This window comes from Topomyia yanbarensis, chromosome 2 (genome assembly GCF_030247195.1).
Source record: "Topomyia yanbarensis strain Yona2022 chromosome 2, ASM3024719v1, whole genome shotgun sequence".
NCBI classification, from domain to species: Eukaryota; Metazoa; Arthropoda; class Insecta; order Diptera; family Culicidae; genus Topomyia; species Topomyia yanbarensis.
In genome coordinates this window covers 19,156,709-19,292,908 of record NC_080671.1, presented here as the reverse complement: position 1 = coordinate 19,292,908, position 136,200 = coordinate 19,156,709, and the positions used below count along the sequence as shown (strand labels likewise).

Sequence of the window (136,200 nt, the reverse complement as noted above, 5' to 3'; positions counted from 1 at the left end):
TGCATTAGATCTGGACAACAATCATTATGATTTCTGAATCTTGTTACGGACGGTTCGACCAGGAGCTGACTTCTACGATAGTTAGGGGCGATTTCTTCACCCTCGCTTAGTGCTTAAGCCAGGTTTAAACGTATTGGTGAACCTGGTTTAAAAGTTAAGCAAGGGTGAAGAAATCGACCCTAACTATCGTAGAAGTCAGCTCCTGGTCGAACCGTCCGTAACAAGATTCAGAATTTTGTTCGGATAATTGAATCGAGTTGTTGCTGGTTTGCTTCTTTGTGCTCCAGCCTTAGAACCCGGTTACGGGGGAAAAGTCTCAACTGAGGGGCGGATTTAAGGTTACACGACTTGGTGCCTGCTTCTTGTCTCAGAAATTAAGTAATTTCTCTGCTATCGAAGGAGTCAATTATGTCAAACTTCGAACTTAACCAGTAGTGTATCTTTTTGGTATCGTGGGGTTTTTTTGTTAGAACAAAATGAAACCTTATGGCTATCCGACAGCATTTCACATTTTGTGAACAGTTGCTAGAAAGTTTTGACCTAACTTTCTTCCGATATTTTCGAATAGTTGTGAACTCACCGGTTGTCATCCTAGGGTACATGTACCCCTGGAATTATCGTGATTGTTTTCCTTGGGTACCGAGTACAAAACGGGTTTTATATATTGAACGCGTTAAACCCTAATGCGAATAATTTTATGGAGCTCTAATGTTTAAGCAACAAAGGTTTACTAACTCACTGAGCAACTGTTATTTTTCGTGGTATCCAGAATATTGTTCAAGAATAGGATGGTTCCGTCTGCTTATCAGTATTTAATAACTCTGGAAAGTGTTTTCGCTACATATGTAACTAATAATATTTTGTATGAAATAATCACAACATCCGGTTTACTACAAAAAATGGTAAATTTCAGTCGGAAGCGAAAATATTCGTACAGAAAACTAGATCTGGGTCGTTCTATAGAGCAGTAGCAATATGGCGTTGCTACGTGCTTAAAATTATCATTCTAAAAAACAAATGGAAAAACATCGTTTGCCTCACACACAGTAGGGGAGATCCGAAAAAGTTGACACGGATTGTTTTGCCATTTGATATTGGGGTTTCATTAATTCATGGTGAAAAATTAATGTTTTTATCCATATTGTGTACAGGATAAATTGATACAAAAGAGTAGGTTGATTCAAACAAGTCATATTAATTGGCCTACATTTGATGTATAAACTTTCCGCTTGAGCGATTTTCTAGTTTCATTTAGACTTCATTTGAAACGCACTTCGAATTTATACATATTGATCAAAGGATGGTGCCTAAAACCAATTGCTTAAGGTTCAATTGAGAAAATCTCAAAATCGACTATCTTTGAAAATTAAAAATTTGTTTCTTTTGTTACCCTTTACACATTCTTCATCGAAATGAAACAATTCGGGATATATATATATATATATATATATATATATATATATATATATATATATATATATATATATATATATATATATATATATATATATATATATATATATATATATATATATATATATATATATATATATATATATATATATATATATATATATATATATATATATATATATATATATATATATATATATATATATATATATATATATATATATATATATATATATATATATATATATATAATAAAGACTGGTTTAATTTTTAACTTTTGGCTCCACCAGGCTTTTCTGATTCCTTTCATGGTCCTTAGTAATTGTGCAAATTTTGGTACCGATTGGTTGTGTCTACGGACCCTCCAAAAATTTCCAAGTTTATATGGAAGTTTGTATGAAAAGTCGGTTAACATTAAAAATAAATTCTTAAAAAATCACCTCATCATTCAATTAATCATAACACTGTATATTTCTAAAGGTATTCTTCTATTGAACACATCCGGGGAACATTGCAAGTTTATGAAAATTCGTTGAGAAAAGTTATTAATAAAAGAAGCAGTATGACTTCAAAACAAGTGGATTTTATTAGTAACCATAGCAACCCTGTTTGAATAGCTACATCGTTATACCAGTGTAAACTAGACTTGCCACCCACCGCTCGCGTATGGCAGATACAGCTATTTTCCATACAAACTCCCATATAAACTTGGAAATTTTTGGAGGATCCGTAGACACAACCTATCGGTACCAAAATTTGTATGGCTTGTATGGCCTATTAGATCGGAATGTAAGTGATCTTGCTATGGAAACAGCAAAAATATGATTTTTGATTGGAGACACCTCTAAATCATGTCCAAATTAAGTCATTTTTAACGAAAGTTTTTAAATTCACACCTAGAACAAAAATCGGAGCTGATCCATGTATTTACTTTTTCAAAATGTTGAGAGGTCATACAGGGTGTTTGGTTCATGGTTAAGAACCTCTCGAGGGATGATTTACTGTCATATTTGGAGAAAAAAATCGTTCTACACATACCATGAAATCTCAACCGTTACTAAGTTATTGAACTTTTTGTGTTAAAAACTTAGTTGTCTTAAAATAGCTCTAACTCAAAAAATATACTTTGTATTTCAAATCTTTTAGATTTATTGGATAGGTGAGAAAATTTTCCACTGAAAAATGTTCTCAAATGTTTCAGGTAATGAGGTTAAGTAATCTATTCACAGTAATTTTTTTTTAAATTTAACAATTTTGATCGACTTTTCGTTCACTTCGCGAAAACCTTAGTAGTTAACATCACTATTTTAATAATTAAAATTGTTAGTCTTGAAAAGTTGTATAATTTGTTCTTTGACATGATACACTTATCTTGTCTTGTTTTCATGTGTTTGGGTTATTGAACTTGGATATTTTTATCTCATATTCACTAATACTAGCTCTTATTGAAAAAGTATGCCACTTATTGTACCTTTTCTTATTTTTATTCGAAAGCCAGGAAAACTTTGCAGGGAAAAATGTATTAATACCTTTCAGTTAAGTGAATTTAGTACTCTTTTAGAAGTTAACTAGTTTAAAGTTAGTGTTATTATTAGCATTTTCGTTATTTTCTTAAAATAGTAAATAATAAATTTCATTAGTATCATGGAATTAATGCATCTCAGCAAGCTCTACAATTCTTCCTTTGACTCCATTCAATTATCTCTTTTAGTTTTGAAGCAAATTCATTTTTATCTTCTCGTTTCATATACAAAAACAACGATTTCGAACCCACTGTATTTGTGATGAGGCCATCCTGTGTTAACTATTAAATTGCAGCGAAATGAAAAGCGATAGGGCTAAAGTGTCAAATAACAAGTTGTAGAGAATATTAAGGGGCACCAAATGAACAATAGTGATGATAAATTTAGTTGATTAATAATTTGAATAATTACAAAAATCACCAAAAAGTTATTTTACTAGTAAAAAGTCATGTAGTACACTTAACTAAAAGATATCTGTACATACATCGAAAGGAAATTTTCTCAGCTTTCCAATGATAATAGCGATATAAAGCATATTTTTTAGATTAGAGTTTTTTAAGAACTTGCAAGTCAATTACAGGAAAAGTTTAGAAGTCAAATTACAAGAAAATAAGAAGAGATAGGAATATAATGTTGAAGAACAAATTATGAATCGTTCTCAAACCCAACTTTTGGATAATAGATATTGCTATAATCATAATTCATTATTTTGAGAAAATTAACAAAAACCTCATCAAAAACACTAACTTTTAACTACTTTACAACTAAAAGGTAATTAAAACTAATTATCTGAAAGATATGAGGACATTATTCAATAGAAAATTTTCTCACCTTTCCAATGGCACTTTCCAAAGATTTAAAATACGAGGTATACTTTTTGAGTTAGAGGTGTTTTCAGATAAACAAGTTTTTTACACAAAAAGTTCAATAACTCTGCAACGATTGAGATTTGATGGTATGTGTAGAACGATTTTTTGCTCCAAATATGACAATAAATCACCCCTCGAGATATTCTTACTCATGAACCAAACAACCTGTATGTACATATAATAAAATAATATCATATGAAGACTTTTTTTCTCTTTGCTTACTTTCTCTTCCGCGAATTACTCGGTCACCTTTCTGATTTCCCGTCAACTGTATGCATAATAAGCTAGTAAAAACCTTGGTCTTTCGAAACATACCGATAAATGTTTAAAAAGTTTTATGGTTTCGCGGTAATAATCGAAAGAGAAATCGAAAAAAGAGGGCTCTCATTTGCAGATTGAACCTAATGAAAAAAAGTCTTCATATATACATAAAATTGCGAGCTTAAGGGCGTATGTGTGAATCATCGCATTGCATTTTCGGGTTTGCATTATCGCAACAGACTCGAGCGTTTCTATGCTTCGCGTGGGAGGCTTACTGTGTTACCTATTCTACCGCGTTTGCAATTTCGCGTATACGCGTGCTTTCTAGTGCCGCCGTGAAAGAAACAACAGATTAATTAGACATTAATTCAGTAAATATTAGATGGACGTACGCTGTATTGCGTATTGCAATCAACATCTTAAAGCAACACAATCGATTGTTGCATTGCAGCTTGTATCTGGTTCCTTTGATGACTGGCGATGGAAAAAATTTCAACATCGTAAAATAACTACCACCATAACGGTGTTGATCGTTTAGTGTGTCTTGAACACGTCCCTTTCTTTTGTAGAGAATATCTGTTGGTGTCCCTTAAAAGAATCAATTCGTCATGTTTTAATATTCATCCAGGTTTAACGCATCGTACCCCCTTCCCTACTTTCTGGCATAAGGATTGCGAAACTCCTGTGGCCGAATACACATTGCAAACTCCTTCGGAATCGCCTTCAGCCTGATCTTCCGGTCGGAAAACCGTCAGATCCCGTTAATAATTGATTCAACTTGAGGGAACGCACCTTCGAACAGGATCGAGAGAAACCACGGTACTTTGGAAAGTAGCATTGCCAACAGAAGCCTCTTCAAAAAGGTAGAATTTCTGCACTAGTAATCCGAACAAAGTTATGGAGGAGTGGAATGGTACAGTTATTGTTCCTCTACTTCATCTTGGACCATCTATTCATCCCACCGATTTGGATACATTATTTAGAGCAACATCAGCCATCTCTGGTCAACGTATTGGTCCAAATAACAGGATGAATAGATGGGTGCTCGATTTGATTTTTTGCTTTACTCAAACAAGAGTATTTTTATTTTTTATGACAGTTTAGTTATTGTACTGTTGTTTGAGAGAGAAGCAACATCGATTTAGACGCAAAAGATGGAACAGGAATCATCCACACCAAAAGAGAAAAGATCGTCCACTGAAGGTAGGTGAAAGTCGATATTACTCGTTACTAATATTATTACGCATAGTTGGCGGGCGAACCAGGGCCGGATTTTAAATAAAATTTGTCAGTTTTTAACTAATCCCTTGGCATGATCGTGAAACACGTGTCCAATCACTTCGACTCCTCGTTTAATCTGATATACGTTTATTCATTCCATAGCCGAGCTCTTGAATTCGTTCGATAATAGCACCCCTACCCATGGTTCCAAAAAGATGAAGAAACGAAAGCATTCCAGTTCATATTCAGAGCAGTTTCTTGAAAGTATGCTGAAAAATGTCCAAAGTGGGGCAATGTCAATGTACCATGTTGACAAATATTATGGTGTGCCTCGAGCTACGCTTCAGTACCGTCTCAGTGATCGATTCCAGAATAAAGGAAAAGGCAAAAAAACTGTGCTCACAGCAGAAGAAGAAACATCAATTGTTGCTTGGCTGCCAACCATGGAAAGAAAAGGGTTTCCCATAACGCGCAATGGATTGATTGTTAAAGTTTCTGCTTATATCCAGGGAAATAAAAAAGAAAATCCGTTCCGTAACAACGTGCCAGGTAATTTCACAGTATCTCATAGAAAGACCATCACATCTCAACTGTTACAGAGTAACTGAACTTTTTCTGTATTTGACCTGTTTGTCTTTAAATTCCTTCAACTCAAGAAGTGTACTTTATATTTTAAATCTTTTAATAGGGATCTTTAATTTGGAAAAATTGTGCCAGTTTTTCATATGTATTGGTAGCGGGTGTCCTTACGAGTACACTCATATCATTCTTAAACCTTAATTATTCTTTTATGATTTTTAAATTTAAAAAAACCAAATCAAACTCAACCAGCAAACTGACAGTTGTCCTACTAAATGACGTATCTGCAAATATCTCGTTCGCCTCATTGTTAACCGGGACAGCACCCCACACAGCATGATCTGGTACTTTGTCAATCCGCTAGCAACCTGCCATCCCAAGTTTCATCTGCAAACTATGGTAGATCTGATAAGGCAACCTATAGGGTCGTGCAAGTCGCATGGGTTTGGATGTGTTATTGTCCTAAAAGGAAACAATCTAAAAAATGTTTTTTTCTCAATAGTTTCGGGCCAAAAAATTGAAAAAGGACTGAGATATTAACTCACGGTACTAATCTGCATCAGAATATGCCTTAATCCGCACACCCCTAAAGATCCCTATTCCACTGGATAGGTGAGGAAGTTTCCTACTGAACTAAACCCTCATATTTTTTCAGTTGCTGGATTTAAGTAACCTTTAAGTGATGAAGTTTGTTGGTGTTGTTCGAGAAATTTTGTAATGTTTCTAATTACGAATTAACAAAATTCATCAAGCGATTGTTTATTTGATGCCTCCCAACTTGTTCTTTGGCTCTTTATCCCTATCTCTTTTATTTCGCTGCAGTTTAATAGTATATAGAACACAACGTCACCATAAATGCACCGGGTTCGAAATCGTCGTTTTTGCATATGTAATCCTGTGATTAAAATGAGTTCGCGTCGAAACGAAAAGAGTAATTGATATGGGATCAAAGAAGGAATTGTAGTGCTTGCTGAGATGAATAATATCAATAATAATAATGGTGATGTAAGTTATTTACTATGTTGAAGAAAACTAACAAAAACGTTAATAATAACGCAAACTTTGAACTAATTTATTTCTAAAAGAATACTATATTCACTTAACTGAATATATTGATGCATTTTTTATGTAAAATGTTCTTAGCTTTCCAGTGGGAACAAAAAAAATATAATAGGTGGCGTATTTTTTATTTAGAGCTAGTACAAGAGAAATTATGATAAAAATATCCAAGTTCAATAACCCAAACACATTGAAAGAACAAGAGATAAGTGTCTGAGTCAAGGAACAAGTTATGCAGCTTTTTCAGATGAACAATCCGAAGTATAAAAATGGTGACGTTTCCTGCCTGACTTTTTGTGAAATGGATGAAAACTTGATACTTTACTTTTGAAATGTTATTTGAACTCATTAACTGAAAGATACGTGGAGAACATTTAATTTGATATTTTCTCTCTTTTTCAATGAAACTAATAGAGTTGAAATACAAACTATGGTTTTTATATTAGAGGCACTAAAAGACAAACGAGTCAATTGCATAAAAAGTTCAATAATTCAGTAACGGTTTAGATTTGACTGTACATGTAGAACGATTTTCCCCTCAAATATGATCCTCTATCACCCCTCGAGAGATTCTTAATCACGAACCAAACACCCTGTATAATCCTATACTATACACTACACACGATATATTGTCGCTATTATGACAAGCGCCATTTGGCACATTTCGAGAAAAACGATTTTAAAAGTTTGATATTGAATATCATGAAACAGATAAATGATAAAAGCAATTCAGAGAAGTCAATTCATTCTTCTATCTATTCTGTATTAGTCTTTCCAATATTACGAAGATCGGTGGACTATATGAAGAGTTTTTAACTAAAAATTTAAACAAAAGTCGCACTCACACGTGTCTTAGGTGTGTATTGATGACAAAATTTGAATGACGTGTCATAATTGTGCATGGAAAATTTTCGACACAAATAAAACATCAATTATTGACTTTTATTGATATCTTCGGCTTAATTTCGTCTAGAAACAATTGGTGAGATGAATTTTAAAGGAAATTGGTCTATAAATCTTGAAAAAATGCTATTTTTTGGTTACAGTGCTGCCAAATGTGCAATATTTCTAATTTAACACTAAAACTGCTTCTTTTTTTCGCAATACATATACTTTTTTTTCCTCAGTTTATCCCAAAATGGCGCTTGTCATAAGATAGCACAACTGCGACGATATATTATATCAATTAATCTATATGTATAACACAAAAGAATTTATTGTTCCAGGCCGAAAATGGCTAGAAGGATTTATGCAGCGCCACCCTGAAATTACTCTGCGAACGCCAGAAGCAGTCACCTCGGCAAGTGCGAGAGTTTCCGAGCAAGATATTCTTAAATGGTTCAAAACTGTTCACGATTATCTGATCGAAAACGATCTTGCTGATGCGTTAACAGATCCTACGAGAATATTAAATGGCGATGAAACAGGTTTTTGTATTAATCCTACCCCAAAAAAAGTACTGGCAACAAAAGGAGCCAAAAATATCCCGGTGGTGGAAACTCAAAATGGAAAACAAAATGTGACCGTTCTTTTTTCTTTTGCTGCTGATGGCACTATTATACCACCGGATATTATTTTACCATATAAACGCTTGAGCAAAGATATCGTGCAATCATTTCCACCAGATTGGGGTCTCGGCACCTCCGATTCAGGCTGGATGAACGCTACAAATTTTACTCTATATATAAAGAATATTTTGCATCCTAGTTTGCTGAAAAAGGCAGTTAAATTTCCCGTTTTATATTTCGTGGATGGGCACAAGTCTCATACAGCTTTTGAGGCAGCAGATGCTTGTTCAAAACTTGGAATAGTTTTGATTGCATTGTACCCAAACGCAACAAGAATACTACAACCCGCTGATGTGTCTATTTTTAGACCACTGAAGAATAGTTGGGGAACTGTAGTGGATATTTGGAAGACAAACAATATGGCTGAGCGTCTATCAATTCCAACGTTTGGATCACTGCTTCGTGAAACAATGAAAACTGCTTTCAAAACATCTACTATTATAAATGCCTTTCGCGCATGTGGTCTGTTTCCGTTCAACCCGAATGCCGTTGATTACAGCAAATGTATCGCCAAAAGCCATTCAAAGCAGATTTCTTCAACCAGTGATTCCATTTGTGATAAGCCAATGACTGAGGAGATATCAGATGTGGCAGGTCTGATGACTCTCGTGCCAGAATCAGCTATTCAAACTGCGATTAGGATGATCGGAGAGGAAAAAATTCAATTGTACAATACAGGACTCCATGAAAACGCATCGAAGGAGGACGCAGCTTTGTCTTTTATTTATAAAAACATTCTCACTGCTGGTGCACCAAATATTCACTACGTCTTCGATGCAGCGGTTGTGGAACCAATTGAACCAGTACAGAAAATCATCCCCCAACTCGACGCATCATTGCCTGTTAGTTGCAATACAATACTCATTGATGATCAACCTAACATCAATGACAACTTTGATGCTGCGATTGCGGAGCCAATTGTCGTGCTTGAGGAATCCGAAGAACTGGGAAACTTCCCCGGAGTTGACGCATCAATGCTCGTGAGTGGCTACAGCATACTCACTGCCGATCAACCCAGTATCGACTACGAGTTTGATGCAGCGATTGCGGAACCAATTACCGTGCTGAAGGAATCCGAAGAACTGGAAAACTTCCCTAGAGTTGACGCACCATTGCTCCTGAGTTGCAACAACACACTTACTGACGATGAACCCATTATCGATTACGAGTTTGATGCAGCGATTGTAGAACCAATTGTCATACTAGAGGAATCCGATGAACTGGAAAACGATGCAACGATTGCAGGTAAGCTGAGCTGTTTCAATATGCCACATTCCGTTAAAAAAATCGATTTGATATCACCTTAAGGCCTAACAAATATGATACACTTTTTCTAGTCATATTTAATTTAAAATAGGAAAAGTATTTTTACTATTCGTCATCATTATTTATCGGCGAACAACTCAGATGTTCCAAATTACAACCGAATATATTGCAGACTTGCACTTTCTTCTCTTCTTGTATACCCTTTTTTTACAATGGAGAATACATTTACGTACTAGTCCAGTACACGTGCTATTAGTAGATGACAAGCTACCACAAAGGGGTGTGCTGGGGGTGTGTCGGGCTCGAATGGTGACGTTGCCATTAATACCGACTAAACTCCATTGGGCTCCGCCATCGTTCCCCCCAGGGACTACCTCTCGGTATTATTTCTGGGGGGATGGCTGTACTTCATGTACTCATTCACTCTCGCTCACGCGTTCATACGTCCAGTATGAGGCTTACTTGGGTGCTCTCTCTGTCACACCTTGATTCACTCTCTAAAACTCCACATGAGGCTTACTTTTGTGCTCACCTTTTTCGTTCCTTGCGAGGCTGACTTGTGTGCTCGTCTTTTTCATTCCTTGCTAGGCTTACTTTTGTGCTAGCCTCTAACATACCATGTGAGGCTGACTTGGATGCTCACCCTATCACCTGGTTCACTCTCAATCGTACCACTCTATTACACCCCTGTCGCTCCCCCTGGCATCCCATGTGGGATATTTTTCTTAGGCCCCACTTCTGGCATACCATGTGAGGCTTACTTGGGTGCTCACCGTTTTCATACCTTGTGAGGCTGACTTTTTTGCTCGCCTTTAACATACCATGTGAGGCTGACTTTTGTGCTCACCCTTAACATACCGTGTGAGACTGACTTGGATGCTCACCCTTTCACTCCTCTGCCACGCCATGAGGCATCGATAGCTAAGTCCCAACACACTACGTTACGACCCTCCCGTCTTGGCATGAGGCAGTCCACTTATACGCCTATACACTCACTCTTCTGTCTTACTTTGGGGTGGCTGGGTTTACCCCTTACGCGGTTGCCAGTCGCTGCGCCAAATCTGTCTCAGCATGAACAGACCATTCACTCACTTTTCTGCGCTCGGCCTTTTTTACTCCAACTAACCAATCACTAGTTAGTCGTGCCCGTCGTCTGTTGCTCGGTGCGCCAAATTCCCTGTAACCTACATGCAATCTGGGTGGTTGCAGTCGAGACTGCGTTCCACTTCTCCACCGATTGACACATCCGCTGAATAAAGGTATCAGGGGTTGTGTCCCAGCCACAGACGTCAAGCATTGCTCTTCTTTCGACGTCGAAACGTGGACATACGAACAGTATGTGTTCGGCAGTTTCGTCTACACCTGGGCAGTCGGGGACCTCCGCGTGCTCGAACCTGTGGAGGTAATGTCGAAAGCAGCCATGGCCTGGCAGGAATTATGTCAGATGGAAGTGAACTTCCCCATGGGGTCTGCCCACCCAGCTCGATATGTTAGGTATCAGCCGGTGGGTCCACCTACCTTTCGAGGAGTTATCCCACTCACGCTGCCATCTGGCGATCGAGGTCACCCTGGTGCGCTCGCGAGCTCCTCTATTTCCACGTAGCTCGAAGCACTCCTCATCTTCTCGGATGACCAGCCCGACTGGCATCATGCTCGCTATCACGCAGGATGCATCGTGTGATACCGTGCGGTAGGCAGATGTCACTCTGAGGCACATCACGCGGTAGGTGCTCTCCAATTTCCGCAGGTAATTGGTTACCCTCGGTGCTCTTGACCATGACGGGCTGCCGTACCTGAGGATAGATACGGCAACGCCTTCCAGTAGCCTACGTCTACTGGCGCACACATTTGAACTGTTGGACATCATCCTCGATAGAGCCGCAACAGCAGTCGACGCTCTCTTGCATGTATAGTCGACGTGGCTGCCGAAGGTCAGCTTGTCGTCTATAATGACTCCGAGAGATTTCAGACTCCGCTGTGAGGTGATCACGACTTCTCCCACATGTTGTGACTTGCGGTTGTTGACGATAACTACCTCCGTCTTATGGTGAGCGAGCTCCAAACCTCTCGCGCTCATCCATTCCTCCATCCATTCTTGTATACCCTCCGGGCACGCATTTTCCTTGATTGCTCACAGACAAATGCGGGGTCTGTTCACAAATCTATGATTTCTTCCAGGTTCTCTGCTGAATATAACTTCAGCGGGTTTCTTTTCAGCTGACTGTCGACGGCCGTGCTTTATGCTGCCGATGATAGCATATTTGTATTATTGGTACATCTTGGTCAATACGTCTACAACATTTTCCATTTTCTTTTGTGATGCTGAGTACTAAGCACCGAACGTCAATGCCTCATGACCGTACAGAGCAACAGCTCTCTGTGCGTCTGTATTTTACGAGATTTTAGCTGACTACCCGAGCAAACGGAAAGCCCATAATACCCCCATGCTCATGGGGCTTGACATGGGTGTTTGAAATGGGTTCAACCCATGAAAACTCCATTACCATGGTCCGTTAGATCCCATATAAATTACCATATGGTGGTATATTTATGGATTATTGTGACCATTTCATGGTGTCTTGATGGTTGGGAATTTTGGCACGGACCATCTTTTCAAGAGGCTATGTGGTGTTTGAACCCATGAGTATTTGCTCGGGTACACGACACGTATTTTAATTACGAGGCTAACATCGTCATATACTACTAGTGTTCCAAGATATATGAACGAAAACCTTGTACCGCACCCCATCGACTTCCACATCGGAGAGTTTATAACCTGCAAAACCCAATTGCTTGTGAAATCTCGTGATGACAATTCTGTTTCTTTGCAAACCAGATCTTCGTATCGCACCTTAGAGCGCTATGTAGAACAAATTATAATGTGCATTGCCTTGCTTAAATCTATCTAACTTTATAAATAAACCGAGTGTCTGGCTATTGTAACATTTGATTTTGAATCATTCTGTGTCATACCATGCAGCATACTTAGTATTGTTGGAAAACATTATTTGTCCGCGACGTTCCACTTAGCAATACGCTGAATTGAAATTCACAAACAAATGATGAATCCTTAAGCTGTAGTCCCGAAATTTATTCAGAGCTTGTTGCAAGGTTATCATCTGGATCGTCGTTGAACGACCCTCTCGAAATGTAACGTACTCACCGATAAAGTATTCGGTAACTTGAGATACTATCAACGTAGTATTGATTAGGTTTGGTGTTCTAAACGCTTTACTCGATAGCGGTAGATTTTATAGTATACAACTATATACTACTACTACGCGAATACCCATCGCACGTTGCTGCGACTTTCAACGAAATATGAGGAAAACACATTGTCTTATTTGGATGGTACAAGGGAAATCTCTGACCACTCTATCTTGAGTTTATCTTTGTGCCTACTATGAGTAAATTTTGACGGCAATCGGTTAAGCCGTTTGGGAGTCCATAAATCATATACATACAAACTTGGACTTTTATATATATAAATTCATGTCTTTTTTTCTCAAAATGACTGTTACTATTCATGATATGTTTATTTTCTTCTTTTTTCGCAGATTGTGCTGCTATTCCCTTCAAGGATATCACTAACATGCCATCAAATAACTCCGCTTCAATATTTTTCACATCTCCTCCAACCCCTAAACGAAACAATAAACACCGTGTGTATAAACAAAAACAATACGCCATTTTAACAGCGGGCGAGCGGTTGGAAGAAATGAAAAAAATTGAAGCGGAAAAGGCGGAACAGGCACAAAAGAAGAAAGAAAGGGCAGAAAAACGTCGAGAGAAACAACTTAGTAAAGAAGCTGCAATGAGAGCTAGAGCGGAGAAAAAGATCACACAAAAAAAACTAAAAGAAAAGGAAAAGGAAAAGAGGGAGAAAAAAATGAATAAACATTAAGTCATTATTATTAATATGAATTTAAACCGAATCATCCCTATTCCTAATTATTTTAACTAGGTGTTCATTTCAATTGGCTGCCACACCTATACATTTCGCTATGCAGGTGTCTCCAGGTGCGCTTTCATCCTTTATTGTAAAGTAACTTGGCGAAGGAACCCATCCCTTACGACCATGGTATTTGTTTGTCTCAAGAGGGTTATGACGCAAAGCGCTACTGTTCTTCGCGCGTTCATTTATCGAACCATCTATCTGACTCCAGCATTTAATCAATTATCATTATTCGAGGTAATGATTGCCCAACTAACGTATCTATCATACGTAAGAGCGAGGTAATGTTCCGACCAGAGTTAGCAGTGGCATGTCACGGATTTAACCCTCAAAAAGGCAAGCTAAAATTGTGACTTCAAGAATCATCGCTCCTAAGACCCAATGAAATCAAAAGCTTCTTTTTTTGTCGATTTTATCAGTGAGAGATTCGAAAGCATGAAAACGCTCGATCATTTGTATATCAAATTACAAGTTTATTGAAACCCCTTGCCTTCTTGAGGGTTAAGAACTCTCCGTAGAGAGTTTCAATAGTCTCACAAACTCACCTTTTACGTTATCGCATCGGGCTTGTAGTTTGCCAAGCTAAAGTGACCAACTTCCATCTGATGATCCGTTGCTGTTATACCGCAGTATCTTTGTCCATAACCCCATTCTGTATCACTATCATCATAAGATACAGTCTATGTCAACTTAAAGCATTAAGTAAATTCTTGTTAGATATATGTGAATACCGTAGAGAGGGGTGTCATAATATACTTAAAGAGGAAATAACGAACCTATTTTTAACGAACAACGAAAGAGTATAATTTTTACCATTCATACACCACCTAAGTAGAAAAACCTTCGTTTTGACCACCTCGTCCCCGTGGATTAGCATGGATAATTCCTGTAGTCCAGTGGGTTCTCTCAATCTTTCATATAAATATTTCATTTTTGAACAAAACTTCGAACTTTCTTGGTTCGTATGTTTATAGCCCTATCTTGAATAAATCAGAACACATAAATGAAGCAAGTGTTCACTCAGCCAAAATGCATAGCGAAATTTATAAAAATTATTTTAAAATGAATAGAAAAGTAACAATACTATGTTTTCATAAGATTAGTACGAAAATCGATTTTAATGATTATCTTAACACTTTATTAGGTAGTGCATAAGCCATTCCTATGAATATACGAGCTTATTATGATTCTCATATACATTATAGAAATGTAAATATTTGTATTTAGTATAATACGGTCTTATGAAAAATTAAAGATGGTTCTAATGGAAAATCAAATCATAGCAAACTGATTTGGCAAAATAAGTGCCGTTTCGTTAGATAATCTTATAATTTACATACGTCTCGCTTGTGGCTAAAAAATACGATATTCTTATGAAATTCACTATATTTTAGGCCTGAGTGTTGAATTCTAGAATTGCTTCATTTCATGTCAACATTAAGCTTTTAATTGGGTCATTATATATGTTTATAGTTTTCCGTTCCATTCGATAAATTTTAGGATCAATACACACAATATAACATTATTTCGAAAATTGTAATTGTCAAATTTCGTTGTAATACATAAAATGATTTTTTTGTTTTTTAAAATAAATCTTATGTAAACTTGGCAACCATACATAGGAAAACTGTAGATGTTTACATCTGGCCTTTCAAGACAACACCCAAATTGAAAAAAAAACTATATGCATTAGATCCCGGTAAAAGATGGTCATGGTCAGGCGATTTAAACAGTTTGACTCAACTCGCCTGTGCTAATTATCCCTAGGAACAAATGCAATTTGCGAATGCGATTTAAAGGAAATTTCAACACTTAGGGCCGATTTTTTTCACCCTCGCTTAGCGCTTAAGCCAAGTTTAATCGTACTGGTAAACCTAGTTTAAAAGTTAAGCGAGGGTGAAGAAATCGTCCCTTAGACAAATTTTCTGGCGGCTGAAATGGACTTGGTTATTTTTGCGTTTTTCAAACATGGATGTTTGGCTTAAGCTTAAAATTGTTTTTTTTAAACAATTCGCGTGTTCTCGTTTGTATTTTGTTTGTCTAGTGCATTTCATTTAGCCAATAGCCCAAATGTTGCATTTGAAATAGCCCACTAATTGCCAGCAACTTGCTGGCAAATTGAAGGGCAATTAGCGCATCCGAGTTGGCAAACAGCCCCCTGTTAGCCAGCAACTTGCCCTTTTTGACTGGGTCGCCCTTCAATTTGCCAGCAAATTGCTGGCAATTAGGAGGCTATTTCAAATGCAACATTTGGGCGATTTGCAGCCGTCATTTTTTGCCGCCCTTAAATCGCCCCCAAATCGCCCAGGGAACGCGCCATTTTATCGCCCTTAATTGCCGAATATGAAAATTACAAATAATACTTATTTTCGGATTCATTATCTACTCACATAAACTTATCAGTACACTAGGTAATCACCACCAAACTATACGAAGAATCCATGGTGAAATTGGTATTGCACAACAAAACTTACCACAATCTGACGATCATTATGAGTTTAGGTCAGAGATCTTGTTCCACTATACTTACACACGATTCCACAATTTCCCACATTCGTTAGCTAAATGAAGTGCACAAGACAAACAAAATACAGTCGTGATACGCTGGTTGGACACTTTTTAACTGGACCGCTTTTTAGTTGGACCTCCGCTAATTGGACCGTTGTCCAACTAAAAAGCATCTGAATGTCAAAATTTTATGTCAAATTTACGTTGACAATCAATCTGACAATTATTAGAGATGTGGATAGATGTAATTACACTACTAACGTCTCCTTTGGAGAGTTTTTGGCATCTGTCAGTCAGTCCAACTAACGAATCAAATTCGTTAGTTGGACAGAGGTGTGACCCTACCAACGAATCACGACTATACAAGCGAGAACACGCCAATTGTTTAAAAAAACAATTTTAAGCTTAAGCCAAACATGAACCGCCATGTTTGAAAAACGCAAAAAATAACCAAGTCCATTTCAGCCGCCAGAAAATTTGCCTAAGTGTTGAAATTGCCTTTAAACCGCATTCGCAAATTGCATTTGTCCCTAGGGGCAATTAGCACAGGCGATTTGAGTCAAACGTCAAACTTTTTAAATCGCCTGACCATGTTCGTCCGCATTTTTTGACAGGGTTGTCTCCACTATAAAAAGTCATACGCCCTTTCGAAAATTATTTTGACGTTTCAAAGACACGTGTGTTAGTAGGTCGATAAATTGTTATTATTTTTTTTGCATTGAAAAATAGGACGATTATAGGAACTGCGATGAGATGAACATTGGCGCAATGAGATGAAATAAGGGGCATGGCGGTGACAACTTAAAAGCATTATTTAGTGAGTTTAATATAAAAATTTCAGTGTTTCAGCTTTTCAGGTCGATTGTCGATGTGTAACAATGTATGTTTCATTAAAACTTTTATTTGTTGCTATGGATATATGGAAATAATCATACTTTTCCGCAAACACGCTACTAATGAGATGAATAAGGGAGCGTCAACCCTATTTTATATTTTTCTTAAATTTTTCATGTATTGAATAATGTATATTCAAAATTTTATGATCATTGGATAAGAACACGATTTTCAACATGAGTTTAAAAGTAGCAAAGTCCGGATTTTTTAATGATTTTCATTTCCGAAACCACCATTACTCTGTTCACTTCAAATGCATGTTGCTCTTTTGATTTTGGTGCGATTTTAGCACAACTAGTTTCATTGTGTAGAGGAACGAAAGAACTTGGGTAATGAATAAAATACATTTGGTAAATTGGATTGGAACTATGACTTTTTAATTTAAATATGTTTGCGGTGGTCAGATCAAAAATACTTTTTTCACTAATTTATTCTGTACAAATTTCGGAATCATTTCGGAACGGTCACATAGTATACATTCTATGGGAAATAACCTCTACTTTTCGAATATCATAGTGTCGTTCTGCGCCTAGGTGCGCAAAAAGGTTTAAGGAGATTTTGAAGCTTTGTTGCTGATATGGAGGCGCATGGTGTTTTGTGTAAAATAGTTAGACAATCTACAGTAAACAAACACGTTATACAACGGATTTAGAGTAGTGTTCTTCATTTTTTATGATATTGCTGTCATTGGTGAACAGTAACGGAAAATTTATCATGAAAACGGGATCATAGTTATAAGAAAGGTTCAATGACACTGTATGGAAAAAAAGCATTTAATATTTTACAACTTTTGACATCAAAAAGGAGCTCAGCACCTCAAAATTAGCTTAAATTGTGATTTTCAGCCAAATTAGGTAACATTTGAGGTTTTGTCCGACTTTTGTTTGAAGACCCGCCACTGTGCGGCCCTGGGGTTGATCATATATATTTTTATATTTAGAATGATGAGCTCTATCAGTTTAACAACAAGCACGATCCAGCTTCCGTGTGGCGTGTCTCCACCATTGTCTCTAATATAAAAACTGTTGAAATTGAACTACGGAGAGAAAAACAGCATTTTTACCAACGTATGCCCATTAGATCGGTAATAATCTGGACCTTTTTCGGAACACCGCTAATTCAAATAATAATTTGTTTAAAAAATCATATTAATGTTTGTGTTGTTGTCATATTTCTATATCAATATATATGAAAAATCAGAAATATAAGCTCACAATTCAATAAAAAAAATCCTACAGTAACTCTGTATACCTCAAAACTAAAGGTCACGGAGCTTTTCCTATAGCGATCACGATGTTGAAGGTTACATATTGATTGGAGGTTACTAGACAAAGCTATTTAACTTGAAAGGTCAACAAAATTTTTGAAAATCTTCTAGTCTAAGCATGTGCGAGAAAGAGAGGCTACACAAAATTTTCTATTAGTTTTTTGCTACATAATGGGATCAATTTGTAGTCTTCGGCAGTATTGACTCTCAGGGGCGGCGAAACACTTTACGCCCAAGTGGGTAGAAAGCATAGGGTGAGGGGTCCATTGGTAAGGATTTTTTCCCTTTTTCGCAATGCACACGCTTACACAACATTACATTCGATGTTTTCAAATGTGTGTAGTGCGAGATACATGCGTTGCACATCTAAATTGGTGAAATGGTTCAAAATTTCGAGTGGGTAATTGCCCACTCAGTTATTTTCGAGTGGGTAGTACTACCCATACTACCCACGCTTTCCGCCGGCCCAGTTGACTCTTCCACCAAAAACTATATATCGGTAGATTTTGAGATGCACAAGATGTTACTAGAATTTTTTGTTTCCATTGCCGTGTTTTCATACATTTACACATACAAACATTCTTGTGAGTAAACCAAAAAGCAACCGCCCAAGTTCATATTTGGCATCCGACTTATGGAGCTAAACACACGTTTCGATTGAGCGGTGTTCCAAAAAAAGCCAATTATAGTGCTGGTCTAATGCATTTTATGACAAAACGGCCGCTTTAAGGGTAGGTAGAAGTTTGATTAGATTCGTTTTTGATACCCAAACCCGAATTAGTCTACTTTCTCATCTCGATCAGATCGGAAGCAACAATCGCACTACTTGTCAACAGTGCAGTGCAGCAAACGAACAAATCGTTTCTACATACAATCTGCTATCTACATGTATCAAGCCAGTTATAAGCAAGCTAGCAAAAAATATCTCAGTTTTTCATATGCGTCGATAGCGGGTGTCTTCACAAGCACATTCATACTGTTTGTAAACCTTAAATATTCTTTTCTAATTTTGAAAGCTAAAAAATCCAAATTTAATTCAGCTTAGAAACTGGCAGCTGGTCTGCTAAATGATGTATCTTTAAACACGCATTATGGTTAACCGGCAGTACCGTCTTTACTGAATCAGTAGCGACTGGTTCAAATGGCACGTTTCCCATGTTGATCGGAGATTTGTGCCTTGCCGTGATTTGTCTTTTTATCATTTCCTTATGGAAAAGATTGGTAAGGCTAGAGACAAGGCGTTATTTTCCTTTCCATTTCCACAGAGAAGTTAGACAATACGGAAGTGCTCCAAAAGGAATAAAAGATACTTTATCATCATTCTCCCGCCTACACTTACACCTTTCCACACCATGAAAGTTCACGTATTCGCTGGCGTCTCCTTTGCCAGTACAATTGCCGTAAATCGTCCACCCCAAGTGGAGCTTGACGGCGACCGATTTTTTTCGCCTACCTTCTTACTTACCTTACCGTTCAGGCAAGAGCCTTGTCGTCTCTTGCTGTATGCAGAAGCCGTCTCCACTCCACTCGGTCCATTGCTACTTGTCGCCAGCCTCGCAGTTTTCGAAGGGTCCGCAGGTCGTCCTCTATCTGATCGATCCACCGTGCTCGCTGTGCGGCTGCCTTCACGACTTTTGATTCCGTGTCCAAAATTGGTATAATCTAGGCCGATTAGAAGTCTAGGAATATTATCGCGGATTTCTTGGAGTGGTAATCCAGCCAGGCATGTATACTTCTCCTGCAAACTGGAAACCAGTAACGTCTGCGGTCATATTTGCAATGAAGAGTCGGTGTGCATCCCAGAAAAGTTGAACTTTTTTGAGCTTCTTGCTCCGGCGATACGAATGCTTATCTGCTGCGATTCATTGTCTATCTTCAGCATTTCACTAGTCCACTTTAAGCACGGGGCTTTCCTAGACCCTTCAACGCCAAGCTCATCAGCCAGGCCTTGCTCCATCAGAGTTAGCTCGGACCCATCGTCGATAAAGGCATAGATCCTCGCGTCCTTCTTCGGCCCGTGCAACACTATTGGCACAATACGGAATAGCACTGCCGACTGCCCTTATTGTAGGTTACAGCTTCGTTACGGGTGATTTTGATCAGAGAAAGAGGAAACGGTAGGCTTCGCTGTCGATGGCTTAGCGTGTTGGGCATCTGGATTGCGAAGTAGAGGGTGATGCAGTAATGTACACCCGTTTGTTCCACACTGTCTTTGCTGCTTACAGGAACCGTTGTGTTTGCGAAGACACTTGCGGCATAGCTTACACTGTTTTACGGTCGCCCACTTCGAGTCGTAGCTAAGACCTTCAAATCTGCCACACTTTGCGATGGTCAAGCAGTTTCCCTTACATGCCACGCACTGCGTTTGGGCAGTATCCTTCGCTGCGGTCGACCTTAGATTGCTGGGCACATCGAATGGTTTCGTGATACTTGCGTTCGAATCGTAAAGGAAGTTCAAAAACCCCTCATTCTTAGTGTTTCGGGTCGCTGATCGCGCCCGATGTGGCCATCACTGTACTACTATCCTCCGCTGTAGTATATTACCACTCAATATGGCTTTCGAGATTTGAAGACTAAGGGAACCCCGAGCGCACCAAAAAAGCACCCAGTATAGTTTCAAGGTTGCGGGGCAGATGCTCAACTAGCTCGTAACGGAGAGATTTGTTAAAGATGAAATCATCGATTTCGCAGACACGGACCGTCGCAATCAAATTCTTCACCGTCAACACAAGGTCCACCACCGTCTAGAGTTTCTCCATATTTTGTGCTGGAAAACTTCTGAACAACTCAATGATTGCATCTGATCGCCCGTACAACATTTTCAGAGTCTATAGTATGTCAAGTGATGTCTCCGTCTTTCGGAGCTAGCGTCAATCCGGCGCCAACTTAGTCCTGTCACTAAGTTAGTGTCGGATTCTGATGAGACGAAGTCAAAATTCAAATTCCATAACTAATTTAGTTATAAGTTTTGTGCTCTTCATACGCAAAGATGGTTTTAAACAATTTTCTCCATAATGGAGAAAAACTAGTTTTTACCAAAATTGTTCTCCACTAAGCCTCACTTGATCCATGAAATGGCTCTACATTTGAGTTTTGATTTAACTCTCAACTCTTCTCTTGCTTCTTGTCTCCATTTGTTACATCGTCTTTTCAGCTCTCGTTTCCGTCAGTCATTCAGCTCCCAGCCTCATCACGACTGAGAGTTCCCCGAAGGAGGTATTTCTCCCGACCCGACTCCGATTTCTCTCGGTAGCGTTGTCTGTTTCGTAAGCCAATTAGCTTCTATTTTTGTCACAATATAGTCGGATAGACCACGGCGGTGAATCTACCCTTCTGTGAATACCCTGGCAGAATTTCTCCCGATACTGGGTTCGTTTTAGTGAACCATTTAGCTCCCCGTTTCGTCCCGATCTAGTCCCCGCCGGTGCAACTGGCCTACTCAACGAGCCAGCTAGTAGGAGCTGAGGTCAGTCCAGCGATTCCGAGTGCGGTGTCGCTTCTAGTTCACTGGCGCCCCAACAACACTGCTAGTTATGCGACGAGATCTACTCGCTCTAATCCCCGACGATGGGTCTAGCCTACTGATGAGCCACCCGGTAAGGTGTCGAGGTAGGTCCGGCAATTCCGGTGCAGCCTGACGTCCGGTTCACTGGCGCCCTGAACCCGGTGCTACGTCGCGTACTACTCAACTGGTCCCCGGCGGTGGACCTAGTCTACACTGACGGAGAGTTCCCCGGCGGCGAAAATTCTCTGTTCGTCGTGGCACATCCCTTCGGCGATATTGTCACCTGTCATACCAGGCACACCTCTTCGAACCTAGGACATTAGAAGACCACGTGTTCCGGTGTATCTTGCACGTTCACGAACTCCGGGAAGTATTCGTGCCCGGAGAAATGGAAGGAGTAATGCAAATAGGAATGATCCCGCCTCCGACGATATCGTTCAGTGCGCACTCGCGACAAGAACAGTCATAAGGCGAAACGTGCTTGTCAACTTCGTCCGCCTACGATTTCAGTTCAGTGCAGCAGCCCAGGCCGGTACGCCATACATCAGTATTAAGAATGAGACACCCGCCAGGAAACGTCTCGAGCTGCGTCCTGCTCTTCCGATGTTTGACATGATCCTTGTCAATACGTTATTTATTCTCGCATCACCACTTCCTCGAGGATCTCGCCGGTTATCGTCGGAACAGCGTCATTATATTCCAGAGCGCTAGGCCTAATCAACCTCTGCCTCATGCTCGTCTCGTAGACTAATACTCGGTTCTGAAAGTAACTTCTCAAAACCTTTCACAAATTGCACGGGACCCGCATTTTGTGCAGCGCTACGAGAATAACCACCGAGCCTGCGCTGTTGAACGTGTTCTTCGCGTTGATCGTAACCACGGCATTATAGCGCTAACCCTTTTCTTTTGCTTCAATGATTTCTCCGAGCTCGCGATGACTGTGGGGATGGCATCCACCATCGCGATCCCTTTCCGGAATCCGAACTGTCTTTACGATAGTCTGTTCTCCCTTTCAGCGTAGTTCGTCAGCCTCTTTCTAGAAGTTTACCAAGAGTATCCTGCAGGCATATAGGCCGATACGATGCTGGATTTCCGGGTGGCTTCCCTAATTTTGGTAGCAACTCGGATAGAATTTTACATTAGCATTTACCCTACAAACAATCATAAAACAATAAATATTATAGTTATTACTGTTTCAACATTGTTCGATGCCAAGTTCTCACAGTAGATTTACAATAAAATTTCATATAACAATAAATTTCACTGTTCAGCAAAAACTGATAGAGTGCATTCACATTAAATTTTACTGTTCTCGAGAAAAAAATGTATGGAGAAAAATTGATTTTTTTTTTATGTTAAGATACATAACCACCCCCCTTTTTTACTGTAAAAGTCTATTTTACATTGAAATTTACTGTAACAACGTTAAAGTTTATTGTTTTTGTATTGTAGCATAACACTAAAACTGTAATGTCACAGTGAAAATCGTGGTTTTGTTACTGTACATTTCTATTCGGGAATACCACCTTCTGGATGTTCCATCAGTCCAGGAAGTGGCCTTCGCCCAGGCATTTCTGTATAACTATCCTGAACATGTCCGAAAACGCTAGGATCGTGATCGCCAATGTCACGTTGGGGGTACCGTCCGGACCGAGAGCTTTCTTCGCTTTCAGCCCTTTCGCCACTGTAAGGAGCTCGTCGTTGGAGACTCGATTGTAACCAGCACTTCCACCGTCTGCATCAACGTACGGTGTAGGCGGCCATGCGGTTGAGTCGTGCTTCGGGAAAAGACCCTCCACGATAATTTTCAATTTGACAGCGCACATTCCAGCTGGAGTCGTTGGACCCTTGATCTTGGCCGTAAGCGTTACCCCAGGAGTCAGCCTCTACTTTTCTGCACACCTCCTTGTACCAGGTAGACTTACTAAAAACTATCGCACATTTAAAAGCTACCCTACACGCTCATTTAAAACTACTCAAAATTTGAGTTGCTAATACTCAATTTCAAAAACTGGGGCGATCTGTCAAAATATGAGTTTCGATTTGAGTTGAACTAACTCCACTCTTGAGTAACAACTAAATTTTCAATCTGTTGGGTGAAAAAAAACTTTGTTAAAGTTCATATGGTGGGACGCCAACTACGCAATGTTAAAAAACCGATCTAGCAGTGCAAGAATCGGGAAGGACACAATCAGAATCTGAAAGGTAAGTTTCGACAAGTTTGTTGATGTTTTGAAATAACATTCCTTCAATTTTTTGGTTGCTCCTGCCCGTAGAAGCGGTTCCGGTTCACAGCGAGAAAAGATCTCGAAATAGATTTTTGGGCAACGCCATAACACCATAAGATTCAGGTTAGTGAAGTTTTAAACAGTGATAAGTTTATTTGTTAATGTTATTAGATATACTAAATGGTTATTTTCCGTATTTGGCCTTTGAGTTAAAAGTACTCAAATTTGACATCTTTATCACGAACTCAAAACTTACTAAAATAGAAGAACTCATCTTTTGACTACGTGCACTTTTTATGAAATTGAGTGGCTGGCTACTCACTTTTGAGTTATTTTTAATGAGCGTGTAGGTCCCCGGAATGTCACCTTACATTCTTCTCTGGCGGCTGATGCGGTTGACTCGAATCAAAACTTGTCGAAAGTAAACAAAGTTCATTTCATATCGTCAAAGAGAATAGTGAAAGAGACGCAGAGTGAAAATCAGTCAAAACGGCAACACTCCCTTTACGATGATTTCAACACTAGAATTTGGCAACCGTTTCCAAAGGCAGCACTTTAAATGACTCCTATTATATTTTGAAAACAAACCTTTTGTCGATCGTTGGATTTGTTTATCAAACGATGTGCATTTTGAAACAAAGAGATGAAATAATTCTAAAGCTTGTTTTTACTCATACATAGACTCTAGAATGCACCTTACAACCACGATTGCACTAAATTCTGACGAAAATTCAAATTTCTTTTTTGATAGATTTACAATACTTATCTCCTCCAACTCAGGCATGAGTAATGTTTATTTACATTGCACGATTGGTCTGCTCAATAAGGTATTTTTGGCTTCACACTATTCGTCTCTTTCCCTATTCTCTTTGCATATCGTCACCTGGGCGCCAGGTGGTGAAATCGTTAGAATTCAATGGGGTGCTGGAGCACTGCCAGAATAATTTTATTTCCAGATTAAATTTTACTAAACTTCCCAGTTAAGCTCAGCCGGAATGCTGCCTGGTTCTAATTCGTATTCCGGCTCCGATGAAACAACCGATTCTAGTTAGAATGTTTAAGGGGTACCATAACCGAGGCCTAGGAATCGAAGCGGCGCAAAGCCGCTGAGGATCCGCCGGGCGAGGTGGCCACCAACCCGCCGTCGGAAGCAGGTGAACCTGTGATCCACTCGTTTGCCCGGCTTACTCAAACATAGGGGCTATCCCTAGTTTAAGTCCGACTGAGCGGTAGCGAAGTTGGACAGCACGCGCAAAAGCGATGTGGCGCAGCCACATTGGGTGGTGGGCACAAAATAAAATTGGCAAAGCTAGCAAAATGTAAACACAAATGAACACTACGGACAATTGACATTTCGACGAGTTTTGATTCGAGCCAATAATATGGGCCCTCTCAGGCTGCCTCAGATTTTGCTCTTTGAACGCGTCCTCTGGCTTTCAGACAGGCAGCACGGAATATGCTGAGTCTTTCGTTCCATCAATACGCCAGGCGTCGGCAGATCCTCAGTTTCATTTTCCTTGGCATTGTTACGTCACACGCCCTCGCTAATGTTTCGGCATTCGAAATTGGAGCGAGGATGTCAGCACGAAATGTTTCCACAAAAAGGTCCTGGTCGAAGTCCTTTACTTCCCACTTCCGCTAGCCAGTCCTCACTCTCCGCGTTACAATGCAATTCCACCGAACAATGGTGTAATGGATCGCCTGGTGGTCGCTATGTGAGTACTGCTCACTAACTAGCCAATTCATGTAATCCATCAACAACGCGCTGCTGAATGTTACGTCGATGATAGATTTCCGGCCGTCGTAACGGAATGTGTTGCTGAGATATCCCAAACTATACTTCCCCCGGAGAAAGAGTATAAGTTTTTGTCCAACTCGATACTGCATACCGCGATTCAAGCTCAAATGGAACGAGTACCTGGCGTAAACACCCAAAAACGTTATCCCAACCCGTGGTGGGACAAAGAGTGCTCAGCCGTATACACAGAGAAGGCTACCGCGTATAAAGCCTAGCAGAATGATGGGTTAGCTGCTAGTTATCGACAGTACGCGATATTAGAAACGCGAATGAAAAATTTAATGAAAACCAAGAAACGTAGTCACTGGTGCCGGTTTGTCGACGCGTTAAAAAAGAAAAACGCAGATGAGCACTCTTTGGGTCATGGCCCGATGTATGCGAAACCGAAATAATACTAACGAGAGCGTGGAATATTCAAACAACTGGATATGCGATTTTGCCACAAAAGTTTGTCCGGATTCCGCCCCGGCACAGAAAATTTACAGCGCCGCGTCCCCTCATGATACCGCGAGCAAAATACCTTTTTCTAAGGTTGCACTCTTATCATGTAAAAATAAAGCCCCAGGGCCAGACAGAACATAAATTTCAACCTATTGAAGACGAGACGCTTGTTGACTCTCATGACTGGAGGGAAGTGAAGGTCATCACCATTCAAAAATCTCCGACCACAATTATAGTATCGACCAATCGTAATGCTGTGCAATCTGCGATCCAAACTTTAAACTCGTTTTTCTCAAAATCAATATTTTGTCACTTAGTCCGGTCTGACTTAACACCAACCATTTGTCGTTGATTCCAATGTATTTTGAGATTTGAATTATCAAAATATTAGCCTTGATTCAACAAGAAACAGATTAGAATGTAATAGCTGGCAAATGTGCTTCAAGAAAAGCTGGGTTTAATTTAACAAAACATTAAGTTGAGTTCACAAATATGCCCGCTGCGATTCGACAAAACAAATGGTTGATTGAAAACAATGTTTTTGTTGGTTTCAGATCAAGTAAAAAAATTGTTGTTTCTAGCCTCAACCAGGCTGATATTACAAAATATTTTTCTGCGTGTATATGTTATAACCGTCTCTGTACGGAACTCGTATCTAGACGGTATAACACGGTAAATGCTAACCGAAATGGCAACCCTGCTTCTCTCGTGTCATTTTCCTGTCATTCTTCGCTTTTCTTCCTTCATTCGTCACACGAATGTGTTTGTCAAAATATTTTGCAACAATCAGTCGTGCAATCAACACATTCGGGAAATTTGGCTAATATAGAGAAAACCTGGGAGTAAACCATATAAATAGCAGGTTACGGAAGAATTAACTTTGCAAGTGAAAGTGAGAAAGCAAACAATGCTCCAGGTGTGAAGCGGGGCATAATCAGCGCCCGGCTATGTTCCACGGTGTTGCAGCGAAGGTGAACCATCTAGCAGGATATTTGCGGACTAGTTGCTTCCCGACTGGAGGTGGCATCACCAAATCCTGCCAACGGCGAAACAACTCCGCATACCCGGAAAGCACATCGTATTTCAGTACACGCAATAATTTTGGCGATAACAAGCAAATCACCCAGCATCCCAAATCAGTCGGTCATTGTAATCATCATCATCATCATCAACAACAGCATCGTTATTACTTTTACGGAGGCCGTCATCATCGAAACGCAGAGTCAGTCACGTTCACCGATCAATATCTGCAGCAAGTGAGACAACGAGTGCACCACACCGTCGGACAAGTTCGGTGAGTATTTTCGTGTGCAAAGTGTCCTATGCCGATAGACGTGACAAACCGTTTGTATTATATAAGTAAATAAATGAATTGCAGCATACGCGTAGTAAATAATTACTCTCTATGCTCCTTGTAAACATTGCAGTAGGTGTTGATATACTGATCGGCTGAAACGTACAATACTTTTTTGAAAGGGTTTAATATTTTTTTATAAAGACCCTTCTAGATATGAAGAGTAGTATTTTGAAGTGTTGTGATTGTAAAAAAGCTTGTATTGCAGAGCATTGTTAACCAGGTCATTGAATAAAAAATAGAAGTAAATATCGGCGAAAGATTTGCTATAAAATCTTAAGTCTTAATCTGAAAGTTTTAATCATATTTGTATAAGCAGAAAAATCTGGTTCTCAGCAAGCCTAGAAAATTTTATTCAACATTGACATTCGCTGCTATATTTGGAGCCCAAAAAAAATTTCAGTTATAAAGAGGCTTGGGTAGTCTCTTGATAATTATTTAGAACCAAAATGTTAACATTTATTTTGTACCCCCAGAACCGAGCCGACATTGACGACTAATTTCCATCAACTTTCCAGCACTTTTTGGACCAACAAAATCAACATGGCTTCCGGCACCCCATCCGGTTCATCTGGCCAGTCGAAGCACACCAATCGGTTAATCAATGAGAAATCTCCATATTTGCTGCAGCATGCACACAATCCGGTAGACTGGTATCCGTGGGGCGAGGAAGCGATCGCCCGTGCCAAGGCCGAAAATAAATTAATCTTCCTTTCGGTTGGCTACAGCACATGCCACTGGTGTCACGTGATGGAGAAGGAGTCGTTCGAAAATGAAGAAGTGGCCAAAATCATGAATGAAAACTTCATCAATGTAAAGGTTGATCGCGAGGAACGGCCGGATATCGATAAACTGTACATGACGTTCATACTGCTGATCAACGGTTCCGGTGGTTGGCCAATGTCGGTTTGGCTGACACCAGAGTTGGCCCCGGTCACTGGCGGAACGTACTTTCCGCCAAAAGATCGTTGGGGCATGCCAGGTTTTTCAACTATCTTGCTAAAATTGAAAAACAAGTGGACGACTGATGGTGAGGATCTTGCTTCCACCGGCCGTTCGATCATCGATGCAATACAAAGAAATGTTGAGGAAAAGCACAAGGAGGTACCGGATCGAGTTTTAAGCGCGGAGGATAAATTCAAACAATCGATTGCTATCTACAAAAGGAATTTTGATCCGGTTTGGGGTGGTTCTTTGGGAGCACCAAAATTCCCGGAAGTGTCAAAATTGAATCTCGTTTTTCATTCTCACATTCGGGACCCGTCGAGTAAAATTTTGGGTATCGTTCTAAATACCCTTGACAAAATGGCTGCGGGTGGCATTCACGACCATGTGTTTGGAGGTTTCGCCAGATACTCCGTAGATAAAAAGTGGCATGTGCCACATTTTGAAAAAATGCTCTATGATCAAGGACAGCTATTGATGGCCTATGCGAATGGATATAAAACGACCAAGAAGCAATTATATTTGGATGTGGCTGATTCTATTTTTAACTACATTTGTAAGGATTTGCAGCATCCGGCTGGAGGATTCTACAGTGGCGAAGATGCTGATTCATTACCTAACTGGGAAAGTCATGAAAAGATTGAAGGAGCATTCTACGCTTGGACGTTCGCTGAAATAAGGGATTTACTGAAAAAGAACACGGACAAGTTTGGTGATATCGGAAAGGTCGATCCAGTCGAGGTTTATACCGAACACTACGATATCCAGGAAACGGGTAACGTTGAACCCAGCAGCGATCCACACGGACACTTACTGGGCAAAAATATACCGATCGTGTACGGATCAGTTTGTGAAACTGCGGACAAATGCGAAACGACCCCGGAGGTGGTTCGTGGCATTCTTAAAGTAGGAAACGCGCTTTTACACGAAGTTAGGGACAAACGTCCGCGCCCACATCTTGACACTAAAATCATCTGCGCGTGGAACGGATTGATTCTGTCCGGTTTATCGCAGCTGGCTTGCATCAAAGATGCTCCGAACCGCGAGAACTATCTCAAGGTGGCAACGAAATTGGTGTCATTTATTCGCGAAAATCTTTTCGACACAAAGGCTAGAAAATTGTTGCGATCCTGTTACGGTGATGAAAGTGAGAAGGCCAAACCGTTGTAAGTATTGAATTGTATTCAACATTGTTTTTCAGTTCTGATTGCTGACAATATTTTTGCAGGGAACATCCCATTTACGGATTCATTGACGACTATGCCTTTCTGATCAAAGGACTCATAGATTACTATCGAGCTTCACTGGATAAAAGTGCCCTATGGTGGGGTAAGGAGCTGCAGGACATTCAGGATGAATTATTCTGGGACCATACTAATGGTGCTTATTTCTACTCCGAAGCGAACTCAGCGAATGTAGTTGTACGACTGAAAGAAGGTATGCACTTTTTATGTTATATGCAATGTTCCACCTGCATGCAACCTTTATTTCATCATAAGGAAAAATGTATTAATTAATTTGTGCATAAGAGCACAAGACTTAACATTAAAAAGTTGGATTTGAATGTTTCGTGTTCCACTCTTCAGTAATTGACACCAAGTTAAACGATATATCCAAACTAACATCAAATTGACGCCAGTTAGATACGAAATCCAAACCACTACAGATTGCATACTTGCAGGCGTTTGGTTCTTATGCCAAGAGACAGTTCGTTTCCCTGTACTTGTCAGCGACTCAGAGCTTCTGTACTGGACTAACCGAGACATTACTTGGTACCAGCCAGTTGCTTTAGGTGTTCACACACTTTGTGTGAACTGCTTGGATTTAATGTCTAGCTGGCGTCAGCTAAGTGTTTGTTTGCATATATCATCCAACTGGCAGTAAATTGGTGCCAGTTCCTAACGAGTGGAACACGAAACATTAAAATCCATCTTCTCAATGTTTTACCTGTCTCGGGTTTTTTCCGTATCGATGCCACACAAATTTGCATTTGACATTTTTCATTACAACAGCTTCTTCAATCTAACAAAGACATATTACTTTATCTAACTGCTATCCACTACAGATCACGACGGCGCTGAGCCCTGCGGCAACAGTGTCGCCGTGCACAATCTGCTTATGTTGGGAGACTACTTCGAGAACGAATCTTTCCATGACAAGGCGAAAAAGGTGTTCAACTACTTCTCGAATGTAACCCCATTCGGTTATGTTCTGCCGGAAATGATGTCCGCTATGTTGCTGGATTGCCACGGTCGCGATATGTTGGTGGTTGTGGGTAAGTAAAAAAAATACCAAATAGGTTTGTCGAAAAAAGTTAAATTTCACCATACATCGCCAGGTCCAGACGGTCCGAACACCAACGCTCTGGTCGATGCCGTAAGGGACTTCTACATGCCCGGACTGATTATTGTCCGGTTGAATCCGGTTACACCGGAGCAACATTTGGCAGGGAAAACGTGCAAGAGCTTCCGGATGCTGCAGGACACTCCGACAGCTTACCTCTGTCATAATAAGGTCTGCCAAATGCCGGTTACAGCGCCAGAGCGATTGACTGAGGATTTATTGCCGAAGCACATATTTGACTATACCGAGTATGAGAATTGATTTTTCGAGGCCTAAAGTTCTTCGTACGCTTGATAGGTAATGCATGTTATGTTACTAGCTAGGCTACTGAAAAGAGGAACTGGCGGCCCCGGATCGGAACACTGTTGTTGGATTTGTTACGGAATTAGATTCATACGAATGTTACGCTGTTATATTTTATTCGTCTTACAGTAGAACATCGAATGTTTGTCTTTGCAAGTGTTTAGCCATCAGTTATTATTTCCAAACTTACTTGGAATGCAGAAAATAAAAGCAAACGTAATTACTCAAATATTCTAAATCATCAAAAACTAGCACACCGAATCGAACGAATATCATTAATAGTAAACATACCAATTTTAATCAAATATTTCTATGTTCATCAAATTTTGAACGTTTTAGTGGATATTCTGCCATACTTGCTTGTCCATCCCAATAAAAAAAATATTTTACTTGCATTGTTTGCATACAAATTCCTTTATGGGTGGAATTTTTAAATTTTAACTTCATTCTTTCTAGAACTACATCAGAAATTATTTGGGATTGACATGCAAGTGTGTACAGTGTATCATGACCGTACTGTTAAACGAGTAGTTACACATAAAAGGCGAAAGGAAGTGGATTTGCTAGCTTGATAGAAACGCGGACAGATGAAGAGAAAACTCTAGTTGGACTAAGTAAACATGTGATCTAGTGGTTAAAGGAAACAAGCGAATCTAGTGCCAATTTTTGGATTGAAAAACGCCAGTGCGAAATAAATTTAGAAAATTCGAATAAAGGAAATGCTGAAACAAAATGGAAAAGAATAAAGAAATTTGTTAAACAAAACTATTGAGCATGAGATGCATTAGATATTGATAGTAACATTGCTACCCCATTTTACTAACGTTTTAAGTCTGCAAATACAATTCACTACAGCTAATCAAAAATTGGATCAACAATAAAGTGAGTAGTAACCTTAAGGGTTTCGTTTTATTTCAATACTCGAAGTTCATTTATCGACCACCAGAGAACCGCTCGGTTTGATGATGTTTCACTAGTTTGGGGAAGCTCCTCCAGTGAGTAATCCAGACTTATCTACTGAGTTCAAACAAGATAACTATATACTCCATTCATACGATGACTTTCGGAACGATGAGTCGATCTTTCCAGTCCATGCAGTGTGACTATAAAGAATAGTATTAATCCGTTTTCAAGGTTATCTTGTGCGTTTTACGCCTCTTCAAGTTTAGGCATCTCTCTTACCAACGTGCGCTGGACCCTAGGCCCGTGCAAAAATGACTCCTCCTGATAAAGGCTTGCCTCAAGGTAAAGTCAAAATAAAATAAATTCTACTCATGCTCTCCCACTGAACCCTCGTGATTTTTTTTCCGGGCCAAAGACAAAAATGTTTGAATCTATTGCATTTGAGTTCCGACTTCGTGTGGTGGTAAATAGTTTAAAGCAGGCAAATTATATTGCTGGCTGTGGGCCTTTTACGAAGGAATACTGAGTATATGTTTCAGTTAAACTGGTTGAAGTTGACAGCGTGACAACCGATTCGAGCCGGAATTACGAGGATCTACTGACAAACATGTTTGGCCGTTTCAAAGACCCCATGCCACAGGCAGTGCAAATACTGGAGTGCAAACATTTCCATTCAGTATCAGTCGCAGCTGACGAGAAGAGAACATACGTCAACTCAGATTCTTATCGAGTGAACTGCGCAGGTTCTGATCTACCTAGCTCCCTTGACAAGGTTCGTCTACCTGGGGCCTTATTCTCACAGTCACAGTCTTCTAGTCGCTAGGTGACGTGACTGTGAGAATAGGGCCCCTGTTCGCCTTTTTGTGCCGCAGATCATGAACTGCACTAATTGCAAACAACTGGGGCACACAGACTCCCCTTGTAGCAATATTGTCTCAACTATGGAGGACATCTCCAGACATGGGAGGGGGAACAACTTCTGCTGCGCCTAGAAGCAATAGAAAAAGGAGGAACTATTGATCTTCTAAGCTTCGTTGTAAAGATCAACAGATGTCCTTTAAAGTTTCTCAAAAAATAGCTACTCTCAGAGACCTGAGCTCATAAAAGGAGTTAGCCACCGACGGCTTTGCGATATTGCGAAACTCCTCCCCGCACCGAGGTTAGTTGTATAGAATATTTTAACTCCCACGGTACTGCATGGGGTTGCCTTCATGACGATAATCGATCTACCATACTCCATGGGCTCTGCGACAACTTCAATAGCGCCATTGTCGCGGATTCCGGCTCACACAGCGTGCCCGAGCGCGTCAGACTTGTCCCGCTTTAGGCATCGCTGCGGTTAGATTGCATCCCTGAATCCTACGGTAGCGATCATCTGCCAATCGTAATTGCTATTGCTAACGGTTCAGGGCCACCAAATACAATCAATTCTTCGTATGACCTCACACGAAATATTGATTGGAAGGTATCCGGTAAAATCGAGTCCGTACAAGAGCTTCCTCCGGAGCAAGAGCTGGTTAGCTAGATTCTCGACACCTCGATTCAAGCTCAACTCTCGCGGACGTTCTCCCAACCCATGGTATGAGAGTTCTCAGACGTGTACGCGGAAAAGACTGCCGCGTATAAGATTTTTCGGGGCGACGGATTTTCCACTAGCTATCGACACAACGTGACTTTAGAAACGCGAATGAAGAGATTGATGAAAGCCAAGAAATGAAGTTACTGGCGCCGGTTCGTTGACGGATTAACGCGAGAAATGTCGAGCAGCACTCTTTGGGGTACGGCCCGGCGTATGCAAAACCGAAACAGTACTAACGAGAGCGTGGAATACTCAAATCTTACTTGCTCTCTTATCAAGTTACAATAAAGTTTCAGGGTCAGACAATATCGTCCACAAAACCAAGGAGCATATGCCACCTTGTGATTATAGTTCCGTTCCTTTGCACGCCAGCTCTCCTGATAGCTCCTTCAAGAGCATTATTGAGCAGCAAATTTGAAAGTGCATCGCCTTACTTCAGTCCATCTAAGGCACAAATGAGGTTGAGATTTCACCTGCAATCCGAATACTTGATTTTGAACCATCCAACGTCGTCGCATCAGTCTAAACAGTTGCGCCGGAAAACCATGTTCTGACATAATCTGCTACAGATCATTTCTTTTCACTAAGTTGTACGCCGCCTTAAAACCAATGAACAGATAGTGGGTCTGCAAGTTGAACACCCGGAATTTATCTAGGATCATCCACAGGCTGAACATCTGTCATTGATCGGCCCTCGCGAAAACCAGCCTGGTATTCGCCGACAAAGGACTCCTCAAGCGGTCTCAGTTTGCTAAACAGGATATGCGACAGTATTTTGTAAGCCGAGTTCAGGAGAGACATCCCTCTGTAGCTAGCGCACTCCAGTCGGTCCCCTTTCTTGTAGATGGGGCAAATGAGTCCACACAGCCAACTAGCAGACAATTCTTCGTCCGCCCATTTTCTTAGAATAATGCGGTGGATTATATGGTGCAGCTGCTCACTACCCTTTTCTTTTCGCGGTGGATTCTTTTTTCGGAGCCGGGTCGTTTTGCCGTAAATCCAGTTCGTTTTTTGCTCTACTCTTGCCATTCGTGGTGTTTAGGGTATTCCGGTAGACTACCTTACCTCACCGGGGTCGCACTTCCATACATCGTGGTATGGCTTCCACCTTTGGTGTAGCTGGCACGATGCAGCGTTTCTTATTCAGCCACTAGAAGCTGGTGAAATGCAGATAACACTACTTCGGGTGGTCCTCCTGCTCTGACCGTAAGGGTGGTAAGGGGGATCTCGCGAATTCCTCGTGAATTTCTAGGCGATTTTTTTTGTTTACGAATCCTCATCTCCCGTTGTGCGTCCGAGGACGCTTAGTGCTCGCCGGAGGGCCACCAGGGCGATTGTCTACCGGAATGGGAGTACGTCAGCCTTGACACTTTCGGTTAGTCTACTAGGAAGCAGTTTGGATGTGGTCCGGATGGACCGGTGGTACAGTAGGGCAGTGATGCGGTTTATTCCTTCGAAGGTTTGCCCGGGGACTTCGATGCCATAGTGCCATGTTGCGGTTGCATTTTGGGTGCCGGGAGCATATTGTTTGCACTAGCCTTTTACGGTGGCGTTGCTCAAGAGTCACGGTTAGCCGTCTGTTGATCATACGTTCAAAGGTCTTTCCGATGCAGAGGAGTATGCTGATGGACCGAATATCTTTGGCTATTCGAGTCCCCTGATACCTTTTGGGGATCGGAACGAACAAGTCCGTTTGCCACAAGTCCAGGAGAGGCCCGACCCAGATTCGGTTGTAGCATTTAAGAAGCTCTCTTTCCCAACAGAGAGATTCCTTAAAAGTGTGTGTCCATTCGATTTCATCGTATCAAGACAAATACAGTACATCGGTTTTCGAGATTTATATGAAATTCAATACGTACACTATAAAGAATATAGATTACGGTTTCTCAATATGTTAATATTATTATTTTTTATTTTTTCCCTTTTTTATTTCGACTATGTTAGTCACATTTTCTTTTTTACGTTTTAACGACATTCAATTAGCTAGAGATTACTGGGTAGGGAAAGTTATGAAACTTAGAGCCATAGTACTCAAGTGAGAGCAAGGATGTGAAGTAAACAGATCGGAAAACTAGAAGTGGCAGGGTCATTAGAACAGGCTTAATATCGTGCGGGCTTAATTTTTGCCTTCTGATAATGAGGGTCGAGCTTAGGCAGAATAACTACGAATCACTCGAGTTCACTATCATGTGTCCTTGATAAAGGTAGACGTATCTATCTTTACCGTGACAACCGGCAAAAATTAAGCCACGCAAGATCACCACTGAAAACCTGTCTACGATTAGCATCAATCTGAATGATGATTGCTGCTGTTCATCTCTGTATGCCTTTTGAATGCCGGGATAGATTTTTATTAGACTATTGTCACTGTTCTCACAGTCGTGGCGGGTTTGCTACATTGTGTAAGGCAGTGGCTGTGTCTACAGCGGCTACCCACCGCTGCCGATGGAATCCCATCAGTTTCTTTTTCTTTTTTCCCTTTTTTATTTCGACTATGTTAGTCACATTTTCTTTTTTACGTTTTTACGCTGTAGACACAGCCACTGCCTTACACAATGTAGCAAACCCGCCACGACTGTGAGAACAGTGACAATAGTCTAATAAAAATCTATCCCGGCATTCAAAAGGCATACAGAGATGAACAGCAGCAATCATCATTCAGATTGATGCTAATCGTCGACAGGTTTTCAGTGGTGATCTTGCGTGGCTTAATTTTTGCCGGTTGTCACGGTAAAGATAGATACGTCTACCTTTATCAAGGACACATGATAGTGAACTCGAGTGATTCGTAGTTATTCTGCCTAAGCTCGACCCTCATTATCAGAAGGCAAAAATTAAGCCCGCACGATATTAAGCCTGTTCTAATGACCCTGCCACTTCTAGTTTTCCGATCTGTTTACTTCACATCCTTGCTCTCACTTGAGTACTATGGCTCTAAGTTTCATAACTTTCCCTACCCAGTAATCTCTAGCTAATTGAATGTCGTTAAAACGTAATAAAAAAAATTATTTTTTATCTATTCGCTTATTTCCTACTGCGTGTACCCGACATTGTCGATCCTGGCGACTTTTACTCGCCCCTGGCCTGGGTGAACTCTTGTCCGGAAAAGGATTGATTCCACTCGGGCGACGAGGGTAACAGGGGCGGCCCGACCTGGAGCTCGAGTGGGAGTTAAGCGATCGCAGAAGTACCGTCCCAACTCGTCGGTGTCGCAGGGCTCCAAGGTTGTGACACCTCCAGTGAGAATCCGTTGTTTCGTGTTTTTCCGCGAAGTGCTGGAACTCATCGCCAAATTTATTCTGTGAGCGATTCGGGGTGAATTCCGTCCACGAATAGATTCCGGCTTGCTGATATGGCCTCGGCGACAGATTTCCGTGCGTCGTTTTGGAATTGACCGGGTGACCCAGAGCTGGTTGTCGACCTACGCCCGGGAGTAGCTCATCCGGCGTTTACACCTTTTGTGGATCAAAGCTCTCCATGAACGCTTCGTCGAAGTTGGTCGTCGGCGGGAGGTGGCCGGGGAGAGGTGGAAGGGGCTGAGTTATGTGTAACTAGGATGGGGTGGTGGTCACTGCTGCAGCAGTCCGGAAGTGCGGATAAGAGATAGGCAGCCACCCGGTAGCGTGTGAATGAAGAGATATTTCTGAGCTACTCTTGACGGCTTTTAGTATTTTATTATCGCGGCAACTGGGTCGACGTGTCAAGTCGACTTCCTTCCCCGGGAATTCCGGCTCTGGTTAGTTTGAAACATGTTTGGCGGTGTGGGTTGGGTACTGGATCGGGAGTCGGTATGGATGCGTGTATCTGTGCTTCGTTCCTCTGTTGCGCACTTGCTGTGTAGTGTCGTCCCTGGGGTTGCCCGACGGAAGGGTCCCAAGAGTAGGCAGGTGAGCCGATGTTGTTGGGTGTCCAAGCTCTGGGTGAGCGGTGAGGTGAGTTGCCTGGAATGGGTTTGGAGCCGTACGACTAATCATGGTAAGTGGTTGATATGGTTGGACTTACCCGGGCCTCCTGCGCCAACAGCCTTTGAGGGCTCATCGGCGGTGGTCGGTATATCCGCGGTCAGCGTATGTGCAGGAGAGGTTGTTACTGCAGAATGGATTGGGTCTTTTGTCGTTGTTGGATGGACTAGCAAACTGTCCTTCCAGTGACCGCTGGGGCGTGGCAAGGGATCCGCGTTGGGTGGCTGGCCGGGACTTCTGTTTCACATTGTGATTATGTTTATATTACTAGTAATCTTCCAGCGAGAGGTGTACGGAGAAAAATGCAGACAAAATGGCAACCTTCAATTCCACTAGTAAAATCTAGCAGTGATTCCGAAAAAAAGTAAATTGACTAGAATAGATCAATTATCGGAGTTACGCTGGCTCACGATGGCATCTCCACACATCTCTCCCTGGAGCATAACTGGGTATTATGTGTTGTGGGTGCGATGTTGTATCGCCTCCCGGACCTGGTAGTCGGTCGTACATCGGTGCTGGTTTTCCCTAGTAGGAGGTTTGGGGCACTGAGCTGTTCTCTGCCGTTATAAGCATAACTGTCCCATGTGCTATGGGATTCCCTATACTCACGGGGCAATTATGCGTAGAGCATAATGTATGATTGGTGGGTAAACTGACCTGGAGAGTGGCTGAGCCCCCTGCAACGGCAGCCAACGAAAGCTCGTCAATAATGTCCGGTACATTGGCGGATAGGGTCGGTGCAGGAGAGTTTTCTTTCTGAACATTCGGGTATCGGTTTTGGTACGGTCTGGTATTGTTGTTGTTGCTGGGAAACAGACAAGATAGGTTCCCGCCAAGAGACAGCGTTACGTTACGTCTAGGTTGTCATTTGGTGTTCGTCTAGGTCGACCGGCTACGAAGTGCCAATACTAGCTGGCAGCTGAGCTGGGCTAGGCCCCTATATACGTTGCTGTCGTCATCCGGGTGGAGGTAGGTCGGGAGATCCCGGTTCGCCAATTGGTGGGCTACACCAGGCTGATACCAATGATGGAGTTGGGGCGGGGCTTATCGGTGAAATCGGTTTTTCCGTTGTTGTTGATTTAGTAGTGTTTTGTGGGTTCAGTGATGTATGTGCTAGGGTCGGCCGGGGTGTCCGCCATGTTGGTACTCGTGGGTGTTCTCTGAGGGGGGACCACCAATTAACATCAACGGCCGCTAGGGGCTCGTCGGTGGAACCCTATACATATACGGACAGGGTTTGTGTGAGTGGGCTTGGTGATGCTTTGCTTTGCTTTATGTGATATCTATCTCGCTCTTCTGACTGGTTGTTTTTGTAGTGCGATGTGGTTTGGGCCTTGTGAACAATTTTCCCTTCCTTCTTGTGGGGTTGGGTGCATGGTCAAAGTTGAGTTTTTTAATCGAGCTCCTGCACTTGTTGGAATACTTTTCCTCGCGATCTTTCTTCGTTTTGTTCTGCTTGGCCGGCCATGTTCGACCAGTGGCTTAGTCGGGACAGCTGAGGTGCTCAGGTCTCCGGTTGTGGTTGGTTTTGTGGTTGCTGATTTGTTTGGGGATTTTTCCTGTGCAGAGGTAGGTAATGCGCTAGTGTTTGGTCCAGCGGGTAGGTTTTACCGTTGCAGTTCGCTATCGACTTCTTCGAAAAAGGCTCCACGAAGTAGTACCATCTCGTTTCGGAGGTCTTGGTTTTGGATCTTTTCCTCCAAGAGTTGCTCTATGAGCTTAGCTATGACGGCGTATTTTAGATAGGGTTTCTTCGGAACTTGGTTATTCAGCTGGGCGATTTCGTCTCGTAGCAGCTTGATGGTCCGGTCCTGGGTGTCGTTTTGTTGGTTCAATCGTTCATCCACCGTATGTCTGCGTTAGTTCTCTGAGGCTGACAAGGGCTCGTGCTTCGGGGAAGGTGAGTCCCTAGTCACTTTTCATTCGCACGATCTCTTTTTGTTTTGCGAAAATTGGGCAGTTCCGGTCTCTGGCGAAGTGATTTACCTGGCACTTTGTGCATATACTTGGGGTTTTGCACAGAATTTCTCGGGCCACTTTGTTTGTTCTTAACCATTCGCTTTTAGCACGAAAACCACGTGGCATATGGAATCGTAGGCCTTTGTACGAGGGTAGACACTACACCGGGGGCCCTTTGGTAACCTTATTTGCACTATGGGTTACACCCACCGGAAAATTTGTGCGACGGCAGTCGAGAAACAATTGGTAACAATTGGCAGAAAATTTCCTTCTAGTCACTAGGTGACGTGACTCGGTCCAATCCCGGGACAATAGCCCGCACAAATGATCACTCAATTGCCGAAAGAACAATCGCACCGAGATAGTATCGACGTCCAAAGACAATCTCTACCGAGTGGCACGGTCCGATATTGGATGATAGCCTGAGCAGAGAGAATTGCTTTTTAAACCGGAGCTGTTCTCTACCGGCGTAGAAAGTGAATCCGTTGGTGTAGAATGAGATGCTCCCAATTGAATCCAGCGCACAGGATTGCTGTTCTCCAGTGCTACATCATCGAACCTCGTAAGGTAACAGGATAAATGTTACGCATAGAGTTGCAGTGTGGTTTATGGTAAACATTGTTATGTTGATTCTATCAAACGCTCTGGACATTAATATATCTTATGTGAACAAATTGTATTATCCGGAAGAAAATCCTATCGCAAGGATAAAGCAAGTATCATTTAAGAAATCAATAAAGTTTGAGTGAAATATGGGCGCACATTTTAAAAAACGGTATATAGACAGCAAAGGTACGGGAATTTCGGTTGTTTCAATTAATCTTCCTTAGAAGTCCGAATAAGTAAACACAATTTCAAAATCCATCATATACAATCGAGCATTTATTTTACACATATTTATAGCTGTTATAACGTTTATCGGGGTTTATTCGTTACTCGTGCAAGGATATCCCTCTCATCTCGGAGGGTACGAACAGAACCCATTGATATTGTTCTGTCACAATCTGTCATGCTCTTTCTGTTAGTTCGCCTAGGTCTTATAGTTTACTTCCCTAAATCATAGCGAGCTACCTATAGCATTATTCGCTAGGTTCTTTATAACAATGTATTCGTCTACTTGTTTATCGGTAGTAAATTTGTCACTTCCGTTGCTTATTTCCTTTTCGTTTAATTTAGCTCATGGTATAAAAATACTGCTTCGTCTATATAAATCAAAAAGCATCGCGCGCACTTATAGAACAAGCCAAAACAAACGCGGTTGTTGACCCCATCTAAGCCGTAGCTTCAGACAAGCACAGCTAGTAAGTAGATATTGTCTTTTCATGCCGAGAAAACTAGAGTAAATGAAAATCACTTTAAGTTGTTCGAAAAAGCTCACGCTCACCAATTGTATCAGCAACAAATAGACAGCACACAAAGAAAGAAAATTCTATGAACTTCCCTCACCGATAACGCTTGCTTCACCCACGGCACTCCCCCACATGCTTAAATGGGCTTCTTGGACGGAAAACAGTACACTTGCTTTATCAGAACGTAACACCATCGCTTTCAGAACGCAACGATGTCAACCTAAAATGAACTGTTGGTTGGAAACTTATCATGTTTCAAGAGTTTTTTTTTTTGAAAACCACATCGCTTGTAAAGGTTTGTGTGTCGTATTTTGAGCTCACTTTTCCCCTAAATTGCCATTCCTTATACTCTGTTCGACACAGAGTGTCCTAAGATTATATTTTTTCAGTTACTTACACGGCTCAATTACAATATAATATCGCATCTGTCCTATTTTAGTAATATTTACAACTATTCGCGTGCACTCGTAAAATGCTTCATGCATGCGATTCCATGCCAACGAGTGGTCAATGTATTTATAATATCACTAGCAGATAGCAGAATCAAATTATTTCTGCTAGATTATTAGTAGCTTGGGTAGATTTATTAACAGGATGTGTTAGTTAGCTAGTTTTGGGAGTTGATTTATTTTTAAAAAACAATAGTTTATTATAAGTAGGTGTGTTAGTTTAGGAAGGGAGGTCGTAATTAAAAATTGTATCTAGGTAATTTCAAAAGAAATGTAAACTTACGCAAAAATAAAACCAAACACAAAAAACAAACACTACTACTCCGAGCAACATCAAAGACGCATTCCGTTATTTGTTCAATCCATTACACTGTTGTAGCCGAACTAAAACTTAACCGTAATGTTTACGTTCCAATTCGGACCTCATTCAAGCGGTGTTTGTTCTTCGGGAAAGCCGGAAACCTCGGTTTGCTCCAGCACCGGACTTCCATCACATTGGTACGATATCCGCAGTCGCATTCGAAGGGTGGCCTGAAAGCAGCGGGACGGTGGATTGTCGTGCTTTGTAGTGCTACTACATCTGTCATGTGACCAACATGGAGAACTTACCTTAGCAGTGCTGGAGATTCGCATTTCCTGCGTAATTGTGCCACCGGGAGGTAGCGTGGACCCGGATGGTGATAGCATCTGCAGCGAAAAGCTTCGGGGAACGGCGGCCTGGAATTGCATAAACAAAAGTGTAAGTGAACGTGGGGAAGCGATGAGTTTAAATACTATTGCAAGCGCTAGCGTGAAGTCGTATTCTAAGAGTGACTAGCTTGAGCCTCGCCAGAGTCCCGACAAAGAAACGTTGCATCTGTATAAATATAGGCAATTGTGTTATTGTGTAAACGCTGGAATCTGTTCAACAAAATAAAAGAAAAGTGGCATCCGATCATAACTCGTAGTGGTCGATTGCAATGCTGAAGAGGGTGAATGTTTTGACTTTTTTTAAATGAGTGCAGGCAACATAAGCCGGCTTCCTGGCTCGGCTAGCTGCCAAAAATGACAGCGAACGCGCTTTAAGCAACGTTCACATCGCTACGAGCCAATGTTGTTAACTCGACCTGAAACTTATCGAATGCAACAAACTTCATTTTGATGTGCTTAATACTACGTTTACACTACGACTTAAAACGTGTTTTAACGCTATCTTGATGACATTTTTCTTGTTGCTAATTATTATAACGTGTTTTAACTCCGTAGTGTGAACATAGTATAACTGGTACTCAGGTGATAAAGACGTTTTGATTTTGTGGAGAAGGAGCGATGCAAGAGAAAGCGTGATGTGAACAGACCTTGAAGTTGTGGTGACCACCCAGTACTACAACCCTGTCTGAACAGCTGGCTGGTTCAGCGTACAGAGATAAAGTATTGAATAGACAGTTTTATATCGCCCATCGTACTGTATACATCTTGCAGTTTTAATCCAAGGATATCACTTTCCCTCACGATAATACCGATATATCAGTGGCGACGAAGATTAAATCGCAGTTTTTCGCGTGAAAAGTTGTTTTCGGCAGAGTTTTTATTCCTGGAGTTAAGTTTTCTAGAGGTGCCGAAAGTGTGTTTGGAGGTTTCCCGGCGTTTTGTTAGCTGGAAGTGAGTGCAGTTCCTAAGAACATATTAGAAGGAAAAGTGTAACCCCGCCAAGTGTTTTCAACGGCTACATTTTGTTTTGTTCCGTTGCTGGTGGTGTGGAAGTGTCTAAGCGGAAAATTACGGTGCTTTCCCCTGGTTTTTCTGGCAGATATCAACGTTTGGATCCTTGTGAAGGAAGAAAGTTTTCTGCGAATCCCGCGCAAGAGATTTTTCGTCTGGTTTGTTTTGCCGTAGGTTTGGTAAACGATCACGTAAGTTTTTGCACATTTTGTTTTCAGAACTAATGTTTAAGTGCATGTTTAAGTGTAATTTAAAGGCATTTTTCTTGTTTAGCACACAAAAGAAATTGCGCTTCATTTTGTTTTAACAGTGATTTTGTCTACCAGAAAACCTTTTTTGTTCTGGTTTTGTTTTACGTACTACTACCAGTATACGTGCAGCACCCGAATTTGCTTGCAACATACGTTAGTTGCGCAACGACAAAAATTCTTTCGTTAGCGACCGTGGTTCACCGTTTGGTTCTGCAATATTTACTTATGCTTGTTGCTGCTCATACCGTTCCCGCACAAAACGGACTTGTACTTGTAGAGTTTATTGTTTATCGCGTGTTTATTCTGCAGAACAACTTGTTTGTTTGGGTAGTAGTCGAATTTAGTTTGTTTTGATTCGATCTTCCCGCATGCACTGTAAAAAAAATATTTGTTTTGTGCATTTAAAAGAAAAATTAAACTATTTTTTATATTTGTTTCTTTTCCACTATTTTGTTTATATCTCACTATGTCAAGTATGCCGTTGGTGAATCAAATTGAACCGTTCATTCCCGGAACGATTCCTTTTGCGCAGTTTCTGGAGCAACTGGATTGGGTGTTTGCGCATCATAAAGTGAGGAAGATAAAAAAGTGTCGTTTTTGGCTACTTGCAGTAGAGAAGTGTACAGTGAGCTAAAGCTTCTTTTTCCCGGAAGGGATTTAAAGACCGTGTCTTTCAAGGAAATTACGGGCGCTCTCAGGAAGCGGTATGATAAAACGGAAAGTGATTTGATTCAACGTTGCAAGTTTTACCAACGTGTCCAAGGTCCGAGTGAGAGCGCGGAAGATTTTATACTCGCTATCAAGCTCCAGGCAGAGATGTGTCATTTCGGAGAGTTTAAGGACATGGCGATTCGCGATAAATTGGTTTGCGGTATTAGCGACAAGGACTTGCAGCAGCGTTTATTCGATGAAGAGGATTTAACGCTGGCTAAAGCGGAGAAACTCATCGTAAACAGAGAATTAGCAGGAGCGAGAGCTAAACTGATCTCTGGCGATTCCAATCGTGTAAGCGTTTTGAACAGACTAGGAAGGCGTGATAGCTTCGAAGTTTCCCGAGATCGCTCACGGGGAAGAAGTCGAGAGCCGGCCAGAAAGAGAAGCAGAAGCCGTTCTGATTCATTTGATCGCAGGAATCGTTCTTCACCCAGGACAAAGACTTTGTTTTGCAACTTCTGTCGTAGAAAAGGTCACACGCGTCGTTTTTGTTATGACTTGAAGAACAAGAGTAAGACGGTAAAGTTTGTCGATTCTCCTGCAGAAAAGCCCAAGATGACTGAGTATCAGAAAAGTTTGAGACGTCGTTTAAACAGATCTGTTTCGGATGACGAGATGGATTGTATGCTAATCTCATCGATCAACAGAATTAACGAACCATGTTTTCGCAACGTTTATGTTGACAGTTTGAGGTTGAAAATGAAAGTTGATTGTGGCGCTGCAGTTTCCGTAATCAGTTTGGAGATGTACGAGGGAGATTTCGGTCATATTCCGCTACAAAGATGCGACAAGAAGTTAGCAGTGATCAATGGAAGCCGTTTGAAGGTTGAAGGACAGATTGAGGTTAAGATCGAGCTGAATGGACGCACAAAGACTGTTGACCTGATTGTTTTGCGAAATGGCAGTGGTTTCACTCCATTACTGGGACGAGATTGGTTGGATGTGTTTGTTCCAGATTGGAGGAAGGCTTTCGGAAACAATATTAATCTACTGTCGGTTTCACCAGATCAGATTGCAGAGATACAAAGTAAGTTTGCCAATGTTTTTGATAAGTCTTTATCAACGCCAATAAAGGGGTTTGAGGCTGATCTAGTTCTAAAAGATCATACGCCGATATTTAAACGTGCTTATGACGTTCCTTTCAGGTTAAAGGACAAAGTTTTGGAACATTTAGATAGTTTAGAAAAAGATGGCGTCATAACGCGAATAGATGCAAGTGAATGGGCATCTCCGGTAATAGTTGTGGTGAAAAAGACGGTGGTATTAGGATGGTCATTGATTGTAAAGTTTCCATCAATAAAGTTTTGATTCCCGATACTTACCCTCTCCCACTAACACAAGATTTGTTTGCCTCATTGGCTGGTGCCAAAGTTTTTTGTTCTTTAGATCTGGCCGGTGCGTACACACAATTATTATTGTCAAGACGATCAAGAAAAATAATGGTGATTAATACAATCAAAGGTTTGTTTACTTATAATCGTTTGCCACAAGGTGCTTCTTCTAGTGCAGCTATATTTCAACGGATCATGGATCAAGTTTTGAAAGGTATCGATGGAGTTTGCTGTTATTTAGATGATATTTTAATAGCAGGCAAGGACAAAGCCGACTGTGAACGAAAGCTTAATTTGGTTTTGGAGCGTTTGTTTAAAGTCAACATTAAGTTAATTTGCAAAAATGCAAGTGGTTTGTTTCAAGTTTGCCATTTCTGGGTCATGTTTTGAGTGACAGAGGTTTGTTACCATCTCCGGAAAAGGTCGAGACAATTCGGAAAGCCAAGGTTCCAAATAACGTTTCTGAACTGAAGGCATTTTTGGGTTTAGTTAACTACTACGGTAAATTTCTACCCAATCTGTCCGCCCGCCTTTACTGTTTGTATCATCTACTCAGAAAAGATGTCAAGTTTGTCTGGAGCTCTGAATGTAGCAGAGTTTTTCAAGACTGTAAGCAAGCTTTGTTGAGCCCGAAGCTTTTAGAGTTTTATGATCCTAGTATGCCCGTTGTCGTTATAACGGATGCTAGCAGCTATGGCTTAGGAGGAGTAATCGCACACCAAATCAAAGGAGAAGAGAGGCCAATAAGCTTTACCTCTTTCAGTTTAACGAATGTCCAAAAATCCTACCCAATTTTGCACTTGGAAGCTTTAGCAGTTGTGAGCACCATTAAAAAGTTTCACAAATTTCTGTTTGGCAAGAAGTTTACTGTGTATACTGACCACAAGCCTTTGATTGGTATTTTTGGCAAAGAAGGCAAGAATACGTTGTTTGTGACACGTCTGCAGCGATATATACTTGAACTAAATATCTATGATTTTGACATTGTTTACAGACCGTCAACAAAAATGGGCAATGCAGATTTTTGCTCACGATTTCCTCTGCCTGAAAATGTACCAGCTTCTTTACAAAGAGAATTCATCATAAGTATAAATGTTTCCGATGACTTCCCGGTGGATCATGTTTTGATTGCAAATGAAGTAAAAAAAAGACAAGTTTTTGCAACAGATAGTTTATTACATGAAACATGGTTGGCCACAGAAGATGGATCGTAAGTTGTTAGATGTTTACGCACAACACCAGGATTTGGAAGTAATAGAAGGGTGTTTGTTGTATCAGGGTCGTGTCGTTATACCTGCAAGTTTACAAAAGCAGATCCTGAAGCTCTTACACAAAAACCATTCCGTAATAACTAAGATCAAGCAGATGGCAAGAAAGACAGTTTATTGGTATGGCATGAATAGTGACATAGAGAATTTTGTCAAATCATGCAGTGTGTGTTGCCAAATGAATGCTGTTTCTAAGCCAGTTCCTCACTCTAACTGGATTCCTACAACAAAACCGTTTAATCGCATTCATGCGGATTTTTTTTATTTCGACAAAAAAACCTTCCTGGTGATTGTTGACAGTTTTTCAAAATGGCTTGAAGTAGAGTATATGAAATTTGGCACTGAAGCCACGAGGGTAAAGTCAAAGTTTATCAGCGTTTTTGCGAGGTTTGGGTTACCGGACGTAATTGTTACGGACGGTGGGCCTCCATTTAATTCTAAAGAATTAATTGATTTCTTTCAGAAGCACAGCATACAAGTGATGAAAAGTCCACCGTATAACCCATCAAGTAATGGACAAGCTGAGCGTATGGTAAGGTTGGTGAAAGAAGGTTTGAAGAAATTTTTGTTGGATCCGGAAATGGCAGGATCGAGTACGGAAGACTTAGTTTCGTACTTTTTGTTTAGTTACAGGAACACATGTTTGGAAGATGGTTCGTTTCCTTCCAATAGGCTGTTTAGTTTTAAGCCTAAGACGTTGTTGGATTTAATCCACCCTAGAAATAGTTTTAGGTATAATATGACGAAGCGGAAAGTTGTGAATATGCCTGTACATAACGATGATACCAAAGTACAACATCGAACCCGGGACTGGATTGACTCTTTGCGCCCAGATTTATTTTATTACAAAAATTTTAGAACAACCGATATTAGACGATGGCTTGAAGCTAAATTTTTAAGACGTATTTCTCTAAATACATTTCAGGTTTCCGTTGGAGGTCGGGTGTACCTGGCGCACCGCAATCAGCTTAAATTATTTGGCACTCGCAAGAAGAGCCGAGATTTAATTTTTGCGAGCAGCCCAACACGAAAAAGAAGGGGGGAGGATGATCAAGAAGAGGACATTGACGACGAAGCTAGCGATTTTTATGGTTTCGCAGCAGATTCATTCATTTATAGAGGTTCACCTAACGATCAACCAATGGTTTGTGATTCTGACGATGGTGATTCGGAGAGAAACAGTTTACCGCCTGGCAACAGGGTAGTGGACCCCCAGGAAGGCACGTCTGCGCTACAGTGGCCGCAATCGAATAGTACGAATCCATCAGCGAGTTTAAGCCATGAACCTATTTGTTTGCGTCGTTCGAATAGGACGAATAGAAGAATCCTGATTTCATTTACTACAATACAAAAAAGAAAATATTAGTTTTGCGGCAGTGAAGTTTTGTCGTTTTCTGAATCGTAACGGTAGCTAAGTTTTTCCGTGAATTAAATTATATATGGCAGTGAAGTTTCGCCATTACCGATGTACAATAATTTGGACTAAAGGGGGAAGAACTGTGGTGACCACCCAGTACTACAACCCTGTCTGAACAGCTGGCTGGTTCAGCGTTCAGAGATAAAGTATTGAATAGACAGTTTTATATCGCCTATCGTACTGTATACATCTTGCAGTTTTAATCCAAGGATATCACCTTCCCTCACGATAATACCGATATATCAGAAGTTTGAAACGTAGCTAGCGCTACTGGCATTTGGTGGCAGCTACAGACAACAAACTGTTTTCACGGGGCTGGATTTTGCATCCGAAAAGGACCATGTGTAACCTCGGTAATTGGGTCGAAGCTTGCAGTCAGATATACAAGTTGGCTTTCGAAAAGCGAATGGACGAGCTTAACTTTCAAAAAAAGTGAAATGGCCTCTGCTTCTAGAGAGCCAAGTTTTTATAATGGAAAACAGATCGAAATATTATTGAGTCGGGTCTTTCGTTTGACACCTTCCATCAAGTTTGGCACAGCCATCTTTCCTGTGAGCCTCACTTTCCTCTCCACAGAACGCCTTGAATTGCATCTTGCTGTCAACAGCCTTTCACTTCGTCTTGAGGTTCCGCTTGACGGTTGTCCAATATTGTTCTACTGGGCGGAGCTTTGGCGTATTGGGAGGTTGCATGTTTTCGGGCACATTCTGGACATTATTCGCGGTATACTACTCCATGGCTTCTCCGTAATGACAAAATGCCAAATCCGCCCAAAACAGAATGGAATAGTTGAGTTGCTTAAGGAAAAGCAACAGACATTTTTCCAAACACTCCAGCACATAAATATCACGCTTGGTGGCTCCGATTGCGATGTAAGTGTCGTTCTTCAAGCTACAGGAACAGATGGCCTGCCGCACGAGATGTTTCTTTGCGAAAAATGACAGCTTAATGAGCTTGAAAATACCAGAAATTGAACGATTATTTCGGAGTTCATCCACCCAACGACTTCTTCACAATTCTTTCTGCCCATGCTGCCTAGTTCTAGTTTTTTTTCTATTATAGAGGTTTTAACCTTAAGGTCATTCGCCTCTTCGGGTTAGAAAAATCTCTTATGAAAAATTTCTAACTCTATGTGCGGGGTCGGGACTCGAACCCAGGTGCGCTGCGCCAATCGATTTACCAACTACGCTCCGCCCACCCATAGTTCTAGTTTTCCGTTCCAATATAACTTATTCGCTCTACAATATCCATCCATCCCTCACAAACATTGTGATTATCTAGCGAAATCGTAAATAGTGATCGTAAAGCATCAAAGACAAATTAAGATCACGAGAATCGAAAGAAGAACCATCACGCCTCCCAGCGAGTATATCGATTAATGGCGACGATTTCGAGATGTTAGATGAGTTCGTGTATTTGGATTCACTATTGACATCCGATAATGACACCTGCAGAGAAATTCAGAGACGTATTCTAGCAGGTAATCGTGCTTACTTTGGGCTTAAAAAATACTTGTATCGGACAAAGTGCGCTACTGCACTTAATTACACATCTACAAACCGCTCATTAGACCGGTTGTCTCCTAGTGGGGTGGGGTGCAAATGGAAGGTCCAATTAAGAGAAGGTGTATGAGCCACGAATTTCTTGAAGCTGCTTGGAAAATCATCCATCGTTCGCAAGGTGGATCGACCAAGTTTGAAGGGACCTGAGGAGTCTTTGTGGCATGCTAGCGACAAACAGCCATTGAGCGAGTGAACTGGATATGACTACTGGGTACACGCACTTACACTGATTGGTAAGTATGATTGTATTGTATTTTTGTTTATACCTGTGAACCTTTAACAAAATTTACAAGAGAATCTCGACCGGCAAAAATGTTTATATACTTGGATGATTGAACATGTTAATATACTTGGATGACTGTACACTTAATTCATTTGCGTAAACGTCAGATTAGATCTCACGAATAAAAACTACAAATTTATCCTAAATATGTTGAAAATGTTACCTGGAATAAATATTGTTCTAATGTGGTTAACGAGTTATTTACAGCTGTCATGATAATCTGCAGACATCCACCGCTCTGCTTTGCTAGTAACTGTACCAGCAGACCGTTCTTATCTAAGGCTGTCAATGTCTTCGAATGCTCCTAAAACAGATGATTTGACATGCATAAATAAACCGAACTAAACTGATAAAACTGCAGTAGAACAAACCTCATTATTGTTGAACGACGAAAAATCGCTGAAGATGCTAGTTCCGGTACCGAGGCTATTTATTAGACCGCCAGTGCCGGTGGGTGATACAACATTTCCCGCTGGGATGGTTCCACTCATTGGCGATGTCAGATTAGAGTTCAGCAAATTATCCAGTGTGCCAAACGAAGAAGAACCTGTCACTGCTGCCGGTGCTGCACTTGTCATTTTAATACTATTGTCATTCAGACTATTTAGATCCAGTCCAACACCTCCGACGCTTCCACCGAGTGGAGGAATTGCTGCCGGTGGCGTGCTAACCGGCATGTCAAGTCCACCAAGCAGATCCAACAGATCCTGATTGTTGGAGGTGCCGGTGGTAGGTGTCTTTCCATTGACTGTGGTTGAGATGATGGTATTTGGTGCGGAAACTAGCCCGATGCTTTCTACCGGATCGTCACTTCCACCAAGAAGGTCCAGAAGAGCATTCTGTTAATTGAGACGGATAGTTATACAAAATACAACACAAATCTAACAAACTTACCGAGTCAGACCCGATCTTGGTATTGCTGCTGGAAACGAACCCACTAATTTCCAGATCATCGACTCCGCTTTCAATCAGATCGATACTGTTGGAGTGATCGTCATAAATGCCGCCATTATCAGTTCCGTTCGTTAGTGATTTCTGAATCTTAGGCATTTTCTCTAGCAATGCAGGACGCAGGTGACTGTACTCAAGAAAGAGTTGAGAGAATTCTACACCCCGTTGTTGCAGATCAATGTGCAGGTGAGTGCCGAATGCTTCAATAATCTGCTTTGCCTTAGCTTCCCTGTTCATGTGAAATATTAATTAGGTATAATACCAATAATTTTCTAATATTGTTTTTTTTTTATAGAAAAAAAACCTACTCATCCTTAGATTGAATTCTGGTGCTAAGTTTGGCCAACGAAACGAGCGCGTACTGCTTGCTGGTTGTCGATACCGAGGTACCCCACAGCAGCTTCTGGTACAGATCCACCAGCTCACTCTCTGCAGGAATTTCAACATCTTTGGTTTAGAGTTGTTATCGTGCAAAAAAGAAGTAAAAAACAAAAAAAAACTACGTTCTAACTACCTGCAGAACTACTATTTGTGTGCTGTGTTCCTATATCATACATCTTCAACAGTTTTTGAAAAACATTACCTTCAAGACGTTCGCTACTAAGCAGCAAATCTCCGTACTCGCCGATCGTCCAAACTGCCACTTGCAACAATGGCTGTTTGTCTTCGTATGAATTTGTGATGTTATGGAGAGAATCCCACAACCGCAGACCAATGTAGGCTTGCTCCTCCGGTGGACTGTTCAGAATCAGTTGAATCGTGGAAGACGTGACATCGTCCCGGACATAGTTACCAGCCTAAAAGAAAAAATATTAAATTATAGTTTCTATTCACGAAGGAAGCTCCTATCAAGTCATACCGCGATCAGGACACTCAGTAGCGTATCCAGGCGCCAACGGATCGACGTAGCGTACCGCTCGGCCACGTGCACCATCCTACTGCTGCATTGGGCTTTGAAATCTGCATCCGCCTTCTCCAGGAAGATCAGCAGTTCCTTCGACATTGCTCGAATGTTCTGGGAGTTGATCAACGCAAAAGACAGTTCCATTGCGCGACGTCGTATCGACACGTCCGGATCCTTGAGACATTCGAGAATCGTACTACGATGTCGCTGGACGGCGGAAATATCGGCGTGTACCGTTCGGAGTAGCGTGTTCAGGGCCACGTAGCGAATATTTTTGTCACTGTTCAGCAGAAATCGTCCCAGAATGTTCACTGCCAGCACGCGGAGGCCGCCCTCGGATCTGGAAAATTCAAATAATATTCAATACTGAGACTTCCTTAACCATCATAAAACTATTTGTGAATCGAACCACAAAGAAGATTTGACGGCCACCAAGTTGATCAACATCAACTTGGTGGCCGTCAAATCTTTTGTTGTAGCACTCAAACCGACAATGCTATCTAACTCGAATTTTGTGGTGCAAAGCTTTTGGCCGATCTGTTACAGAAACTGCCGATTCGAACATATATAACGACTCCACAGGCGTGCATGGAGGTGCCCAGGAACCCGTAATTACTTGAGCCTGAGTCACATAAGGAGTTTTTCGCATCCGAAAAAGTCGAAAGTTGCTGTCAAAATTGCTTCCATTTTCTCGTTGGCAGCGCTTCATCTCAATCAAGTACAAGACGTCCAATGTTCTAATTTATCGTATACAATAATTGGACCCAAGAAAATGAGCGGGTCGTACCCCCTAGATACGAATTACTTTTTCAATCGACGAGCAACCAGACAACGTCGATTTAACTAATTTGCATAATACCTTTTCTTCCGAGCCCAAATTCTTCATCACTAACATTAAATGTACGCAACTTCCATAGGCCTATTATGAATAAAATTGACGATAAAAATCTGCCCCGGTCATTGACTTTAAATTTTTATCAATATGATGACTGAGTTTTAGTGAAATTCCTTCTGAAGATGAAAATGCTGCTTGGGCTTGAGAAAGTCGCATATCTTCAGTATCATTATCTCCGCTATGCAGTATTGATATTGATATCATAGAACATGTGAAACCCAAGTCGAACGCTGCGTTTTGCTGAACAACTTAAAACACGTGATCGAAAGTAACTTTGGAATTAAGATTCCCGTGTATATAGGAAATGACTATGTAAAGGTAAGATTACATGATCTATCACCGCGTATCCCTCCTGAGACAATTACAAATGCATGTCGCAATACAGAGAAGTTGTATCGGTGTTCATGTTGTGAGGATACAGGTCGAAAGACTTATTCCCTCCAACCTGACCATAAAAGTCAAATTCGAAACTACTATTAAACTACTACTATTAAATTAACTACTATTAAACAAACTATAATATGAACCCATGAGAGGCAACTTCATACATGCAAGTGCTGTAATCAGACAGCACACCATGGACAATCTGACGCGGAAGATGCAGAGAAGAATGCATCTTAACCGATTCCCAACTCACCTAAGGAAAACCAAACCAAAGCAGAGTTTTGTGATAGCTGTTCAGGCCATAATGACAACTGCTAAAAAAGCATCCAACACCCCGAAATCAACTGAAAGCAACATCGATGAGCAAGTTGATAACAATGATGACGGATTTACACTGGTCACCCGTTAGTGCAAGAAGCAGGGAAGAACATCTGATCAACGTTGATCTGGTCGCGAGCTTTAATGACAATGTCTTTGATGTAGTCAGATGTTGGGACGTTAAGATTTCATGATCGCGTGGGAACGAGTGTTTATATATTAGCGCTTGTGACCACGTTTACAAATTTATAACTGCCAAAACGTTCACTTAATCGCCGCACAGTAGGGGCCGGGCCGGTCAAAACCTCTAAAATTTATTGTCGATTTTCACACCTTTTATATTTTTTTCTAAATGTACATTACCCAAAGCTGTATTCGCCAAATTTTTGAGGCAATCGATTGAAAAATATAAGCGCTACTTTTTTTTGAACCGTACAAAATCTGCAAGAATTTGAGTGACAAAAAGTTTTTGTTCATTCCAATTCATCTTGCTTTAATAAGTACTACAATGTTAATTTAACAACACATATAGGCGTTTCTAATAGAAAATCATCTCAGGAATTCAATGGTGTATTTTGATTTGAGAAATAATGAGTATTTCAAAAGTTACCAAAAAAAATCAATATAACTATGTTGTTTAACGCGACTTATTTACATTTAGAGTGTCATCTCTTTATCGGTAAAAGCGTGTTGAAGGATCTCATCTAGTACAACTGACGTAGAATTTTATCTAGTTTTCAAAAATCATAGTACCATCGTTTTGTGCCGATGGTTGATATTTGGACATTTGTAAAATTATTTTTTTCCTGGAGACGCATGATATTTTTTGATTTCATGAAGTTTTGCATTATTATTCACCAGTGGATTTCTTTTTCTGAACGCTGCTTGTAAATGCAGAGTTTGGGGCGATTTCCTTGATACAAATATAAGTACGTCTTAACCGTCTTGCTACTATGACTCGTGTTTCTACATTTTCACAGTTATCTGCAGCATAGAAAAATTCAAATAAATACAAGCCAACGAGGCAAACTAACTGCAACTATTATCATATCTTTCCATGAATACTATTTCATTAGCAGGTATTGGTCGTTGGCATTACTGGTGACCGATGTAAGGTAAACACGTGAGTGTGAGAAGTGTTCTTTTTTACCCGATTTTTAGTTATTTGGCCAGTAATGCAACATTTATTTTCAAGTGCAAACTCCCTATTAAATCTATCACAATCAACAATCAAATTCAAAATCTATCTCAATAATTCACTTCCAAATTGATGAGAGTTTCATGCAAAAACGCTCACGCCTCTATTTCAAAGCATACACATACAGTGCAAAGTATGCTCAGGATGTTTTCATACAAAAAACCAAGTCAGTACCCACAAGGAGAGATATTCATATCATCATTGGAATTGAAAATCAATGGGAAAATATTGAGCGGCTTAGCTGCAGTATGCATAGTATGAGAAACTGTGAATAGAGCATAGTAGGGCTCGATTTGAGATCTTCATTAAAATCAAATAAACCTGTCATCTTTTAATAGCTTTGGCGATAACTATAAATAAATAAACCAATAAAACAAAAATTTAAGGCATTCTTTCAAACACCTTAAGATATGTTATCTTTTATAACTATTCTAAATGCATACGTTCATAAATTAGTACATGAGGATTATCTCTTAAAGAGCTATGAAGGAATGATTTTTTGCTACGAAGTTATTCAGATTGGACTGATGATCTACAAACAAAGGTATAAAATTACATCATTTTTTATTGACCAGATTTCGATAAATTGGAACCACCCTAGCTAACTCGTTACTAAGGACTACCCTAGGAAATAAATGTTTTAAAAAATTAATAAAATTCACTTTTGCGAAATTTCAAAAAAAAAAAACATTAAGAACCACCCTAGGCTCTCTAATTTTCATTTTGGCGTCCTAATTTATTCAAATTCGAGTTCAGCGCACCAAAATTACCCTTTGATGATATTTTCAGACATTTTAAACTACTTTTGAGGTTTTGTCCAGCTTTTGTATGGAGTGAATCCAATGTGCGCCGTGGCGTTTTTTTGTGTTTGCAAGATCACTGGCGTAGGTGTGCGTGGATGATCGCGAAAGGTTCTAACGTTTGTATGTCAACGTGTGTGATCGCGTGGGTATTTGTATTTCGCGTGTGCTAGTGTGTATGTAACTTCACGTAAATAAATTCGATTATATAGACGAGTAACCACATGCATATTTGCGTGACCTATCGAATGTTCGTTCGAGTCGCGATCTTGATGTTCAATTTGGACTGTGCGATTCAGGTGCTAAAAGAGCAGTTCCCCCATATCACTAGAGTCCCCGGCCAAGACGCCCTGAAAGTGTGTCTAGTGTATATGAGCGTCATTGTTTTTTTTTTTGAATGGTCCAACTGAAGGCATGTAGGGGAACATGGGGAGACTAAACCAAGCGCAAGATTCTATTTTTGGCTATGACGTCTTCTATTCGGTTCTTAAAAATGTTCAAAAATATGTTTATACTGGTTTCGATCCCTTAAGATTATTTTAAAAGTTTGGAATGAAAAATCCTTTCCTTTATTCCGTAATTAATAAATTTGCATAAATTGATGTAATTTTTTATCAAACTTTGTGTGGTCATATCTACTCGACTACTAATTACTATTAAAGTGTTCATATATTATCTTATTTCTTATGAAGCAGTGAAATGATTTTGCATAAATTGGAACATTGGAATAGTTGTTACTAAAATTTGCACGACATCGAACGCAATAACTATTGTTGGGGAGACCTGACCAAGATTTTATGGGGAGACTTGACCGAGTGGCAATAAGCTGAAGAAAGATACAGAATTCCTGATAATAATATAACTCATTTCTATAACTTGTGAACATGCAATGTAAGCAGTGCAGTTAATCCTTAAAAACAAGTGCATTTAAAAAATCGAAATGTATGAAATGCAACCCTTCTATATTTTTTACTACTACCTAAGGATCTCTACAATATGGAAAAAATAATTACAGTATGTTCTAAGTAATTATTTTTTGTTATGATTTTTCAAAATTCTCTTGGTCAAGTCTCCTCAGGCCTTGGTCAAGTCTCCCCGCAGTGGGGAGACTTGACCAAAAAAAAAACGATTACAGAAAAACTTTTATAACTTTTGAAAAATTAAATTAAAAATTCTGCAAAAAATCATGAGGCACGCACAATAACTTTGCACATTATACCACACTGACTTTTGAGGGATTGAAGGCTTTTCTAGAGATTTATGCAGATTTAGCTGAAAACCTGTTCAAGTCTCCCCTTGTTCCCCTACCTAGACTACTAGATCGAGGATTGAGGGTTCCGGGTGTGACCGTTTCTTGATCGCGTGAGAGCGATCATTTGTATAATCGCACACCGTGTTTCTAAATTCGTAAGTGCTCACCCGTTCATTTGATTGTCAAGATTCATTTTATGATTGTGCGATCACGAGCGTGAGTTGCGGGAATTATCCTGCTTGTGAACAATTTTGTATTATTGCAAAAGGCTGGAGCGTTTGAATGTCAGTGTACACGTTATTTTTATCGCATGAGCGTTTCAATGTCGCGCATGCTAGCGCGTTCGTAATTTTGTGTGTAGTAATGCATTTCTATAACGGTGTTTGCATATTCCGGTGTGCTTTTGAGTGGCACCCGGAAGAAAACAGAGCAAAAGAAGAAACAACAAAATCAATCTTAATTTAAGTTAGGTTTTGTGCCTTTAATGCGCAAATTGGTTTAATCAAGTATTTCCTTTTTAAGAAATTACTATTCAATATTTCCAGGCGTTTGATTTCCTAGCAAAAGACAAGAGTTCGTTTTCGCTTTCTCGGCGGCAAAGAAGAGCTTCTGTCTATGCTTCCCGGGATATCATTCGGGACAAACCAGTTGTTTTAAGCGTTCACATGTGTCGTGTGTAGTGATGCAACAAATCGAGTTTTATAGTTTTGAGGAAAAATGGTCAAAACGATTTCTTCATGGAAAGTTTGGGTTTTTTGTTTGATGTTTTAACGATTAAACATTAATGTATTGTTATCTAAACATTTTTTTAAGCATTATTATCATTACGATTGGCTTGAGTCTGAAAATTCTGATGTCTTCCTCAATTCCATCGTTGACTGATCGCACATGTCTTTACCAATTTTTTAGTTAAATAGCTTTACAATACGTGTTGAGCTAAGTCGATTGCATTTCTTACTACGAATACCACCACCAGCCGAAAGAATTCGGATTGCACTTTATGAGAGTTCTTTCTGCATATTACTAATTTTTACTTTTCTCCGAATTAAATAGGTATTTACTAAATTTTGAGCGAATACCGATCCAACTTCGTTAAAAGTGAAATAACTTCTAAAATGTGTAACAAGAAGTATAAAAGTGGCTTGGGCATCACACGATTGTTCTGATTTTTATCAGTAACTATTGTTCGATATATTATACAAAACGAGCTGAAATTTTTAGCTGCTGACTAAATGAGTGATCGAAAATAAAAGTCGTAAGAATGAAATATGCTTCGTAAAGAAGGATTTTTCCCTGCGGTACATGCTCGTGTGACTGTTTGGATTATTGTGTCTAACTAGTGTTTTTTGGTGCTAGTTACTAACGAGATAAATTCGAAACACAAAAATCAAACTTAGTTTAAGGGGTCTTCTACTCTCGTGGTTTAAAAAAATCGATTTTTTTCTTTCTTCAATTTCTGTATGTATCGGAGAATACGCCACATTTGGTGAAAATCATATTCCTTTCTGAGACACTAAGTGCACCACGATGGCGCTTGTCTATGGAAAAATCATTGTTTAAAGAATTCACCGGTCCACATCACTTGTCCATTCGGTTTATGTATATGTGAGCGTCTATGAATAGTTTCTTGTTTTTTTTTGGGGGTCGAGTTTATCGTACGGAAGAAAGAATGCGTCGGACATGTTGAGAAGCATATGGGAACGAGATCACGAAAACCGAAGAAATAAAACAAAGGTATCAGTGGGAAAGGAAAGGGAAAGTTGACGGACAGATCAATCGGCGAGCTAACAAAATTTTATGGGCTGGCGATTCGGAGAAACTTAAATTCTGTAGAACATATGCGAAATGCAATCTGCGCTTCCCTCGAACACTGCTCGTCATAGAACGAAAATCCCCAAGACTTAAAGTGTTCACCCGGTGAAGACAGTTGGTGTAAGTGGCGTCAAACTTTCGAACATGGAAGGATCTACGAAAGTCTATCATCTAATGATTTATTAGAAAGATGCTGAGGAGCTCACACCCAAAACATCAATGAGTCTCTGAATAATGGAATCTGTTCCTTAGCGCCGTTAGGTGATCAATGTTGTGACTTATTTGGCAGTCAGTATCTTCAACCAAGGCTTTTCATCGATCTTACAAGTTATGGAGGCGATGTGCTACTCGACTCGATTGTGAACGTATAACTCGTTCGGAGCGCAAAATGGGTGTCGCGGTAAAACAGGCCCGAATTCAACAGAGAGCAAAACGTGCAAAGCCAAGAACATTTTCGTGACGAGGAAGGTGAGCTCTGCGGATCCGGTATAGTAGATTATCTAGTAAGTTACTACTATCAAATTATACACCGTACTTAATCTTTAAACGCGTTTTCCGAAAGTAGTGTTTTTGAGCGGTCAAGTAAGACTTTTAATAGAAGTACTGGTCCGATTTCAATAATTTTTTCACCAATTGTTCAGAAAACATACCGCTATGTTTGGTCGAGAGGGATTTGCAAAATGTCAATTTGTTCCATTTCCTTTAATAGGCCAAAAAATAACGTAAATATTGGAAATTACAAATCGTTAGGAAGGACTAAGCACTCTATGCTATGCTGGTATGACTCATCGCACCCTGGGACGCACTGCAGCTAGCACTATGGAAGCCCTTGATCCCCCTGCCACAGTCGAGCCATTGCAGCCACCGTTCACCAGTCGTCCCGGTCCTGTGTGCAGGAGTGGTGAAGGGGTCTTCCAAATCAATACCAACGGCAATCAATCGCGGCATTCAAACCTACAAATATATTACCAGAATGCCGGTGGTATGAATTCAGTAATCGAAGATTATCAGGTAGCAAGTTCGGATGAATGCTTCGACATAATCGCCCTCACAGAGACGTGGCTTAGCGATAGCACTCTGTCAGTGCAAGCATTTGGTGCCAACTACGATGTTTTCCGAACTGATCGCAGCTCACGCAACAGTCTCAAGGCTACCGGCGGCGGGGTACTTGTGGCTATCCATCGTCGATTGAAAGCGCAACTGATTGACGATACTTTGGGGGTCTGTGTCGAGCAGGTGTGGGTGCGAATCAAACTGGCTGGCTACGCACTTTTTCTTTGCGTGGTTTATCTTCCACCGGACCGCACTCGCGATTCGACATTGATTGATTCACATACTGAGTCACTGGAACGGATTTCCGCTCAAGCAAGCCCGGTTGATGAGATCCTGATTGTTGGTGATTTTAATTTCTCCGGATTAAAATGGCGCTCTGCTTCTGACGGATTTATGTTCGCTGATCCCGAACTGTCATCTTTTCATGCTGGTATCACCAGTTTGCTTGAGTGCTACAGTCTAAATCTGCTGCGCCAAACGAATAATGTGGTGAACGAGAACAACAGAATCCTTGATCTCTGTTTTTCGAGCAAATCTGACTACGCGCCAAAAGTTACCGCAGCACCGTTCCCCCTGGTAAAGACTGTTAGACACCACCCTCCCCTGCATATATTGCTTGAAGCGATTCGAGTGAAGCATGACTGCAATGCTTCTGACACCGTCAGCTATAATTTTAGAAAAGCCAACTATAATAGCATTATTGACTTCCTGTCGAATATCCACTGGACTAAAATTCTCGACAATGATGATGTCAACGTTGCAGTGCAGACCTTCTCCAATGTTATGAGCTATGCTATCGATCGCTATGTACCGAAAAGAAGTGGCCTTCAATCTAAGCACCCAGCGTGGCACACTGCCGAGCTGAGACGGTTAAAAGCGACTAAAAGAGCCGCTCTGAAGAAGTACGCCAAGTTTGGGGGCTACGTGCTGCGACAACACTACGTTCATGTTAACCAAGTCTATAAAAAGACATCGAAGCGTTGCCATGCCGATTACTTGCGAAACGTGCAACGTAAGTTCAACATTCTGGAAGCATGTAAACGAGCAAAGAAACGAATCCGGGTTGCCTTCAACGATGAGCTATGGAGGACGTATGAGCTCTAGTTTACAGGAGATCTGCCAACTATTCTCTGAAAAGTTCGCGAATGTTTTCTCCAACGAGAAACTGACACCGACCCAGGCTTCACGCGCGGCTCTCAATGTACCTCAATCATACCAGTCTTTGAACTCTATCAATATCGACAATAATATGGTACAACTGGCGATTAGGAAAATGAAGGCTTCAACCTCGGCAGGTCCAGATGGTATACCAACTATTATTCTAAAAAAATGCTCTGCCGGTCTAATTGAACCTCTTTGTCATCTGTTTCAATTGTCGCTAACAACCGGAGTATTTCCCGAACTCTGGAAATCCTCCTTCATGTTTCCAGTTCACAAAAAAGGTGATAAAATGGCAGTTGACAATTACCGTGGTATTACAACGCTAAGCGCAGTTCCTAAGCTGTTTGAAATGGCTGTGTTGGAACCCCTCTCCAGCCACTGCAAACAGTATATCTCCGAGACTCAGCATGGATTTATGCCGAAACGTTCAACATCTACGAATCTTCTGTCGTTCACAACATATGTTACAGATGCTATGTCGGACGGCCTTCAAACTGACGTTATCTACACGGACCTTTCAGCTGCTTTTGACAAGATAAATCACGCTATTGCAGTGGCAAAATTGGATAGACTTGGCTTTGGTACTAATATTCTCCGTTGGATGCAATCGTATCTCAGTGATCGTCGTCTAGCAGTCAAGATAGGCGATTGTGTATCCGAAGAGTTCTTTGCTTCATCTGGTATTCCGCAAGGCAGCCATCTCGGTCCATTGATTTTTCTTCTGTATTTCAACGACGTTAACTTTTGTTTAGAAGGACCACGGTTGTCTTTCGCCGACGACCTCAAGTTATACCATAGAATCCGGAATACTGATAATGCAGCTTTCCTTCAACGCCAACTGGAAACCTTTGCGGAATGGTGCGAGATCAACCTAATGACCCTAAACCCCAAGAAATGGTCACGGTCATTACGTTCTCGAGGAAAAAAACGCCAATTCGATTCGATTACTGTCTAGCTGAATCCACAATTGACAGAGAGAATTGCGTCAAAGATCTCGGAGTTTTTCTCGATGAACAACTGACGTTTAAACAGCATATCAGCTATATTGTCGCAAAGGCATCACGCTGTTTGGGGTTCATAATGAGAATATCTAAGCACTTTTCAGATATTTACTGCTTGAAATCTCTCTACTGCTCACTCGTTCGATCAACTCTGGAATATTGTTCAGTTGTGGAACCCTCATTATCTCAACGGTGTCCATCGAATTGAGACAGTACAGCGCATATTTGTTCGGTTTGCCCTTCGTCGATTGCCTTGGAGCAACCCTCACCAGCTGCCAAGTTATGAAAGCCGGGGTTTGCTTATTGGACTCGATACATTGCAAGTGCGATGGGATCTATTCCGTGCTATGACGATTTCAGATTTTTTGCAAGATCGAATTGACTGCCCCGAGCTTCTCAGTGCGATAAACATGAACGTTCGCCCTCGCGCCCTTCGCAATAATTTATTCCTCCGATTACCTCTTCGCCGGACTAACTATGGAGTAAACGGTGCCATCATTGGTTTGCAGCGGACCTTCAACAGAGTTTCATCCGAGTTCGATCTTCACATTCCACGTAGCAGATTACAATTTGACTTTTTAAATAGATTAAGAAATTATCATTAGGACCACACTGTGTCTGTTGATATTAATTATAAATGGTTACTTAACTTTTACAAATTATAAACTTAACTTAACTTTACAAATTATAAAAAAAGAACAATCTCTCTCGTCTAAACATAGCCAACGTAACTATGATTATAAAAAATATGAGTTTTCTGATTATAGATTATTCCAATTTGCCACAACTTGACTTAAGCGGGACCCATGCAGCTTCAACATCAATGTCATGCCATGAAGTTTCAAGGTCGCGATAGATTTTTCGTTTTGTCTTCAAAAGTAAAATAGAAAAGTCAAAACATGTATCTACAAAATAAAAAAAAGTTTCTAAATCCATTGAGTAGATGCTTTACAATTTATTCCCAAAAAAGTGCTCAATTTTAGGCCTCGCGAGTAGAAGACCCCCTTATGTTAGGTCTTGTGCCATCAATGCACAAATTGGTTTAATCCAATGTTTTGGGAATTATTATTGCATACTTTCTAACCGACTTCACTTTACGATAAAGCGATTTTTGACATTTTTTACCAATCTGTTGAAATAGTTTCAAGCTACAATTGAACATTTCCTTGCAAAGATTCAGAAGATTTTTCCGTCTATAGCTTCTCCCGAAATATTTTAGACACCTGCGGTGAGATTCATTTTTCAGGAAGCAAATCCCGAATAATGCTAAACATATCTTTCCTGAAGCAAATCTATTTTCTGATTCGCATGCCAACTGTTTATGTCATTCGCCTCTTTTTAGGGTTAGAACTCGATCAGTTACGGTGTTATCAATATCAAATATTAAAACACTTAATAGAAACTAATGCTTGGGTTAACCTATATGTGGGGGATTTGGGAATCGTGCACATGTGAGCTGCATACAAAATAACCGACTTATCAACTACGCTATGCCAGCAATATATAATTAAAATTCAGCTACAGTTTTTTGTTTCATTTTATCTTTCTTAAATATTGAGTTGAATTCAAAAGCTTCCGGTCGTTTGAAATATGTCATATGATGTTGTTCTTCTTTATAATAATTAAAAAAAACTTACCGAATGTCTCAGATTTGGCATTTTAAACCACTTTGAAAATATTAAGTTTTTTTTTCGAATTGAATACTTTTCAGGATTTGGCGGAATTGTTAGCATTCTTGTAGAAAGCATCTGTTTGATTTGATGGACCAATGTTCTGAAAGGTCCATTGAGGGTACTGCCATTCTTTGTTGTTCAGCAGACTACAAAGAATTATTGAAACAAGAGCATTGGCAAATGAAATGGCATACAGCCAGTTATAAGGCAGATTTCCTTAACATGCAAAAAGTTTGTTGAATAGTTCAATGCGATTAGCTTCTTGAAATCTCAAACCAACAACATACTCCTTCGCAGGCCTGGCTCTTATTGTAGAAGGTAATCTTGCAAGCAATACGAAAAGTACTATGTATTTTTTAGATGAATTGATCCGTACAGATTTCAGTTCAGAACCATCCATATAATTTTAATTATCGATATATTTTATCTTAAAATATAAATATCCATATATTTTATCTTAAAATATAAATTTAATTTAATTTTAAAATAACACTTTAGAGTGAATAGATTCGAAAAAAAAAATTCAGAGCTCTCCCATACATTTTTTTGTTTATGAGTTTTTTACAACCCTCAAAAAAATTTTGATCAATTTGATGTACCTATTAAATGTTCCACTGTGCGAACAGATATTTGACCGAAAGACATTTGATTACAAGCCATTTGATCGAAAATTTTAATGCGTTAGATTAAAATATTTTTATTTTATTTGAGAACGATATTTATTTTTAACTTTAAATAAATAATAGAATAACGCTAGGGATATCCCAAAATTAAGAAACTTTTAATCTGATAATAACAATGAATAAAATTTGATTGTGCTAATGTAGAATACTTTAGCAGTCTTTCGTAAAAAAGGTTTTTCAGTAGACGAATTTTTCTGAAGGCAAACTTGAACTTCGTTAAACGATTTATCGCTAGAATGACTAACGAGTGTAAACAATTCATAAAAAATACAGGTTTTATGTCATTTGAGACCGGACAAACACTCACTTGATATCCATTATCGACAGCACCGTCTCGTACAGAATTGTGTTGCCAACGTTCTTACTCGTCTCGGTGTTGGTGGCAACCTGGGCCAGAATATCGTTCATCGCCTCGGAAGCATCTGGATCGTTATGGCCAAGTATTCTCAGAAGCCGGAGAATTTTAACCTGCAATTTTTGAACATAAAGATGAAAAAATAACTAGATTAATAGTCGGTAATCAACTTTGCCAAATAGCGTTCACCTGCAGGAATGGGTCACTCACTCCACTGACGTCATGCTCGGGCGAATATCCGGCCAGTATCAGGTTCTTCAGGATTCGCACCAGGTTGGGGACAATCTGTGTTGAGCAATGGCATATGGAGTCGGAGGAAGAAAAAAGCGGAACGGGAGCGAAATTAATGTTAAAAAGGCATTGGATTTCCTTTGTCTGGTTGTTTTTGTTTGCTTTGAAGGAACACTGAAACTTTTCTCTGTCCGTATGGGTAGGTTCATATACTTTTTTTCAGTTTATTGCAACTAGTTTTGTGATCGCATGATGAGGAATGAACGTTATGGTGGGCGGTGCTGGCTGGCTAGCTGGCAGACTCAGGCGAAACGGAAATGAGTTGGCGAGCCTTGCTGTGAACGCAAAAAGAGTGTCAACAAAGGAAGCGAAAAGTGGCTTCATTGTGATGCAATTTATGCAGTCCCTCTTTTTGCTGCCTTCGGAAGCCCGCAGAAAGGAAATGTGTCAAAGAAAAGCAAAAGCGCGAGAGACTAGAGGACATTCCAATATATAATTAATGAGTACACTGCTGGCAGGCAAAATAGTTACAACCAGAAAGGCACGCTGTAGTAGAGCCATAACCGCGTGAAAGAGTTAGTATATATGCTGATGTTCGCATGCTGCGTGATACAAGATACTATAGCATTCGTTGCACATGCCTGCTCGGACGTTTACCCAAATCATGCGCCCAGAAAAAAAGTATAAGCTGCAGAAATACATAAATCCGAAATGGCACTGGCCAGTCAATGAATGCGCGCAATGATTCTAAGTGCACAGCGATAGAACGCATCCCGGGCTGAGCATTCACATTCACAAAAATGACAAAAAGAACATTCGAAACATCGAAGCTGCTTTGCAACTGTTTATCATGCACAGTGAATATAGTGGAATATTGGAAATGAAATTCAAAAACATCCACAGTGCATGAAAATATTGAGTGAAATACGTATAGATATAATAAGAATTAGTTTGTCGATATGTAAGTATGGAGTTCAATTGCGAATATGATTTATATATTACATAAAAAACTAAGCATGAAACTGCTATAAATGAAAATTGTTATGAATATATAATTAGTTAAGTAAGAACAAGTGTGAGCCATTGACCAGTGCAAAGATAAAAAACAAACTTATAAAGTATAATTTTTTAACATATCTGATTTAGAAAGTGAGAATAGCCAATTTCCTTTATTTAAACCGATTTTAGTTAAGAAAAAGGAAGGTAAAACATTTACTTGCACTGAATCAATTCACAGAAGCAACAAAATATTACAGAATAAAGTATCAACATTAATCAGCAGCACACGAGTTCGCTGAAAGATGAAACGGCAATACTGGGAACACTTTAGCAGACCACAGTATACTTTAAGTTGATAGCAATTTAAGAAATAGACAAAAACGTACAGAGAATTAGCAGATGCACTACTAATTAGGTAAAGATGATCAGAGGGTGGGGAGCCGGAGCAACACGATTTTTTCGCGCTTTGTCTCGGATTTTCCAGCAGACACATATACTTGGACGATGGTGGAAGCGATTGTTTTTGTTTTTGAAATGGTAACAGGATGGAATGGAATATTTTTCCAAATTGGGATGGAAGTTGCTTGAAAACTGGGGGAAATAATCGGAGAAGGCCGATTGTTTCTTTGTCTTGAAGGAAATGAGGGAGGGGGCGGCATTACCTCTTGGTTTCCACTATCCTGGCAAGCAATAAAATATAGGTGAGGTAGTACACCAAGAAAAACGTTAAAGTTTTAGATTGTACTGCTACTGATGTAATTTGGTCGGGTTTTCGAGCATAATTGAATACAAATAATGTATAATGCCATTCAAAAGATGTTGATTTAACATTACCTAAACTAAATACAATACTTTTTCTATACATATTGTACAATAGTGGATCAATAATAACAAATTAAAAATCTAAATCAAACAAAAATACCGATGTTACTTGTTAAGTGTTGTAATTGGTAAATTAAAAACTATTAATTGAGCTACTACGAATCAAGCTCAGCAATACAATAATGAACTGAGCTGTTTCTTATTGTAACATTCACAATATTTAGGCAGCAAGCAAACCATTCTCCAAACTATTCTGCTTTGACTGAAAATGCGCTAACCATTATCGGGTGTTATTCACTATTGTAAAATATTTGATCTAAACCTTCTAATAGATCCTACACGGAACTAGCGCTAAAGGTGGGCTATTATGTCTGGAATGAAAATGTAGTCTTTGTAATCCGAAAAAAAACAACAGAGAAAATCAAACGTAAAAAAATTCGGTATAATGGAACACAGCCTATCGATTGCTGATGTAAGAAAATAATCTCTTCAATGGTAGAGTAAACACAAAAACCGAAACGGTCAGTTCATGACAATTCAATAACAACAACACATTATGAAAACCGATATACGTTCAAAATTTTCAAAGGGAAAATTTAAAAGGAAACAGAAGAAAACGTAATTCATAAAATTTACCTTTTTGAAGTGAGTTAGCGTATCCTGACTTTTTTCGCACATTTCTGTAATTAGCGTGACACCAGCGATGAGGATACCTGTGAAATGAACAAACAATTATTCAGCACGTTTAGCTTGCTTTTCATCGAAACCTACACACTTCCTTCTTGACTAACGTTAAAAATTATTCTAAAACAAAAATGTAGGGGAAAGTGGTCGGTTGTCGGTACCCCTACGTAACTTTTGACAGAAAGCAGACATGGACATTCTGATAAATATTATTTGTGTAATAATATATAATATATAGCATGATCTTTTTGTGCTGATTGCTGAAGCAAACAGACTCGAATGTTCTGTTATACAACCAATATATTTTTTGAACAAGTGAAATTTTACTTAAAAGTTTTTTTTTGATTATTTGCTAAGTTTTATGGAAAAAAGTAAATCGTTGCACGATGTGAATTTATTCTATTTTGTTATTCAACATTGAATGGCGCCGAAATGCTCGCCAAAATTTTGTTTGCCAGTTTTCAAAAAAGCTACTAAAATCGGTTGTTGGCACTCCGTTTTTGTGTCAAATGCTGGATCCTCAATAACCTAATCAATATGGGTATTTTTGGAACGAGCTTTACGAATAGATACCAGGGATCGATCTTTGGCACCATTCTGCAAACCAGGAAGGCGACTTCCGGTTTATCGTTTTACATTTACATGAAGAATGCCCACCTGGTCGTGTTTCCACCTCTAGGTAGCGCCATATATACCAGATTGTCATGACCTGAAAATTTAGTGGAGGAGCGGAGTTACCCTGTAACCCCGCTACCTCTTTGGCCACGTGCCGGTGTGGACTTCTATCTGATTTGTCTGAAGCTTTGGTAAAAAAATGGACTGACTGAAACTCACTCAATTGCAGTGAAGGCGATCCGTCACTTCATTAGCAGTGCGTAATATTCGAACCAGTTTTTCTCAAAAACATATTGTGGTTCTGATTAAGAATTATGTCCAAAAAGCCTTTGGTGGTTGTTGAAATGAATAAATATCCTTTTCCCTTTGAATCTTGATGATGTTCATCCATATTTTGCAATTTTTAGTAAATTTGCTTAGAGTACCGACAACCGACCAAATTTTTCAAAATGGTATAAAATTACCATTTTACTAAATTGTTAATAAATGTTTTCATGTTGACAGAATAAAGTAAATTCTTTCACCAGTTATTAGCTAAGGCCTCTAGCTTTCCATTAGTATGCTTATTCCCATATATTTTGCAATTGGAGTAATGTTGTGAGCCAAAACCAAAAATGTGCCGACAACCGAACAAATTTCCCTATATTTTTCAATATCTTCCCACAACTAGTAGAATCATCGCAAATTTACGACTTTAGAAATACAAGAAATAAATCTAATCTATCTAACCCGCTGAAGAAGAAAATAAAAACGTAGACGAGACAAGAATCCTGGTATCTAGTAATTTAGAAAAAAAAAAGTAAAGGAATTCTCATCGCGGAAATCTCTGAATTAAACTTTGAACACGTTTATAAATTGAAGAATCCTGTTGTTTAGTCATTAATTACATTTAGGGATAGACACAAACTTATGTTCAATCGTATTTATAGTCCAGTGGAAGTCAAATCCTGTGGCAACACTATTGAAAACTCGCTGAAGTCCGGTAACAGCGCCGCGCCGTGGCGACTGTAGTTGGTTCTACCAGAAGGTTATTACGAGAGTTATTACGTAGTGCTCGAATGCGGGTTTGAAGATCCAGGCATATTGAGTGTATCGTATGAACTGACGTTGGACAGCCTCGATTCTGTCAATCCCGTTCTGCTGGTATGGATTCCAAACAGCAGAACAATATTCTAACGTTGAGCGGACCAACGCGCAATAAAGTGATTTAAGAAAACGTCCCTAAAGTTTTTTTGCTATTCGGAAGATGAACACTAGCTGTCTTGATGCCTTGTTCACCTCGAAAGTGTTGAAGTCGGATCAGGTTGGGCTGTAGTGGCGTGGACAGTACTAGTATCAGAGAGCGCAGCAATGTTGTCTTTTGGAGCAGGTTGGAAGGTTCTTAAATCACTACCACGAACGGAATCGGAACGACTATTTTTCAAAGATTATTAAATATAGAATGTTACCACCTTTGGCAAAGTTTCTTGTAGTAGAATTTGCAACAACTTTGCCGAATACATCAACTCGCTATCTCTTATTACACGTTTCATTTGTATGTTAGAATTGCACAAAGAATCAACGAATGGGGCCTGGGAGTAGCAATCCATCCTCAATGTGCACGTTTCGAGAGTTCTATACTTTGAAATGCAAATAACAGCGCCGGCCACGTCCTTACAGTCATCGGGGAAGGGAAGAAATGTTAGTGCAACAAACGTTGTTATGGAGACCGTGTATACCTCTGCATCTCCACGTCAAATCAGTGATACGATCTATGCAACTCTCAGCAGTGTTATCATGTGTTTATTGCTCTGGGCAGCCGGCTTCCGAGAATTTGATAGATTTAACGTTGATTGAATAAATTTGCTTGGTTTGTAAAAACAGCAACTTCAGCTTCCGACAGCCGACAGTCGGGAGTGTTGCATATTCTTAATTGAATCAAACGGAAAGTGAACGATTTTATTATTATTCTTTGCTTGATTCCGATGATACGTGGCATTCCAAAAACAATACAATATAATGAAAAGCGATTACTTTTAGTGTCTCGACACATTTGACGATATAAGGTTTCGTAATACATGAATTATTTATCGTGTATAAATTTTGGTATTATTATTCATGATAAATTTGGATTGGCTTCTTTCTTCGCGGGCGATTGATTCTTGTGTTATAATAATTCGCGCGCGATGTTATGCTATCTAAGACGCATTTTAAACGGTATAAAAAAGGCCTACCGCAACACCTGAAATGACTAACTTTGTATGTTAGATATACAACCGATGACATGGGCTCTTTTTTACGCCCGCCGCCAGAACAAGACTGAAAACAATAAGAACGAAAAGAAACCAACTTGTCACTTTTTGCGTCAACAATCAAGCTACAATATTCCATACTCCTGGATAAATATGGTTAACGTGACAGTAATATAGTGAATTGAGTTCTTGTCGCCCGGGCTCACGAACACTTCTGCAGCTTCCTGGTTGAAAACAATCTCAAAATAAATTTTGACTTGACTTTGACATAAAAAGAGTGTCATAAATTCATCCGAACGTGGTATATATATATCGCTTTAAATAACCTTTTCGAAGTTATTCATAACGATCACGTTTTTCGCGTTTTAAACCAATGTGCAGGACCACAAACCAGGAACTGGACGAAATTCGGGAACAATGCACAAAAAAACCGAAACAGCGCAGATTGCTTACTTCAAGTGGAATCCGAACATTTCCGTTGTCACTCCATTCTAGGTTATCCGGACACTTAATTAGAATTCTAAATAAAGGGTGTACGGAATCAAACTGCATCACTTTCAAAGTGCAGTAACTCTTTTCCTTTAAGTAAATTCTATTGAAATTTTGGGAGAAATTAGTTCAATGCGTATTGCTAAAATTGTGTAAGTGTCCCTAGCAATTGTGCAACAGTTGTAAACGGAAGTGCATCATCGGCGTAAATAAAGTTTTCGTATGAGCCTAGAACATCCTGATCTCTCTTAGCAAGCACCTGGGGAATGTCCAATTTAGTCGTGTTTGGATCGTGTGTTCAAGTCGTGCTTTGGATCGGTTCAACGGACGTTTGAACGTCGGTAGGAAGGGAAAAAGTGGCCAAAATGGATATCCGTAAAGTGTGAATGATCACAAGACTCATGTAAAAGTAGATGTTCGGCAGCATCCTGGGCTCCTTTTCTTTATTGCTCGTCATAAGTTTCTACGTTCTTGAGAAAGTTAGAAGACAGAAGCTGTACAAGGTTGTCAAAAAAGACAAGATTTGGCAGGCAATTTGCTCGTGTGGAGCGGAGCACCCTGTTCGTGCAAACCGTAACAATCAATGGACAGGTGTTGTTCAAAGAATGCGTCTACTTTCACTTCTGTGATCTTACGAAGACCCTACGATGTTCTGGCGAAATGTAGCCTCGAATTCTGAAGCAGCACAAGGATAAAAAGGTCAATCTCATGCCAAATGATCTTAATCAGGGGCATCATGAAGCAGGTACTCTGGAAGCATCCTAGGAAATCGGAAAAATGGATTTCCATATAAAAAAGTAGGTCCAAACGATGCACGAGACCTGTGTGGATTGGGCTTAACATAACTATGCAACACATGCTTACCTTGATGCGTGGATACATGACACCAGATGTCGACTAGACATGAAGCAGTCGACAAAGCACGCGCGCCAACACCACAGAGCAGGTTACAGGTTGCCAACATCATTCGCGGCATTTCGTATCTACTACGTGGAAGAGGTAAGACGTTATTCCGCGGACCAGAGCAATGGCGGATTTTCCCTAGCGGCGTAGAAAGCCACACATATGAGCAGTGTTGAGAGAAAGGTACGTGCATTTCGATATGGTTTTGAAATTGAATAACACGATCATGGAAAAAACTACATTGTAATATGAAAGATTTTTCGTTCATTGTAATATGAAGATTTATAATAATACATTTTATTTTGGTCCCTTAAACTTTGAAAACGATCGGTCGAATGGGTAATTTTGACGAAGCTTTTCTTGTGATGAAATTTGATTCCGTACACCCTTTAGATCCATTCCAAAAACCAAATTCATGGATTAGAGATTTTATCTATTCTTCTATTCAGTTACCAATCTCTGGAATTTAAGTTTTCGAAACAACACGAAACTTGAATTCCCTTCTTCATTCTTGGTTGCTGAAGTATTCGATATACTAGTAATATGTTTTTGCTTGATTTTGTAAACCTCATGAAAATAGTAGGGGAGCCCGGGGCTAGTTGGCGGGTGGGGTAAGTTGGCGGAATCCCTTTTTCTCTGTTTCCATTAGACATATAGCGCTGCCTCTTCTTGTGTACCTCAAGTTATGTGAAACCCGTTCTCCAATGTGGTTTTGTTGCAAAACGATTTGTTTGGTGGAAGTTGTGGACGATATTGTGTTTTCGAGCATACCAAGTAAATTTTCAAAATTTTAAATACTTTGCGTTATTTAGGGTGATTTTTAATCTATTTCCCGAATGATTATATTTTTCGATAGCGCTTGAAAAGAGCTTTCAGTATCCATATAGATATTACATCTATCCACAAACAAAAGGTATTTTTCAAATAGCTTTTAATAAAATATGCAGTTGATGTAAGTTGGCGGTGCTGCACGCGGGGTAAGTTAGCGGTACTATTTTCAGTGCAAAAAAAGTCATTAAAAATTTTATTTCTGGAATTCGCTCCAAAGTAAGAAAATCTCTTTCTTGTATATCTCGCCAATGTAGGTGACATTTATTCTGGCCAATTGCATGAAGAATTTCGAAAATTTGCTTCTGAATAGGGAGTACGCATTTAAGTCAATATGCTGGAGTATTGAAACTGAAATATAATAGCAAGTGTCGGTTAATATACAGTTTTCTCGAAAAGACATTCAGCACGTTTCAAAAGGACCCTTGATATAATTCAATCTCTATTTGATTGTTAAGTTTTTGGCGTATACTTACATACCGCCAACTTACCCCGGGGCTGGGGCAAGTTGGCGGGTTTTCCGCGTCACATATTTTTGTCTCTAAAAATGGAGACAATGCATCAAACACTTTAAAAAAAAATTAGAGATATTGCCAACAGTCTGCTCTTTCATGCCGCGTGTTCTATTTTGCAAGATCTACCTACATCAAAGCGATAAAAATTGAAAACTGAAAACACCGCCAACTAGCCCTGGTCTCCCCTACAAATTTAAAGAAATTATTGCAAATTTTGTGGAAATTCTATGTAACTCACTGAAATTTTCTGAACTAACATGAAATACTACGATCATTAAGTAAACCCCGAGAACTAGAAGCCTTAGGGGAGTTCTTCAAATTTCATAGAAGTTTTGCAAGATTCCCAAACAAATACAGAGAGGTTGAAAATATCAACGAAAACTACAAATACTTTATACGAAACTCAAATCAGTCTTTCAATACTCAGGAAAGCCAACCATTGAATTATTTTTCTTTGTACTTCCAAATATCTTTATGGATGTTAGAGTAGCACTTTGAACTTCAGAGAGACGCTCTAAACCCTAGGAGGTGGTGATCCAAAGGAAATCGAAAAATCTTTCATACTACAAAGAATTTATATGAACTCGGGCAGTTTTCAAGAACTGCAGATTGTTTATGAAGCTCATTGAGGGTTGTTACGAAAAATGCGAAAATAAAACGCACTAGATTCGTGCAAGCTCAAAACACCACAATAGATCAACTCAATGGTTGCGGTGGTTCCAAATCCCAACAACAAGCTCAAAACAAAAACACTCCAGAACATTCCATTTGTAGAACATTTTTATCATTGTTGAAGTAGCAAACAAATTAATGCTAATTTCGAACGTGTATATGAGCGTATTTCGTTATTATTGATTTACGAATTCAAGTAACATCTACACCCAAAACCAATTGTAATAAATGTTGAAACATTTTTGGAAGCGCATCTTGCTGTTTATCCAGCCACAGCGCCATGCATTTTTGCATTTACTTCTGATTTACATCACCAAACACATATTCGGGGCACAGCATTTGAATCTGGCCGACTTTAAACGCCCTGCTTCTCTAAAATAGAATAGTATTTAGACATACTGTAAGAACCCTAGTTCGAGCCTGTGTCAGATCGAAGCATTATTGGCAATGGGCGAACAACCCCTCGGTCTTGCTGTCTTACATTCCGTCTGGTATAGATCGGAGGTTGAATCGACATTGTGCAGTAGTAGCAGTAGTAATAAGAAAAAATCTGCATGGTCTGGTTACCCAATGAAATAGACTCTCGGTTGCAGAAGGTGCTAGCTCTACCAATTTTACAATGATCTATTTCAGGATGACAGATACATAGTGCTACATTCCGAATTCTCAGGTTTTTTTCCCGTTGGCAAGTCCCTCTCAATTTCGGAGTTATGCCAATATTGCAATACCCGACCGATGAAAACCAGAGTTATAGCAATTAAGAAAGCGATCTTACATAGTTCATCAGTCATTTTTTTTTTTTTTGAAAACGATAGTCTTCTTGTTTGCTTAATTCCCGTTAGTATGTTCATAGTAAAATTGTCAGTTCCAGATTGTGTCATAAAAGCTTCTTCAACGGGCACAACATAAAAAAACGACTACGACGTTAGAAATCAAACTGACGACATTTTCTTGATTCATTGTTATGCGTCTGACGCTGTTCATTGGATAACAAAGGGGCAGACCAAGCAGCGCTCGCTGCTTGGTCGTATTGTACGGACCAATCATGGCGCAGATAATTGCTATCACAAAATCCATTATTTCCGTTATTTTTAGTAATTCTAATTACAAAATTGTGTGTGCATAGTTCCAATCAGATAGTCTATTTTTTGCTCTGTACAGCGGCAGATATTCACGTTTAAAAGATCGGGTAAAATTACGACCGAAAATTTTGAAACGGAATCCCTATATTGGAACATTAGAAGTATTTTACTTCAAAAAAGTGCGACAAACTGTTTATCGTGCGAATGAGCACATATTTCAACCTCTGCTCAGCTTCTGTTTTTTCCATCTGTAAGGCAAATGACCCTTATCTAGAAGTTTTTGAAGTACCTTCCTGAACACGTCCGAGATTTTATCCTTGCTGTTAAAAGCATCTCAGGACACCGGAGTATTCCATGCACTGATGGTGGGTTCATATAACATAACATAACCGAGAATCTCTGAATTAATGCATCATCTGGGTCACTTTAATATCTTCAAACTTTTCCTCACAGCTAATAGTGTCTCGTTGGAGGCTTGTGTCACCTCAGTGCTATTTCGCATTACCTCTTGTACTTGACCAAATCGTTCGGATCGTGATTAGGGGGCCTTCTACAATAATCTTCAATTTTCTGGAATACCATGGGGAGTCTGATCATCGCCATTGCCCCTTGAAGCAAATCGATTTGCTCCGCTTCAGTACTTGTTATCTCATATCTGAGCATGCTTTCCGGCTCTAAGACAGCATGCACGAAGAGTGCCGAGTATACTTCGCTCCACCGGTAAGCTGGGGACTGTCTGTTCTGTGTCTCCAGTTTTATGGACATGGTAGTTCCACATGCCCTAGTAAACGTTTTAAATTCGATTTGTGTAATTTCACGAGTGAAAATTTTTGCTTTGCCGTCAATTCTTCAATCATGGCCGATTGAACTTAAATTTTCTGCAGAAACTTTTTTCATGCAACCAATGTCACCAGTAAATAAACAAATTTTCGTCTCGCTCAGTTTCTGTTTTTATTGCAATTAAGCAAATAAATTTATACTAATTTACACCCATTCCATCGATTGTAGATCGGGCATTTAATCTTCCGACACTCCGACTGAGTGCACGCTGCTCTGAAAATCTAGCGAAATCGTCTTAGGGCACCAGCGGCTGCTCGTTCAGTGGGCCATAAGCGCGACTTCCGGAGAGTTAACGCAATAGTGCGGTGTCCGTTCGAATAGAGTGAGAATACGCATGTCATCCTAGTTCTGGAGGAATTAGTATGATCTGATATTAGAAGATTTGTACATTACGATGGAAACACTCCAAAGGACAACTCAACACTATAACAACTATCTCAAGCTGGTTCTGTCAGACTTTTCCAAGCATACATACATTTTTTTTCCGTTGATACGTTGTCACCAAATGCCCCCATTCAATTCAACAGCAATCAACCATCGTGGTGATAAAGCATGCATCTCAGTCAATTGGCATTTTATTACGTGAAAAACGAACGGAAGCCACATTCAACCATGACGACCGAGCTGATACAGCGGCTGTGCAATAACCGGTCATAAAGCTGATACGCGTGCCATTACTCATGTACATGCACGATTTCGCACGCCTTTACTCGGAGGCAATTACCGCACAGGGCGCCAATGTTGGCCAAAGAGGGACGGATCTTTCACCACCTACAACTCAGCGGCAAATATCGGCACCGTCACGGTATATGTACTCGACTTATAGTCGGTCATGTACCATTGTAAGCATGGTTATTCCTCACGTGCAAGTGGTCGGCCTAAAAGATGATAACACCGTTTTCGTTTCGTCATCAACAAAGCCCCATTGCCATGATTCAGACGAAACAGTTGTGAATGTCGGGTATCAAGTACCACTACTCTAACTGCCAGTTGGTCTGCGTTCGCTGCCGGTTGCTATGTAAGGAGTATCGCTATTTGCATCGAGTGCAAATTAATTCACGACCACTGCTACCCGCAGGCGGTAAAAACTTGGGGACTTCCTTTTTCCTACCCTCGTGTATGAATAAATTAGATCCAATTTACAATGGAAGGCATCGCTACCAACGTCTTCATCTTTGCTGTTGCTGCAATATGAGGGGCATTTCGGGTGGATATTATTTCTGGGCAAGAAACATGATACTTTGCAGTTTAGCATAGATTGAAAGAAAAACGCCGGAACTTTTCATTGCGGCATTCAACCATTTACTGTTCCGCTTCTTAGGTTAGTAAAATTTCTCCTCGGACTTGGCTCAGTTGTTAAAGCTATTCAAGCTTCGCGTTTGGTTTATCTAAGATCTACAGACTTCACCCCTGCTGATAAAAAAAAAATCCTTAATTGAGATCCCAGCTAAGTGGTACTCTCCCTTATCAACGTAAATGCTAACACTTACCGTGATTTTTCTCGTTCAGCAGCGACCGGGTGGCTGGGAGAAAAATTTCCATCAGCTCCGGCACCCGCTTGATGATTCGAAACGCACAGAGAGCCGCTTTTTTCCTAATGTATGCATTGGGTGAACGCATCAATTTCTCCACCTCTCCGGCTAAATCCCGTGCCATCTCCGGGGAGGCAATTGCACCGAGGGTGCACAGTGCCAGACCTACCACAAACTGTGTCGGACTGTTCAAATCACTAGAAGCGGATGCAAAGCAATTAGTTGTCATTTATCGTCATTAGCGCGACAAGAGCGTTTGGTACTTACTTTTTCAAACAGTTTGTGATTAGTAAATGCACGTCCTGTCGTTCATCCAGCAGCAGCATCGCGCCCAGGTAACCGATCCGCTTATCTGTGAACCGTGGGCTCGCGGTGAGCTTTAGGCACTCGAGCTGACCAAAGTGTGCCGGATAGCCGAGCATGTGAATGTAGAGTAATTTGGCAATGTTTCGACATCGCCACACCGAGTCCTCCTCGCGGAATGTGCTGCGGATGTAGGCGCACTCCCGATTGACCACCGCCCGTTCCTCGGCACCCGTTCTGGCAGCCCGGATCTGTCGGATCAGATCCCGCAGTCGGGTCGGCGTCGGGATGCGAACTGTTTTGAGAAGAACACCAAGGTCTAACGTTAAAAAGAATCAGTTCGAATGTTCCACTATTGAATGGTAAGTTATTCATGCTAACATTATAGTTATTTCGAGCGGTTTGGATAATCTAATCGAATATAGCCTGTAATGTTGGTGAACGGCAGTGTGTCAAATTGGAATCTGCTCAAAACTTACCTCGTTCTATAGTTTCATTGATGGCCTGTCTTATTGTGGCCATATTAAATGCTGGATTGAATCTGAAAGTAACAAACAGAGAGAAAAGGAACATTGATTAATCCCTAGTGTCGTGTTATGTCTTCGCTATCAGCAGTCATCAACATACTGTAATTGCATTCAATCATGTCAGCCACCTTCCCCACCTCTGACCGGACATCGGTAGTCATCAATAACCATCAGCCGTCAGTCGGTTGTGTATACGTAGTATGGAGTGTAGACACAACGATCAAATGTTGACCCAAGTGCGCTGTTTGATGACTCCCCCTGTTTTGACAACTTTGGCTTTCTGATGGTTGTCGTGTTTGTTAAATGCTAAAAGGTAGGTATTAATAACACAGAGGAAATGAGACTTCCTCTCTGGCTATGGAATGGTGGAAGCAAGTAGCGGAGAATGGACGATAATGACCTAAAGTTATCGTTTTCGTGTGAAAAATTGTATGTTTGAGCTTTTGGATCTTTAGAGCCACTAGAAAAATTTATATTATTGTGTTAAAATGTGTAATGTAGTTTTATTCATTCTTTGAAACATTGGCAAGCAAAATAAAAGTCGATTATTTCCTTGTCAACATACTTTTAAACGAGCTCAACTAGTCTGTTTTCGGTTCTTATTTGATGAAAGTTCGTGGAATTGTAATGCGAAATCATCGAAAGTGAACAAATCAACTGTTATCGGCGCAACGACCACCTGGAAGGGAAAGGTGGTAGGCATTTTCGAGGTTTTCTAAGAAACAACTGGTTTATCAAGCTATCTGTACCTGTGGTTTGAAAAGCAACATTTTCAATGCAACCAGAACCGTCAATCAAAACATTTACTCAAACGAGTTTCTGGAAACAACACGATTATTCCGTACTATTTGGCCATGTTTGGCATCCTGCCGTTACGAAAAAAAGGTAATGGAATTGTAGTATATGCAGCCAACAGAGTGCCGGTGATGCCAAAGGACAAGAACTTTCTTAACCAAGGGTTAGAGCTCCACTAAATCGAGAAATAATCCCAAACGAAATCAAAAAGAGAACCAAGAGCTGTTAGAAGCGGGAAGCAGTTAAAAGCAAACAGGCGGTTCTGGGGTTTCGGTTAACCAGATGCTTTGATGAACATTTTATTCTGAGTTCCTTAAAAAACAAATTGATTTTTTAATGAAAATTTGGAGAATTAACACGCATAGATTAAAAACGTCCCTAGTCACATCGCTAACGATTGACTCGGGAAATCGGGATTTTTCCAAGACCCTATGGATAACTGACTACACATCAATATCAATCATTTTATGTTTGTAGGAGTTTCTAATATAATAGCTTTGAATAGTAGAATTAATGCTGAGCCTAAAACGAACTGTTTGAGAAGGAAGGCCCAATAAGATCCCAAGTCCTTTTTTTTTTTCTTATTTCAGAAGTGGTCCAACTGAAACTGTAGAGTTGGATTCTCAGCTCTCTGTCGGAATCGCTCACTACAATTGCAAACGAGACGGGAAATGTTACCCTCTAAAACACTGCTTAGGGCTAATGCAGCGGGCCTTGATTCTGATCTGAGATTGCCGGTTAGGATATGCGTGGATGATCGCGATTGCGTGTTTGTATTATCGCGCGGAACACGACCAATTGCATGTGAACGGATTTGATTGTGTGGGCGTTTGTATATTGTGTGAACCATAGAACTTTTGCGCGGGCCGTAATTGTAATGTACGATTTAGATGGTAGAAGAGAGTGAATTAAACCATATCAAATCGTGATTTATCATGAATTTATGTGCAAAGTGAAAACCCGTTTTTATCAGCCCCTTGGTGAATTTTAGTCTGATAAAACAGACATTGATAAAATCGGGACATATATTTTTCTTTCTTTTTAAAAAACCTTAAAGTATTCTTCTTTAGTCCCTAGATATAACCTCATAACCCTTTTTGATTATTTTGCTTAAATTTCCCTTAAGAGGGTCTAACAGTGCAAAATTCATAAAAAAATTAAAATTTTATATAAGATAAGAAAAATATGCTCAAGAAAGGATTTACTCGAATTCAAGTTAAAAGGGACTGCAGAAAGTTCTTTATAGCAAGACTGTCATACGCTTATTTTATTGACAGTTGGATTGCCCATTACGGCTTTTATATTCATGCGTTCGGATAAATTTATGTCGTTCGCTTCGCACTTGGTTTTGAATCCGCAACTGCAAATTTCTTGCCAAATTTTCAGTTTACAGGCGAATTTATCGGTGAAATAAAATTGAATTTTCTGGGAACAGTACCCCGTTTTTCTTCCTGCTGAAGGCGGAATAGATTCACAATTGATGTACTTTTACGCTGAAGAACAAATTTTTACTATTCTCACGATTTTCGATCAGATTATTACACATTTCGTCAGCAACATTCACTGTACAGTAAGTAGACGATATCAAACATGTTGACTCATAATCGCCTATAACGAAGGAATATTAGGGACAATCATTCTAACCCCACGGTTTCCGAAGAAATAAACGTCCACTGTGTTAGAGATTCGCTTGACACAGCAAGGGTAGGACCCATGATACTCTATTCGCTAGATATATTTTAGTCCTATCAGTCCTACCTACCATTGAATCCTCGGCACGGAGATGGAGCTTTACTTAGAAACTCTTATCTTCAGTTGCCATGGCATGGGAGCAGGACTCCGGGGATAAAATCTTGATTCAGATACTTCAACCTGGTTGATGCTACAATTTTAGTGTAATTTTGTTCGGAGAAAGATAATAGTCTGTTGCTTTTAACCTCTCTAGTGGACCACAGTTGGCGAAAAAGACTGATATATTTTTGAGTGCTTTATTCGTAATATTCATGTAGTTGTCTAATTTTAATATCCCTGATGCATAAGCAGTAAGAGTCAGTTTTTTAAAATTTTGTCATTGGTCTTATTGATGTTCTCCAGTTTTGATGAAAATTTCAGCGTTTTTTTCCATGCGTTTATTTGACACGGCATTTGCAAAAGCTTTTTACGCCAGTTTCTTTTTTTACATAGCACGTTACAAAAATCCTTAAGACTAATTTTAACTATACTAGTAATTTGTCTAAAACTAACACTGAAATCACTTTATTGTTTGCTTTTTTCCTTACATTGTTATATTTCATAATGATCTAGTATTTTCGGGTGCATTTATTTACTTTTTTTCTGTTATTGTCTAAATTTAAAAACTGAATATTCCAGGACACTTTAATTGGTGAATGATTAGCCTTGGATGAGAGTATGAGGAGATGAATTTAATTAAATTTTAACAGACGCTGTTTTTAGAAAATGATAGATAAGTTCCATGTATAGAGGATCGCGATACGCCAGGATGTCTCTAACAGGAACATGGATTGGTCTTCCTCGGACTTGTAAAGAATCTACTAATTGTGATCTGGCTTCACGATATTCAGTGCAGGACCAAACAACATGCTCAATGTCATGGTAACCCTCTCCACAAGCACAATGATTACCCTCAGCGAGCCCAATACGACGGAGATGCGCATCTAAAGTATAATGGTTGGACATGAGCCTAGACATCACACGGATGAAGTCCCGACTTACATCCAATCCTTTGAACCATGCCTTCGTTGATACTTTAGAGATAATTGAGTGTAGCCATCGTCCCATATCTCCATTGTCCCAAGATGTTTGCCAACTAGCAAGTGTCCTCTGTCGAGAAGCGCTATAAAATTCATTGTAAGCGATGGGTCTTTCATATATTTCACCATCTAGTGCACCAATCTTGGCTAAATTATCAGCTTTCTCATTTCCCGCAATAGAGCAATGGGCGGGGAGCCACACTAGGGTAAATTTATAACATTTTCTTGTTAGGTTACTCAGAGATTCTCGTATCTTCCCCAAAAAGAATGGATCTTGATTATCAATCCTCTTTGAGCGTAGAGCTTCAATTGTGCTGAGACTATCAGTGAGGATAAAGTAATGGTTCGGGGGTAAAGTATTAATTATTTGCAAACTATAGTGAACTGCTGCTAGTTCCGCTATATAAACAGAGGCGGGTTCTGCAAGTTTGAGAGAAATTGAAAAATTATTGTTGAAAATACCGAAACCAGTGGCCTCACTGATTCGTGACCCATCAGTGTAAAACATTTTAAGGCAGTCTATGTGTTGATATTTACTTGTGAATATTTTAGGGATCTCCCGCGAGCGTAGATGATCCGGAATTCCACGAATCTCTGCTTGCATGGACGTGTCGAAGAATAAAGTGGATTCAGGAGTATCTAGTATATTGACGTATGTGGGAACATTCCTAGCAGGCGTTATTTCTTGTGACATGTGATTGAAATACACTGTCATGAATCTGGTTTGGGGTTGAAGCTCGACAAGTCTTTCAAAATTTTCAATTACCAGTGGGTTCATAACCTCACATCGAATAAGTAAACGAGAGGAGAGATCCCAGAATCGGTCTTTTAAAGGAACAACTCCCGCTAGTACTTCAAGACTCATCGCATGGGTCGACTGCATGCAACCTAGGGCAATTCGTAAACAACGATACTGTATCCGTTCCAGTTTAATAATGTGAGTGTTCGCAGCTGAACGGAAACAGATGCACCCATATTCCATTACTGAAAGTATTGTTGTTTGATACAATCTTATCATGTCACTTGGATGAGAACCCCACCATGATCCAGTTATTGTTCGCAGAAAATTTATCCTTTGTTGGCATTTCGTTATTAGATACCTAATGTGGCCTCCCCGTGTGCCTTTAGAATCGAACCAAATTCCAAGGTATTTAAAAGTCAGAACTTGGGGAAATTTCAGCGTTTGTTGGTGCATATGTAGGATGAACTTTGGTCAAATATTAAAGTCCTACTTTAAGGAGAATTGGTATAAAATGTGCACTGTAAATTAGTTCTAAGAAATTTTTTTTCGAGAGTTGTCCTACTGGAACTGTAGAGCTAGTGTCTCGAAAGGGCTCCGCGTCAGAATTACTCACTACAATTGCAGACAAGACAGGCAGTATCACCCACTAAAACACTACTAAAGACCATTTTTTGTTAGAGGAAACTTTACCACTGCGACCACTATTCAGGTTATGTTTTGTGGCTGCTCTTTTTTGCTCTACATGTTACAAATTGCCCTAATCCAATGTAGTTGTGGAAGCGAGTTATTTGTTTGTCCACATGTGTCGACCCAACCGGGTAACATATTATTAATGTAGCTAAGGATCTGCTTGGGATAGGTGTGCCATACCTCGTGAGGCGTCATAGGATGCCTTCCGATGTATCGCTCCCTTCGAAGAAATAGTACTGAACAATGGCAGAGAATATGTTCCGAGCTCTCGGGCTTGTAGTTACAGAATCGACAATTGTCATCTTGATTTTTGCCAATATTTTTCAGATGATACTTAGCAGGACAATGTCCCGTAGATAAACCTGTGATTATACGTAAGTCTTTACGTTTTAGATCCATTAGTTTTTTGGCCCTCGTTGTATCTGGATGTATGAATTTCTTAGCTTGTCGAGCACCTTCTACGTTACGCCAGTCGTTTAGTAGTTGGTCTCTTGACCAAGCCGCAAATTCTAGTTTAATGGCACAGGTAGATATACCTAGAAATGGTTCTGGTCCAACAAACGTGTTTGATGAACCACGCTTGGTTAATTCGTCAGCCACTTCGTTACCATCGATTGCTTGGTGGCCAGGTACCCAGAATATCATTACTTTATTCCGAGCTGCCAGTTGTTGTAAAGATGTGATGCACTCCCAAACCAGTTTGGACTTACATTTCGACGACTTCAATGCTAACAGTGCTGCTTGGCTGTTCGAGAAGATTGCGATTTTTGCAAGCCTGTAGTTTCGTTTCCTACAGACCTCCGAGCAGGTGTATATTGCATATAACTCTGCCTGGAAAACTGTATGCCACTTTTCCATTGATATCGCTTCATTAATTCTGGGTCCGTAGATTCCCGAGCCTGTCAGCTCACCTATTTTAGAACCCATTCTATATGGATGTATTGTACTTTGAGGTAGTATGGGACCTCCTACATCCAATATCTGACAATCCACTATGTGGACCTCATATGTGATATCGGTTTAGCCCCCATTTAATCTTGAACTGTAGTTAAGACAGGGTTTAGTTTGAGCTCCTTTATTAAACTCAAGTGGCCATTTGGACCACCACACAATGGAGGCGACACCTATTTCAACACTGTTGCTGTTGCCGCGTTGGAATAGCTAGAGCAAAATCCATTTCGAATATTTGTTGTAGCGTAATCTTCGCTTTATTTAACAGGTGCCTAGTTTCCTTCCTAAGTGTTGCTAGATTTTCGTTCCACCAAGGAACTTTGACATACAGATCCCGTTACAAAAGGGGAACTGTCATCATAGGCGGTTATGATCCTCTTTTGTAGGTCGTTTGCTACCTTAGACGGGTCGATAATGTCCTTACTAGGTGGAATTGATTCCGTAACTTTTTGAATGGTCAAAATTTGGTCTACCCAAACTTGACGTCTTTCTTTTTATCGCTTATTTGCAAAACCTGAACACTTCTCATTTTGTAGATAGATGTGCTTTATTCTGATTTTGACATTTGCTCTTTAATTACCATTATCCCGAAGGTATCAACGAATGCTTGGTTTAAGGGGTTGGATGTGAACCGGGACTTTATTCGTACGATGTGAAGGATCATGTCCAACCATTACTCGATTGACGCGCATCTCCGTCGTATAGGGCTTGCTGAAAGTAATCATTGTGTTTGTGAGAACGGCTATCACGACATCGAGCATGTTGTTTGGCTGTGCGCAGAGTACTGTGTTGCCAGGTCCCAACTAATAGATTCCCTTCGGGCCCGAGGTAGATCACCCTATGTGCCAGTCCGGGACGTCCTGGCAAGCCGTGACCACCCCTATATTTTTCTTATCTATATCTTTTTGAAAACCATTGATGTCCAAGTTTAATACATTTTACCCTCTCTCATTCACAGTAGAATCTCACCAACCTATCCCTGTATCTACAATATGGCATTGCTTCACGAGTCTTCGGTGCATACCCTTCTTGATAACTGTCTATCCAGAACATCATGACATACCGCACATGCAGATGATATAGAGTGCCAATAATTATCCGAAATATCGACCCTCCCCTCGCCCCTGCGATTACAGGCTGGAAACTACAACACTACAACAAAGTGTGCATATCCGCCACAATGTTCAATCAGCAAACGACGATGTCAATTACACAATATGTATCCCACTTCCTACCATTTTCCTTTACTTACATAAGAGGGGAGCAAGCCGCCCCTAAATACGGCTTTCCCTTCCCCCACTAACATGTGACATGTAATTAAAAAAAATGAATTATCGGCCTCGTTAAGCTAAAGCATTTGGGCCTAAATAAACGTATTTAAGATAATTTTGCTCTTTAATTATCAAAATGGCGTCCAAGCAATAGGAACAACAATAAAATCATTTTGTTGAGTTTTAGCGTAAGTACCAGTACTTTATTTGCGACTTTTTTGGTGATATCAGACGGGGAAACACATCGAAATAGTGATATAAATGAAAGTAATTATGTGGAAAAATTACCAATGACAAAACCCTAATACTATCCCTGGGCTATTATGATGTCCCAAGAATACATGATTATCGCATTGGCAACAGTGATCGTACCACTCCCTCTAGAGCGAGATCAGACACAACCGCCGCTACCACCCAATTTGATTTGATCTATTTAATTTCCACGTTCTGGTATCCAGCGCTCGTAGGTTACGAAAATCTTGAAGATGACACGTTAAGTTGGTAAAAACGTTGAATGTGACCAAATCAAGTGTCACGAACGTAACGGCAACCAGGATGAGAAAGGTGGCAGACATTTTCAAAGCAAATTTACACGAACTGGTATTGGGAAAAACGCCTGCTATCTTTAATGAAACAACACCATTATTTTCTTGCTGCTTTGGTCAGGTTTGGCATCCTCCCATTACGGTAAAAGGCAATGGAATTGTATTAAGCGAACGATTGTACCCTATATGGCATAAGGCATTTTGCATAAGGTCATTTGGTATAACGGTCGTTTGGCATAATGGCCGTTTGGTATAAGTCATTCGGAATAATGGCCATTTAAATTTTAAAATAAAATGCTGCTGCCTGAAGTGGCTACGCCATTTTCCTTTCCGTGCTTATGCCAAACGACCCTAATGCCAAATGACTCCGCAATGTAGCTGTGCGAACATAATCATTGATAATATTTGTGTGTGTTAATACTAAAGATTATTTTACATCTCCAGTGTTGTAATTCTTCGTTGTTGCTTATTATCTAATAAGAGTTGCTTATGAAGTGGTAAGTAGGAATTCATACCAATTCGACCCATATCAAAACCTCAATAACATGATAGCCATCATTGCCGGCCGCCACCATCTCCATCGTTCACGGGAAAGGATAGAGGATAAGGTAGATGGGAATTGTTGATGCTCCACCTACTTAACGGAAGGTAGACAACTCATCAGAAAGCGATGCGACCTATAAACCATGGTTTATTAGGTAGTAGTTTAGTTGGATTATTCGATCACTCGAAGAAAGAAAGATCTTGTTTAGTTTTTAGTTCTTTTTTAACTCTGGGTAGCCGGCTACCGAGAGTATCCTTCATTTTCTAAACAAAAGCAATTTGAACTCCACATAGACGACCGTGAGAGTATTGCCTAGAAAAGCTAATCCTATCTGCATAATGGTCCGGATCACTATTTATTGCGACAGTATTCAGACAAATTTCGCTATGCCTTTTCTACGATATATTTATTAGGTTGAAAACTACCGAGTGATGACACGTTGTACAGACAAAAAGTTATAATAGCTCGAGGTGTTAGAAATCAAGGAATGTATTTCCTATTGTCTATATCGGATTGTTTGTGAACAGACGCGGCGAATTTTCAGAACGTATTGACCCGTGATCATCGATACTAGTTAGATTAAAGTCTTATTGAGGCTAATTTCCGAACGACTATTTATTGAGAAAAAATATTAATCGAGGGTTGAATACAAATCGAACCTACAAAACAAAATCAAGAAATAATTTTGAGCTCCCCAAAATAACCATTAACTGTAACGAAAGACTCACTCTGCAGTTTCACGCGCGCGTCGTTTGTCTCCCTTTCCTGTCAGCATACGACCACTGATCCGAGCCGATCTTCGCTAATGCTACTCCCGCTCGAAACAAAACTGAGAAAGGCTCTAATCCGTCAATCTGTCGAATTGAACGAGCTAAAAGCGGTTGGGGATAGAACCCAACCCAGTCCCGAGTCTAAGCAAAAACGGGAAAAGGTGGCCTGTGCTCCGGTAGGCACCGCGGGGAGGTAAGGGATAGGAGTGCTGTATCAGTGGTGAATGGCGACATAGACTGGCCTCATGTTGCACGATAATACAGCTTTGCCAACCATCACCAGTGTTGTAATTCTTCGAAAGACGAACTCGGAATACCACGTTACCGTACTAAAGTGACTCTATATACGAGATATAGAAAGTGCGGCATCTCACCTGAAATTACCCTACACGAAGGGGTTTGCCGTCATAATCACTCATTATTATTGTAAACGAGACGGGAAACACTACCCACTAAACACTTCTTATCTGATCTGAGGTCGTGGGCTTAGATGTGTGTAGATGATCGCGATTGCGAGTTTGGGTTTGTAACCAGTTTTGTGATATAGCACAGGGCATGAGCGTTTGCATGTAAACGGATCGGACCACGTGGGCCTATGTATGTCGCGTGAGCTATAGGATGTATGTGCGGACCGCGATTCTAATCAAGAATGCGGCTGTATTATTTGTTTTCGAGAGTCGTCCTAGTGGAGCTGTAGAGTTAGGGTCTCGGAAGGGCTCCCCGTAAGAATCACACACTACAATTGCAGACGAGACAGGCAACGACGTCCACTAAAACACTGCTTTAGGCCAATTGCCGTGATTCTGAATGTGACATTCATTGTACGGTTCAGGTATGTGCGGTTGTAGGGACTTCACGATCGCGTGTATCATCGCGAGGGGCTCAAGTATTTGTACGTTCGCGTGTATAAATTCTATTTTATGACCGTGTGTATATTCTCGTGTGTTCTTAAATGATCACGTGGTGTACGGTTCAGATACTAGAAGAAAGTGAGTTCTTCCATATCACTAGAGGTCAAGTCGCCTTGGAACATGTTGTCTAGTTCAATGGTTTTCAAACATTTTTGTAACATATACCTTTGTGAAAAATGTTTACCACCTCGTCAGAGTAATTTTTATTTGGATGAATACCGCATTTTTTTCCATTTGAAGCCTGTTCCTAGAGACAATCAGCCATCATCTCAATTCATGAAACACTGTAATACTATATAAATAAAATATCCAATGTTAGAATACAAGTTAAGATTTGCTCCATTCAAACGTCTAATTTAACCCCGGTTGAAAGCACTGACCTAGTGGATATGAGCGTTATTTTTTTATTGGTCCAACTGAATGTGTGGACCTAAGATTACTAGGACGGAGGTTAAAGTTTGCCGGACGTGACCGATTCATGATAACGCGACACGGGCGTTTGTGGGTCGCGTTTCAGATCGCGTTTGTAACTTCGTAAGTACTAAAACGTTCACCTTATTACCTAGATGTGCATTGATGATCGCGAAGGGTTTAAGCGTTCGTATGTTAACGTGCTTATCTCATGTGCTTGTATGACATCGCGGGAATAAATTCTATTTTATAATCGTGTGTCCATTGACATATTCGTGTGTGTTCGTCATTCGAATATTTAGTTTTCGGTGTACGGTTCACATTCTGACAGGGAGTGAGTTACCCCATATCACTAAAGTTCCCGGTCATGTCGCCATGTAACGTGTTGTCCGACACTGAAGACGTCAACGAACACACACATCTCTACCGTTCAATAAGTATCGTAAAAGCACCATTCCGCGCACTTTCACAAAACGGTTTTTACCATATTTTACCTTTAAAAAATCGGTTCCGACAGCATAAGTTATTAAAGTGAATTTACGCTTGTCCGGACATGCCGCCGACTCATGAGATTCGCATTTAATACCAAAAGATCCGAACTCCTGCGTTGCAGAAGACAAAGAGTTAAGTAGTCGGGAGACTCTAAGCTTGCTCATATGACCCTACTCCATGCTTTTCTAAACTTTCTTACTTCAAATCCTTGAGTACTATGGCTCTTAATATTGAAATATTGAAAAATATTTCACACCTTCCAGTCCCTTGCTAATTAAATGTCGTTACAATATAAAAAATTTAAAAAATAGATATTCATGTTTTATCATTGGAATATGACAATTTTGAAAAGGGTATAAGTCTTTGCAATAACCTAATTGAGAAAATGTGCGCATGGACGATTTTAGGGTAAACTTGGGGCTAAACGTTTTTCGGCCTTCTTTTTTACCCTGGGTTTTTTCCCAGTCCATTCTCCAAGATCTATGAAAAATACGAGTTTAGCAAGATCGAAAAGCTTCAATTATATAATTTAAATTGTTGGGAAAACTTGAGAAACTCCTGCTAAAAAAATTCCAAATAATCTTTCAACTGTCGGCATTCTTAAGAATCCGTATAATAACATAATACTCATTACTAGAGTGACAAGAAAAAAATGACCCCTATCGGCACACCCATTTTCAAGTTTTCAAGTTCTACCAGGAGTGTGCTCCAAATTTGAACCAAATCGGATAAGTGGATGTAAGTGAAATGTAGAAACATATACGATAAATTGCTATTTGAAACTGTTATATAACTATAAAAAACCTTAATTTATTTTAAATCAGTTACCAATTCATTGTACCTACCAGAAGCTGCAACGCTAGCTTGATATTGCACAACTTTTAATAACATATTTTAAGGTCAAATCGTCAAACAAACCCTATTTCGCTTCCTAGAGGAGCAATAAATCACGCAAATTTATAACAAGGACAGCAAGTCCAGCATATTGTTCACCAGCAGCCAGCATTTTTATTGCATTCTTCCGGCTGTGAGTCCGCAAAATTGAGTCGTAAAATTGAAGCCTCCGTTTCATGGGTCGTTTTTCTATTCCATTCTTCGGCTCACATTGTTAAATCCTGGGAATGTAGCCAGACACGAGCGAAGCGGTCAGTTCATATGGATAGTTTTATGCCGGGTAAATGGGAAACAAGCTTGCAGTGTCATCAATTCGCTTTAGCATCAGTTCCAATCCAAATATTCAATCGATTATGCATTTAAAGGCGCAATATTCAATATTAACCGGTGGTAGGTTGATAACAATCTGTCATAGTAAAACATTATTGAAGATAATTCCACTCACACTTGAGAGAAATGTTTTAGTTCCAGATGTTTACGGGAGTCCAATACTACAAACAAAATTGTTGCAGTTCGTTTCGAGTCATTGTATTTTGTCAGCCATAGGCAAATCATTGTCTGTCGGTGCCCAGTACAAACATCTAGATTATAAAAGGTTTATGGCAATGAGAATTCACTGTAGACAAACCGCTGATCCCGTAATCCAATTCTGTGTTTATTAGGGTAAACTAGGTGGTGTCTCGTAAGTAAATATGTCTGTTAGAGCCGAAATGTAAACCAAGCTTATCTTATCGTTCAAATATTTCACGAAGAATTAAACTTTAAATATTTGTCAGGTAGCACGTTTTCTCAGATATATAGAGGACAATAGAAAAAACAAACATAGGCACTCTACGGCCGATGATAATCTCGGAAAGCTTTCATGTCTAATCAAATTATGAGTATGTCATTATCACCTATAGTGACAGGATGTAATTTTCAAATTTTTGTAACCTTTCATCGTTCCTGACTGGAGTCAGTAACTGGCAGTTCGAAAGAAAATTAAAGAAATACTTTGATTACCAAATGTAACAAGTAAAATATAGAAACATTTGAGACTAATTTCAAATTCTTCTTCACATATCTTCACAACATATTCATAAAAGCGTCAGCTTCGATTTCGTCGGTAAGCCTTCTAGTGAAACGGAATATAATTTACAAGTGCCATTCACCAAACCACACCTAACCCAGCCTGACCGTTGGCAGAGTGTTTCACCCCACAAGTGCCAGATTTATTATCCGAAAAGTTTAATGCAATCAATTAAGTGAATAATTTTAATACCTTTCAACTCAAAGGGAGTACAAGTCCCATTCGAATCGATTGTGTTAGCCAGCAGTTGAACTAACTTTGAAGTTGGCAATTCCAGCACAATCGTGAAACACCCTACTGACCGCTAGCTTAGAGGGAGAGAGATGAAGAGAGCATAGAGCGTACATAAATCCTGCATCGCCATCCTGTCTGACTGGAGTTCAAACTTGATTAATTATTCAACGTTCCGCTTGTCTGATTCAGTACTGCAAGCGTTGGATGCAAATGTGCAAACTTTTGAACAGATAAAACTGGTTGAAACGAAGAAAAAAGTGCAGTAAGAATCACAAGAATTATCTGACTAGGAGTGGGAGTACTATACCGGTTCAGTTTAATAGCGAACCATAATTGTTAATCGCACATTCAATGGAACTTATTTCGCTATAGGAATACATAAGCTGACCAAATCTGCCGAAAAAAATCCGTACACTATGCCCTGAGTGTGGTGAACGATTACGCTTCGTTACTGAAAGGTGTTCGGATTTTTTCGTCAGAGTTGTTCAGATTACGGATACAGGAAGCAAGCCAACCTGTGAGTTTTAAATATAACGTCTAACATATAGTTCTAATATTGTGTTTGAGTTTTTAGACCGCACTACGTTAGGTCGAGCGGGACATTTCTCGGAAGAGACAGGGTTTGCCCGCATACCTGTGATCTCTTCTTACCGACATACTCCAAGCTAGGGTTTATCTCATCCTAAGTAATTTGCAGTAGAGTAGCCTCGATTCTAATTTCCCCTTCACACAAATACGAGCGTTTCACTTTTATCACGCCAATTATACTATACATGTGACCAGGGTTGTATTATAGAGCAAGGCTCGAGCGATTACGCTAGTTTACAAAATAAAAATAAAAATAAAAATAAAAATAAAAATAAAAATAAAAATAAAAATAAAAATCTGAACTTCAATATTCGAACAACATTTCTGATGTCAAATTTCGTGGTCAATATTTTAGTCAACATAGAGCCATCCTAAAAATTATATTTTTATGGGAAATTATAGCCTGCTAATAACCAATGAAAATAAGCACTTATTGGTTTAAATCTGATGGAAATTGCAAAAGTTATTCAATTTTTTTTTAAATGGAGATTTTTGTGTTTTTTTGGGTCAACTTATTGAACCGTCTCGATTCCAATTTTTTCTAGGGTTTGGTTCATAATATATGAGGGACTCTCTGTCAGAATTCTGTTAAACAAGTAAATGGAAGTTTTGAAATATTTTAAAGTGGAGTAATATTCGAACTCGTTTATCCAAATGATACCAGACTTCTGATAACAATAATTTCAGGCTAAATAAAATTATAAGTCATCGAATGATTGGTATGCAATACTGCTTGTACTCTTTACAAGTTTATTACATAAAATAACACAATAACATGATATAAATTTCGTTGTAAACTAAATCCTCACATGTCATAAAATTCGTTTTTGAACCGCTAACTGCTCAACTGGGTTTTGTACAATGTTAATACAAACTATACGAATCTGTAGATATATGTGATACCTACTACATACGTCAAGTATTATAAAACTAATAATATGTAATTTGTTTTCCTTCATAGAACAACTAGCAATTCGTGTTTTAAAATTATGTAGGACATCGAACAAGACTTATTTTAGGTTTAAAATCTCAAAATCTGATCTTCAGAATCATTTGAAGAGCGTAGAATATTTTTTAATTGCACTTAGATGTTTTACGCAATATATTGTAGTATATTGAAGTTTTGTGAACCAGTACAGTAAAATCGATACATCGTGGAAGCCAGTGTGAATACAATATAATTTCAAATTATAAACTTCAAGACGTTTTAATAAGTAAAATTAATTGTTAGTAGAACTAAACGTGACGAAATCGGTGAATAAATCATCATTCGTGAAGCTAGTGTCCGAACTTAACATTTTGCACCGTCATAAGCTTCCGATGTGTGTATCAAGGCGTTGTGGAGCGTGAGGTTTACAACGTATTTTGAGGATATACGATTCTGTATGATGTATGTAAATATTAGGCGTATTTTTACTGCCAAATTTTTTACGACATTACTCCACTGAGCCTGTAATTATTGTCAGAAGTCTTGAATCATTTGGATAAACGAGTTCGAATATTACCCCACATTAAATTCTCTCAAAATTCTTCAAATTACTTGTTCAACAGCATTCTGACAGAGAATCCCTCATATATTATTAAACAAACCCTGGAAAAAAATTGGAATCGAGACGGTTGAATAAGTTGACCCAGGGAAATACAAAAATATTCGTTCTACAAAAAAATGAATAACTTGCACAATTACCATCCTATTTAACCCAATAAGCGCTTATTTTCATTGGTTAACAGGCTTTAATTTCCCGTAAAAATATAATTTTTATGATTGCTTTATCTTGCCCAAAATATTGACCAAACGCCCATTTTTCTTCAAAAAATGACGAAAAATTAAGAAAAATATCAATAAATTCGTAAATAACGCCAGAACCAGCAGTCGCACTGTAACAAAATGTTCTAACGATCGAAAGTGAATTCGATTACCTTTAATTCAACAATATAATATTTCATATCGATGCACTACAAGCGAAGATATTTGGATTTTACTGAACGTACTTTTAATTTTATAGGTGAAATTCATTTTTTTACTGTAACTCGAAAACTGTTCTACTGTAAATTTTTTGGACCACATTTTTGGATTCAGCACACGATTTTACATTGAAAATGACCACCAGCTTATTTAGTTCAGAAATGCTGTAAACTAGTGTTATATGTTAACGTCGCATGTATGTAACTTCGCGTGTATAAATTCGTTTAAAAAACCGTGTAACCCCTTGCATATTTGTGTGGATCTTTGAATGTTCGCGCGAATCGCGGTTTCGAGTCTACGGTTCAGATCTGGAAGGGAAGAAGTTTCTCCATATTACTAGAGTTCCATGGCGCCCTGAGATATCTTATGTATAAGCGCTTGTTTTTTGGACGTAGTTTAAAAATATAGACCTGGGCTCCTAAAACCAAAGGCATGGGCTTACGCACGTGACCGATTCATAAGTGTGGGAACGGGCGTTAGTATCATCGCACTTGAGACCGCATTTATATAATCGAAACAGCTAACACATTGACTTGATCACTGGAGCGTTTTTATGTATGCAAGATCGGGCACGGATGATCCAGATTTTATATTCGCATGCGTTGCCAGATTTATATCATCGCAATAGGCAGAAGCGTTTTTATGTTAACGTATTGCGTCACATGGTCGTTTTTATGTCGCGTATGCTAGCGTGTGCTTCAATTTCTTATATGGTCGAATAGCAGTTTGCCTATTCGCGTGGGCTTTCGAATGTTCATACGAGTTCAAATAAAGGAATAAAGCGAGTTCGCCCATCTGGCTGGGCTCTCCAACTGTAGCGCACTTAGACTTGTTGTCTAGTCGTCGCTGTTGCGCTATCTTATGACAAACGCCATTTTGTGATAAATTGAGTTAGATATGCCAAATCACTTGTCAACAAAATCTCTACAAAGTGGCGTTTTCAGAATTTTGACATTTTGCGTGGTTACTAGATAGATATAGCGAGAAACGCGCTAAGAATTTTTTAATTTTTTGCTTCAAATGACTGTGTCTGGGGATTGGCTCAAATTATCTTGATGTATAAGATGTTTTCATGTGTAAAACTATCTGAGAAACACAATGGAATAATCATTTTCAAAACAAAAATACATTAATTGTGAGATACATGTTGTTTAGCTTAGCTTAGTTGACCGCCCGTGAGTTTCCCGTGTTTGATCAAAGACTGTTGAAATTGCATATTGAACCAATTGTATGATACTTGGGAGTAGTATATCATACTCAACGTGCACCCTAGAGTGACAGAAAAAAAATGACCCCCACTGGCCCACACCTGAGTCGATTCCTAGTCCCACCAGGAGTGTCTGCTCCAAATTTGAGCCAAATCGAACAAGTCTAGCTACCGGACCAACGTGCTTGAAGTTTGTATGGGATTTTTCGACAATTTACATGGAGAAAACCCTCTTGCTCACATTTTCGCCGCTAGGTGGCACTGTATACATCAGATTATCACCAAAAGTGAAACTTAAAAAGATAATTTTATTATCTAACACTTTGTTGAAGACTGCAAAGCGATCCGACTCCAATAGGAGAAGTTATTAAACTTTTAACGAAGTGATGTCTGAGTCAGTTTTGCATGGGGCCTAGCAGTGCATGATAGTGTATCAGTACTAGGTTCTAACAAACTAAACATTTTTATGGAATAATGGTTAGATTTAGCTGAATAGTATGTTCGGAAGAATTGTAGTACATAATACGAGTTATGTTTTGGTTAGAAAATTGTAGTTCCAGATCTGACCGCATAGATGGCGCCAACACTAACTTTTCAACGAAGAGAGATAGAAATTAGGTGTCTTCTACAAAGTTGTAGAACAAGAATATTGCAGTAATTCTTCCAAACATCTCGATATTCTATCTCTCTCCGTTGAAAAGTTAGTGTTGGCGCCATCTATGCGGTCACAGATTGAACTAAAATTTTCTAACCAAAACATAACTCTTAGTATGTACTGCAATTCTTCCGAACATACTATTCAGCTAAATCTAACCATTATTCCATAAAAATGTTTAGTTTGTTAGAACCTAGTACTGATACACTATCATGCACTGCTAGGCCCCATGCAAAACTGACTCAGACATCACTTCGTTAAAAGTTTAATAACTTTTTCTATTGGAGTCGGATCGCTTTGCAGTCTTCAACAAAGTTGTAGATAATAAAATTATCTTTTTAGGTTTCACTTTTGGTGATAATCTGATGTATACAGTGCCACCTAGCGGCGAAAATGTGAGCAAGAGGGTTTTCTCCATGTAAATTGTCGAAAAATCCCATACAAACTTCAAGCACGTTGGTCCGGTAGCTAGACTTGTCCGATTCGCTTCAAATTTGGAGCAAGTACTCCTGGTGGGACTAGGAATCGACTCAGGGGTGGGCCGATTGAGTTTTCAAAAATTCATTATTTTTCTGGGCAGTCTAGTGCACCCTAAAGGGACTAAGATTATAATATGATCAATAACGTAGATGGCTACGCCCATGCAGATCAATGTTGGGATGGGGAGGAATGTTAGTTCAACACTTGTGACTATTATGACCGAGGAATTCTTTGCATCATCCACAACTGTCGCAGGATAGGATTGGTGTTAGTAGATAGAGATTAATCAGGATATATCTTGATAGTTATTGTGATTTTGTTAAGTACTCACGCGCGTTCTTTTCATTTTAGATCAAAGTTTTCAGGTGTGCGACCTAAAAGGATAAAGCCGCGTGGAATATAATAGAGGTCTTTTCATCTATAGACAATATGATCTTAGCAGTATGTACGAAGTCGCTCGCGATTAATTGCCAAAAATTCGAAAGAGCAGCCGGTCATCGGAAGTATTGCGTCTTACTAACACTTCAATAATTATTTCCAAAGTTTGCAGTACAAAGAAAGCGTACAAAAAGTGTAAAATATATCCCAAATGAACGTGAAGAAATTCACTGCGACATGTTAATGACAAGTTGGCATCTCCACTCTCCTTATCGGACACGTTTCCATAATTGGATTAAATGCTAAATTACAAGCGACATGTTTAATATGCGTAATAAATATAATAAACACGACGACAAGGGCTCTTGATCCATAGGCGGCCCAGAAGAAGAATGAATGGGAGAAGAGCAATACTAGCAAAGACTGACTACCATATGAGCGGCTTAAACTTGAAAAAGTAATGCAGAGTACTGCACTGGATGATTTTGAAGAAAGGACCAGAAGTGCGATTTTACGAATTTTTAGCTTCTGATGGCCTTACATTTTCTAACCCAGTTAAGCACTGGAATGTTGAATTTTTTCCACTGTTTAGGAATGCAAAAGTAGTACAGAGCTAGTGTCAGACCTCACGAAGTCACTTCGTCGCTGTTGTGCTATCTTATGACAAACGCCATTTTGGGGTAAACAGAGTTAGATATGCCACATAACGTGTCTAAAAAAATTCTACAAAGTGGCGTTTTCAGAATTTTGATATTCTGCTTGATTACTGAGATATAGCAAAAAACATGATGAGAAATTTTGATTTTTTTGTTTCAAATGACTGTTTCTGGGGATTAACTCAAGGTATTTTGATATATAAGATGTTTTTATGTGTAAAACTATCTAAAGAACACAATGGCATAATTACTTTCAAAACAAAATTACACGAATTGTTAGAAAAATGTAGTTTAAGTTTTAAACTGGAAATATAGCATATTTGGCAACACTGTAACCAAAAATAACTATTTTTGCTAGATTCTCTGACTCATTTCCTTCAAAATGCATCTCACCGATTGTTTATAGGCCAAATTAAACCAAAGATATTAATAAAAGTTAATAATTAATTTTTTTTCTATGAAAAATTTACAAATTTTGTCATCTATACACACCTATGACACGTGTGAGTGCGACTTTTGTTTACATTTATAGTCAAAACTCGCAACATAGTCAACCGATCTTCATCATATTTAAGAGATTAATTAAGAATAGATGCAAGCATCAATTGTCTTCTTTGAATTGTTTATACCATTTATAAGTTTCAAGATATTCAATCTCAAACTTTAAAAATCGTTTTTCTCGAAATAAGTTAAATGGCGCTTGTCATAAGATAGCACAACAGCGACGACTTAGGTCAATACGGATTTGTCGGTAGACGGTTCCAGATTTTATGAAAAAATACCTAATTTGACACATCTACAGATCGCTTGCAACTGTAGAACTGTTTGTGCAATCCGACAGCTTCATCTTAAGCCAATTCAAAAAAATTTCCTAAATTAAAGTTTTTTTTTAAAACGATTTTTAAACCAAAGTTTTAGAAGTTATACCTTGGCGTGGAAGAGCCAGTATATTAATATATGCTATTACATAGTGTAGAATTAGACTTCACCGTTTACGGCTATTATACAACCGCCCGAAAGAAACCTAAAACGTTGATACACAATCGGGAATAGCGAATCAGAAAAGGTGACTATATGTCAATGATTCACTAAATACAGAATGGATAAAGGCTTTGATGCAAAACCTAAAGGTCCGTCCAGGTTAAGTATTCGGTACGGAGCAATACCTTGACCTAGGAACTCCTAGCATGTTGTTAGTCGTCTCTCACGACATGGGAGATGTTCCCAGAGGTTCTATTCTTGGCTGAAATAGTGCCAAAAGATTTCAGCCCGCACCACACGGGTCGAATTGTGAGAAAAATGCTGTTTAAGTTTTAACTGGGAATATAGAATATTTGGCAACACTGTAACCAAAAATAACTATTTTTTTCAGATTCCCTTACTCATTTGCTTATAAATGCATCTCACCGATTATTTATGGACCAAATGAAGCTAAAAATATGAGTAAAAAATGATAATTGATGATTTTTTCTATGGAATATTTGTCACGTGATATCACGTTGATAAATTCGTAAGTACTAACATGTTGAACTATTCGTCGGGACGTTTATATAGTTGCATAATCGTGGGCATAAATATACATGAATGGTCGCGTTTTTTACTAGGTTTGTATTATCGCGAAAGTCTCGAGTGTTTGTAAGTTACAGTGAGCGTTCCTTTAATTTTGTGTATACTAATGCGTGTAGTCGTTTTCAGATTCCCGTGTGCTTTAGAATGTCGCCATGAAAGAAACAGCAAAAGAAAAAATACACTTCACTTATTAAAAACTTTTTAACGATTTCTTCCGTTTAATTCCACTATTTTTTTCTTTACACTTTTTCAGATATTCATTCAGTAAAGGTTAGATGAACATACGACCACAATATATTAGAGAACGACATTAGATATTCTAATAATCATGTGCAGAACAGTAAAAAAATAATTGAAATGAAAAATGGGAAAGGCAAAAACACTAATAGCTGGTTTGGTTTACATGGTGAAAGTAGAAAATATGCTGCATGCCATTTTCTAAAGGCTTATTGGGCCCCTCTCAACCTGCTCCGGTATCGCTTTCGAGGCGTATTGTAACCAACATCTTAAAGCAACTTTCTGCTTCGTTCTGAAAAGCTACAATTTTGCTCAATGGAATATAAATGACTAATTATCCAGCTGACACTTTATATAAAGAAGAAACCAGTATTATTTGATGATAATTAATTCACTAAGTTTATTCAAACTGATCATGTTCGACGACATGTGTCAAGTCGTTCTGCGAAGCAAATGTTTCTGCTTTGCTAACGTTTCTGAACATAATCAGTACCGCATGACGTAGATGGTGGAATTGCACAGATGTCACTTTTGCTAAGTTCACCTTAAACAATAGCTCCACATCAAGAATTGCTCGTGTTACAGGACCGTATCGGAAAACAAACTAGCCACATTGTCAAATCAGGTATTATTTGTTTGACCAGACATTAATTTCCATTTTAAAATGATTAATTCGGTATTTTTTCATTCTTTTTTGAGTTGACTTACTGGGGGCTGTAGAGCTAGGGTCTCGGTAAGGGTCCTCGTCAGAATCACTCACTATAATTGCAGACGAGACAGGAAATGTTACCAAGGGGCCATCCATAAATGACGTAGCATTATATGGGGGAGGGGGAGTTTTGTATTTTGTGATGATGTGTGACGACAGGGAGGTAGGGGGTCATGTCATGCTACGTAGCTTTTTTAAAGGGCAAAAATGTCACGACAATCTTATCCGTTTCATCTAACATCGTTTTTAATTCATTTTTTATTTTTTACGGTGACAAGGGAGAGGGTTACCGTCAAGCTACGTAATTACCAGGGGATATTTAGAGGTTTGTGATGAAATGCTACGATGGGGGAGGGGGGTGTTTAAAATCATTCAAAAAATGCTACGTCATTTATGGATCCCCCCTAAAACACTGCTCAAAGCTAAATGCAGCGGGCCGTGATTCTGAACGTAATGTCCAATATACGGCTCAGATTTGCGCGGTCGTAGAGACTTCACGATCGCGGGTATCATCACGAAGGGCTCGAGCGTTTGTACGTTAACGTGTTTGATCGCGTGGGCGTTCATATTTTGCATGTGCTAGCGTGAATGTAACTTCAAGTGTATAAATTCGATTTTATAACCGTGTGTCCATTCGCATATTCGCGTGGATGATGGCGCACGGGCCGTGAATCTGATACCAAATTTTACACATACATATCACTAGACTTCTCGGTCACCATGGAACGTGTTGTCTAGTGAATATAATTCATTTCTTTTATTGGTCCAATTGAAGGTAGATGTGCGTGGATGATCGCGAAGGGCTCGAGCGTTTGTTTTTGCGTGCATAAATTCGATTTTTTAATCAAGTGGCTATTCGTGTATTCGCGTGAATTCTTAAATGATTGTGCGCGGACTGTGAATCTGATACTTACTTTCCGGTTAAATTGCCATGGAATGAATGAAAGTGAATATGAGCGTCATTTTGTATCCAGCAGAAGGTATGGACCTAGACCTCTAAGACCAAAGGTAAACATTTCCGGACGTGACGGTTGCGTTATCGCGCGTACATTGGCATTTGTATGTTCCCGCTTGAGACCGCGTTTATAAGTTTATTAGTGCAATATTATCGGGCTGTTTTCATGTGAGACCGCGGGCTTTAGTGCGCGTGGATGATAGCGGATGCCTTAGGCGTTTGTATGTTAACGTGCTGAATGCTAGAAGCGAGTAAGATTTTCCATATCACTAGGGTTGCCGGTCATGTCGCCTTGGGACGCGTTGTTTAGTGGATATGAGCGTCATTTTTTTATTGGTTCAAGGTATGGATCTATGCAACTAAAGCCGAGGGTTTGACCAATTTACGATCGTGAGAACACATGTGTTTGTAGGTCCGCGCTTGATGACCGTGTTTATGAGTTTATAAGTGCTAAAACGTTTACTTAATCACCGGGATCTTTTCATGTTTACGAGATCGCGGGCGTAGTTGTGCGTACTCGAAGCTCAAGCGTTTGTATGTTAACGTGTTTGCCGCGTCTGATAGCTTCGCGTGGATGAAATCGATTTCATAACGGGCCATTCGCATATTAGTGGTTGTTCTTGAAAGATAGCTCAGACCGTGAATCTGATTAATTTTCAGTGTGCCTGAACCTGAACTAGAAGAGAGTTTTCCCATAATCCTAGAGTTCCCAGGAAGGTCGCCACGGAACGTGTTTTCTAGTTGAACAAGACATTTTTATTGGTCCAACTGAAGGCATCAGTATAGGCTGCTAGGACCGAAGATAGGGATCTCCGGATGTGACCGATTCATGATCGGGCGCTGGGTTAAGCTTGAGACTTTTTGTGTTATAAGTGCTAAAACGTTCTTATAATTACCGGGGTCTTTTAATGTTGGCGAGATCGAGAGCATAAGTATGCGTGGAGGATTGTAATTGCATGTTCGCTTTTGTGATCAGGTTTGTGTTATTGCGAAGACCTCGAGCGTTTGTACGTTTGAAATTAGAGAAATTGTGAGTGTAGTCGAGAGAATATGCAATTGATTGTGTTAGTGAATGTTAGTATGAATCTAATTTTAAATATGGTAAAACAAACATGCAGAATAAAGACAAAAATGCAATGAGATTAAATAGAAGCGTAAAAATTTACCGATATACAAACTAATAGATGTATAACAAAAACAGACTAATGAAGTAGAAAAAAAGAACACACGCAACATACATTCAAACTACTCGAACTCGTCTAAATTCATCAAATGTTATATATTTACAATTAACGACAATTGCATTTTACTAGAATTTTGTGATATTATGCTGAACGGGAATGGGAGATTCACGTGCGTCGGTAGATTAAGGTTCAACTGAGAAAGCCTTAATAAGCGACCTTCTTGGAAAACGAGAAGAGCAGTTTTTTTCTCAAAGCGTTGGGAAAATCTTCGTAAAAATGATTCAATGTATTCGGAGCATTTTTAGAGTTTAACTGATTCATATTCATATAGATTTTTCCAATGATTTGAGACACAATTTGCTTTTTTTTTGCTTTCCAAGATGTCGACTGTTCTAAGCTTTCTCAGTTGAACCTTAATCGTACCCTAATTAAAAATAAATCGAATCTAATGCTCGAATTTAACACCGGAAGTGACCGAATCCTAAGAGGGAAAAATGGACGAGCAATAATAAATTACCCACTATTCTATCACGTACGCCAGTTCTGCATCCATTCCCTGATCCACTAGCACATGGCAATTTTACACTTGTACAAAAAACTAAAATTATTACTACACTCACACTGATAGACTTCTACTTTTATATTTCTTTAAAGGTTGATCGTTACTTTGGGCAGGTGCAAAGTTTAAAAAAAACACAAAACATAAAAAAGGCCCATAAGCCCTCTCGGTCTTCTCGATGCACCACTATCGAGGCATCATGCAATAACCACCTTAAAGCAATTGTCTGGCAGAGGTTCTTTAAAACTGATGCGCGAGATATACTTGATGATGTTTGCAATACCGTCAAATCCATCAACCTAGTGGAGCGGTTTTCTCGGTAAGTATTTTTTCGTAAAAATATTTAAAAATTATGTATACACACCGAAGTTTTCGATTATAATTTTAATGTCAATTTGAATTTTGAAGTTTCCTATTCCAAATATACCCAGTTAGAATAGATCCTTTTCGTGGAAGAATAAAAAGGCGTCAAAAATTTGCTTAATCCCATGTCAAACGACTCACCATTGCGCCATCTTTACGCCGACATTTTGCTTGGATCTTACAGTAGGTCGTGAATTGAAATTCGTTCCCCTTTCGTAATCGCAATACGCCTAGCAATCGATACAATATTCTTCCAGATTACTTTCCCCTATCCTAGTTTGGTGGTACGTACCGTACGTTGCAGGTCTCAATAGCCAGTCATGGTATGTTCAGGTTCCGATCACGGAAGGCTTGAAATTATGACGTACACTAAGAATCGGCTGTGAAATTTATCAAAGTTGAAATCGCAAAATCTGCAACGACATTGCAGTACCAAAACTTTGGGTATTGCTTATCAGATTATCCATCTTTTCAGTTTTAAATGCCGTGGAGTTCAATGTAAATGTTTTTTTATAAATATTTTAATATTAAATTTATATATTTTAAAATATTTAAATGTAACAAATTTACGTAGAAGAATAATCAATATGTCGTGGCCAATTAATGTTTTGGATATAAGATTAAGCCACTCGATATGGATCTGTATACAGTGAAGACCCGTTTCTATCAGCCCCTTGGTGAATTTTAGGCTGACAAAACAGGGACATTGACAAAATCGGGACATATATTTTTCTCTCTTTTTAAGACTTCGAAGCTCTTGAAATATTCTTTTTTAGTCCCTAGATATATTCTGTTTATTTAGTTTAAATGTCCCTTAAGGGCGTCTGACAGAGCAAAACTAAAAAAAAATTAAAATTTTATTTTTGCATATTTTGGATCCCTAAGATAAGAAAAATATTCTCAAGAAAGGATTAACTCGAATTCAACATGGTTCGTCTGCTAGAGCCCATCAAACTACCAACTATCAATTGTCATATGAAGCTGACAAAATCGGGTGAAAAAGCTGATAAAATCGGGTGTAGACAAAATCGGGGGCTGATAAATTCGGGTCTTCACTGTATCTACAATAATTATTCTAAAGCTCCTCTGTGTATTTGAGAGCCCAACTTTGTTTACTTTTCGTGTTCCGTTAATAACATATGCTAGTAAAAGCTAGTCTTTTGATGTACACTAGAATCAATGAAAATGTTTATAATGGTGCCTTAATAAACAAAAGAGAAAATAAAGAAAGGCTCTCATTTGTACGTAGGATCTTCCGAAAAGTATTGTAAACATATTCTGAAAATGGTGTAACAATGAGTACAACAGCACAGAAACGTACAAGCTGTTAACACAAATAAATATGAAATCAATCCTAATCTGAGCATGGTTTAGCATATTCTCGGCTTCTTGAATATGTTTTCATAGAACACGGTATACCGAGCATAAGCTGTGGAAGAAAAACCGTCCATGCATTCTAGATATTGTACTACACCACAAAAGGTAGCAGTGCGCCCATCCTCCCACACCCTTTAGTACAATATGCAGAAGGCCTAGTAGTCAGTAGATGTACGACACCGATAATACCACACAGCCATCGTACACACCCAGAACTCACGTGTTATAGGTCATAGCACTGCTCGTACGTTCTAGCAGAACATTCATACGTTATACATATACAAATACTCACAGCTCAGGTCGACGGGGTTTGGGTCCGATGTCACTTCATTTTGATTTAGCATTGTGCTCCTCCTCCTCCTTTCTCCCTTGGGGACACTTTTAGCGCTAGTGGGAAACTTCCAGCGAAGCCGCCGTCCCGTCAAAGTGTGAGGTATTCGACTTGTCATCCAACCGCAAATATGCAAGTGGAATGGTGCTGGTCGTACTCAAGTCAGGTTTAGCGGCGATGGGATGTTAATGAAATTACCGTTAGCTGGGGTAAATTTGAGCTAAATTTGTTGAGAATGATTTTCACAGATTTTTTTACCTATATTACTTGCTCTGACTAATTTTTTTTCTGACAGTTTCATAGAAGTGGAATATACCAACTTACTTGGTATGAAATAGCCCTATTTGCCGGAATGTTTACCATGATGGATGACGAGAGGCTCGAACGTGTGCCTTTTTATCAACAAATATCCCTATACAAAGAGTAGGATACAGGCGACGGTTTAGTGACTTTTGTGCAATCGAAGTATGAATCACAACCATCATCGTTATTACTGGCATCGCTTCTGTGATTGACCATTCAGTCACGCAATGTGGGAATGATAATGGATCGCACACGTTTTTCGCAAAATATTTGTCCAGGGTAGGATAGCTGTCATTGAGAAAAAGGTGCGGTGATTTCTGATGGTAATTTATGTTTCGATTATGGTAACATCTCCACTAAAACAAACAAAATGAGTAAAAAACTTGAATCTTGAGATCACAGTTAGGCGTGTAAGCGACGAAACAATCGTCAACCGGTGGGACCGGACTGCCAGAGACCTTGAATGTGCGCCATTATATAATTGACGCTAATTGATCTGCTGTGATTTGTTGATACGAGTAAACCGTCTCGTTACACTAGTGGCTCTTTTTTACTGTTCGATGTGATGATTTTGAGTCGTAATAATCATCGTTAACGACATTTTTCAAGCGGTGCTACGAGAGACAGAAATAGACAAAAGTTTGGGTGAGTGTTGGACTGGTGCATTCGAAAAACAAAACGCCATAAATTAAGGCGCACCAACTGTACTCAAACCTGAAAGATAATATAACATTTTGATTTATTATCATTTGATAAAAGGTGAGTTGCTTTTGATAATAGTAAAACCAACTTCGTAAAAATTTAGCAGGCAGAGGACAGACAAACAAACCACAAAACTTGTAGGTCAATTTCTCGACTAACTCGTGATTAGGGTATAAAAGGTAACAGCCAACAAACGATTTGAGGAAAAATTTCGGACGAGCCGAGCTCTGAACTCAGCTGTAACAGAAGATAAAAGTTATCTATTCTATCTGCGGATTCAATCTATACCCTGTTAGTAAAGGAACATCTAGAATTTTCGCTGTAAGAGATTTGGCAGCTTTCCGAACCTTCCTATAAATTACTCGAGATATTCGTATGGAATATCAACGGAATAATTACGTTACGTGGAACTGCATCCTGACATACGGTGCATGGAGTTAAAATCTGACCATTCGAAATTATTTTATCAGTTAATGGAGCCCAACTGGCGATATTGTCATCTAGAAATAAGACTCATCTATCTGGCTTAGTAAAAGATGCGCGCCATTTCTGACGTCATCTTGTCATTCTAAGTGTAGCATGCCAAGGACAAATCGGTACAAAACTCTTATTCCTTCAAACGCCTATATTTTGCTCCGCGTTGCCTAAGTTCAGCTACAATCAAGTTGATCCACAATGTCTCGCTACTTACAGCCTAGACCACGAAGACTCAGCAAATCATATTCAATCTAATCGATCCTCCTTGCCTACTACTGCTCTTTTCTTTTCATATCTGTAGGATCAATTTCAAGAAACATTTTTATCAAGCTTTCGTCTAGCATTCTGACGACATGCCCAGCCCACTATAGTCTCTCGCTATGGGTCCTTAGCTGATCCGTGATATATTCGTGACCCGTATACCATTTCCCAAAACACAGATGGCTAATTTAAGTCATGATGTGATACTCTTGCGTGTGTGGTAAGGAACGAGATCTTCTGTGACGTTGGGCGCAAGTGTTCATACCACCAAAACAAGACGAGGTATTTACCCTGTGACAAATCATGGATATATTTTGAGAATACAACTTGTCGACTGTTTATGAATGTGGATCAGTTTCTTGTTGCAAAGAACCAGGTAGTCCCAGCAGCGAGTTAAAGGCCACGAGTTATCATCCAGCAGCATAAACGCGTCTATTCTCACATTTGACGGGAACTACGTCAGCTAACCACAGCCAAGAAACTTGGATCATCCATACTGAGCGGTTCAAAAATGTGCGTGTGATTGTGGAGTCACACCTCCGCGGATTTCTGTCGATTAACTTTCGAATCTCACGAAGATTTGCGATGTTATCCATGTACAGAGCCTACGCTTACCACAACAAGAGATGTTTTGTTTAATTATAGAGGTTTTAAACCGTGGAGTCCTTCTTTTCACGTTAGGAAAATCTCTAACCTTTTGTGCCGGGTTGAGGATTGAACCCAGGTGAGCTGAGTACAAAGCATTTGACTTGCCAACTATGCTATACTCGCCCCTGAAAACAAAAGCTGATCGGCGTGCCGGAGCATAAGACCGCGTTCTTGATTTCTAACATCCAGAGCCCAAATTCTGTAAAACTGTGAAGTCGCACAGCAGAAGTAAAGTCTGAGACATAACCGGGGTGAAATAAAATGCACTTTACCCTTTTATTTCGAAAGCAGCAAATTATTACTCTTCTGAAAGCTTGTATTACAGTCAGGGAAATTCAGACGTAATAATCACTACAAGAATCACAATTTTTTTTACTTCGTTTATTTGACACGGCTCATAGCGGTAGCTTAACGGAGCCGTGGATCTTTTATATGTTTACAATACATGTAAAAATAAAAATCCAAACTAGAATTATTGTAGTATTATTGGATCTCGCGCGCGCAACTTTATATTGCGAGCGGAGACCTTCTTTCGCGAAGTCTGTTGGCAAACAACGTCAGGGGGGTCATTAAATTCTCTCTTGTTTTTCACGTCCCGGTCGAAGCTGGCTTGGTGTCCGGGATCAGATGTTCTCCCCTGCTTCTTGCACTTATTGTTGATCAGTGTAAATCCGTCGTCATTGTTACTATATTCGTTGCCGATGTTGCTTACAGTTGCTTTTGGGGCGCTGGATGCTTCTTTTGTGGTTGTCATTATCATCTGTGCAACTGCTGCCACAAATTTAGCCACCGTTTGTGGTTCAGGTATTGGTATTGAAAACTCTGTTTTGGGTTGGTTTGCCGTAGATGAGTTGGCAGTCGGTTGAGATGCGTCTTCCTCTTCCGCGCAAGGTTGTCCATGATGAGCTGTCTGATTACAATACTTGCACGTAGGAGTTTGTCCCTCATGGGTGCATAGCGTAGTTTGCACAATTGTAGTTCCGTGAGTTTTGAGTTTTATTGTTAAGTAGGAGGGTATAGGCCTTTCAACCCGCATCCTCACTATAAAAAACGCCGTTAGGAGTACCCGGGAAGAAGTTTCTCCAAGTATCAGGTGTAACGGATTCTACTTCTGCGTATTGCGACATGCATTTTGCAATTGTCTCAGGAGGGGTACGAGGTGATAGGTCATATAACCATGTCCATAAAGTTAGCACTACCACTTTCGAAAAAGTGAAGTATGACACATGGATTAATTATCGCTTAATTGTCGTAAATTAGTTGTGAAATCCAAAAATTTGTCGCATTTGTTTTTTTAAAAATTTGGTATAGTAGTGCTAACTTTACAGTAAAGTTAGCACTACCAACCTAGAAAACCGTATATTTCTAAAGTTCAAGTACTTTAATCATACCTAAAAATTTGTCGTAAATTAGTTGTGAAGAGAAAATAAATGTCGTACTTGTTTTTTAAAAATTTAGTATAGTAGTGCTAACTTTACAGTAAAGGTAGCACTACCACCCTAGAAAACTGCATTTTTCAAAAGTTCAAGTAATTCAATCACACGTAAACATTTGTCGTAAATTAGTTGTGAAGAGAAAATAAATGTCGCACTTGTTTTTTTTTAAAATTGGTATATTAGTGCTAACTTTACTGTAAAGTTAGCACTACAATACCAATTTTTTTTAAAAAAACATGTGCGACATTTATTTTCTCTTCACAACTAATTTACGACAAATTTTTAGGTGTGATTAAAGTACTTGAACTTTGGAAAAATGCAGTTTTCTAGGGTGGTAGTGCTAACTTTACAGTAAAGTTAGCATTACTATACCATTTTTTTTCGAGAGTTGTCCTACTGGAGCTGTAGAGCTAGGTTCTCGGAAGGGCTCCCCGGCAGAATCACATACTACAATTTGCAGACGAGACAGGCAATGTCGCCCAATAAAACACTGCATTAGGCCAATTGTAGCGGGCCGTGATTCTGAATGTGATATTTATTGTACGGTTCAGGTATGTGCGGACGTAGGGACTCGCGATCGCATGTATCATCGCGAAGGGTTCGAGCATTTGTACGTTAACGTGTTCGATCGCGTGTGCGTTTGTATGTCGCGTGTGCTAACGTGTATGTAACCTCGCGTATATAAAATCTATTTTATAACCGTGTGCATTTCGCATATTCGCGTGTGTTCTTTGGATAATCGTGCGCGGACCGTGAATCTAATACTTTATATTTGGTGTACGGCTCAGATGCTAAATGAAAGTGAGATCTTCCATATAACGAGTTCCCGGTGATGTCGCCGTAGAGCGTGTGGTCTAGTGGATATGAGCTTTATTTTTTTGATTGGTCCAACTGAATGTATGGACCTAAATTACTAGAATGAAGGCTAAAGATTTCCGGACGTGACCGATTCATGATCGCGCGCGTTTGCGGATTCGCGTTCGTAACTTCGTAAGTGCTAAAACGTTCACATAATTACCGGAGTGTCATCAAGTTTGCGCGATAGCGGGCATAGGTGTGCGTAGATGATCGCAAAGGGCTTAAGCGTTCGTATGTTGACGTGTTTGTCGCGTGTGCTCGCGTGTATGTGACTTCGCGTGTATAAATTCGATTTTGAAACCCTGCGGCCATTCATATATTCGCGGACCGTCATTCTGATATTTAGTTTGGTGTACGGATTACATTCTGACAGGGAGTGAGTTATCACATATCACTAGAGTTCCCGGTCATGTCACCATGGAACGTTTTGTCTAGTGGATATGGGAGCAATTTTTTTTTAATTCTTCTATTTTATTTATTTTTTTTTTAAATTAACATGGACCTAGACTGTTGGTACCGAGGATAGAGACTTCCGGACGATTCCGATTCATGATGGCGCGAACGCGGGAGTTTGTAGATTAACGCTTGGGATCGCGTTGGTAAGTTTATGAGCGCTGAGACGTTAACCTTGTCACCGAGGTATAATCATGCTTGCGAGTTGGTGGGCGTAGGTTGTTTAGAAAATCGCGAGGGGTTCTAACGTTTGTACGCTAACGTGATTTTCTAACATATTTGCGTGTGTTGTGTGTTCTTGAATGGTCGCGCGAACCGTGAGTCTGATATTAAATTTTCGCTGTGTGGCCAGAATTCTGGCAGAGAGTGGGATCCCTTATATCGATAAGCTTCCCGGTTATGTCGCCATGAGACGTGCCGCCGAATAGGTATGAGTGTATTTGCCCAATTGGTCCAGCTGAAGGCATGAACCCAGGCTTCTGGGATCAAGGGTAGACCTCCGGACGTGACCGATTCGTAATCGCGCGCGCGAGGGCATTTTTGTAGGTTCCCGCTTGAGACCGCGTTTGAGAATGTGTGAGTGTTAAGATGTTGGCTATCACCATCTTTGCTGACCCAGCTGAAGGCGAGAGTAGAATGGCAGTATAGGATTCGAAAAGAAGAGATAAAAGACAATATATGAGAGACGCAATAGATAAAACAGGTACAAGATACAGCTAAAGTTATGATCATAACATGAAAGACATACATTAGTAATTCAAACACTACTAATACTTGAATACCCAACCACCACTTATAGCACATCCTTTCTCAATTATCTATTTGTTACTAGCTGATTGTTGTTTATGAGCGGGTGAATAGAAGAAAGATAAAGAACAGAAAAAAGGCTCCTATCAGCCCTCCCGGCCTCCTCGATACACCACTATCGAGGCGTATTGTAATCAACATCTTGAAGCGGGCTTCTTATATAAATAAAATCTTGCGTCATAATGATTGGTGGATTATTGACATAAGAACTAATTAACCTCTAGTAGTAGCACTTGGTGCAAATAGAAACCAAAAAGAGCGAAGGGTCCTTATATATAGATAATTCTATTTAGTCTATTGTGGCCTGATGATGTTTACAATACCGTCAATCCTCCTGCGAGAGGGATAAAGAAATAGATATTAATAGATAATAGAATAGATAAGATAATAGATAACACAGAAATAGATATTACATGCATCTAAACTACTTTTAGGTGTTTGGTGATGTGGTTCACGTGGATTGGATTTCTTCAAAAACTACGTGTTTCAGTTTGTTAAGTTGATCTAGTTTTTTTTTTTTTTTTTTTTTATCCCTTTATGGGCAGCTAGGGCCGAGGGTGGTGGCTAACAGGTTTCATACATCCTTGACCTGACGGACAAAGCTATGGTGCCTTGAACACAGGCAACGCAGATTCAAGGCCATCATTGAAATGATAAGTTCTGCGTTTGAGATGTACTTCCCCCGGTTGCCAGACGTATGTATGTATGAATCTAATGTTCAGTCCTGGGTGGTGTATGCGTGGAAGGTGTGGTTTTTAGCGTTCGAGTCCAGGAGTGCATATCTGTCTGGGTTAGCGTGGGCGTTTACTAATTGTGTAATAGTGTGATCGCTAAAGGCTCGAGCATATGAATGCCAGCGTGTCTCCAACTTTGCGCGCATAAATCCGATTTTAGATCCGTGTTGCCATTCGCACATTCACGTGTATTCTCGAACGATCGCGCGCGGACCGTGAATCTAATAATCAATCTCCAGTGTATGGTAGAGAAACGTGTTGTCCAGTGAATCGGTCCAACTGAAGGCATGAGTCTAGGCTGATCGAGAGTAGAGAATTCCGAACGTAGCCAGTCTATGATCGCGCGAGTGGTGGGTTAATGCTTGAGACCGCGGTTGTAAAGTTATAGGTGCTGAAAAGTTCACTTAAGTAAAGGGGTGTTGGCGAAATTGCGAGCGTAGGTGTGTGTGGATGATTGAAATTGTAATGTAAGTTCGCGTTTTTGACCAGGTTTGTGTTATCGCGAAAGTTAGCGGCGTTTGGACGATTTGGATGTGAATGTATATGGGAGAATATGCAATTGACTGTGCTTATGAATATCAGTATGAACCCAACTCAAGATACAGTAATAAAAGGAAAAATAACATGCCGAATGTTTCTTTTTTTAGGTCAATAACCGTGCATTGAAGAATGCTTAAAAACTCTGAACTAGGCCCCATCGAGTCCAGTCTGTCCGTCTCGTCCTGTCGTGTCTGGGGTTTCCAGGTTACATGCATTCACCAGATGAGACTAGCTTATGTCAGCTTACTTGTGCACTGGTTTCGTAGAATCGAGGCGATCATCGAAATGATAGATCCTACGAGTGAATGCACTTGGCCCAGTCACCTGTCAAGCTTTTGTGTATTTGTGTGTGTTGAGATATGTGTGGAGCCTGTAAATAATATTTTAATACGAATAATATTTTATACTTCAAAACAAGAAATGTGTAATACACTACTTGCAGTTTGTTGATCGTTCCTACTTATCTGATTCCATCGAGTATGAGAATACATCTCCATTGTTCCAAAACCCGGCGACGTCCGATGGCAGAGAAGAATCATTGTGGGCAGCAATGTTGCTCTTCTTGGATGTGTGAGCTCGAAAAGGTCATCACAAGAATATAAACGCATGAGACCGAAAATAAATAAAAAAAAAATAAAGAGAAGAGTTAGTACTGTTATTGAGTATTAATAATATGCCGATTTTTTTCGAGAGTTGTCCTACTGGAACTGTAGAGCTAATTGATTTAATTAAGGCATGGACCTAGACTTCTGGAATCGAGGATAGAGACCTCCGGACGCGAACGACTCATGAATGCGCGAGTGCGGGGGACTGTAGGTTCACGTTTGAGACCGCGTTTGAGTGATTACAAGTGCTGAGACGTTCACATTATCACCGGGATGTTATAATGTCTGGAAGAGCGCGAGTATAGGTTGCGTGGATGGTCGCGAAGGGCTCATTTTTATATTTGTTTGTCGCGTGTATGTGACTTTGCATTCGATTTTTATGTAGTTTCGCGCGAACACGGGCATTTGGAGGTTCAGTCTCGAGACCGGGATTGTTAATTTATAAGTGCTAAACCGTTCACTTAGTCACCAGGGTGTTATACTTTTTACGAGATCGTGGGTGTGGTCGTGCGTGGATGATCGCGAAGGACTCGAGCGTTTGTATGTGGACGTTTTTGTCGCGTGTGCTAGTATGTAACTTCGCGTGGACACACCATTTTTATAAGCGTGCGGCCATTCGCATGTTCGCGCATTCTTCAACGATCGCACGTGGACGTCTTGTCTAGTTTTTATTTCTATTGGTCCAACTAAAGGCATGAATTTGAGCTACTATGATCAAGGGCGGAGACTTCCGGACGCGACCGATTCATGATTGCGCGAGCTTAGGTTCTTAGGTTCCAACGTTCACCTAATCAATCGGGGTGTTCGAATATTGGCGAGATCGCGGGCGTTCGTATTTGTGACCAGGTTTGTGTTATCGCGTAGGCCACGTTTGTACGTTTGGAATGAGGTGCCTGCAGAGAGAATTGGGCCCTAAACCCACATTGTATATTATTTGACCATGGCAGTGGATAATAAAGGTCGCCAAGTTAAGTACTAAAATTGATCACAATGTAGCTTAACTAAAAAGAAAATAATCGTATCCCAAGTTTATGTGATATCATCACTGTAATACTGCTTTGGTGGAAAAGCCCCCGGACCACATCAAGGTACAGTATCATGCCGAGGGAGTTTGTTAAGTTGATCTAGTTGAGCATTAACTAGTGGCTGAACAGTATGTTTAAGAGAAGGTTCCATCCATAAGAGATTGTCATCTCTGTGTCTGAAAACAGCAAATCCGATTCGTTATAAACGAGTGTTACTCGCCATCTTCACGAGCCAGAGCGACAGAGCGATTTAGGAGATAAAAACACCCACCTTCAGTCTGATCATCTCTTGTAGATGACAGTCCATCGATCCGAATCGAATGACTCGATCACTATGCTCAAGATCAAATGAGTCCCCGAACAACCGAACCAGCATGTTCCCCCATTTGAAAGTAGAAACATCCATATCAGCCGCCCGCCAAAACGCTCGATCGAATGATTATTAGTCATGAGATTCAGAGATCAATGAACCAGCACTCGCTCGGATCTCCCACTCTTATCGACCAAGCAAGAGTACGCGCCCATTAGGCTCATCACCCAAGCCCAGGGCTGCACAAAGAAAAAAAAATTGCAAAATAATTACGTAAGAGCATATAAATTAGACGATATTGTTTTTGGTATACATGAGTAATGGAAAAGCAGAAGTACAACTAAAACAGACTAAACGATCACTAATAGGCTTCTACTTTTACATTTCTTTAATTAATTGGCGTGTGCACGATGACGAAGTGGACCGATAAATCGACACACAATAGCCCCCACTACGAGCCGTGTCCACCAATATCGCCATTAAGTTATGGAATAGTGTTTGAAAACATGACAAAGGTCTACGTCGACCCGCCAGTCAGCCACGCAAGAGCGCACAGGCTAGTGGTTGATCATTAGTTTGGCCAAAAATATTCAGAGTATAAAAAACACCAAACATGAAAAAGGCCCTTAAGCCCTCTCGGTCTCCTCGATGCACCACTATCGAATAACCATCTTAAAGGAATTGTCTGTCAGAGATCGTTTAAAATTGGTGCACGAAATAGGCTTCCTGATGTTTGCAATACCGTCAAACCCATCAACCTAGGGTAGGGATGTTTGAGTTGAATGACACGAAAATGGCGGAAAACATATTAAATTTAAAAATTAGCAAAAATTATTGCAAACTGTCATTTTCTCGTAGTTTCAGAGAAACATAGATGGAATAGATTACAGACCAGTAAAACAGGCCACATTTTAAATCTGTAGCAAAGATCATAGAGTAGGCAAGATTAAAAAACACAAGCCCATGTCATATACCGCAAGGATTGAAGTCTTCTCAATGCCAGGAGAAGTTTCACAATAACCCAAAGTAACCAGTATTGCAAGTTGAGTCACTGGTTGGAATGTTGAGCCACTTTACGTTTTGCTCTTTGTGGAAGTGCTGGAAACTCTCCGTTTGAGCATATTTTTTTTTCAAAACAAAAGACTGTTTGCTTCCTCGAGCTGTTATATTTGGCGGCCCTTCAAGAGAAAAAAGGCCTTCACGTGAAATCTAATCTGCCTATGGTTTTTTACTAGCAGTATCAAATGTCAGTATCAAATCCCTCAAGGAGATCGTGAGAGTTGAACTCTTCCTGGCCCACGAAAGCGTAATGCTTTGTCATGTAGAACAGTGCAGCTCTTTTTAATATTTCTGCAAAATAACAGCGTCTTGCAAAGAAACGATTCGGATTATCCGGGCGTTATTTGTACTTGTGCACTATGCATCATTGCTTATGCAAGAGTTATCCTAGTGATTCTCTGGGCACTTACCAGACCGGGCCTTATTACTACAAGGAACCTTGAAACAACCAATCCCGTGTTTCAGTAGATCCACACATGACAAGCTCGCATCGGTAACTACACCGTCGATCTCAACTTTGTCGGCAGGCTTGTAGATGCATAAAATACTTCTCGCCAGTAATGTCAATTGCTTTCTTTAGACAGGCTATCACAAATCTGAGATCAGACGATGTAAATGGCTTACTGAACTAACAGCCGCTAGTGCTCAAAGACGATTTCGCTGGCTTTTCAGAGCGACGTGCACTCAGTGCACTAGCGCGAGTGCCGGTAGGTTAAACAGGAAACCAAAATTTTCGATGACGAATCTTGTTCGATATCCAGATGAGTATGGGTTGAATTCCCTCATAAATCGTCCTCTCAGTAAACCGATCTGCACATACTGTCTCCCGGTGGTAAAACTGCCATCAACGCCGGCGTCGGTGGTAAAACATAATGATGAGTTATGTTCCACGCGATAGACTTGAGTGGAACGCCCATTCTTCACATTTTCTTCAAATCATATTCATATGAGCCTGCCTAGTCCTAGTTTCCCTTTAAATTTGTCTTGAATTTGAAACCAATAGCTAACAAAATCGATACAGTAGAACTATGCGGCAATTAAAATATATGTAAATGTCGAACGATGTATTGCGTGCGGCTAGTACCTAATAATATAGAAAAACGTTTATGGACTACAATCAAATACAAGGGCAAAATACTTTAACAGAGCGTATATCGCATTTGATGGCCCTGAGACTGATAGTCAAGCTAATAAGCATCTGACGTGAAATGCGTATTATACTTTTGCTCGAAAATTTAAGCGATGGCAGCTTTTGCCTTTAAAAATTATTGCTCTAAAGAATATTTAACGAAGTATTCACTACCAACTAGTTCTACGTAAACCCGCATTTCCAATCTCTGTATATGGTATGTAGTCTCAATCAGCATTATAAGTGTGCGGTGAAAAAAGCTATAAAATACCAGCATGGAAAGAAAGGTCCGACCGCTAATGAATTAGCCATCAACTATTAATGAAACACCCAACGAGGCAAGTGAACGAAATGAAGATGTACTCAGCGAATCAATTAAAAATGTTGAACGTAGAATGCATGATATAACTTGTTGGGTATTGAGCCTATTTTCGTCATATTTCTATTATATTTAACCTTTTGGTTAAAGCGGCGGTGATAATATTGTTACCGACTGATGCACAATTACATTTAAATAAATAAATTAATTAATCCATTGAAGACCAAGATATTTACAAAAACGAGTGTCGTTCTGACTAACATATATGCTTTAAAGAGCAAAATTACAACAACCCCCATTGGAAGAGATACGAGTCCAACTTCATGAATATGCCCGAAATATTATACACAGGCGCCCCTATGAAAGTGTACTAATAGAAGTAATTATTTTGCTTTCTCACTGAAACCTGCTTGCCAGCTGTAAAAAAAGATAGTGGGACAAAATTTGTGAAGAACACTTACCCATGATCGGAGGCATTCATCTTCAGCCAGTTGCTCCTATTCTGCTACGTCCGCACGTGATGGTCAATTGGTTTCCTTCGACCCTGGCTCCAATTGACTTGATACGTTGATTATAGCTACCACTCACTATCTACTTTCAAGAGGACCAAGCTACTATCATATAAATGACGCACGCACAACACGACACGGATGCTGATGATTTTTCACTGATTATCACTGCACTCCAGAATGAAACTTAATCGACATCGATAGATTTCAGTTCACCAAAATTTCTAAAACACAGGGTGGATTTGCTATCACTAGCCGTAAAGGGGGAACGTTCTCTAAGTTGAACTTAATGTTATTATCACTAGTAAACTGCGATGTTTATTCCATTAGTTGTAAACCTGAATCAGACAAATCTGAGTAATGAATTTTAAAAGGATTGCCAAGTAACAGATAATAGTTTTTGTTATATTGTACGGAATAACACGTCTAATATATGCAGGTAGCACACTAGCAAATACAAATATACAAATTTCTATTTGACACTAGTCTCATGCTAGTCATATGTTATAACACCGATTAAGAATGGCAACTTTAGTATTCTTTGTTCTTCTGCTCTACACGTTTCTGTCCAGCACTTCGAAGTAGGTATGTCGACGCACTATTGAATCACAGGAAGTGATCGTAGTATGCCTAGATATGCTCCGTCATTAGTATTGCATCCAGCCATGAAAAGTTCAGTAGTAAAGTAGAAAAGTAGCTGGAAACTAATACGCAAGTTTCCTACCTGGATCATACTGAAAAATATCTCGGAAGATGTTTAGCTGGAAGAACCAAAACGCAGTGATATCAAAGCATGAAGAAAACGAAACATTCAAAGCGGTTGAAGAGCAGAAAGCTGTACGGGCAAGGCTCTTCTGTTTACAATCAAATTGAAGCAGAATCGGCACGTACTATGTATTGAAAATTTCACTGGTCGACCCTGGAAAGTTACAAAACAACAAAGCAGTGTACGTGTAAGTGGTAATATGTATCTTTCATTTCACTTCAATTCACCGGGAATCAAGATACCGGAAATGTGGGTCGGAATGCTCCTGTCCCCTGGAAACTTTTTGTAACATGCTATCTACCTCAGTCATACTGAAATCCAATTTTAGATTTAGCGGCGTAAGAAGCTCATGGCAGAATATAGACTATATCTGTTCTACTATTCTACCGAGCTAACCGAGGGGACATCAATTCAGGATCAATTATTATGCAGATGGACAAAAAAGTGACACACCGAACAGGGATAAAATGATATTGGTAAGAGTCGACAACTGGAAGTCGACAACTAGAAGTGTATACTAAATAAGGCACAGTACCGTCGGACAATTAAACCTAGTTTGAAATCAGTAGCTTCGGGCACGTTGACTGATAGCGAAGAAATATGATCGGTGTGCCTACGTCAACAAAAGTGGTGACAAGCTTATTGGGGCCGTCTACGGGCCCAACTAGATGATTTTCTGTTGCAACAAATCGACAAAGATCAATTTTTGAAGCCACCATCGCAATCTATTTCTAATGAAGAATTTTTCGTGAAAACTTCCATAAGCTCAAAATAGAAATGGTAACTTCCGAATCGTAGCTTTTTCGTTCACGAAACTGTATCAGAACTGCTATTAGTTTATACCATTTTGACAGCATTTGGAGTTAGAACCTGACTCAGTTTTGTTTCAAGCAAAACGACATAAGTATCAAAAATCTGTTAGTTTACACTGTACATCAGATGAGCGTCCTTTGGTGAGATTCCGATGTTTACTAGCATTTTTCATCTAGAACCCCAGTCCACTCATTATTTCATATTTATATTAAATAACCAATATTCCACATTGCTGGTTTCACCAAAATCAAAATCCGAGGTCAATCTTTGAAAAAACCATCAATGACAAAACCTGCCCAAATCAGAAAGTGCCCCAATGTTTGCTCTTTTCATTGCCACTTGTGTAAAACAACAAACTGAAAAGCCTGAATTTTGACTTAAAAGAGCAAACAATATGTGGAGACGTATCGATATGCTTCAGCTTTCTCATCTCCGATAATGCCTACAACAGAGATGAATCTGATCGAAGCAGAGGTACTTTTGTTTACTTTCTCTCCAAATAAGGCTCCCAAATTAAACGTCGTTCTGCTCAAACCTTCCGCCTCCAGGCCACTGAACATACAGTGCAGATCATGTTTGACGTCACCGATCGACGTGAGTTCCGTTTGACGTAATCACTTCTAATTAGTGATTGGAAGCTACCAGCATAGGCAATCATTCGAATGGCTTCTTTCCGGACTCCTCCACGGTATAAACCAGACTATAATTACTTTTCAACACATTCTTGTTGATCTTTTTCTCCATCCTTTTTCTTCCGCGAGTTGAGTGTAACTTCTTGTTCCTGCCTTTGTCTGATCACAACCACTTCCGAACTGGGACACGACCACTCATAACTGGTTTTCCGCCCTGTCGTTTGTTGGGCAAACATCAAGAAGTAGCATTTGTTACGACAATCTTCACGAAAGTCTCGCTCCTATTTAACCAGTTAATGAATAACCCAGCTTCAAGCGGTTCCAGATCCGTAATTTTCAATAATCTTCCCACAACTCAAACAGCAGCTTGTCGTATTTTTCTTGCACTTTCCAACAACCTTCGATTATTTTCCTTCCACTTTACACGCTCGCTTAACTCTTTCGTCGAGTTTCGATTCTGGTGTCACTTTGCCACAACTTTAATAATGGGAAAAAGAACTTTTCTTTTCCTTCTCGCTCACTCGCACGCATAGCACCTCCAGCAGGCCCAAAAAACAAAATTTCCAACTTACAGTGCTCTGTTCCGACGGAATTTCGCCACGTCACGTACCCGGGACCAACGACCCAGCGGATGGGTGTACTATTACCACACCGGAACTAGCTCGCAGCGGACACGGTAGACGGGTTAAAAACGGTATCCAAGTATCTACTATTCGGTTCTACCAGTGCACAATGTGACACGACGAAAAATTTCCTCTGAAATGCGACCGCGATGACGGATGAAAAAACTGGTCGCTTTTACTCGCGGCCAAGATAACTTGCATATTATGCAGGTAGACGAAATGATTGCTCGTGATACAGGCGTACACAAACACACATGTAGAATAGCTACACAGTAAAAAAAATAGCTAGATGATATGAATCACATAAATATGATGACATTGTTCGTGATTTCCAAAGGAGACGCGACGATTATTTTTCGTCGCAGCAAGATTCTTAGCGCAATTTTGTGTAGAAACTTTATTGAAAATAAAACATACGAGAGCCTGAAACTTTAGAAGCACAGTTTTGAGTCAGTTTTATTCACAAATTGAGTTAAAGTAAATAATTAGCACACATTAAGGCTCAAGTTACCTCAAGGCTTGGTAGTGTGCGTAAGAAAAAATGTGTTCAGCTTTGCCACCAGATTATCCATTTAAACCTTTCCAAAACTCTAAAAAAAGAATATCAGTCGATTAATTAGATCATCACGATTCAATTCATGCAAAGTACCTGCTGGAAAAACTATCGGCTTAGCTGAATGGTGCTTTTGAAAAAGTGGCTGTGGTTTTTTCATTGCGCAGTTGTGTTGCGTACCCCAGTACGGTGTGGTAGTGAGACAAAAAAAAACAGTCACTTTTTCGAAAGCACCATTTAGCGAAACTGATAGTTTTTCCAGCAGCTATTTTGTAGAATTTGAATCGTTGTGATCTAATAAATCGGCTGATATTCTTCTTTTAGAGTTTTGAAAAGGTTTAAATGGATAATCCGGAGGCAAAGATGATCACAATTTTCCTACCCGTACTACCCAGCGTTTAAATCTAACACATGCTCAAAAAAGGTAACTTGAACCTTATATTTGGGTAATACATATTTTGCGACATTTTTTCAGACTTTATTATGAAAGCGCCGATTCAATTCGTCGCCTCAGAATGATTGAATGGCTCGTTTCCAATGAAACGTACAATATGAATCAAAATCAGAATCGAGCTTACTTTTTAAAAATTAACGCAATGACCTTGTTTTACCGAACATTTACTCAGGTTGATATTATAAAGAAAATAATATGACAAAATACTTTTCGAGCATCAATCGTCTACCAAATTGAAATGCATAGAAGTTAAGAGCTCGAGCCAGTGGCGGATTCAGGGGGAGGGAACTGGGAGTCCGGGCCTCCTCCGGATTTTTTTTGTTTGTTTAGAAATTTTAAAGTTTATATTACTTTAAAACTAAAAATCAACCAAATTTTACCAATAAAACTTATATCCAACAAATAAGATTATTAAGTATTACGAATTGTACAATGTTCATTTTTAAATCGAAATTTCAGGCCTCTCCCGAAAAAATTCTGGATCCGCCCCTGGTTCGAGCATATGCCCAGCAAAGTTCAGTCGGAAATGAACTGGAATTCTGGCTGATTCCAGCTCGCATTCCGGCTCCAGTGACACAACCGATTCTAACTAGCACTAACGGAATACAAACTGGAATCAGCCAGAATTACAGTTCATTTCCAGCTGAGTTTATGCTTGTCGCCTTTTTTGAAATACGGGAAACATAACCAACTTTTTTTAACACAGAGGAAACGTTGCTTGCGGTATAGAAATTTGAGACAAGCGTTTTGAAGAGTAAAATTTTGCACGGCTATTGGGTTATTAAATGAGGAAAAAAGTCTTTTTTATTACTTACATCGATAAAGCTGATTTTCGTGATTGTAGCAATATTTTTTTCCAACTCAGGAAACGTGAAAATAATATTAAAGTTTAAAATAAAAAAATATGTTGACAGTCTGGATTTGACACTATAGGAAGGATTTGACATATCGAATCTCACGACAAATGATGCCCTGTCAGAAAAAATTAAGGCATGTTTTCCCGGTTTTCCTGCAGGGTTATTTTTATTTGACATAAACACCATCTATTGCATATAGCTTTTTTTCATTTTGGGTGTTGTCCTGATAGGCCAGATGTAAACAACTGGAGTTTTCCTATGTATGGTTGCCAAGTTTTCAAAAGATTTATTTTAAAAACAAAAAAATCGTTTTTGCGCATTACAACGATTTTTTTTAAGTTATGTTATATTATGTATATTGGACCTAAAATTTATCGAATGGAACGGAAAACTATATATAGCTTAATGATTCAATTGGGTCATTAAATGAGAAAAAAAACTCTTTTTTTATTGCATACATCGATAAAGCTGATTATCGTGATTGCAACAATGTATTTTTTCGACTCAGGAAACGTGAAAATAAAATTTAAATTTAAAATAAAGAAATATGTTGACAGTCTGGATTTGACACTATCAGAAGGATTTGACATTTCGAATTTCACGACAAATGATGCCCTGTCAGAAAAAATGAACACATGTTTTCCCGGTTTTCCCGCAGGGTTATTTTTATTTGACATAAACTCCATACAATGAATATAGTTTTTTTCATTTTGAGTGTTGTCTTGATGAGCCAGATGTAAACAACCGCAGTTTTCCTATGCATGGTTGTCAAGTTTATATAAGATTTAGTTTAAAAAACAAAAAAATTCGTTTTTACGAATTTTAACGATTTTTTAAATGATGTTGTATCATGTATATTGGACCTAAAATATATCGAATGGAATGGAAAACTGTATATAGCTTAATGACCCAATTTGCAGGTTCCGCTACGATCCTTAGTTAGCAGGTTAACTTGCTTGAAATAATTCTTAAAGAGTTTTCACCCATTGTTAAGATCAATATACCCACTGACATTACCTCATCGAGTAGTTGTGAAATGGATAAAAAGTACTCATTGTTAGAAACAAAAAAATACCCATTTTTGCCTTTCTCATATAAAGAAAGGCTATGCAATCACTGTAAAAATCGAATTTTTAACCGAAGCCCGGGGGGCCGAGTGTCATACACCATTCGATTCAGTTCGTCGAGATCGGCAAATGTCTGTGTGTGTGTGTGTGTGTCATTTAAACTCACACAATTTTCTCAGAGATGGCTGAACCGATTTTCGCAAACTTAGTTTCATCTGAAAGGTATAACGCTCTCATAAGCTGCTATTGAATTTTTAGTTGATCCGACTTCCGGTTCCGGAGTTACGGGTTGAAGAGTGCGGTCACACGGCGAATTCCCATATAAACTGGTACCACCATGATGTTCAAATGATGTGAAACATATTAAAATTGATGTAACATTACTCTAGTTTGCGGGTCTGGATCACTAATGATCAATCAAAGTAGCTTTGACCACATTGGCCACCTATGACGGTTCATGACGCCCCCGGGGAACCCGCCAAGTTCCTAAGCTAATATCACACCCATTCCCCAACGAATTCTCTACCGATTTTTACAAACTTGATTTCAAATGAAAGATACAGTAATACCATTGACTGCTGCTGAATTTCATTCGGTTCTGACTTTTGCTTCCGGAGTTACAGGGGTGTTAGTAAGGATACACTGGAATTTCCCATATAAATCGGTACAATCGTAATACCTCAGAGGCTAAAAACTATTGAAATAGTCACCAAATTACTTCTAATCGCAGATCTAGTTCAATGATTGCCAATCAAACATTCTTTGAATATATTGTCCACTATCGACGATTCCGGTAGTCTAGAATTCCGGGCATATTCCACAATTAAAGTCACATCGGTTCTTCGGTGATGACTGAACCGATTTTCTCAAACCAAGTCTCAAATGGAAGGCAAAATATGCAGTTGAGTACTCCGTCGCCGCACCGCCCCCCCCCCTCACCGCCTAGCCCTTACACCACCTTCCTTTATCACTCCCCTCCCCTTGAACCACCCTCACGCCCGTATTTCCTTCATCCACCCCGTATACCGAAATAAGAAGGATTTCTGACGCATCCTCCACTCCCACTCTATTAACCCCCCATTCCCTCCGCTTTCCAACCAATTCCACCAACATTTCAAAATATAATCACATGAAGATAACATTGAACTCATGCTGATTAAGCTAATTAAATATTATTCTTTTGCCTTTCTCATATAGAAAGGTTATGCAATTGCTCCAAAAACCGACTTTCTATCCGAGGCCCGGAGGGCCGAGTCTCATATAACATTTGACTCAGTTTGCCGAGATCGCAAAATATCTGTGTGTATGTATGTGTGTATGTATGTATGTATGTATGTATGTATGTATGTGTGTGTATGTACGGATATGTTAACAAAATGTCCACATCGGTTACTCGGAGATGGCTGAACCGATTTTTACAAACTAAGATTCAAATGAAAGGTATCATATTCCCATACGTTGCTATTGAATTTCATTTTCAACCGACATCTTGTTCCGGATTACGAGTTGAAGAGTATGGTTACAAAACAAAATTTGTCCACATCGGTTTCTCGGAATTTTCTGAACCGATTTTGACAAACTTGATTTTAAATGAAAGGTCCATCAGCTGCTATTGAATTTTGTGTGGATCCGAGTTCTGGTTCCTGAATTACAGGGTGATACGTACGATCACGCAGCAAATCCCGATCCTAACGAATTCTGCGATGAATGTAAGGTGAAATTTTTTCCAAAATGTACACAACTGTTGAACTGTTGTTGTTCCAAAATGTACACAACTGTCTCTTTGGCCACACTGGCCATCATCGACGGATCCAGAAGCATCCAAATTCAGAATAACGGTTATATTGGTTTCTCGAAAATGGCTAGACCGATTTGGTCAACTTAGTCTCAAATGAAAGGTGTTGCGTCCCTGGAAACTGATATTAAATTCCATCTTCATCCGATTTCCGGCTCCAGAGTTACGGGTTGTGGAGTGCGATCACATAGAAAACTCCGATTCAAACCGATACCGCGATGAATGCAAAAAGGTGCTTATATATATACTTACCAAGGGTAATAAGAATGAAAGACATTTCCATAATGTTATATTGTACGAACCAGCTATTAAAGCATAGTTTGGAGAAATGAGAAAGGCACAATAGCACCTCTAGGTGGATTAAAACAGGTTTTTTGACAGCTTGAATAACTTCCGAAAATGGGCAATTTGAATGCATAAAATGGGTAAAAAAAATTTACCGTGTAAGTATTGAAATTACCTTTAAATCGCATTCGCTGATTGCATTTGTTCCGAGGGGCAATTAGCACAGGCGAGTTGAGTCAAACGTCAAACTTTTCAAATCGCCTTGTTCGTCCGCATTTTTTTTGACAGGGATGCATAAAGTTTACAACAGAAGCAACGAGAGGCAGATAGAAAAGTCGACATAGATCTTTCATTAGGGCTTAAATCGCAAATGTAAACAAACTGCGTTTTCGCTATTATGACATTATGCGACAAAAATACTACAAGATTGAGGTGAAAATTAGTTAAAATGGTTTTTAGTTCGATTTATAATTAAAGAAAACAAAACGGCGAAACATGCATTTTCTTCGAGATTTCGACTTAGGCCCTTCTTCTCATATGGAATATAAAGGCTAAACTTACATTTTTTGACAGAACCGGGCGTACGGTTATTATTCACAAAATTATTCTTTAAACGGCGGTTCTATTATATAAATGATAAGCAATATCTACTAGGATCATGTCTACTCGATAGTTGTTGCACATAAACATTCGAATATTTCGATATTTTCATGAAATTCGAAGAAAAGATGCACGCGCCCTATCATTTACATTGGGTTTCTATGCGCCCATTTGCTGAGCCCTATTAAAAAGTATACTGTCAAGCTCGCCCATTTACCCAGCCCTACCCAGCAAGACAGAGTCAGTTTAGCCCTTTTACCGCGCCCTTCTGAAAATTATGTACACCGTTTAGCCCTTCCGCAAATGGTGGTTGCTGAAGGGCGAAATCACGACTGGGATGCAAATTGGGCGTAAGCATTTTTTTAGTTTCTACCCACTAAAAGCACATAGGAATTAAATTCTTTGTTATGTTGTCATAAGGTTTAACCAAAGATGCTTCCGGAAAAACATGGTCACAAAGTAATTTATACCTACAATAAAAACTACATTTAGAAAAGCATCGCCGTATATTGAAACTGATTTTTCTCCATTTGAGTACATTGCGACTTTGGCCCTATTGAAAGATCTGTGTCGAAGTATGCTATCGATGCATAAATAAAATACTGCGTGTACCAATACGCGTGTAAGGATCGAAGTCACCTATACCTTTTATTTATTAATTTATCTTGACTCGCGGTGACGCAAAATTGACAGCTCTGTTTTGCGGTGCAACCACCAGAGTGGAGTGTGATCGGTTGAATGAATATAATGGATGGAGTCTTCGTTAAAGTGCATTTGAAAATTTAACACAGTTGATTCTATTTTGGTAGGGGAATTGTGGGAAAAACCGACACTGTGGGTAAAACCGACACCCCATAACTTTTCCTAGAAATCAAATTTTTATTCATTTCATAATGATACAATATTGACACTATCGATCGAGATCAGCTATGGCAGATTATGCACGAGTACGGATTCCCGGACAAACTGACGCGATTAGTGAAGGCGACGATGGATCGGGTGATGTGCGTAGTACATGTCTCAGGGACGCTCTCGAGTCCCGCAGAGGGTTACGGCAAGGTGATGGTCTCTCGTGTCTGTTATTCAACATCGCGCTGGAAGGTGTAATAAGAAGAGCAGGGATCGACACGAGTGGTACGATTTTCACAAAGTCCGTTCAGCTACTTGGCTTCACCGATGACGTTGATATTATTGCACGAAACTTTGAGAAGATGGAGGAAGCCTACATCAGACTTAAAAGAGAAGCCAAGCGCGTCGGACTTGCCATCAACACGTCGAAGACAAAGTACATGATAGGAAGAGGTTCACGAGAAGAGAATGAGAACCGCCCGCTTCGAGTTTGCATCGGTGGCGACGAAATCGAGGTGGTTGAAGAGTTCGTGTACTTGGGCTCACTGGTGACTGCCGACAATGATACCAGCAGAGAGATTCGTAGACGCATCGTGGCAGGAAATCGTGCTTACTTTGGCCTCCGCAAGACACTTCGGTCGAACAGAATTCGCCGTCGTACGAAGTTGACCATCTACAAGACGCTGATTAGACCGGTAGTTCTCTACGGGCACGAGACCTGGACCATGCTCGTGGAGGACCAACGCGCACTTGGTGTCTTCGAACGGAAAGTGCTGAGTACCATCTACGGTGGAGTGCAGATGGAAGACGGCACATGGAGACGGCGAATGAACCATGAGTTGCATCAGCTGTTGGGGGAGCTGCCCATCTGTCATACCGCGAAAATCGGACGACTACGGTGGGCCGGGCACGTAGCCAGAATGTCGGACAATAGCCCGGTGAAAACGGTTCTCAATTGCAATCCGACCGGTACAAGAAGACGTGGCGCGCAGCGAGCACGATGGATCGACCAGGTGGAAGACGATTTGCGGACCCTTCGCAGACTGCGTGGCTGGCAACGCGCGGCCATGGACCGAGTGGAATGGAGGAATCTTTTGTATACGGCACAGGCCACTTCGGCCTTAATCTGTTAATAAAATAAAATAAAAAAATGATACAATATTATTAGTACGTTTATTTAGAGCATTTGAAGAAAAATTGGATTTACGTTAGTGCGCCGAATGTCATAAAAATTAACAAAACATTCGACAGCAGCGTTCATACTCGTCTGGATGTAAAATTTCGTTGGTAGATTTTAAGGTTTTAACCGAACGAAAGCTTTTCAAATGACCCCATTTTTCAGTACCTATTATTATCGGCCTGTCCTATGATCAACTAGGTGCATTGAAGACGAGTTTGAAAAATTCAATATTTTTAATTGCTTTTATAAAAAAATGTGCGCTGTTGGGGTAAAACCGACACCCTGTTAAGATGGTTGTGTATAGTTGCGATTCATTTCAAAATACTGGGGATCTTTGTGACACTTCAATTAGCCTATTAGAACATTATAGTATTAGCAGAAATACACAGAAATACTTTTATTGTGTTTATTTCTTGTAAGTCTCTTTAAAAATCAAAAATTGGAATTTTAGCTTATCTGATTCTAACGAAGCTTTTGCTATTTCTGCAAAAAGGTCATCAAACCGAATTTCTAGTGTTCTCTTGGTTTGTCATAGACGAATTTTATCACAATGAGACAATGATATTATGTATACTCCAATAGATCGTTGATGATCAGAGTCCGAAAAATCAAATCTGAAAAAGATAGTTTTACTAAGAAGTGTTATTAGGATTATTTGGAAATACTCATATCAATAAATAATCCTATAGCATAAAATAATCTTATTTATAGTACTACGCTTTCGAACTTTCTTCCTCTCACTACATGATGAAGCAATAAAAAGCACATATTTGCATCATACATACTCACACTTTATTAATCACGCATATATCTCATTTTTAATAAAGATAAAGATTTTAATAAATTGGAGAGAAAATAAATTAAAGGGGGTGTCGATTTTACCCGCAGTGCTTACAAAAAGTCACTTTGTTTTCCAAGTTTTACAGCCAATATTTTTTAATAAAATTAATTTTTTGAAGCGCTGAAAAAATTAAGTCTTGTTAAAAATTTTCTGAAGAAGAATTCTGCATAAAAATTATAATTTTATTGGTTTTGTGGCAACTTAGAAAGTGTTAAGCTTAAGGTGTCGGTTTTAACCATAATTCCCCTACTTAAAACTTCGATTTGGTACTTTGTGAATTACAGTCGTTATACAAAAATTGAATTTTAAGATAGGAAACAACACAACCAGTATAACCACGGTGTTAGGCATTTTCTTTCAAAAATAGATTGATGTGCTGCTTGTGTGTTTCGTGTGTTATGTGCACATATCTAGTGCTATTATTTATTGAATCAGTAGATCATCAGAGTATGTAGCACTTGTTATGATACCACATTTTATGAGGTTTATGATTTGGTGCTATAGAATCTGCGCCTAACAAATACACATACATATGAAAGATAAACTCAAATGCTAGCTTTGTGCAAATCATGATACATTGGCTGAACTTTTCATGTTTCAAACTCCAGCACACTTTTAAGCACATTTGTTAGGATTAGTTGATACGTTTGGCGAGCGTGCCTAAAGCAAATGATAGTTGAATAACTAAAGACTGTCTCTTACATATAGTTCCATTTTACGACGAACGTTTCGGAAATTTGGGTGCATGAAACAAAAAAGTTAATTACTTGACATGTTTTTCTCGCAACACAAGAAAGTAGAACGTTATCGAAAGCCTTTACGATTAAGTATGAGGAATAATGAATTTCAAGAAGTTACTTGTCGGCCGGCGTTCTAACATCATCGATCTTCAGTATCATTTTCACCAGCTGAGTGGCCAGAATTATTTGCTGCTTCTTCGAGTGCAACGACTCGATTACGTGATGCTCCTTCATATCGGAATTTCCCGTAAGCATGCAATCAACTCCTAAAGTGGCAGAATTCTCTGCCACCTGTCGGGACTTCAGCTCGGAAAGAGTTTCGATCGACAGAAGGCCACTGTTTTCGGCTAAAGCCAATGGAATAGCTTCCAAGGCCACACTGAATGAACGGAAAGCGTATTGCTCCAGTGTAGAAAGCTGATCTGCCTCCCGAGCCACGGCCAGCGAGCAGCTAATCTCAGCAGCACCACCTCCGTAGACAATGCGGGAATCCTGGATCAGTGAACGAACTACACACAGAGCATCGTGAATGGACCGCTTCGCTTCGGCTGTTACCATTTGGTTGCTTCCCCGGATCAGGATCGTAACGGCTCGTGTGTTCTTGCACTCCTCAATCACCAGCATTTTATCCTTTGTCGTTCCGAAACCTGTTGAAGAAGTAAGATTAATTAGCAAGTTAGAAGGAATTCAAATTCTTTAAGACATTTCAACTTAAGTTTTCACAATTCAATAATCGATTCGTCGATTCTTGTAGCATGCTTTCGATCATTTGAAAATTCCTTATTCTTAAACATTCCATAATTTTTTGCATTTAGTGTGCACATCATTTTGAAACTCACTCAACTCTCGCACCAACCCGGCATGTCCCAACTTGTCGGCGGTCAGTTCCTCGAATCGCGGAACGATCCTTCCTCCAGTGGCAATCGCGATCAGTTCAATCTCCGGACCTCCGACCCAACGTACTGCGGGTAGTTCCTGTTGCAGCAGTAAATGGTTCGCCTCGTCATCAAATCCCCACTGGCAGATGGCCAAAGTAGCACCGGCATCCTTCACCTGCTTTACCATCTGCAGGAACTTCTCCTGTTCGTACTCACGCAGCTTACGGTAATCATCGGCCGAAGTAACATCCAGCTTATGCTTGGTCTTGGGCTTCGGCGGTTCGAACGGGCAGGTCAAAATTGCCAATTTCACATCCCGTAGCGTTTTTGGCATTTGCGAATGCGACATAGTCTTATCGATAACAACGCCTTTCACCAGGCAGGTATCCTCCATGCGACCACCAACCTTGCACTCCAACTTGATCAACTCAAAGTTAACGTCCTTCTTTTCCAAATCGGCCACGGTTAGCACGGCGTCGACAGCAATCTCTGCCATTTGCCGGTGACACTTGTTAACAATCTTGCTACCCAGTGTGGTCATCGCCACCTCGATCAACGGTTCCTTATTGTCCCGTGAAATCGGGAACGGCTCCGCGATGGAATCCAGATGCTTACTGGCACATTGCGCTGCAAGCTCAAATCCATCAGCAATACGAATCGGGTGAATTCCACGATCCAACAGAGATTCCGCCTGTTCAAGTAAAGCCCCGGCCAACACAACCACACCGGTTGTACCATCTCCAATTTCGTCATCCTGCGACTGGCTTAGTTGAACCATAAGTTTACCAATCTCGTGATCAACATCCATCAACTTTAGAATTGTAGCCCCATCGTTTGTTACCGTGACTTCTCCGTCTCCACTGACCATCATCTTGTCGAGACCTTTCGGACCTAAAGATGTGCGAATCGTAGAAGCTATCTGTTTCGCTGCCATGATGTGACTCTGAAAGTGGAGAGAGCATACATAAAATCAATGAAAGAACTTGATAGGATTACAGAAAAGTGAGGTTAGGAAACATCTGAATCATCCGGCTGTGTGGAAAAAACTGATTTGAAGCATGAAATTTTGTAAAAACAGTTTTAAAAGCGTGTGCAATTAGCAATTCTTGGTAGAAACAATCCTTTTCGTACCCCAACAAGAGCAATTCACAAGTTTTATTGGCAAAAATGCCAGAACATTCTAAATGTGTATAATGCTTTTATGACCATTTTGTTTTATTGGAAAAAATCAATTCCAATTCAACATACAGCTATTTCTCTGTATCATAATACTCCCAAACACTCACCTTGATTGCCTCATTTCCAGTCAAGCGCTTCTGGTTCTCCTGGTCCCGCAGGATAATAAATGGCCTTCCGTACTCATCGAAGGCAATACTTCCCGGTAAGGACATCATTTTGATGGATCCTGTTTTTCCTTTCTGTTGCACTTCCGGATATATAATTCAACAATCTGAAAACTATAACGAGAAAAGTTACTACCGAAGTCTGAATTGAAAATTAATGAAATTTAATACTTTTCACTTCCCAATTCAACCGATCCCACACGCGAGGCAGACTTTTCTTCCTGCCGTTCTCGTGATGAATGAACACAGGGCGGAGGTGCGGCGGAATATTTGACAGCATCAAACGGGCACTGCCCCTGAAGTTCGAAAAAAATCGTTTTGTTGTCGTTACGTGAACTGAGCCCTACATGCTTATTCAGTTTTACTTGATATTAACTAATATCTGTACTGAATTGGAAACGCGCCTTAGCATTAGTGTTCCGAAGATCTCAAACCACTCGTTGATTTCTAGACAAACATATGATTACGGCCTAAAAGCCAACTGTCAAAATCCACTTTGAATGGAAATTCCGGACAAACCGTTACTAGTCGAATACAGTTCACAAGAGTTTATGAAAGAGAAAACTTTTCTCTTTCGTTTATTACCAACATTTGTGATTGGCGTGTAACGGTTTGTCCGGAATGTCCCATCAAAGTGGATTTTGACAGTTGGCTTTTAGGCCGTAATCATATGTTTGTCGAGATTTGTTGCCAGCGAAATTTTACCTTATTCAATGTAATTCTATATGTGTATTTATCAGTAGCTAAACAGCATGTTTCTCAAAAACCCACAAATTTTTTGGCTCTTAGTTTTTTTTCGGAGAATGAGTGAACTAAATATTTCTGCATATTTTCTTATAAATTCCGCTGATACTTAAATTTTTTTTTCGTGTATGCATTCGATGAATGAATAGATGGAATATGTTCAATTTACAAAATTTACAACAACTGAAAAACCCACATAGAAAAATATGCAGTGTCAGGGATGTCACACTGAAATCTAAGCTTCAATTTAAAAACACTTTTTACCGTCTGTGATGCCACAAAAAGAAAGAAAACTGTGAAATTTTGAAAAAAAAATGCTGGAAATCCAAGGAGAGAGCCGCCTAAAGGACGATTCAGACGATACATCAGCTTCCGTCAACGTCAACGGAACGTCACCGTTCCGTCAGGATAAGTTATATGCAGTTAAATGGAGGCATTCACACACAACATCAACGGCACGGAACGTTTTGACGTACGGCACATGTGAACGGGCGCAAGAGAAAAGTATTTAACTTATCCTGACGGAACAATGACGTTCCGTTGACGTTGGCGGAAGCTGATGTATCGTCTGAATCGCGCTTAACACAGATCGAATTGTGGTCACAAACAAACAGTGTGGTAGCTTGTGCCACGATGTCAAGACGGATACAGGTGTGCACATTTTTTTCTGTGTGTGAGTGCGGTTGTCACTTTTCTTTGATGAAGCCGAAAAAACAAGAGGATATGAAGAAGAAAAGCACAAACAGTTGACGTAGCGGGCCCTTCTGTTGCCATAAGTTTTGTTTCGGTTCGGTCATAGTTAATTTAATCGGTTTTTTTCGAGGTAAATAGTGGCCATAAGTGTTCTAATCGATAGATCCGAAGTGAAGCTCGGCCTTTTCTCACTTTTCATCGTGCGCCAAAGAATCGGGATGCTCATTCGGACGTTGATGTTTACTTCAAGGGTCCCGGCCGCCATGCTTAATTTTGCAAGTATAATACTAATACACTCAAAAGTGTCGAATGTTCCCACCTTTCTCTACATCTTACCACGATGTTGCATGGTGTTCAGTAAAACAAAAGGTTTGTTCCAGTACACGGAAGTCACTCCGGAGTAAACAGGAGCAAAAAATCTTTGCTCCTTTTTACTCCGGTTTGCTACCAGAAGAAGAAAAAAGAGAAGAGAGTACAGGAACGATTTTCTCCGGAGTATTTCCAGTTTCTCCTGGTACTGGAACAGACCTAAAAGCAATGGTTGCTACACACAGAAAAAAATGTTGATAAAAATAAGTTTTTCACTCTTAGCAAAAAACAACCAACGCATACTCTTAGTTTAAAAATAAAACTTTTGTTTTGAGTACTATTCTTCATTTGCTTAAAAGGAAAACTTTTACTCTGATTATTTTTCTTGATTAATTTAAAAGTTTTACTTTCAACCTAATAGTTGGCGTTGGTTTTTTTTTGCTAAGAACGGAACACTCTTACTTTCACCAATAATTTTTTTTTCTGTGTGTATGATTATTTAACTACACTACCTAAAATTGAGTTCCTTTGACTCAATCTCGTGGTATCGTGGGGGAACTTAAAATTAGGTAAACCGTGTTGAAGGTAGTTTCCATTTAACCACGGCAAAAATTACAACTCATTGATAGGTTTTTTATACTCAAATTTAAGTTGAATTTACCTAATTTTGAGTTCACCCCAAACAACTCAAAAGTACCTTCCTCCACGGAAGACCTCGACTGAGTCGAATCTCTCTTTTTGTTTTTGACAACACTAATAAGTGCGAAAGCGAAGCACAACTCAAAAGTAAGTTAAAAGAACTTTTCTGCAGGTTGTTTTATTTAACCGTGTATACTTTGTTGACAGTTTTTAAGTTGACAGCAGTGTGCCACACATTGTGGTAACGAGCGGAATGATCGTGTATTACTGTGGATTGTAATCTTATATTATGTTATCGCAAGTAATACAGTGTGTATGGCACATTGCTCTATAGGACTCACCCCTTGGCAAAATCGGAATATTTGGAAAATATCTGGAAATTCGAGAAATTCAAAACATCGGTTGTGTCACTAGAGCCGGAAACTAGCTAGTCAGCCAGAATTTCAGCTCATTCTCTGGCTTAACCTTACTGGGCAGTCAAGAAGATGCGCAGTCAAGAAAAAGGCAGACAAACATTGTTAGACTAGTTGAAGTTGAACATTTTGACGTTTGTGTGTACTCACCGAGAAATCAACGGAGAAGAATGCAGCATGGACGAAGATAGTGCAACACGGAACAAGACAGAATCTGGAGCGTTACAAACAAGCACGGAACAGGCAAACCTCGGTCCTCCGGAGAAAGAAGCGCCAACAGGAGGAACGAGATCGCGAAGCGATGGAACAACTGTACAGCGTAAACGACACACGGAAGTTCTACGAGAAGCTGAACAGTTTGCACAAAGACTACGTTTCGCAAGCCGATATGTGCAGGGTACACTCAAAAAAAAGTAAACGTTATGCCTATTGATTTTACACATAGATTTTTGCAATTAACGGAGGCATATAGACACTATTTGCTGGTACATAAACCCAATGTGTGTATTTATAAGAAATATTAATCTTACATTCACATTTCATAACTATTAGGTACATAAAACCCCATTCTATAACAACATGCACATATAACTTATGTGTGTGCATACATAGTTTATACAGTTGACACATAGAAGGTATGTGTGCGCGTGATAATAATAGCATTTCTTCTTCATATGAATTTTAAGCGGTTTGAAGCAAATAGAATTGACGTTTGGATTTTTTTCAGTGTAGGGCATTGCAAAAAAAATTTTTTTTGAATTCTCCAAGGCCCCCCTCTCATATTGTGACAAATGTAAAAGTAAGCTCAGATGCCAAATTTCACATCATTTGGACAATTTTAGACCCCCGCCCACTTCGCTGGAATTTTTTTGAAATTGGTACTATGGGAAAATATGGAGGAAAAATACATTAAATGCTATAACTTTTGAAGTAGCAATCAGAAAATTACAATTTATATCTCTTTTGAAAGAAAATAATCATAGTATTTGAATTGAGATATTTTTGTTGCTAGGAAAATACGGGAAAGTGGGGTACTGGGTAATTTTGGACCCAAAATCCCATATTTTCAATGATTTTTCTGCTCCGTGATGCAAATCGTACATATTTTGTAGTTTTTCTAATGTGAAAAAATCTCAGAAATCGAACGGAACCCTTTTGACCTTAGTCCGAATACGAGAAGTTGGGGTTATAGGGCTTTTTGTCATTCATATTAAATTTTATTATTTTCTCATGCATATATCTCTATTATTCTTCATTCAATTTTCATAAAATGTAACTTATTGAACGTGTAATTCTGAGGAATAAAAACGTGTAATTCTGAGGAATAAAAAAAAATAAAAACGTTAGAGGTAAAATTCAGAAACATCAAACTTACTTAAATTTACTTTACAAATATCATTTTTTTCATTACTTGTCCTAATACCTCAACTTCCCCTATTTTTCCAGAAATGAAACTTTTCTCATGTGATCCCTAAGCATATTTTACACTAAAAGTAGTAAATTAAATAAGAATTTTGTTGTTAAATGGAGTTAATATGTGCGATTTTATGATAAAAATGTGAAATCGACACCACAGACTAACAGACATAACACTATGAGGGAATTCCCTCAAAAAACATCGATGCGACAATTTTCCCAGAACACTAGCTCCACCTTTTATTCACAGTCCCAAACACTCATTTACTGGTGGATTACCCCTCAGGTTTGGGAACAATTTTTCACTAGTGGTCTATCCCCCATATGCTTGTTCATATGTCAGTGGCGCCATAATTTCAAATGTGGCCACAGTCCCAACTACAAATATATTTAAAAGGACCGTTAAAGCGGGCGAAGCTTTGTTTTTGAGTGTTATGTCTGTTAGTCTGTGTCGACACTATATGTCAGACAGTGGCGTAGCCAGAAATTTGGTTTGGGGGGGGGTTTTGACGAAAATCTTAAATTTTTCAAAAATGTTGGCGGGTATATTGATGCCATTTAATCTGTAGGCCGCGATCGACTGGGTACTGCCGTATTCTGCAGTAATAGCGAAATGGGATGGTGTGAGCGGGCATGGACGCTATAACCCTACCGTTCGCAGAGCTAAATACCTGTCGCAGGTGTCAGCTATGTTGAGTGACGGACTACGAGACAGGTTAGGTCAAGTTCAACGAGTGGCCCAAAAACACCACTTTACTAACAATCAAGCAGAGAAGGATAAACTGAAAACTCGCAACTTCGAAACCGTAGCATTGGAAGAGCTTTGATAGACGGGGTAGAAGGTGTGGAAATGCGGGGATCGAGCGACGGCACAAGAGCTGGACAAAATGCGCCAACGCGTGATCAAGTGGCAGGCGATCAGCAGAAGGATGTGTGTAGTGTGGAGCAATGGCCATTTCTTCGATGTGCACTGACCTCACGAAGCCGAGAAAGATGCAGTTTATGCGCAGCTGGAGCATGTCTATGATAGCTGCCTATGGCGGAATGTTAAGCTCGTCATTGGTGACAAAAACATCCTGATAGGCCGGGGCATTTTATAAGCCGGTTATTGCACAGGATAGTCTGTACACCTTATAAATAATGTGCATAAATTCTCACGATTGACAGACACCTAAATAGCGAAGCAGTAGACGACAAGAGTATTGCAAGAATCACATTGGCGACACGCGCAGTCGACGACAGATTCCGGATCTACCTAAGATTTATGAAAAAATAAGTCGGTTGAACCGCTGGCAATGATCAACTGTCATGTGAGCTACTCAAACACATAGTAGAGGAATTGGCTAGACCGCTCCACTGGGTGCTTTTGAAGATCTGGAAGGAGGAGATTTTACCAAAGTATAGGATGTAGGGAGTAGTATGTCCCATCTATAAAAATGGTGTTAGGCGGGATTTTTGCAACTAATTACCGATTAATCGCATTACTGAAC

At 39.7% G+C, this 136,200-nt stretch overlaps 3 protein-coding genes across 15 annotated transcripts; 1 reads left to right on the top strand and 2 right to left on the bottom strand.

Annotated features, from left to right (window-relative positions):
* Positions 1-27,113: 27,113 nt before the first annotated feature.
* On the top strand, positions 27,114-32,199 carry LOC131679160 (spermatogenesis-associated protein 20). Its single transcript, XM_058959793.1, has 5 exons — positions 27,114-27,649; positions 28,228-29,820; positions 29,883-30,091; positions 30,720-30,929; positions 30,993-32,199. Exons 1-5 carry the CDS (start codon positions 27,303-27,305, stop codon positions 31,256-31,258), a joined length of 2,625 nt encoding a protein of 874 aa, XP_058815776.1. The 5' UTR covers positions 27,114-27,302; the 3' UTR covers positions 31,259-32,199.
* Positions 32,200-40,555: 8,356 nt separating this feature from the next.
* LOC131686237 (AP-1 complex subunit gamma-1) lies at positions 40,556-119,228 on the bottom strand. Of its 13 annotated transcripts, none has more exons than XM_058970494.1 (17): positions 119,004-119,228; positions 116,173-116,558; positions 77,694-77,755; positions 77,179-77,533; positions 76,870-77,108; positions 67,157-67,233; positions 66,361-66,378; positions 64,658-64,753; positions 64,421-64,581; positions 51,839-52,223; positions 51,563-51,776; positions 51,288-51,408; positions 50,923-51,208; positions 50,400-50,867; positions 50,192-50,332; positions 42,111-42,218; positions 40,556-42,032 (listed from the first exon to the last, which is right to left on the bottom strand). In XM_058970494.1, the coding sequence occupies exons 2-17, from the start codon at positions 116,190-116,192 to the stop codon at positions 41,925-41,927; spliced, it is 2,859 nt and encodes a 952-aa protein (XP_058826477.1). In that variant the 5' UTR covers positions 116,193-116,558; positions 119,004-119,228; the 3' UTR covers positions 40,556-41,924. The 13 variants fall into 13 exon arrangements, with proteins under 13 accessions (XP_058826477.1, XP_058826468.1, XP_058826467.1 ...); XM_058970485.1 differs by having other exon boundaries at positions 51,288-51,426; positions 116,173-116,573; positions 119,004-119,227; XM_058970484.1 differs by having other exon boundaries at positions 51,288-51,426; positions 119,004-119,227.
* Positions 119,229-127,922: 8,694 nt separating this feature from the next.
* On the bottom strand, positions 127,923-130,771 carry LOC131681409 (T-complex protein 1 subunit epsilon). The gene is made up of 4 exons (XM_058962170.1): positions 130,668-130,771; positions 130,440-130,610; positions 129,115-130,096; positions 127,923-128,922 (listed from the first exon to the last, which is right to left on the bottom strand). Exons 2-4 carry the CDS (start codon positions 130,545-130,547, stop codon positions 128,390-128,392), a joined length of 1,623 nt encoding a protein of 540 aa, XP_058818153.1. The 5' UTR covers positions 130,548-130,610; positions 130,668-130,771; the 3' UTR covers positions 127,923-128,389.
* Between the last annotated feature and the right edge of the window lie 5,429 nt (positions 130,772-136,200).

Bases quoted from the DNA above. Each gene is read 5' to 3' on its own strand.
- LOC131679160 (XM_058959793.1), top strand. From the start codon at position 27,303: ATGTTCCACGGTGTTGCAGCGAAGGTGAACCATCTAGCAGGATATTTG. The intron at 27,650-28,227 runs GTGAGTATTTTC...TCAACTTTCCAG, and splicing joins CACACCGTCGGACAAGTTCG to CACTTTTTGGACCAACAAAA. The intron at 30,092-30,719 runs GTATGCACTTTT...TATCCACTACAG, and splicing joins AGTTGTACGACTGAAAGAAG to ATCACGACGGCGCTGAGCCC.
- LOC131686237 (XM_058970485.1), bottom strand. From the start codon at position 116,192: ATGAATGCCTCCGATCATGG. The intron at 42,219-50,191 runs GTAACATTTTCA...ATGCAATTCCAG, and splicing joins TAGAACAATATTTATTCCAG to GCCGCCGTTCCCCGAAGCTT. The intron at 42,033-42,110 runs GTAAGTTCTCCA...CGCTGCTTTCAG, and splicing joins GAATCTCCAGCACTGCTAAG to GCCACCCTTCGAATGCGACT.
- LOC131681409 (XM_058962170.1), bottom strand. From the start codon at position 130,547: ATGATGTCCTTACCGGGAAGTATTGCCTTCGATGAGTACGGAAGGCCA. The intron at 130,097-130,439 runs GTGAGTGTTTGG...CTCCACTTTCAG, and splicing joins CTGGAAATGAGGCAATCAAG to AGTCACATCATGGCAGCGAA. The intron at 128,923-129,114 runs GTGAGTTTCAAA...CTTCTTCAACAG, and splicing joins CGGGTTGGTGCGAGAGTTGA to GTTTCGGAACGACAAAGGAT.